At 48.5% G+C, this 144,179-nt stretch overlaps 2 protein-coding genes across 2 annotated transcripts; both read right to left on the minus strand.

Annotated features, from left to right (window-relative positions):
- Nucleotides 1-24,567: 24,567 nt before the first annotated feature.
- On the minus strand, nt 24,568-99,884 carry LOC119977384 (ras-related protein Rab-38-like). The gene is made up of 3 exons (XM_038818232.1): nt 99,566-99,884; nt 54,370-54,650; nt 24,568-24,978 (listed from the first exon to the last, which is right to left on the minus strand). The coding sequence occupies exons 1-3, from the start codon at nt 99,855-99,857 to the stop codon at nt 24,823-24,825; spliced, it is 729 nt and encodes a 242-aa protein (XP_038674160.1). The 5' UTR covers nt 99,858-99,884; the 3' UTR covers nt 24,568-24,822.
- A 27,278-nt stretch (nt 99,885-127,162) lies between these two features.
- LOC119977680 (28S ribosomal protein S18c, mitochondrial-like) lies at nt 127,163-127,450 on the minus strand. Its single transcript, XM_038818857.1, has one exon. It carries the CDS (start codon nt 127,442-127,444, stop codon nt 127,163-127,165), a length of 282 nt encoding a protein of 93 aa, XP_038674785.1. The 5' UTR covers nt 127,445-127,450.
- Nucleotides 127,451-144,179: the final 16,729 nt, after the last annotated feature.

Below are 144,179 nucleotides of genomic sequence, written 5' to 3' on the forward strand. Positions count from 1 at the left end.
TACAGACACATTGGGCTGAATGACCTTTAATGCTGTAAATATTCTACTTTTTAAACATTTTTAAAAAAGTAATACATGGCAGAATAAGAGGTCCTCTTGAGGTCCAGCTGTGATCTGTAATGATTTATCCCTATGGAACTGGCTTCACCTTTCCCCAGACATCTAAACTGGCCAAAACGGGAATTGGGCCCCACTCCGTCACTGTAGGGTCAAAGAGTCTTTCTGAGCGCATAGGAAGGAAAAAAGCAGGGTGCAAAACACAGGAATAAAGCTCCATTTTCTCTCAGGTTGCTAACTGCAGTGGCCGAAAGATTCACCTTCCAACCTCGGAAATGTCTGTCCACCCAGAAAAGGTTAAGAACCCTATTATCAGCCAGAGTTGCAGATTGAAAAGGCACATTACAGTTCACCAGCACGAACATCTATCAACACATGCTTCATATTTCAATTCTCACTGGTTTGACACCAAGGAAAAACAATTTTGTACCTATTTACCACAGGAGCAAGATTCTAAAATAGTGATCAATAATTGTCATCCCTTCTCTCAGTCAGAAAATTGGGTGTTCACGTTACATTACAAAAACCTAAGAAAGAAAGCAGCGTAAGAGTGTGCGAGATGTGATGCAAAGATGGTCAAGAATTCAATGCAAGTTGAGATAATCAATCATTTCTACGTTTCATGTTACTACTGCAAATTGATTGGTCATCTGATCCTCATAATGCTGAACAGGGATTGCATGAAATAAAGAACACAATAATAGAAATAAAACAGATTTTAGATGATGTGTGCTTCATAAATGTTTTTTAAGTGTTTTCAAAGTAAGCAAATAGGTTTCTCCACAGCCTTTGCTAAATATCTTTAATACAGATGTACATATGACTTTTGCTATGTACCCTGTTACAGAGTGTTTAGTCCTTGTTATATTTCTTGGACTATATATATATATATATTCATCACCTTCACTCCACATCCTGGGCCTAAAAGTCCACAATTAATTTGGTATTGCCCTGCTCTTCGCCTGGTGGGTCTGAAGGGTTGTGAATTACTCTCGGGCTTGGATACATTGGCAGCTTCTTCGGGACACTGTTCGAGGTGGAGTTTCTATCTGGCACAGGAAAAGGAGATTCTTTCTCTCCGAGAGAGATAGGAAGAACATATGAAGCAGTAAATTGAGGCAGGATCTGTCTGCCAATTAAGCCGCATTGCTTGGCTCACTCGTCAATTGCTCCTCCACGTGTCTCTGGGATGTGTGGCAAAATGTGCAGAACTGTGAGACTCTTGAAAATTGCGAGAGGAAAACCACAGTGAAGACGCACAGATAATTCATTATTGGTGGTGAGAAGTAAGGGTTCCATATCGACACAAACGTTTTGCTAAGAACTCTACTCTAAATCCCGAGTGAAATATCTGAAGATTGAAAAGGGACAGTGGGCTGGATTCTGCGCCCCGCCGCGCCACTTTTTTGCCCCGACCCGCCGGCGGGATGCTCCGTTACGCCGGCCAGTCAATGGGGTTTCCCATTGTGGAGCAGACCCGGGCGCCAGTAAAACGGAGAATCACCCCGGCGGAGAATCCTGTCCAATCTCTTTTTTCCCAGTCAGTCGAAAGGAGAAAATAATGCAATGTGCCAGTTTAGGTTATTTTTAACTTTAGGCTTTACAGAAACCACTGCATGATGGTTGCAATTATGTGGCAGCTACCCACATCACCTGCGCTCAGAATGACCTTTCTGACAATGGTGTCAACAGCAATATGCTGCATTACATATCATAAGACTCCGTATCATCTCATACAGTGCAGAGGGATGCCATTCAGCCCATCGAGTCTGCACTGATCCACTGAAAAAGCACCCTACCTAGGCCAATTGCCCTGTCCTATCCACGTAACCTCATCTAACTGTTTGGACACAAAAGGACAATTTTAAATGGCTAACCTACCTAACCTGCACATCTTTGGACTGTGGGAAGAAACCAGAATACCAGGAGGAAACTCACGGAGACATGGGGAGAAAATACAAACTTCACACAGTCAACTGCGGTGATATGCATCACTGGAAATACACAAGGGGTTAATGTAAATACACTACGACTAAGTAAACACTAGAGGGAGCACCAGAGACATCATGACATGCAGACATACAGCTGATGAACACATAGAATAGGAGGAAACTCACGCAGACATGGGGAGAAAATACAAATTTCACACAGTCAACCAAGGCTAGAATTGATCCCGAGTACCTGGCCCTGTGAGGCAGCAGTGCTAAACACAGTGCCACTGTGCCACCCTATGACTAGGGGCTGTGAAAGACTGCAGTGTGTGAGGGACTGTTGATGCTAACTGGTAAGTGGTGAAGACAATTACTAACTGCTGTTCTTTTCCAAGCCTGCACCTCATCAACTTCGATTCTAGATTTCACTATTTCATTTACACAGAAATATATATGTAGAAGAGAGCAGCCAATGCAGTAAAGATCTGTTGAATGGAATTTTCTTTGCATTTTCTTCACTCATCATTCTGTAAGTGGTGGTAAAAAATTTAATTATTCAACAATGCTCAAGAGAAAATTAAAAAGCAGAGCTGTATATTTATTGTTATGAACATATCAGTCGCTCTCCTGAAACGTCTCCCTTCCAGTCAGGTTAACAGCACCTCTTGCTTTAAAAATAGAACTGAGACAAGAAATGAGAAGGTTATTACATTTTAAAATTCTGTTGTGCTTTCAAAATTAGTTCAGTTGCTCAATTTTTCAAGATGCCATTTTGCTTGTTTACCCATCACAAGGGTCCTCATATTTCAGGCACGCAGCTTTTTATCACCATGGTGACCAGAAGTCAAGAACAAAATGCTGTAAATACAAACACATTTTACCGACAAGAAATATAAACACAGCCAACAATTTGAAAACCCTGCTGTGATTTTAGTCAATTGATGCATTTAGCTTGTTTGCAAAATAAATATCATTAATTAACGCCTGAAAATTAAAAAAGTGCTAAAAGGTTGAAAAATATTTAAAACATACAGTGTCTCCTCCTACTTAAAAATACAAGTATACAACAACGTAACTTCGTGGGTCAATGTGTAAATTAGCTCAATTATGAGAAAACATTTGTCATTTTATTGATTGGTTTAATATTTGCTTTAAATTGCTTCTTTGGTGATCATATTGAGTCAAAGTGTTCAGCGAGATCCATTGTGTAGATATAACCACTCGGAGAACTCAACTACAGATTGGAAGGCTTTATGTTCTGGGTAGGATTGGCCAGTGCTCCCCCACACCCCCCCCTTCGCAGAGTATATTCTGGTAATGGAGGCCATTGGCTACTGGCAGGCTCGTCCATTCCAGCAATATCTATTGTGTTTTATGTGGCTCACCTGTCTCGCCGTGGGAGGACGCCTTCAGTGGCTCTGGAGAATCCCATTGGCAGGAAGGATCAGAAAATCATGCACTCCTTCCTCCTTACATCCCCACCTCTTACTGAGGAAGGATCCTAGCCCCTCTCTCTCAAGGGGATTATCTGTAGATTGACGAGTGTCGCTCATTCCAGTCCCAGAATAGATATCTGTACACTGAGAGGAGTGTCTCTCTGTTGTTCTCTCTCTCAAGGACATAGCTGTACACTTACACTGAGATCTTTGGGACTGGGACAACACAATGGGTGGAATTCTCCCACCCGGGACAAGGTTGCGTGGCAGGGGTGGGGATGGGAGTCTTTCCTGCTGCAGAAGCTGATGGGAAACAACACCATGAGTTGGATTCTCCGTCGACGGGATCGTCTGTTTTGCTGGCAGCACACACGCCCGCGGATTTCCCGACGGTGTGGGGATACCCAAAATGGGAAACTCCATTGGCCGGCTGCCAGGACGGAGAATCCCATGACAGAGGCTCCCGCCGCATATCTTCTGTCCTCGGTATAATTAATTATGCATCCAGGGTTTTCATGCCACATTCCATGGGAGGGTAGGCTTGGTGGTACATCATACTCAGATTCCATATTGAAAAGATGTCTGACATCACTGACCACCATTAAAGAAAGAAGATGGACTCCTTAAGAAAAAGATGGATCTCTAGGAACACTCTGAGGCTGGAAGAACCACCTGAAAGAAATTTAACCCCCTCACTGATGTGGTGTACCAGGATCCAGGGTCACTGATGACCTCCATCCTGAACTTCAGAGGCAGCCCCAGGTAAGTCCAGGGGCTGAATTCCCCACACCCTGTCGCCGAAATCGCGTGTGGCGACGGGGCGTAGAATCCAGTTTCCCGCACGAAATCGGGACCGGCGCCGCTCCCGCAATTCTCCGCCCCCTTAGAAGTGGCAAGAAACTGGAATTAAAAAGTTGCCATTGGTGACCATAAAGCTGTTAAGTTGTCATTATAAAAAGACCAACTTGTTAATTAATGTTATCTAGCGATAAATCCCAACTGTTCATTAATTCTCCAGCCCATAAGTGAACCCAGTGTGGTTGACTCTTTACTGTCTTCTGAAATAACCTTGCATTATGTCCACAGAGGAGTCCACATGAGTGTCTAAAAGAAATGCTTTGTTATACTGAATAGGAAACTGTTTACACGTTGTATACAGGTCCAGGTTGTGACTTCTCTGCTTGGCTCCCACTCGGGCAGTGTTTTTATACATAACATCCACGGTTACGCCATTGGGGCTCCCACCCATCAGCGGGGAAGTTCATACTCAACGAGACTCATGAGGAGACTACTTAGTTCCACCCCGCATGTCTCATGTGAGTTATAACAACTCCCCCTCCCAACAAAGTCTGAAGACTCAACAACAAACTAGAACAGATTGGAACTGGGTCAGACAGATGCTCATTTTGGGTTCCCACAGGGTCACTCACCTCTTGACCTCATTACAGCCTTGGTTCAAACATGGACAAAAGAGCTGAATGTCAGAGGTGAAGTGAGAGTGACTGCCCTTGACATCAAGGCAGCATTTGCACAGATATGGCATCAAGGAGGCCTAGCTAAACTGGAGTCAATGGGAATCATGGGGAAACCTCTCCCCTGGCTGGAGTCATACCTGATGGTTGTGGTGGTTGGAGGTCTGATCTGCCATCATGAACACGAGACGAGTAGTGAACGTAACTGAGGCTTTAATAAACTAAACAGAAAGCCTCCTGGCCTCGGATCCCGAACTGAGGCAGTTGCAGAGACCAGCCACTTTGTACCGAGCCCGAGGTGAGGCGGAGCCAGCAGGCAGTAGTTTACCACATTACATATAATACAGTGGCAGTTTACCACAATATACATATTATGTACTACAGTGGTTCGGAGCCAGCAGGGACAAGCCCAGGCATGTAGCAATACAACAGTATAATATAATACAGTGGTTTACCACGTTCACCCCCTGTTAAAAAAAAGGCCAGCGGGGGTGAAGTGGACTTAAAGATCAAGTCTGTCAGGGGCCTTGACCTTCCGCCATGATCGCCTCAGTCCCGGCTATGGTGTGGGCACCGGTGTCGAGACCTGCGCGTCCGGGAGCGTGTTGTCCTCTTCTTCACCCAGTAGTTGAGTCGGTGGAGAGGGGCGCGATGTGTTGGCGGGGGGGGGGGGGGGGGGGGGGGTGTGGTGATGGTCGCCGGTGGGCCTGCGGGTGCCAGTAGCCGGGTAGTGGTGGAAGGAGACGGTGTAGGGTCAGGGGTGGCGGTGATGGTCGCTGGGGAACCTGCCGGTGCCAAATCCCAAAGGGAGACTGTGTCCTGTCCTGATGTGCCACATAGGTATTTTGTGGATTGGCATGGAGGAGCAAGACCTTCTTGATGAGGGGATCTGATTTATGACTCCTCACATGCTTCCGGAGGAGGATGGGCCCTGGGACTGTCAGCCAGGACGGGAGCGAGACCATGGGGGTGGACTTCCTGGGGAAGGCAAACATACGTTCTTGAGGGGTCTCGTTGGTAGCAGTGCACAGGAGTGAGCGGATGAAGTGGAGCGCATCGGGGACGGCCATAGGACGGCCTTCCAGACCATTGCGTTCTACCTCTCCACCTGTCCATTTCCCCGGGGGTTGTAGCTGATAGTCCTGCTTGAGGCGATGCCCTTGCTAAGCAGGAACTGATGCAACTCGTCGCTCATGAAGGAGGAACCCCGATCACTATGCATGTAGGTGGGGAACCCGAACAAGTTGAAGATACTGTGCAGGGCCTTGATGGCGGTGGCAGAGGTCATGTCAGGGCATGGGATGGCAAAGGGAAATCTTGAGTATTCGTTAACAATGTTGAGGAAGTACGCGTTACGGTCAGTGGAGGGGAGGGGCCATTTGAAGTCGATGCTGAGGCGCTTAAAGGAGCGAGAGGCCTTGACCAGGTGTGGTCTGTCTGGCCGATAGAATGTGAATTCCACGCAGACCTGGCAGTCCCTGGTCACGGTCTTGACCTCCTCAATGGAGTAAGGTAAGTTGCGAGCCTTGACAAAATGAAAAAACCGGGTGACCCCTGGGTGACAGAGGTCATTGTGGAGGGCCCGAAGTCTGGATAGGGCATCTGGGGCTCATTGAGCTTCCCCGGTCGGTACAAGATCTCGTAGTTGTAGGTGGAGAGCTCGATCCTCCACTTCAGAATCTTGCCGTTCTTGATTTGTATTGTTAAACATGAAGGCAACTGACCGTTGGTCAGTGAGGAGAGTGAATCGCCTGCCAGCCAGGTAATGCCTCCAATGTCGTACATTGTTTTCCACAATGTAGCCGAGGATGGCTAGGCAGGTTGTGCGGAAAACGCATTTTTCCTTATTGTAGGTGAGGTTCAGGAGTTTAGCGGTGTGGAGGAAGTGCCGGAGGTTTTCGTCATGGTCCTGCTGGTCATGGCCGCAGATGGTGACATTATCTAAGTACGGGAATTTGGCCCACAGCCCGTACTGGTCAACCATTCAGTCCGTTTCTCGTTGGAAGACCGAGACCCCATTGGTGACGCCGAAGGGAACCCTCAGGAAGTGGTAGAGGCGGCCATCTGCCTCGAAGGCAGTGTATTGACGGTCCTCCGGGCAGATAGGGAGCTGGTGGTACGCGGACTTCAAGTCAACTGTGGAGAAGACTCGATACTGCGAAATCTGGTTGACCATGTCAGATATGCGGGGTAGGGGGCACGCATCGAACTGTGTGTACTGGTTGATGGTCTGACTGTAGTCGATGACCATCCGGTGGTTCTCCCCAGTCCCCAGGGGCTGGTACTAGCCTCAATGATCCCCTCTTGTAGGAGTCGTTGGACCTCTGACCGGATAAAGGCCCTGTCCCGGGCACTGTATCATCTGCTCCTAGTGGCGATGGGCTTACAGTCCGGGGCGAGGTTAGCGAAGAGCGATGGTGGAGCGACCTTAAGTGTCGCGAGGCTACAGATGGTGAGGGGGGGCAGGGGTCCACTGAATTTCAAAGTAAGGCTTTGGAGGTGGCACTGGAAGTCGAGCCCCAGTAATAGGGCAGCGCAAAGATGGGGAAGGACGTAGAGCTTGAAGTAAGTGTACTCTATGCCTTGAACAGTAAGGGCCGCGACACAGTACCACCAGATTTCAACTGAATGTGATCCGGAAGCCAGTGAGATTTTCTGGGTCGCGGGTAAAATTGGGAGGGAGCAGCGCCTCACTGTATCTGGGTGTGTGAAGCTGTCTGTGCTCACGGAGTCGAAAAGGCAGGCCATCTCTTGCACGTTGATCCGGACGGTCATCGTAGATTTTGCGAGGTGATGAGGCCGGGACTGGTCGTGCGTGATGGAGGCGAGTGTTGGAAGGTAATGGGTAGGCCGGTCGGAGGTAGAGGCGGCCAGCGTACGACCGGGTGAGCAGGGCTCCCGGGAGGCTGCGGAGTGGTCCCAAGATGGCAGCCCCCATGGGTCGTGCGTGGCGGGTGGTTTACAAAATGGCATCAAAGATGGCGGCCCCCCTGGTCGCGTGTGGCGGGCGAAATTGAAGATGGCGGCGCCCACTGGTCGCACATGGCGGGTGGTGCGGCAGCTGGGGGCGGCCCTGACAGGCAGCAGGCAACACTGCTTTGCCTAGGAGTTTTAGGGAGAGATCAGGCCTGGCAGGCTTTCGCAAAGTGGCCCTTCCTCCCACACTCGTTGCAAGTCGTGTTCCGTGCAGGGCAGCGGAGTCTGGGATGCTTACCCTGGCCACAGGGTGGGAGATATAGGAGGGATTTCCGAGATGGCGGGATGCCGCGCGGCACAGGCCTGTGCCGCACTCGTGTTCGGATGATGGCAGCACCCATGAGGTCCACGAGGGTGCCGCGTGGTCGGAGGTGTAGGCCTCCATGTTCTGGAGGGCCACCTCCAGCGAGTCTGACTGCTGCACTGTCTCTGGGAGGCCGAGTGAACATAGAACATAGAACAGTACAGCACAGAACAGGCCCTTCGGCCTTCGATGTTGCGCCGAGCAATGATCACCCTACTCAAACCCACGTATCCACCCTATACCCGTAACCCAACAACCCACCTTACCCTTACTTTTTTTTTTAGGACACTGCGGGCAATTTATCATGGCCAATCCACCCAACCCGCACATCTTTGGACTGTGGGAGGAAACCGGAGCACCCGGAGGAAACCCACGCAGACACGGGGAGGACGTGCAGACTCCGCACAGTGACCCAGCTGGGAATCGAACCTGGGACCCTGGAGCTGTGAAGCATTTATGCTAACCACCATGCTACCGTGCTGCCCCCTTCCAGCAATTGCTGGCGGATGTAGTTCAATATCAGGCCTGCGACATAAGAACATAGAACATAGAACAGTACAGCACAGAACAGGCCCTTCGGCCCTTGATGTTGTGCCGAGCTTTGTCTGAAACCAAGCTATCCCACTCCCTGTCATTCTGATGTGCTCCACGTGTCTATGCAATAACCGCTTGAAAGTTCCTGAAGTGTCTGACTCCACTATCACAGCAGGCAGTCCATTCCACACCCTAACCACTTTCTGAGTAAAGAAACAACCTCGGAAATCCCTCCTATATCTCCCACCCAGAATCTTATAGTTATGCCCCCTTGTAACAGCTACATCCACCAAGGAAATAGTCTCTGTCTATCCCCCTCATCATCTTATAAACCTCTATTAAGTCGCCTCTTATCCTCCTCTGCTCCAAAGAGAAAAGCCCTAGCTCCCTCAACCTTTCCTCATAAGACATACCCTCCAATATAGGCAGCATCCTGGTAAATATCCTTTGCACCCTTTCCAATGCTACCACAACCCTCCTATAATGAGGTGACCAGAACTGCACACAATACTCGAAATGCAGTCTCGCCAGGGTCCTGTACAGTTGCAGCATAACCCCACAGCTCTTAAAGTCAAGAGGCGACCCTGATCTTTTTTCTTTCTTTAAAATAAATTTAGAGTACCCAATTAATTTTTTCCAAATTAAAGGGCAATTTAGCATGTTCAATCCACCTACCTTGCACATCTTTGGGTTGTGGGGGTGAAACCCACGCATACACGGGGAGAATGTGAAAACTCCACACGGACAGTGACCCAGAGCCGGGATCGAACCTTGGACCACGGTGCCGTGAGGCAGCAGGGCTAGCCCACTACGCCTCTGTGCTGCCCGGCGTCCCTGATCAACAGCTCCGCGTATTGGGTAGCCGATACCACCTAGAAAGCACAGTTCCAGCCGAGTACCCGCAAGGCACGCAGGAATTTGGCTAGTGATTCTCCAGGGCATTGTCGGCTCGTGGCAAGAAGGTGTCTAGCCTACACCTCGTTTACAGTCTTTATATATTGTCCCTTCAGCAGCATTATCGCCTCTGTATATAAGGGGGCGTCCCTGATGAGAAGGAAAACTTGCGGGCCCACCCGAGCGTTGAGGATCTGCTGCTTTTGGAGGTCGGTGAAGTCTAACCACCACCCCTTGACATTCTCTGGCATTACCATTGTTGCATCCCCCACAATCAACATCGTGGGGGTTACCATTGATCAGGAACTGAACTGGACTAACCACATTAATAATGTCATGACCAGGGCAGGTCAAATTCTAGGAACCCTAGGTTGAGTAACTCATCTCCTGACCCCCATAAGCCTGCCCACCATCGACAAGGCACAAGTCAGAGAGTAATGGACTAATTCTCCAACAACCTGGATAAAGTGCAGCTCCAATAACACTCAAAAAGCTCAACACAATCCAGGACAAAGCTGTCTGCTTGATTGCTCCCCCTGCCACAAACATTCACTCCCTCCGCCACTGACAAACTGTGACAGCCGTGTGACCCATCTACAAGATGTACTGCAGTAACTCGCCAAGGTTCCTTAGGCAGCACCTTCCAAACCCACAGCCACTACCATCTAGAAGGACAAGAGCATCAGATACCTAGGAACACCACCATCTGGAGGTTCCCCTCCAAGTTATTCACCATCCTGACTTGGAAATATATCACCGTTCCTTCGCTATCGCGAGGACAAAATCCTGGAACTCCCTCCCGAACAGCATAGTGTGTGTACCTACACCTCAGGGACTGTGGGGGTTCAAGAAGGAAACTCACCTGCGCCTTTTGAAGGGCAACTAGGAATGGGCAATAAATACTGGACTAACCAGCGATGCCCACATCCCGTAAATTATTTTTTTAAAAATTCCTCCGATGAGGATGGAATGGAGGGCACTTGCTTCTTTACGCCTGCCCATGTGCTTCATGTGCATGTGGAGCTGGATCAGGTGAAGTATATCGACATGGCTGATCATCTAAGTTGGATGACCACTGGTGCTTGCTCGTCGGTCTGTTCACCATCAGAAACGTCCGATGCCTGGCTCTCCATATAGGAGTTGGAATCCTTGACCTCCTTTATTCCTGCATCGGGTCCTTCTTGGCATATTGTCCTTGGAGGTGCTGGTTCCAGGGCTGTCTGAGCCAAAGCTGGGTTAGTTTTGTATGTCGCTGGTCTCCTGCTGCGGAGATGCTCCAGGTGCCCCTTCATTTTGCGGTCCTACACCCAAACCTGGTGCAATATCGGTCCTGTTTGTCGAACTACCATGCCGCTTTTCAAACTTATTTAGCTGTCCGTGATGGTTAAGATCTGGTGAGATCTCGCGAGGCGCAAAGACCATCAAGAATCCCAGGAGAGGCCTCTCCTGTGATCTACCAACCGCATCCTGCCTTGAACCCGGCAGGACACATCTGGTAAATTGGGCCACTCATTTCTGAATCCATTGTCATAATATACACCAGTATATCATGGTGCAGACACACACTGATGGACACACACAGAGACCAATCAACATGTAGAAACACCGCAGCCAATCACCAGTTAGAATACACACACTATAAAGGCAGAGGGCACCACGGTTCCCACTCATTCTGGATGCTGCCTCTGAGTGTAACAGGAACTTGTTCAGCCCAGCACGGACTCACAACACGTACTGAGAGAATCAACTGGTTCGGACAAGGCTTAGGTCTCTAGTTCAAGTTAGCATTATTTAGACCCACAGTCATTGTGTGTTAGTTAGTTAGGAGTAGTTTCGAACATACACCGAATCACCTGGTAACAAAGAGCTGGTCAATGGCGAACGGGGCAACGTCCTTGCAGCTCCTGGTTCTGGCGCACTTTTGCACCAAATTCCGAGAAAACCATACTAAGGCAAGTTTGAAGCTTACACTCCTTCAGCATCTCAGCTGGGGCCACCCTGGTCACAGCGTGCGGGGTAGTCCTGTGGCAAAATAAGAAACGAGCCAGCCGAGTGTCCATCAAACCTGTAGACTGCTCCTTGAGGCTCTTTTGAATGTCTGTAATGAATGTCTGCTCAACCATTCGAAGCCGGGTGATACGGGGCGGTACGAATGTGCCGTACCCCATTCGCCTTCACAAATCCTGAGAACTCTTCACTCCTGAGAATCACCGCGGAGGCCTCCTTCAATGGGCACCAACCGGAACCGCATTGACCGTGTGCGCACGCGACTGGCGGCGATTTTCCAGTTCGCGGAGAATCGTGGGAGGGCGTCAGACCCGATTGCTTGTCTGACGTCTCATACTCCACCCCGCGCCGAGCGCGATTTCAGCGTGGAGGCTCAGATAATCCTGCTCCATGTTAATATTGGAGGTCTGCTCTTTTCTTTATGCCTTCATAAAATGCCTTAACGATTTGATTTTGTGGGTACTTTCACAACCCTCTTCCCCATCCTCCACACTCACTGCCACACCTGAAGTAACCAGAAGTTCCCAAGAGAAACATACCCCATCAAAGAATTACAGAAGTGTGAAGACACAGGAGGAGGCCATTCAGCCCATTGTGCCTGCACTGACTCTCCAACTGAGCATTATGGCTGAGTGCCTTCTTCTGCCTTTTCCCTGTACGCTTGCAAATTGTTTCTATTTAAATAGTCATCTTGGTTGCCTAAATTGCACAAAAGGTACTCAAAGCAGTCAGACAAAAATTACATTTTCCCTCCTAATTGTGTTACTTGAAGAGACATATTCACAGGCACCATTTCATAACATTTCATTGATATAAATCATTAACTTTCTGCACATTCTGATTCTTTCTGCACAGACGCTACCAAAACTACTTATTATTTCCACTGTTTCTGTTTTATATCGAGCAACCACAGTATTTTTATTTTGTAAAGGCGCAAAGAATGCAGATGAAGTATTGGAACAATATGTCAAGTTACGTGCACTAAAATCTGACATGCAAATACTAAACATGGAAACAATTGCTATTTACCTGCACCCCCAAGTCGCATTTTGTTTTGCATTAAAAAAGATGCACTTGGTGAACAGGGCCAGTGTCACAAATCCTTTTAATCTGAATTCAGTGATTTGTTATGATTTGTGAATATAACCACAGAAAATTGTAAGAAGATACAAAACACTTTGAAATGTTGTATACCACATAAAATGGCTGTTAATCCCTTTATCTTTTACCATTTACATTTCTATGTTTGATTGAATAGCTGTTGAGAAATGAAAGATAGAATCTGCATTTCAAAGACTGAAGACAAAGCATAGGGTCGGGGGAGTAGACAAAATCCAGCATAAATATATTTGATTAGTTCTCAGTGATTTTATGAGCAATCAGAAAACACCGGAAATCAGTTATAAATGGATTTTATGCTTTCCTAATAAAATGGAATTGATAAAATTGATCGGGGTTCATTTAGACATGAAAGGCTTTATTTTTCACAAAAATTAATCAGATTTTAATGATAGCAAAGTTTAACCAACGCAAAATACTCTGGCATATTGTCTACGTATTTAAATTATTTTACAATGGCGGCGTACACAATTGTTAACTCAACATTGTAGCTTCTCTGTTGTTCATTAATCATTTCAATACAAATGCTCTTGTGTTGGGTAATATATCACAATAATATTGTAAAATGAGAAATTTCATCCAAAAGCAGAGATTTGCATTAGGTTTCGTTTTAAGAATTCTCCCTCCAACTCTGAAGAAAATTTCATTCAAAGGGCAGGAATCTCCACAACATAATTTTTCAAACCTCTCCCAGCTTTGTCACTGTGGTGCGCACATAAAAACTTCTGAATTAAGAGCAGAGGTAGACCATTCAGCCCCTCGAGCCTGTCCACCTATTCAATAAGGTAGTGGTTGATCTGATTGTGGCCCACCTCCACATTCCGTCCACCCCTAATAGCCTTTGAATCCCTATTAGTCAAGAATCTATCTACTTTTGCCTTGAAAATATTCAAAGGCCCTGTCCTCACTGCTCTCCGGCCTGCAACATGCATTAAAACATTGTCTGGATTATCCATTTGGGAGACTTCTGAAATTTTTATTTTTAAACTATGTTCATTAGTTCTAGTCTCTCCCACAAATGGAAATATCCTTTCAGCAACCCCACTGATAAGTTTCCTCAGGAACTTAGATATTTCAATAAGATCACCTCTCATTCTAGACTTCAATGGGTATGGGTGCAATTTGTCGAAACTCTCCTCATAAGATAATAGTCCCCATCCCAAATTGGCCATGGGCTGGATTCTCCACATCCCGTCGCCGAAATCACGGCCGGTGCCTAAGTGGAGAATCCACTTTGAAGCAGAAATTGGGACTGGTGCTGGTTCGCCAATTCTCCGGCACCGAAAAGCGGTGTCACCGGGGAGTACAGCGCGCCGCCTGGGGCCATTGCCAGAGGCCCACTCCGCCATCCTCCGCCCCTAACCGCCGAAGTCCCGACGGCGTGAATCTAACCTGGTCCAGCCTCTCGGGATACTTGTGTGGCGGCTGCAGGCTCAGTCCATGGCCATCCAGGTCAGGGGCAGGTGGATCAGAGGCCGGGGGGTCCTTATGGGTGGCCGGGGAATGTTCACCTGGGGGTTGAGGGTCGGGCATGTGGCCGATCGAGGGGGTCTCCTTTGTGAACCAACCTCTGCAGTCCGAGTCCACCATGGAGCACGGCGGGGCCACTAGAGGCCACCGTCGTGTGCATGCGTGGCCTCTGACCCGGAAGTGCGTGGGCAAAGCTGCAAGATTTACTCCAGATCCCTGCTAGCCCACTGCAGGGCTGGGAATTCTTGTCCCTTTAATCCAGGATTTTCAGGAGTAAAACTATTTTGACGCCGGCGTGGGCACATAGTCCCAATAATGGAGAATCCAGCCCCATAATCTACCTGTGGATACACCTCTTCAAACACCATTATTAGTAAGGCAAATGCCTTATTGCTCTAACGTTCACAGTACTTATGTGCCGAGGTAAGGACACTGGAAACTTTGTGCGGGATTCTCTGTCCGTTCATGACAAGGGGGTTCTCCGTTCCCGCTGCAGTGAATGGGAGACTTGGCTGAGCGCCAAATTCTCTGTCTTCACGAGCAGCGGTAGCGGGGCTAACTCACACAGGAAAATGCTGACTCTTATGGTGACTTGCTATTTTTCAGGCATGACAATGAGTATGGGAGTGGTGGTGGAGGTGGGGCCAGGGGTTTGTGACAGTGGCAATAAAAATTCCCCAAGTTTCGTCAACACATAAAGAACCGATGAAGAACTGAACATTGAAATATTGGCCTGGATTTTCATCACCAAGGCATCTTCGCGCATCTGCCTCAGGAGAAAGTGTTTGCAAGGATGGGAATATTTTCCCTGGGGGGGGGGGAGGTGAGACTGGGTGATGGCCAGTTGACCTGGGAAAGAGGTAGGAGGCGGTCATGGGAGCTGCTGAATGCAGAGGGGGTCTGATGAAAGGCCTGCCTCAGTGCTATATGTGAGAATTTGTCCCAGCTATAATGAAAAAAGGCCCCCTGGACTTCACACCCCACCCCTCCAATACACACCCCACCCCTCCAATACACACACCACCTCGCCAATACACACCCCACCCCTCCAATACACACCCCACCCCTCCAATATATACACCACCCCTCCAATACACGCACTACCTCTCCAATACACACCCAACCTCGCCAATACACACCCCACCCCTGCAATACACACCCCACCCCTCCAATACACACACCACCTCACCAATACACACACCACTCCTCCAATACACAAACCACTTCGCCAATACACACCCCACCCCTCCAATACACACCCCACCCCTCCAATACATACACCACCCCTCCAATACACACACTACCCCTCCAATACACACACCACCTCACCAATACACACCCCACCTCGCCAATACACACACCACCCCTCCAATACACACACCACCCCTTCAATACATACACCACCCCTCCCATACACCACCCCTCCAATACACACACCACCCCTCCAATACACACACCACCCCCCCAATACACACACCACCTCGCCAATACACACACTCCTCCAATACACACACACACCCCCCCCCCCAATACACACACCACCCCCCCAATACACACACCACCTCACCAATACACACACTCCACACCTCACCAGGCCACTTCATGCCCCGTGCCAGGCTATGGCTCCCACCCACCCTCATATGGCCCTTCATTCTCCCTTTGCCAAGCTTTAATATCTATTGACCTACTGTACACCTGTGTAGGAAAAATGATCCCTATTGTGACAATAGAATGTGCAAAGAAAGATTTTGATAAAGATTTATTCATTACTTTCCACTATGTTAAGAAAAGGTGCTTTTAGTACAGAGCAATAAAAATGTAAATCTTCCATACACTTTAAAGTATCAATAGTGGAAACTGAAAAAACTTGAAACCTCTTAACGGGGAGAAATTCCTGGCATGGGTCACTGTGTGGAGTCTGCATGTTTTCCCCATGTCTGCGTGGGTTTCCTCCGGGTGCTCCGGTTTCGTCCAAGTCCCAAAGACATGCTGTTAGGTAATCTGGACATTCTGAATTCACCTTCAGTGTCCCCGAACAGGTGCCGGAGAGTGGCGATTAGGGGATTTACAGAGTAACTTCATTGCAGTGTTAATGTTTAATGTTTTAAAACCCTTCCAGCCTCAAATCCATGGTTGATATCTTCATGCAGATAGTGAAGAACCCGACAGCTGTCAAAGTCTGACTGCCTCCATAAACATTTAAAACCCTTACCTGGGATGGGGTCTCAATGAGCCAGCAACAATGCTGTATCTTGTCTCCTTCATAGCAGCAGGCAGCTTCCAAGTCTGTTCCATTTCCCATCATCTTCAAAATGGCCGACGATGGGAACCCTGCCTTTTTGGTCCTGCCTCCGTGATCGGGACCATGAAAATCCAACCCTAACACTGTTAACAATAAATATTTGCATTTGACAGGGAATCCATCTGATCTGAGTTTGACTGCTCTGTTCAGCTCTCTCTCTTTTTGATTTGAGATGTCACGAAAATAAGCAGAATGGGTCTGTTAAGTCACCCAAATAAATGATCAACTACAGAATATAAAGTACACATTATCCAGTATTTTGTAAAGATTATTGTAATTTTTGTCATTTTAAACTTGGTGTGACCTCTGGATTCGCCAATAGTCCCAGTTAGAAATGCTCAGGGCGTACAATAACTGAAAATAAATTAATAGTCTGTTTGAATTGAGAAGAAATCCATCAAGAAAGAAAGCAAGTAACATTTAATCACACAAGGTGGTTTCTGAGCAGTATGTGCTTTATTCTTTTTAACATGTCAAGAAACTACTTCTTAAATAGCAACTACTCTTAAGTAGGCTCCACTACAGCGGTGAATACACATTTGCCAAGTTTGCAGTTTACATGCACTTCCACTCCACGGTTAAAATTGCAACTTTCTAGTCAAAGTTATTTGCCAATGACAGCTACAGCATACGTAAATTTATCCTCATTGAAGTTTCAGAATAAAAACTATCTTCAAACAAAAATGTTTGTGCTTTCCTTTACAACAGTTAATGTTAAGATTGGGAGTGTGCATAAGCAATTCCTACTATCTGAATGGTTCCATTTGTTCACACGGAACAGGAAAAACTTGATAATTAGTGACACAGATAATAAAAAATTTAACATGAACCTGCACGATATGTGGGCATCACTGTATGCACGCAGCCCAAAATGGAAGAGTCAGCAATACTGAGTGTTAATGATTTGTATTGATTCATGTAAGTAACAGCACACACACAATAGACATCGGCTAAGTTCTGTATCAGCACACACAGCTCATTATTAGAGGAAGGAAACTGTACTATCCAGTTCACATGTGGAAAAATATGGGTTGTGAGGTCTTGCTGTCTGTTAACTACATTATTTCAACACCTACTTCAGTTACGTTTAAGTAGGTCAGTGAAAGAGCCATTGACACTTACAGTACCACCATTAACAAAACACTCAGCTCTAATACATGGATATACGCACAGATATCAAATCAGAAAACCAGTTCGGCCTTTTGCAGCATGTTGCTGCCACTATTAGTGTGCTTGTTTCAATTTTAGTGCAAACAGAATCCAGCAGCAATAGGGCGCTGTATTCTTTTCATTTAAATGTTTGTCACAAAAACTCCATATTTCCTCATAAAGTTCTCTCAGCCATTTGGAGGAGCTATGCTTTTAATTACAAACAAGAAACTGCACTGATTTGAGATGTTAGTGATGACAAGACTAATTAAAGTTCTAAATTAAACAGGGGAGATTTTAATTTCCTCTGCCCAATGAATGTGTATTGGTAGCAGTGTTGAACCTACAGTGTGCCCTACGCTTACATGTTTCCCACTCATTGCCATATTACCACCAGGACTTTTCTGAGCTGCCAACGCATTAGCTTCAGGCAGGAGTTTACTGAATCCATTCAAATTGTCATTCTCTGTTAGGACCCCAATGCAAGTTTAATGGGCTGGACTGGACATTTGTTGTGGACATTCTTCTCAGTAAAACTTGGTGAGCAAGAGGAAAATGTCTGAAACTTAACTGTTAATAATCGTTATGGGTGCAAGATGAGCAGGGAAACCCCTCTCTGGGCTCCACAAGAATCACTGGTTCACCTCTCTCTCTGCCTACAATAATCACAACCTGTCCAGACCTAATTCTTCCAGTGGGGTGGCCTCTGGTGGCAAACCATGCTAGCCTTGCCAGTTTATATATTATTGAGGTCTGGCTTTCAACATTTAGCAGGTCTCCTATAGGGATGAGTTGGATGAGTCATGTACTCTGGTATCTGAAAGTTAAAATACCTGCAAATATTATTTCTCCTTTTAGGATTTTTGTCAATGTTAACCTGAAGTCAACAACCTGGAGGTTGACAGCATGAGCCAGTTTAAACTTGAATGGCAATCTTCTTTCCTTCTCTTCGCCTGGAGAAGTATCAGATCTAAAATTATCACTTCCAGCCAATGACTAGCCAAGGTGTAACTTATAACACCCTGGGCTGGATTCTCCTCTAAATTATGGCCCATTGTGAGACAGATCTGTGGTTTAAAATGGAGTAAAAAGAGTCTTAAGGGCTGATTTTAAGGGCCCACCGATCCGCTTCATGAAAATTTAGTCAAAGTGGCATCTAGCAACCATGCTACTTACATCAGGAAAGAAGCAGTGTATGTCAAGGCCATCACTGGCTTGACTTTCTTTGCAATTGAAGCATTCCAGGCAGTGCGAGGGGACATTTGCCGCATTAGTCAGGCAGAAACTCAGCACTATGTCAAAAAAGCATTGATGCCCTAGTCACAAAGGTGAAGCAATTAATGTCCTTTCCAATGAAATGACAAAAGCAAAAAGAGTGAAAGCCATCCAGTTTTAAAGCCGTCAGCATTCTAACAGGCAGGACACATGTACCACTGTCTTGTATGATAACCCCTTCCATGTTATGAACTGGGACAACTTTCACTTTATAATGTACAGCTAGTGTGTGATGTCAGTCACTTCTTCCTGCACATCAATGTCAGATACGCAGGAAGCTGCCATGTACAAACAATCAATCATATCACCCCAAACTCACAGTCATGTGTCCAGGTGGTCAATCAAAACTACCCCTGCAGTCATGGATTACAATACCAAAAAGACATATTTCAAGGCAGGTTAAATCTGGTAGAGCAATGCACTACAGGCCAACTAATGCCTTGTGAATCACTGAATCAAGCTACCTGCTGCACAATATTGAACAAAGGCTTGTTGTTACCAGAAGCTAAAGATGATGTTGAAAAAGAAAAGGAGAGGATACCAGACCATTGAGTTTTCTCAATAAAGGGTGACTCACCGAATAAATGCTTTGCATTTCCCTGTTCTTCCCTCTCAAGATTGCTTTTGTCATTTCTCTTCATATGGTCTCAACCCTCTGCCTCTGGAATTTCCTCCCCTCAGTGACAAGCAGCTTTGCTCTCCTAACTCTAACTTCTGCCAAACCCTCCCTACCAACCCCAACCCCATCCAGGGAATGTCAGAGAGTTTCTTCCAGCACGTCCAGACATTCAAGCCACAGTTGCCTGCTATTCTGCACAAAGACCCACATTTGAAATGCTGCCGCAATTTAATGTTTCCATTCCAGATTTCCCTACATCCCACCAGCGACGACACATTCATAGGTGATACTACTACTGTCCCAAAAACCACTCTGTACATAAAATGTGGCCCCTGCAGAAAACAGCAGTGAGTTAGTAGGGAAATTATGTGCATGGGCATTAGTCTTGCTCGACTAGTTACCCAAGAACTGGAGAAGAATTTAGCCCATAAAACCAACACACAATCCCATTGTTAAATGGGGTCACCTGATCTGTTACAGTCTTAGCCCCAAAAACATCTTTTTAACATTGCTAATATTGCTACATTGAAAGACCTTCATAATGCTGTGGGGCAGTATACCAGCGGCCAGTCAAAAAGATACACAATAATGCAGCTCAGGGTCACACTCACACTTCCCTTGATTGAGTGGCATTCTTCCATCTGTGAGAGATGATGGGAATGTAACCTTGGAAAATGTGAGCTCACTTCCTCTTGCCTCTCGGCAAACAACGTCAGCTGCATTTTCATACAACTGCCTGTCACGTAAAACCAGCATCAGTTCTGCGACACTTCCAAACAGTTCCTGTTGGTCACTGTTGGCTCTTGGGATCAGAGCCCCAATCTCCCCAATCAGAGCCCCAATCTGGGGTTATCAGGGAATGTGGAGAAAAAAGAACGTTTTAATCATCCATGAATAAGCTCCACAGGAGATCTTGTGACACGGTTGGTCGCGTCCCTCATCTGGTCCAGAAGCTCTGCGTTTGGGTGCCACTCCAGGACTAAATGGCCATGGAAGGTGTGTTCAAAACATGATGAACAGGTAGATTATTAACCTGCAAATCCTTTCAATTTACTTCTGGCAGATGCTAAGTACAGGAGAATCACTTTGTCAGGTCAGCCATGATAGTTGTGGAGTGGCACCCTCAATTGTAGCCTCTGGTGACCTTTTCCAAGAAGAACTAGCCACAGAAACAGACATAGGCATGGTAAGCATTGAAGTCTATTTTTTGTAAAATAAATTTAGAGTACCCAATTCATTTTTCCAATTAAGGTGCAATTTAGCATGGCCAATTCACCTACCCTTTGGTAGTCTAATTAAGCTTTACATAACTAATAATCATATTGTGGAGGCAAAACCCTCGCAAACATGGGGAGAATGTGCAAACTCCACACGAACAGTAACCCAGAGCCAGCATCGAACCTGGGACCTCAGTGCGTGAGGCTGCAGTGCTAACCATTGCGCCACCGTGTTGCCACATTGAAGTCTAATTAAGCTTTACATAACTGCTAATCAAAATGTGTTTAAACTAATGCATTAGCTGTGGTGATTTTGTGTGCTTCCTAAAATTGTGTAAGACTGAATATTTTCTTTATAAATGAATATATTTGTGCCCAATATATGCTCCAGAAGTCATTGTTACAAAATGACCTGCACAGAAAAAGAAAAATTATCAAGAGTCTGACATTGATAACACATCTAATTAACATCAGCTTATAAGCAGCTACAATTATTTGGATTCATCTGTTTAGACCACTTTCCGAATTGGACACAGCAGGTTAGTTAATAAAGGCTTCAGGCCTAAATTGCAAATTATATATTTACCTGACAACTCATGATTGAAATCTTCCTGGGCAAAAGAGATACTGGAGCCCTGAGTCAAATTATGAACTATTGAGATTTGAGCCTCAATTTTAATTTGGAACATCTATTTTTTTCTCCATTTTAATCTCTGGCAAAGTAATGCAGCTTTTGAATTGTTCCAGTGCAGGTAGACATTTTCCATGCCCTGGCCTAATTGTTTCTTGCCTGCACCTCAGGAAAAAAAAGTAAACACAAGACTTCCTGTTCAAAAGCATAAACGGTTAAGTTGCACCCTGTTCTACAGTAATTCAGTATCATAGCACAAACAGCAATAAGGTGGAGCAGCACTCCAAATGGTGGGTGGGATTCTCTCAGCCCGGGGCCGGGCCAGAGGAATGCCATGACCGGTGTGAATTGCGCCATGCCGCACCGACGGCGGGATGTGATTCCCCGCTCTGCAGAGAATCGGCGTCATTGGCGCCGGCGTGGTCGGCAAGATGCAGGTCGGGGGCCACACTACGCGATTCTTGGCCCGGGATGGGCCGAGCAGCCATAGCAAAAAGCCCGAGTCCCGCCAGCACCGTTCTAACCTGCTCTCAGCCGGTGGGACCTCGGCGTGGAAGGGTCCGGGGGTGGCCTGTGGGGGAGAGGGGGGTCCGACCCGGGGGGGGAGGGGGGGGGGGCCTCCTTTGTGGCCTGGCCCACAATCGTGGCCCACCGATCGGCGGGCCGACCTCTCGGGCTGGGGGCCTCCTTTCTTCCTTGTCGGTCCCTTTAGCCCTACGCCATTTGGCGGCGGGGCCGGCGCAGAGAAGGGAGCCACTGCGCATGCGCGCGTTGGTGCCGGTGTCACTGCGCATGCTCAGGCTCTGCGACGCCCAGTTGACACCGGGATCAGCAGCTGGAGTGGCGTGGGGCGCTCCAGTGCCATGCTGGCCCCCTGTAGGGGCCAGAATTGCTGAACCTTGAGGCAGTGTTGATGCCGTCGTGAAACGCGATGGCTTTTCCGACGGCGTCAACACTTAGCCTCAGGATCACAGAATCGGGGCAGCACAGTGGGTTAGCCCTGTAGTCTCATGGCACCGAGGTCCCAGGTTCGATACCGGCTCTGGGTTACTGTCCGTGTGGAGCTTGCACATTCTCCCTGTGTTTGCGTGGGTTTCGCCCCCACAACCCAAAGGTGTGCAGGGTAGGTGGATTGGCCACACTAAATTGCCCCTTAATTGGAAAAAATGAATTGGGTACTCTAAATTTATTTTTAAAAAGATCACAGAATCCCGCCCGGTATCTTTCCCTAAACTTAACAGTTAACAAATATATTTATGTTTGTAATTTTCTGCAACACATGTTCTGCTCCATATTGCCTTTCAAAAAAGCAGCCAGCTTTCCTCTATCTAAATCGATACATAACACCTGAGGAAGAATATGACTCAAATAACCAGAGCGAGGTATTTTGACCTTCTTCTCAAAAAAATGAATCATTGCAATCATTAGTATCACAAGGTAACAGATATTAACACTTCTCTCTTCGATCTATTCCATTTGTATCACAGCAAGATCAGTTCTCCAAGGTTAGAATAAGAGGTGATATAAAAGCTAAGAAATATCCTCTGTGCTTCAAAGCAACAATTTTAGTGTCTTTCATACGTCAAGAGTTTTTCACACATAACAGTGTGGGTGAATCTCATCAAAGCTTCTCCCCTCCCCGTCCCACTTCAGCAGAAGAGAACATAACTTACGTAACTAAAGTTAACTGTGAAAGATCTGGGAAGCTCCAAGCAAATATATCCCCAGAGAATAATGGTGCTCTCTATATATACTGGTGTAAACGATCACTGAGAGATAAATAACACTAATTTTTCCTAATTCCATCTGTTTCAGTCAAAATTGTCTTCATTGTCATTTTGATGAACGGTTAAAATTTGATCATTGTGGTGCTTGAGTTGAGAGGTTCGGAACTAAATGATCGGTCTTAATCTACCAGTTAGCAGGAGCAACTGCAAGTGTCCACTTCACGGGGTGATGTGGAGGGAGTTGATTTCGGCTGATTTCAGAATAATATTGACAGGTGCCCTGGACTGATAATAGGGAAAATTCTAGAATGTATTATTAATGTTGTTGTAGCATGGCATTTGGAAAACCGCAGAATCAATAAAATGTTTATAAAATGGAAATCATGTTTAACACGTTTGTTGAGAGTTTTTTTGAGAGTGTAACTGTCAAGGAAGATAAGAAAGAACCAGTGGATTCAGAAGGCAATTGATAATGTGCCACAAAAGAGGTTGAGACAAAAGATGAGGGTTTATGGGATGGGGTAATACATTGGCATAGATTGAGGATTGATTAATGGACAGGAATAAGGAGATCATATTCAGCATGGCAGGGCATACTTAGTGCAGATTTAGTGCTGAGGCCCCAGCCGTTTACAGTTTATATCAATGACTTAGTTAACTCCTCACCACCACCTCTGCTTGCAATAGCTCTACTGTCTTTAAATTGTCAGACTGAATTTTTGATAAACACTACTGGATATGGACCTGGAGTGGGACTTGAACCTTGCCTTCTGACCCAGAGGTAAAAGTGATACCACTGAACCACAATTGACATGTTAAATTAACATGTTCAGATGAGGAACTGTACATAGATAGAACAGTACATAGAACAGTACAGCACAGAACAGGCCCTTCGGCCCTCGATGTTGTGCCAAGCAATGAGCAATGACTGTGGAGGGAATCAACTTGAAAGAGTGAATGAATCAGACGGCATGAGAGAGTGAGGTTGGCATCATTTAGGGTAGCATCATTACGCTAGTAACTGTATCAATCATGCACACAATTAATTGAGCTTCCTCAATGCTTTCTGCTCAATATCACCTTACTGTCCTTCCCCCACAGATGGCATCAGTGTTCATGGTTTAAGTGAAAGTGTTTTTCAAAAATCCAGAATGACAAGTAAAAGGGCATTGCTATCACAAATAGTTTGGCTAATCCTTAAGAATCATGAAATGCTGTCAAAACTTGTGATTTACTTGTGAAAAGGTAACTGCCCTTACTGCTGGCAAAGGAAAATTACACCCGGAAGGTGAAATTCAACTTTTGCAGGGGTATGGAACAGGCAGGGGCAGATCAATCATCCTTTATACACCCTACCAACATTCCTTTGGAATTGCCAATCTGTTAGCACCCCTGTCAAAGTTGCATTTTACGCTCGTTTTTTTTTCCAAAATATAAAGGCAATATCTTCTTCAAAGCTAGTAGTTTTATTGACATCTTTTTTCATGTCATAAGCCTTCCTTTTGTTTCTTACTCCTGTGAAGCACCATGGAATGTTTTGCTATGCTAAACATGTGATACATAAATGCAAGTTGCTGTGATTGAAAGGGACGTTCAATTCATTCAGATTTCTCAAAACCGTCCAGATTCCAGTTGACAATGTTCCTGCTTTAAATGTAGACATTAAGCTGTAACAGGACTGTTTCTACAGCAAGATCTCGACCTAAGACTTAAAACAAGATGAGCAGTTGCCGTTGCTTCTGAAGGAATTGAGTGTTGGGGTGACAGTATCAGACTCAACAGACTCTGCAAGGTCATTCTCACTAGCGATGATGTGTTTCACCAAACATCGAGCTGCTTCATCAATGTTGACATTTTCCTGTGGATGAGAAAAGAAGTTAAACAGCCATCTGTTCACGTAATGAAAATACTTCCACGTTAAGATCCTGGATTGTGAAATAAATGGCATCATTGTGCTTGTACGGGGAATCATATCCATGAAATACTTTGAAAAGTTTGATAGTATTATATTGGGATTAATTTCACTAACTCATCCCACTGAAATGGACCTGTCTGTAATGCTGAGTTATCTCACCAGGCATTATCTCGTTATTCATGCTGCTGTTCGTAAGCCTCATTTTGCTTTGCCTCAATGCCCTGTGTATATGTTAGTATGTCGGGTATTGAAAGGAGGTACAGGGTCAGAGGAATCAAAATGTCAACCTGGGCAAAACTGGCGGTGAGATTTAAATAACATGGGAAATGATACAATGAAACTTCTGGAATATTTTGCTCCATTGGTGATGAGTATTTGAAAGCTTTGTGTAAAAAAGGCTGTTTGATGATACGAGGCTCAGGAACAACTAACTGAAGGGACTAAACATTTTCTCAAATGTTATGACAAAACAGGCAGCATTCAGTTGACTCCCTGTTATATGCAGCACTTGATATTTAGTTCCATTTATTGTAATGATGCAATATTACCAATTTGGCGCTACCATCCAAAATTGGTGTCTATTTCTGTACATGTTAGACAACTGAAAATCGCAGAACGTGCCATGGGCGGGAACTTATTACAGGCACACAGGGCAGAATTTAGCGGCCGCCTTTGCCATGGGCACAAATCCCGTGTTGGCTACTAAATCCCACAAGAGACCAAGAACAGTAGCAAGATGCCTGATTGTGATCTTCCCTGGCTCTCCCCAATGACGTGATCAGGTTCACACCCAGGAAGTGTGCGAACCTGATTTGCACGAATTTCAATCCATTATACTATACTTCCTACCCACCAGGCATAATGTAACGCTGGCGCTAATTACTACTGCTTTTTTTATAAACGGGAACCAGGCACCATGACCTCCAAGAGGGAGGAAGGAGGTGAGCGCCACTGTGTTACGAACCACGCTGATGTTAAATTTGATGGCATCCTAAAACTCAGTAGGGTATCTTGGAACATTGGGGCGGGATTCTCCGACCCCCCGCCGGGTCGGAGAATCGGCGGAGGCTGGCGTGAATACTGTCCCCGCCGTCTCCCGAAGTCTCCGGCACCAGAGATTTGGTGGGGGCGGGAATCGCGCCGCGCCAATTGGCGCGTCCCTCCCCCCGGCGATTCTCCGGCCCGCGATGGACCAAAGTCCCGCCGCTGTCATGCCTCTCCTGCCGGCGTGGATCAAACCACCTACCTTACCGGCGGGACCAGGTGGCGCGGGCGGGCTCCGGGGTCCTGGGGGGGGGGCGATCTGGCACGCGATCAAGGCCCACCGATCGGCCGGCGGGCCTGTGCAGTGGGGGCACTCTTTTTCTTCCGCTTTTGCCATAGTCTCCACCATGGCGGAGGCGGAAGTGACCCCCTCCCCTGCGCATGCGCGGGGATGACGTCAGCAGCCGCTGACACTCCGACACATGCGCGGACTTCCGCCGGCCGGCGAAGTCCCTTCGGCCCCGGCTAGCGTGGCGCCAACGGTCGTTCCCGCCAGCCGGCGGAGCGCCAACCACTCCGGCATGGGCCTAGCCCCTCAATGTTAGGGCTTGGCCCCTAAAGGTGCGGAGACTTCCGCATCTTTGGGGCGGCCCGATGCCGGAGTGGTTCACGCCACTCCATCACGCCGGGACCCACCGTCCCACCGGGTAGGGGAGAATCCCGGCCCGGTTCGTAGTGGTGTATGTGGGGTTTGTTTTGGTATAATGTGAAAAACGATGTACAACCCCGTGAGGAACAGTCCAATTGTTCTGTGAACAATTATAAAAAATGGATGGGATTCTCCATTAGCTGACACCAAAATTGAGGGTTATGGCGTGCAGAGAATAGCTTCCGATGCCCAAATTGCAGCAGGTGGCGGTTTGGCATCAAATCACGATTTCCCTGTCACCACGAAAATGTCATTGCATTTCACTCCACGTGTACTTTAAACACCATTTGCATATCTTTAGTGAGCCCACCCGCGTTTCTCTGCCTCTGATTGGCCGAGTTGCCAATGGAGTGGTTCGCTTGCGCTTTCAAAAATCGTGAAGCTGCTGTTGTGGCTGCTGAGAGAGGGTGTACATAGTTTGCTGACAGTCGTGCCGCTGGCTGGGAGGCTTCTACCAGTACTGGGGGGAGTAGTGGGAGCTGGCCAGAAGGTGGGCTGTGGGTTTGGGTGCACGGGCACGGAGCACCAGTGCTGCATCCAGCAAGTCAGTGCGCACACTGCTAACGGCCCACTAAGTGCCAGGGGTCATATAGGTGTACCCCTGGTGCACCCCCCTTGGTGCCCCCTGGCCCGAGCCGACTTGAGGGCACTATCTGGCAGATCGGGTCTTGGCATGTTGTACGGCGCGACCGCTGCAGGTCGTCGCCTTGCGCATGCGCCGGCATGGACCCGGCAATTTTCCAGATGTTTATATCGGAATGGCCGTGCATTTTATGTGGCGCGGCTGATGGGCCCTCACCAGTCGGAGCATCAGCGCGGGGGCAGCACCAAATTCTGTCGCAAAACCAAACACATTCTCTGGACATAGCTTCAAAATCGGAGAATCCAGCCCTTAGTCTCAGAAGCGGAGAACTTCGCCCAACATTTATTAACTGAAAAGAAAGACAGAGGGCGGGTTTCCCTTCCCGCCGCGCCAGATTTCTGGTTCAGCATGCTGTCGGGATTCTCCATTTTGCCGGCTGGTCAATGGGGTTTCCGATTGTTGGGCAACCCCACACCGTCAGGAAACTCCCGGGCTGCCGTCGAAACGGAACATCCCGAACACTACACACGACAAGAAAAACCATGGGCTGGATTCCCTGCCGTCGGAATGCTCCATTTTGTCGGAAGCCTGGGGTTTCCCGACGGCATGGGGCTGCCCCACAATGGGAAATCCCATTGACCAGCTGGCAGCGCCGGCCCTAGGGTTGCTGGCGCCCCGGGCAAGCTGAACTTCGGTGCCCTTGGGGGGGGCGGGACCGAGGGGGGGGGGGCGGGACCGAGGGGGGGGCGGTACCGAGGGGGGGGGGCAGGACCGAGGGGGGGCGGGACCGAGCGGGGGGGGGGGCGGACCGAGCGGGGGCGGACCGAGCGGGGGCGGACCGAGCGGGGGGGGGGCGGACCGAGCGGGGGGGGGGGCGGACCGAGCCGGGGGGGGGGGGCGCACCGAGTGGGGGGGGGGCGCCCTGGGGAGGGCGGCCACCGCGCATGCGCTGGTTGGCACCTGCCCAACTGCGCATGCGCGGGACCCGAGTCTCTGGCGCCCCCTAGCACATGGCGCCCCGGGCGACTGCCCGAGTTGCCGGTGCCTTGAGCCGGCCCTGCCAGCTGGAGAATGTCAGCATCCCGCCAGCGTGCTGAACCAGAAATTTGGTGCGGTGGGACGGAGAATCCAGCCCCATAATACACTATTAAACTGATGACTATACACATAACTCTGCATGAAATTGTTCCTTGGTCCACAAACCTGTGTTACCTAAACTCTGAGACACCGCTTTTCACAAACAGCATCCAATATTAAGCAACTTTATGAGCTAAATCCAGCAAATAATTATCACAACCAGGTTAAGGTGGTCATGTCTGGGAAATAGTCTTCAGGGTCAGTGAAGGCTGGAAATGGTTGCTTCTTTCAGCAGACTATATCTGCATTGCTGTAGTTTTGATGTTTGAGGGAGAGCTCAAGGGGCTGCAACTGTCTTCAGGATTTTAAAAATTTCATTTACGGGATGTGGGTGTCGCTGGTTAGCACAGCATTTATTGCCCATCCCTAGTTGCACTTCAAGAGGTGATGGTGAGTTGTCTTCTTGAACCGCTGCAGTCCTTGAGGTGTAGGTACATCCACTGTACTGTTATGGAGGGAGTTCCAGGATTTTGCCCCAGCGATAGTGAAGGAATGGCAATATATTTCCAAGACAGGGTGGGTGAGTGATTTGGAGGAGAGCCTCCAGGTGGTGGGGCTCCAAGGTACCTGCTGCTCTTGTCCTTTTAGATGACAGTGGTCATGAGTTTGAAAGGTGCTGTCGAAGATGTCCTCACGTCGGCCCCGGCCTACTTTCAGGTGGCACTGGTGTTGCTGCGACACCCTGTTATGCCCGCTGTGCCTGAGTTGTGCTAGTCTCAGGAAGGGGGGATTCAGATTTTCTGGCCACTCACAGGGTCTCCTGGGTGGAAGACCGCGGGATGTGTTCCAGCGGAACCTGCTCCCTATTGGTGCTCGAGAACCTTGGTTACTCCATGGGATGAAGAGCTCCAGAAGCCTCAGCATCATCTAGCAGTGTCAGTCCTGGAGGCCCACCATTTTCTGAACCATACAGTTGAAGCCCTCAGCCATTGTCCTCAGGGACTGAGCCATACTTCTGAGTTCTCCTATCATGGATCTGAACTCTTGCCCCAGGGTGCCACCCTTGCAGTGTTGGTTTGGATTGGCCACCAAGTTGTGTGTCGCTGCGATGGTGGATAGTGCGGTGATAGCCATGACACTTCATCCGTGTTCTCCTCCTAGGTCGTATCGAGGGTGGACAGTGGGACACTGCTGATGGATGGGTCTAGTACATGGGGTGCTGTTCCTGCAAAGTAAGGGACATTGTATTAATACATTGCCTTGTCAAGGGTTTGGACTGCACATGACTCATTTAAATGTGGTCAATTAGATGTCAGTGCGGTGGTTTCATATTTTTCTCTTGCAGGCCCACCTCACTCAGTGCAGGTCAGCTCCTGCTCCTCCCCTGCAAGCTTCATGGTTCTCTCCTGTACAGAGTCAGGATCCATAGCTCAGACATTCCACTGCCCATTTTTGCTCACTCACATCGGTTGTGGAAAGGCTTATCCTGCAGGAATATAAATGGGGATGATGTGAGCTGGACGCCTGGCGAGTCCGATGTTGATGATCCATGGCCATGTGGACACTGCATCAGCAGGAGGGGGTTCTGAAGAAGAGTGGCAAAGGGGTTTGAGATAGCTTGTGGGAGGTTGAATGCTGGGGCCCTGCGAGGTGGCAGCATGTCGATTCAAGGGGTGACGGAAGGGTGGGATGCAGAGAGAAGACAAGGAGCACTTACCCTAGCTGATCGGAGCAGGTCATTCATCACTTTTCTGCATTGCATGACGGTGTTCCACCATCTCACTGGTGGGATTCGTCACCTTGCTACAGGGCCTTCTGCCAGTCCAAGGATGAATCATAACCGTCTCTTGCATAACATCCAGCATACATGTGAGGGCCCCCACTGTAAATCAAGGAGCTGGTTTCCTCGCTGCCATCCTCCTGGCTTTAATGAGGGAAAATTCTGTGGAACCGTTTACATGTAGCGTCCCCTCCATTGAAATGCTCTGATGAGGTAGGTGAACCTGATGATTTGCGCTCAGGCACGGTATTTTTCACCTGGTAAAAAAATTTATTCTATGTACCTGAAAATTGTATTCTGGATCGGGCCTCTGGTCCCGGCGGGAATCACATCTATATTCGGGCCAAAAATTAGTTATTTTTTCAGAAAGTTCTGCCTCCTCTATTAATTATTCAGTGGCACATCTTACTTTTCCTTGTTAGGTTTAGACTACAGCTAGCCTGGGCGTTGCCCATTGTAATGTAAGCAGGCCTGAACCTATATGCAGTGTCTGAAAACTGAAATCAGTTGAAATCAAAATGCAATTGGCCCTGCGGGATTGGGATATTGCATACTGGAGTTGTAATGGTGAAAAACTGTTGAATTCCAGGGTTGTGAGGAAAAATCAAAAGAAGGAACCTCTGTTCTATATCTGCTGTTATCTAATAAATAATTGGCATCACAAATCTCTGGATTGTAAAGAAGCTTTTAATTTTGAAAGTAATCACAAAACGCTGCATGGATGTTTACTCAAAGAATGATGGTTGCTGAGCCAATTAAGAAAGTTGATTAAAATCTTGGTCAAAGCAATGGGTTTTGGATAGGGGGCTGGATTCTCCGATTCTGAGACTCTGCTGACATGACAATGGTGACGTTTTATGACCGAAGAAACGGTGCAAAACGGCCACCATCTGGTGGGGGGCTAGCAGGCACGCAGCATAGAGCACCCGGCTCTAGCTGCGGATACAGCTGGAGAATTGCAGACCTGGCCTGCCGAATAGTGACCCCCCCCCCTCCCCCCACCAGCAACGCCAGCCCCCGCCAAAGCACTCTCTGCCCGTGGATCGGTTCACCCCCCCGCCCCCCTCGACTGTGGCGCTGCTGGACTTAGTCCGCAGCCAAATTCCAGAGAATAAATAACATGAGTGACCTACACCATCGGGAATTTGGCCCACTGGGGGCGGAGCATTGGGGGGAGGGCCTCAGGTAACGCCGTTTTGGGGGGAGTGGAGCATCGCAAAAGCGGCACCGCCCCGATTTTGGCACCAATGTGGATTCTCCGGCCGATTGCCGAACACAATTTTGCCATTGGAGACCGGAGAATCCCACCATCTGTCTTAAAGAAGAAGAGGATGGTGGACAAGCAGAGAGAGATAGAGCAGGAGATCCTGAGTATAGGGTCAAGACAGCCACTGGCAACAGCAGCGATAGAGAAAAGAGGCATTGTGCAAGACATCAGAGGATGGGATCTTGGCCAGGACAGCATCACAATGTCACATCTGGAGGTGAAAAAAGCATGGATAAGGATTAGAGCAAAAGATAGGCTGAGGTAGGGATAAAAACAGTGACTTTATGGAAGTGTAATTCTGTGTTTATTGTGATGGAGTTGGAGCTGAAAGCACAACTCAGTTGAAAGCTCAACTCAGCAACAAAAAGAGCATTAACATTGTGAACGTCTGCATCAGTGTGAGACAGTGGCTGAGTTGGAGTTGTGGCGAGGGTGGTGAGGGTACAGAATTTGTGACAGGAGCTGAAGGGAAAGCATAGCATCCTATCGGGCTGCATTACAGCCTGGTATGGCAACTGCTCAGCCCAGGACCGCAAGGAACTTCAGAGTCGTGAATACCACCCAGTTCATCACACAAACCTGCCTCCCATCCATGGACTCCATCTATACCTCACGCTGCCGGAGGAAAGCGGGCAGCATAATCAAGGATCCCTCCCACCCGGCTACTCACTTTTCCAACTTCTTCCATCGGGCAGGAGATACAGAAGTCTGAGAACACGCACGAACAGACTCAAAAACAGCTTCTTCCCCAATGTCACCAGACTCCTAAATGGCCCTCTTATTGACTGACCTCATTAACACTACACCTGTATGCTTCATCCGATGTCAATGCTTATGTAGTTACATTGTATATCTTGTGTTGCCCTATTATGTATTCTCATGTATTTTCTTGGATTTTGTTTAATTCCCTTTTCTTCCATGTACTTAATGCTCTGTTGAGCGGCTTGCAGAAAAATACTTTTCACTGTACCTCGGTACACGTGACAATAAACAAATCCAATCTAACCTATGACTGGTTGTTTGGTGACAATACTAAAGGTGGGGTAAAGTGGAGCTGGATGTCGTCAGTATACATGTGGAACCTAATCCCATATCTTTAGAAAATGTCACGACAGGGATGTGAAAAATGAGAGTTGTGAAGTTAAATCCTTCAGCTGTCTTGAACTTTTCTGCCTCTGGCATATTCCAAGGAACCGAGAGAATATCTTTAACATCAGTCAGTCTGCAGTACAATATTGCATAAAGCATTTGACTAGTTCATTGTTTGACAGAGAAAGCAATTATATCACTTTCTCCAGGGTGGCACAGAATCTAGGACAGATTGATGAAACACATGCAACTTTACAATCTCCAATGAATGCATGAGCTCCATGAACTCCTATGACTTTATTGTTCCGCCTGTGTGTGATTATCTGCTCAGAATAATGTACCTGAATGTCTGCTTTCTTGACTGTAGTCATGAAACATGCATTTTAGTGTCCACTGTGACCTCAATATTTGTTAAGATCCAGTAAGTCAAGGGTTAGACACAGAGAGAAGATGGGTACCCATTCACAACTGGCTCACAACGAGAGGCAGACTTACACTTTTGAGGGTCCGGCACTCTTCCCTCTTTGAGGGGCTCCCACTTCACACCCTACCCTGCCCTCTGACATGGCAGCCCACCCAAAATTATGTCAAGCCCCACCCCAATTACATTAAGCCCCACCCACAATGAGAGAAAGCCCCTCCTCCAATGTCCTCAATGCCCGACTGACCCTACCCACCCTCAGCTCACATAATGCAAGCTACAAAATCCCAATATCACTGCTCAATTGCTTTAGTGCTTTTTAACTTATGAGAACAAGCCTGTAATTGGTTAATTTAATTCCAAGCCAACATGTTGTCAGTATAATGATAGGGATGGTCAATATTGCAATCTGTGCATCTTGAGGTGAGCAGGCATGAACTAGCTGACGAGCAACTAAATGGAGAAATCAGCTGGTAACATGGCTGCAGCACAGGCCAGTGCAGGACAGATTGAGCCAGAAAAAGTCCAGGCAGGAGAAAATACTCCAATCAAGTGAAGTGCCCAGTCTAAGTCTAATATTGGCTTCGCTGGTAACTGCCTGGCAGGATTCAATTCTTTGTCCTGAAGAGAAGAGACTTTCTGAAAGTCAGTGTTGAGAGCGATGGGGAGATAGCAGTTACTCACTGGTTATAACTGTCTGCATGAGACCGCCAGCCATTGTATCAGATCAGCATATGCTCTCTTTTCAGGAACAGAATTTCGACAGGAGAACATGGTAGGGAGACAGATTTTTTTAGATTTTCTTGCTTCATCAGTTATTTAAAATTCATGGCAATTTAGAAAGCTTTTCCTATGCACTTTTTCTTCACAGAATCATCAATAACATCATTGTAGGAAAAATCTTGTTCGGTAAGGATGCATTTTCAATCATCAGTATTGTTGAACTCATCATGCTTTGCAGATTATTTTTCACTTTTTTCAATACAGTGAAAGAATGTTAACTGAAAGCATTTATGACAGGCAATGTTAAAAAAGATCTTCAGAATGATTTCCACATTTGGGAAGATTGCCTGCAAACCATCACGTCTGTACAAATAAGCTGGTGATTTCGAAGCACAGAGCTCATCATTATCAATCAAATGATTGAATGGGTTCACTTCATCTTCAAAAAGATATGTGTCTATATCCTCCTCGTAGAATTCAATTACAGCAGCCTTTAGCATTCTCATCCAAACTTTTGTCAAAAAGCAAGCAAAATCACAGTTCAACAGTGTTCATCAGAGATGCACTCCTACTCTGCAATTGGACCATTATTGTCACAAAAAACACTGACAGTCTCAACAATGATCTTCTCTTTTCCTTTTAAAATTATTTCATTATCTCTATTTTCATCAAAAAATAACTTCCTCGATCTTGTACACTTCTCATCATCAGAGGGACCCATATTCTTTGTTAATGTTAGTGCCTCTGCTTTCACTGAGGTATAGTAATTTTGAACTTACATGACAAACTTTCTAACTGAGGCTAATCATTTTTTCAACTTTCAATAAAACTGTTTCAACATTTTGCAGCAAATTACTGTGGGCATTAATGATTTGAATTAAACTGTTCCAAAAAACAGTAAAAACTGTAATATTGTACTTTTCAAGTTTCTTTGCTAGGTGCTAGGGATTTTCCAAGTGGTTTCACTGGTTTTGATGTGGCTATGTCTGATAAACGTTCCTTTATATCAACAAAGTTCAGCCTCAAAGCCAAAACAGCATCTGCACGAGCGGATCACCTGGTGTCACAAATTCTTTTAACAATCAAACATTGTTGCAGCATATTCCACCAATGCATGGAAACCGAAAGGCGTACAAATTTTGAACAAAGTCAAAAAATGTGCAGCTGCATCACACAATTCAACAGCTGCATTTCAGATCAAATTCAAGAAGTGACTTGAACATGGGATGAATAATGCATAAGGACTCGCATTGGTCAGTCTTGCTTCAAACCTCAAACTCTTGTCTCAAATTTTCCATGTTACCAATGTTCTCTGGTCTATTTGTTAAGAAATATTCAATTGTACCCAGTGGAACAGATTTTGGCCATAAGGCAATGCCGTCAGAGTCGGTTTCTTCCTCCACTTCAGCTACATCAATGAGCTTGAACAATATCTTCTCGTTCTATACCCATTTCAGAGTCCAATTCTTCTTGTTCAACTTTTTCAGGCAATGTGTTGTTTCTGGAAATTGGTAGGTCAAAGTCATCAGACAAGTCACCAAAATATTTCCTAGATGTTGTTGAGGATTAATGTGCAGTTTGGGCACTGCTCAATACTTCAACCCTTTTAAAGTAAAGCCCCAAGCTGTCTTTTTGCCTAGTTTTGTCCTCTTCAACTATCTACAGTATTGACTGCCAGATTCATACTGTGTCTTCATATTGACTGATATGTCTTGATTTCAACAAACATGAATTTTTAGAAACAGCAGGCTTCATCGCCCTCTTCAGCCTTGGCCTGGGGGTTCATCCCTGCAGCTGCTCCCTTCAGCAAACTAAGCTCGCAGTTGTACTAGTGGGGGTTCACTGGTTGCCTGGCTGCTGCTGCTGACTATCTGGCCACCCAGCCCTTTCACTCTCTGCCCTGGCCTTTGGTTGAGTTGCCACATTGCTGTCTGAAAACGACACCAGCGCCTGCCTGGCCCTCGTACCTCCTTACTGCTCACCACTCACTCAGTCTTGAGTCTTGACGACCGTGTGTGCTCCTGGCTGCTGCTGAGTGCCGTCCTACCCTGCCTGGCCTCTGTTCTCTCTTTGGTGCTTGGTTGCTTGCCAGCCTTCCCTCCACAGTCTTGGCCTGGAGGTCGAGAGTCGTCCCGCTGCTCCCCTCAATGGCCATTGGCTAGCGCTTCCTCCTCACCTCGCTGAAGACTTTGCAGGCTGCCACCCCGATACAAGGTCGGCGACCTCACTTCTGCCTCAGGTTCCTGGGCCAAATGTCAGAAATCTGGCTGCTGCTTCAATCAATGAAAGTTCAGCAACTTCAGACGAGACAATCAGGTGATCTGTCTGAGCTGTTCTAACTCTCCATCACCTCTCAACATCTGGCACGCTGTTTTCTCTCTCTAAAGGGAAGTGAACCAATCAGAGTCCAATGTTGTTTTGTATTGCCTGCTGATAGGTGCTCAAGACATTCAAATGAACCTATCAGCAAATTCAGAGCTAACAGGTTCTGATTGGTGCTCCCACACCATAGCCATCTCTCAGTATGGGTCCCTCCCATTGGCCAGTGCCTCACGCTGCAGCGCTCTATGTTTCAGTGTCCGCCTGCTCTGCTCACCACCCTCCCAGGCATTCATGAGTCTTGGGACTTCCCATTTTCGAGCATATGTGAAGACATCAGGGGCAATACTGCACCGGCATTAGGCATCAGCAAGAATGGCAATGGGGCGTAAAGTCTCACAAGAATCAGGAAATGTGAATCTTGCCGGCGAGAAAAAAAAACATACAGCTCTCAATCTATCTATCAAAAATGAGCATGACATTGAATAATCCTTGCTTTGTGAAACACATTTGGCTCCAGTTGCAACCCCTTCAGACTCTGGCTGAATGTCTTCCAAAGTCTGGTTCACCTGATGTGTTTCAGCTTGCACCTTGTCCTCAGACAAGACAGCTCTGCTTGAAATAGTGTTACACTTATGGACTCAGTGTCAGACAGATAAGACTTTAACTCCTCTCTCTAAAGCCTTTTCCACAAACCGACTCTCTGCATTCTTTGGCTCCACCCAGCAATGACATCATCTCCCAAGCTGAAAAACAAATGACCTCTGCAGACTGAAAGTACATTAACTCCACAGGGATTTTCCCCAGTCAAACCACAGTGCACTAGCCCAGACTGAAAAACCACATTCCTTTGATCAATTTCATCTGCTGGCTCCTAAAAGCTCCCAGGCCTTTACACAACAGAATCCTTTTTTTAAAAACATGACCACTGCAGCCAAACACACTATAACTCCAAGAAGCCTATATGCCTAAAATCCTCCGTTCATCACGTCAAGGGCTCGGGTTCAATTCCGGCTTTAGGTGATTGCGTGGCATTTGTACGTTCTCCCTGTGTCTGTGTGGGTTTCTTCCACGTGCTCAAATTTTCTCCCACAGTCCAAACATGTGCATGCGAGGTGGATTTACCATGCTACAATTGCCCCTTAGTGTCAAATGGTTAGATGTGGGGATGTTGGCCTGGGTGGGGTGCCTTTTCAAAGGGTAGGCGCCAAATGACCTCTTTTTGCATTATAGGCATTATACAATACTAAGAATCAGTATCTGGAGGATAGGGGTGGAAGAAATGAAAGAAAACTGACAAAAAGTAATTTATGAAATATTATAGTAGGCACGTTCTTTTTGTATAATAGTCTCATTCAAGGCAAGGAAAATTAGGAGAAAAGTTAAGAGGAAATATAACTTAGGAGAGGTGACTGATCGAGGTATTAAGATTCAAAACAGAGGTATAAAAGTGTACTTTGCCTCAATGCTCGTAGTATTCGGAATAAGGCAAATTAGTTGATGGCGCAAATCATAGTGAATGACTATGATTTAGTGGTCATTGCTGAAACATGGTTAAAGGATGGTTATGACTGGGAGTTAAATATCTTAGGGTATCAAACTATTTGGAAGGACAGAGTGGATGGTAAGGGAGGTGGTGTAGCTCTGTTATTTAAGGATGACATCCGGGCAATAGTAAGGGATGACATTGGTGCTATGGAGAATAAGGTAGAATCTATTTGGGTGGAAATAATGAATAGAAAGGCAAAAAAGTAATTGATAGGAGTAGTCTATAGGCCACCAAATAGTAACATTATGGTGGGGCAGACAATAAACAAAGAAATAATGGATGCATGTAGAAATGGTACAGCAGTTATCATGGGGGATTTTCATCTACATGTCGATTGGTTTAACCAGGTCGGTCAAGGCAGCCTTGAGGAGGAGTTTATAGAATGTATCCGCGATAGTTTCCGAGAACAGTATGTAATGGAACCTCCGAGGGAACAAGCGGTCCTAGATCTGGTCCTGTGTAATGAGACAGGATTGATTAATGATCTCATAGTTAGGGATCCTCTCGGAAGGAGCGATCACAATATGGTGGAATTTGAAATACAGATGGAGGGTGAGAAGATAAAATCAAACACTAGTGTTTTGTGCTTAAACAAAGCAGATTACAATGGGATGAGAGAAGAGCTAGCTAAGGTAGACTGGGAGCGAAGACTTTATGGTGAAACAGTTGAGGAACAGTGGAAAAGCAATTTTTCACAGTGCTCAGCAAAGGTTTATACAAACAAAAGGAAGGACGATAGAAAGAGGGAAAATCGACCATGGATATCTAAGGAAATAAGGGAAAGTATCAAGTTGAAGGAAAAAGTATACAAAGTGGCAACGATTAGTGGGAGACTGGAGGACTGGGAAATCTTTAGGGGGCAACAGAAAGCTACTACAAAAGCTATAAAGAAGAGTAAGATAGATTATGAGAGTAACTTGCTCAGAATATAAAAACAGACAGTAAAAGTTTCTACAAATACATAAAACAAAAAAGAGTGGCTAAGGTAAACATTGGTCCTTTAGAGGATGAGAAGGGAGATTTAATAATGGGAGATGAGGAAATGGCTGAGGAACTGGACAGGTTTTTTGGGTCGGTCTTCACAGTGGAAGACACAAATAACGTGCCAGTGACTGATAGAAATGAGGCGATGACAGGTGAGGACCTTGAGATGATTGTTATCACTAAGGACGTAGTGATGGGCAAGCTAATGGGGATAAAGGTAGACAAGTCTCCTGGCCCTGATGAAATGCATCACAGAGTGCTAAAAGAGATGGCTAGGGAAATTGCAAAGGCACTTGTGATAATTTAACAAAATTCACTAGATTCTGGGGTGGTCCCGACGGATTGGAAATTAGCAAACGTGACACCACTGTTTAAAAAAGGAGGTAGGCAAAAAGTGGGTAATTATAGGCCAGTGAGCTTAACTTCGGTAGTGGGGAAGATGCTGGAATCTATCATCAAGGAAGAAATAGCAAGGCACCTGGATGGAAATTGTCCCATTGGGCAGACACAGCATGGGTTCATAAAGGGCAGATCGTGTCTAACGAATTTAGTGGAATTTTTTGAGGACATTACCAGTGCAGTAGATAATGGGGAGCCGATGGATGTGGTATATCTGGATTTCCAGAAAGCTTTTGACATGGTGCCACACATAAGGTTGCTGCATAAGATAAAGATGCATAGCATTGAGGGTAAAGTAGTAGCATGGATAGAGGATTGATTAATTAATAGAAAGCAAAGAATGGGGATTACTGGGTGCTTCTCTGGTTGGCAATCAGTAGCTAGTGGTGTCCCTCAGGGATCAGTGTTGGGCCCACAATTGTTCACAATTTACATAGATGATTTGGAGTTGGGGACCAAGGGCAATGTGTCCAAGGTTGCAGACAACACTAAAATGAGTGGTAAAGCAAAAAGTGCAGACAATACCGGAAGTCTGCAGAGGGATTTGGATAGGTTAAGTGAATGGGCTAGGGTCTGACAGATGGAATACAATGTTGACAAATGTGATAAGATGTGGTAAATGTTGACAATTTTGGTAAGAATAACAACAAAAGGGATTATTATTTAAATGATAAAACATTAAAATTTGTTGCATTGCAGAGAGACCTGGGTGTGCTAGTGCACGAGTCGCAAAAAGCTGGTTTACAGGGGCAACAGATGATTAAGAAGGCAAATGGAATTTTGTCCTTCATTGCTAGAGGGATGGAGTTTAAGACTAGGGAGGTTATGCTGCAATTGTATAAGGTGTTAGTGAGGCCACACCTGGAGTATTGAGTTCAGTTTTGGTCTCCTTACCTGGGAAAGGACATACTGGTACTGGAGGGTGTGCAGAGGAGATTCATGAGGTTAATCCCAGAGCTGAAGGGGTTGGATTATGAGGAGAGGTTGAGTAGACTGGGACTGTATTCGTTGGAATTTAGAAGGATGAGGGGAATAGATAGGATAGATGTGGGCAGGTTGTTTCCACTGGCGGTTGAAAGCAGAACTAGGGGGCATAGCCTCAAAATAAAGGAAAGTATATTTAGGATTGAGTTTAGGAGGAACTTCTTCACCCAAACGGTTGTGAATCTATGGAATTCCTTGCCCAGTGAAGTAGTTCATTAGATGTTTTTAAGATAAAGATAGATAGTTTTTTGAAGAATAAAGGGATTAAGGGTTATGGTGTTCGGGCCGGAAAGTGGAGCTGAGTCCACAAAAGATCAGCCATGATCAGAGCAGGCTCAAGGGGCCAGATGGCCTACGCATGCTCCTAGTTCTTATGTTCTTTCAACATATAGATGTTCCTGATAGGCATTTTGCGTATTATTTCTACTAATGCCATTGATAAAACCTGGTACATTAAACCAACATCAAAGTATACTAGATATCACTGACCTGACATTAGGAACAAATACTCTCCAATCGAAACTAAATTAGAGTGACTGCCTCCCATCTGCTTATCTCAATTTTCAAGATGATTTAGAGACTCCCCCATAAAGGAAAGAAGTGTTTTGAAATAAAGTTTTAGTGTCTTTGAGGCATTTCCTGTCACATAGGGCAAAGTTCTGATCTTATCTACGATGGGAGTGACATCCGCCATTGACTAATGAGAATGCCATGCTTGGCTATGTTCATTCTCCAGTGTGACATGTTGTAGAAATATAAAATGTCAATGTATTTCAGCAAAATCCACTCTGTTGTTCATTGTGGAGTAATCACATTATTTTATCTGACCTTTTACTTAGCGTTCTAATCCCCTGTCTCTCACAGAAAAACATGTATATTCTAATGTTTGAAAATGCATCTTACATTTTCCCTCTGTGACTACCAGCAACAGAAACCATCAGTGCAATGTCCCACTCAATCTCAGCCGATGGGATTAGATTTCAAATTGGCAAGACCCTGCAGCAATTGAAGTACAGCACATCCTTTTGTAAACTGGCAGGAATCCTATGGACTAAATCACACTGGAACTCTTTACTAAAGCTAAAGGATAAATGTTGTGCTGTTGCATTTGTTACCGCTAACTGCAGAAGAGTTGCACTGTGGGTTTTATATTGCTAGCCTCTAGGATACTTCTCAATACCATGTAATAATTCTGGCCAGAAAATGAAAGACACAATCATGACTTATTTTTAGCATTGATGCCACTAGGTTGTGTTTTTCACACACTCCTGCTAGTATCCTAAACTTCATCTGTTTTCTAACATGTCCATCCCATGATATAAATAGGATGGATTCCAAAGCAATAGCAGCAACAGAACATTGGAGAATTAACAAGGTTGAAGAGCCTCTCATACAATCAGAGTATTAAGAATGATCATACATCCCTGAAATTGTGAAGGACATAAGTGAGATTAAATAGCCTCAATCTATTTACAAGAGAGTAATGGATTATTCTCATCTTAATGAAGACAATGTGAGCACCAAGCAACAAATAAATAAAGAAGCACAGTGTGCAAGAAAGTAAGCAAAGTAGAAACACTCATCAATCAAAATGGATGGTGACCCCTGGGTTTCCACATCGTATGGTTTTTTTTCTCATGTTCCTGAGAAATACTGCATGCACTTGTGAAGTAATTTTGAAGTAACTTTAAAATGTAATTAAAATAGCATCACAAGCAGGATAGCATTGGGATGTTGCATTTACATTATGGCACCAGTACCAGCATGGAACACACATTTAATGTCCCTGCAGACATGGGGTACAATTTCCCCTTGTATATCAGGGTGCACATCACTTCCAACAGCAACTATAAACTGTGTTATTTTCAATACTGGATATCATGGAGTAGAAAGTAAGAAACTATTAATCTTTTGTTGCTGCCGGTGCCTGCAGTCTGTTCTACAATGGAAAGAACAAGATCACTGGTCGCTAAGACAGATGCACCTCTTGGATTTGAACAAATGGTGCATAATCTAAATTAGCTGAAATATCTCTTGCTTGAGGTGTGTTGGATACCCTATAAAATATTATAAAGAACACTAAAACAGTTTAATAAGTGTTTAAAACAAACCTATGGGAATCCAACAGGACAAAATGTAATTTAATTAGGATGCCTGCTAGATCTCATAAGATACTGTACTGGAAGTAACAGATGTAGAATAGGGAGCAAAATTAAGAATGTTATTGCCTAATATCCATCTCCCCAGAACTGATAACAAGAGGAAGCTGTAGTGAAACATTAATGCTCAAAACTAATGACACCGTCAGAATTCCACACAGTTGCTGTCTCCTTCAAGTAAGAGGCACCTTGAGAATTGTGCTGAAGATTTTGATTGCTAAAGATGAATTATTATTTGTAATTAACTGATGAAAAAATACTACGGACAAATTTGAAATGCAAATAGCATCATTAGTGCTGTAATCATTTCTAAATTTTGCTATTTTTATGAAAGCCTTCAAAGATATCAGTCACATCCAAAGATTGAAGGGATGCAAACTTGGACTTTCACAGTCACTCAAAGAGATTCTACTGGTGTGAAACCAGCTAACAGCAATACAACAATAACAGCTTGCATTGCTGTAGCAGCTTTAATATAATAAAATGTCCCAAGGTGCTTCATAGGGCTAATATAAAAGAAAAGCTGTGCTACTGAGCCACATAAAGTGATATTAGGGTAGATTGCTCAAAAGCTTAGTCAAAGAGCTAGGTTTTGAGGGGAGTCTTAAAAGAGGAAAGCGAGGAAGAGAGATGAAGACGTTCTGAGAGGGAATTTGAGACTTAGTGCCCAGTCACAACCACCAATAGTGGTGCAAGTAACCAGGAGTCAATGAAGGTCAGTGAGTACAAGGGTGTCAGATGAACAGGACTTGGGCAGAGTTTTGGTGTCTTTAAGTTTGAAGAATGCAGTACATGGAAAGCTGGCCCAGAAACTTCAAAATAGTCACGTTTCTAGGTAAGAAAAGCAATAATGACGGTTTCAGTGTAATGTTACAAATTCTATCACCAATTAACCTTCAGTCTTACTTATCAATTAACTTCATCAATTATCCTTCAAACATGGTAAAATGACTGTATTAAGATGTCCAAAAATTAATACAAAAATCTCATCTAATTCTGTATTCATTTTCAGTTGTTTGAATGTACAGCTGACCCTATTTTGAATGTAATCTTTGGCATTCCTTTCTTCATCATTGAATGGGGGGAAAATGAAGAAGTCAGTACAAGATGACTGGGGTGTTTTCTTCACGTGCCTGGTTTCATGTACAGGAAGTACAAGCCACACAGGAAATCATGCCTCATTTGATTAAAAACCATGGGTTCCCATGCTCACTGTTCAATGGCAGCTCTCCGAATGAGGAGAAGAGAAGCAGACATCCTCGAACATGGAAATCTCCCTTTACAGAAAAAGGGTGCCTTTTCACTATCTCATTATAAACAGCAATTAATAATAATCTTTATTACTGTCGCAAATAGGCTTACATTAACATTGCAATGAAGTTACTGTGAAAATCCCCTAGTTGCCACACAACAGTGCCTGTTCGGGTACACTGAGGGAGAATTTAGAATGTCCAATTCACCTAACAAGTACGTCTTTCGGGACTTGTGGGAGGAACCAGAGCACCTGGAGGAAACCCACGCAGACACAGGGAGGACGAGCAGACTCCGCACAGAGAGTGACCCAAGCCGGGAATTGAACCTGGGTCCCTGGCGCTGTGAAGCAACAGTGCTAGCCACTGTGCTACCGTGCCGCCCACATTAATTATAACGAGGAAGAGGGGATGAGGTACAGCACACTTACCGACTGCTGCCAACGTAGACTCTGTCGGCGTAATTCCCTGCAAGTTAGACCCGTGGCACTTCCTTTTTTCTTGAAAGCACCAGCTCAGAAAATCTCTTCTGGTGATTTGAACCATGTTAGTGAGCATCTGGCGGCACCAGGTGACGAATGAAGCATTAGGGCCATGGAGAACTGGGAAGTTTGTGAGGAAGTACCAACCTCTGAGAGGAGAGTGAGGAGAAAGCAGTTGAAATCAGAATAAGCAGGCACTTGTGCCTGCATCTCCGGCTGGCTTCCCAGACATGCAGGGTGCAAATGATTTACAGAATGGCAATCCTAGCATCACCACAGCAACTAGGACATTTCAGTCAACCACAAGGGAGCTTATTCCATCAATACAAAATTGATGTGTAACCACAAGAGCAGTTCATGCAGGTGTACATCAGATTCCCTGGGAGCTGTCGTGATGCTTTTGCATTACAGCAGTCCACAATTCCGGTTGTTTTTACAACAGGAAGCAGCCCTAACAGCTGGCTCAGAGGAGACAAGGGATAGCCCCTTTAAATTTCAATCATGACACTTTTGAAGAATTCTCCAATGAGCAGCAGGAGAATTACAAAGGGGAGCCACATGACCACCAGGTCTGTCAGCGAGCAAACAATTGAAATATTGAAGATATGTACACACTGTTCAGTACGTGTCAGAGGGAGTCTCCAGAATAATCGTGGTGTGGTTTGTTCTGCACACCATTGCACAGCAGAGAGGATTGTACATGGACGTCAGGGATGCCCAAACAACAGATGACTCACACATCACACAGGAGAATCTCATTAGTGAAATTCTCTGGCCTGCACTCACTCCAAGCCCCTCTCTCACTCCTCTTTGCATTGAACAGTCCTTCAACTACGCATTCATCCAATGCTCATGTGCCCAATGGGCCATGTCCTGTACTGATATTCACCATGAAACATAATAATGAAAAATTGGTGATAAGCAATAAATGATGCATCATCAAAAGAAAAAGACACCTAACAACTTGCTATTTGTCAAACACCCATCTGTATCCATTTAGTGAATTTCAATAGCTATAATTCACATTTCCGATCATTTCTAAATAATATGCAACAGGTAGTTTGAGTGGAAGTACAGACAGGATGCTTAGATCACCACCCTGACTGCTGAGATGCTTTTGGCCGATACCCTGTGGGTTTTGGAAGCAATAAGAATCCCACCAAAGACTGCTCCACCTGCACAGGAAAATTCAGCTTTCAGCTATTGTTTGTTTGGGAAAGGTGATGCTGGCACAATGGGTGAAAAGTGGGACTCCATTGAGTGGAGTTTATGCTTCCGTGATTCCTTTTGCTATCATCTCCATCCTGGGATGTGGCACATCACTCCGACTGATCTACTTCAGAAATGCTTGGTAAAGGTCAGTGATTGTTTAAAGGTCTAGTTAAGGTATATGTTATCCGACTTAAGGTGTCAGACATATTAGCATTCAAAGTGTGCATGACCATGAGGATGACCTTCATAGACTCATTCCAGAGTTTTTCCTGAAGCTGTTCTCTCCTTTGCAGACATCCTCACAATTACCTATGCCACCAATCCAATAGAGATGGATGGGACTCCTCCATCCTTTCCACTATTGTGGTGAGCATGCGTGGCACATGTGTCAGTATCTTGCTAGGTTGCTGATGTACTCTTTGCATTCCCCTTCTCACTAACAACCCTTGGCGTTTAGTATCTGTTTCCTGCTGATCAGACCTTGGAGAGTATTTCTCCCATGACATTGTGTCTCCATTGCGTTCCCCACCATCAGTGTCTGCTTGTGCTCACTTGGGAGACATGAATTAATCAGGTGAAAATCCAATTAACTATCCAACTGGGCCCACCGATGTGTGAATATTTGCACTAGTGCATGAATGTATGCCTTGTGAATAGTGCCCACACAAGAGGAATGAAGTCACATGAGGAATCATCCTCATGCATCACCAGTTACACTTGCTGTATATGGGGTGGCATGGTTGCACAGTGGTTAGCCACTGCTGCCTCACGGCACTAGGGGCCCAGGTTCAAGTCGGGCTTTGAGTCACAGTCTGTGTGGAGTCTGCATATTCTCCGAGTGTCTGCTTGGGTTTCCTCCGGGTGCTCCGGTTTCCTCGCACAGTCCAAAGATGTGCAGGTTAGCTGGATTGGCTATGCTAAATTGCCTCTTAGTCTCCAGAGTTACGGGGTTAGAGCGGGGGAGTGGGCCGAGGTACAGTGCTCATTCAGAGGGTTGGCGTAGGCTCGATGGGCCAAATGGTTTTGATTCTATATGAAAATCCTGGAGGACAAATGAATGGGACACAACTTAATAACAGCATAAAGCAATCCTTTTTTAAAAAATGCATTCTATTCAAACTTGTATCAAAGTAGGTTACAGCAAATAAACACCCCAGGAAACATTCTTCCCAACAACCAACTATACAGTTTGTACAGATTTTTCTTCTTTTTCACCCCCCACTCCAGCAAAATTTGTCACCGTGCAATCAGAGAGGCGAAGGCCAAGACATCAGCCTTCCTCCTCTCCATGAGCTCTGGCTTCTCTGAAACCCCAAATATCGCCACCAAAGGGTCCTGGTCCACTCCCTCCTCCACTTTTCTGGCTAAGACTGCGAACACTCCCACCCAGAATCTTCCCAATTTTTCACAACCCCAAAACATGTGCGCATGATTTGCTGGCCCCACCCACACGTCTAACACTCATCTGCTACCCCCTGAAAGAACCCACTCATTCTCGCCCGAGTCATATGCACCCTGTGCAACACCTTAAACTGTATCAGGCTCATCATGGCACAACAGGAGGTCCTGTTTACCCTTTGCAGTGCCTCACTCCATACTCCCCAATTGATCTCCATTCCCAACTCCGATTCCCATTTCTCCTTGATCTTCACCACCCGCTCGCCTCCCTGCTCCCCCAGCCACTTATATATATCCCCAATTCTTCCCTCCCCTTCCACATCTGGAAGCAGCAGTCGCTCCAGCAGGGTGTATCCCGGCAATCTAGGGAACCCCTTTCATCCTTTCGTGCAAGGTCCCTAACCTGTAGCTACCTGAACTCACTACCCCTCAGCAGCTCTACCATCTCACTTAGCTCCTCCAGACAGGTGAACCCTTCCTCCAAATACAAATCCCTCATCTTGACCCCAGCCCCACTTCCCTCCACCTCCTGTATACACTATCCATCCCCCCCGGCTCAAACTCATGATTCTAGCACCCCAAAATGCCTCCTCAGCTGATTCCATATCTTTACCGTGGACTGCACCACTGGGCTCTCTGAATACCGACTTGGAGCCATTGGCAATGCTGCCGTCACCATAGCCCTCAAACTAGACACCTGACAAGATTCCTCCTCCATCCTAACCCACTCTACCCCTTCTCCTTCCCACCACCACCGCACCTTGTCCACATTCACCACCCAATAATAATGAAGCAAGTTTGGCAGCGCCAACCCCCCCTGCTGCCTCTGCCTCTGTAGCAGGGTCCCCCCCACCCTTGGCACCTTCCCTGCCCATACAAAGTCAGAGATGATTGTGTCCACTTTCCAAAAAATGCCTTTGGCATAAAGATCGGGAGAGCCTGAAAGATAAACAAGAACCGCAGCAGAATATTCATTTTCACCACTTGGACCCTCCCCGCCAACGTTAAGTGCAGTGTATCCCACCTCCTAAGATCCTCCCTAGCCTCCTCCACGAGCTTCGTTAAGTTCCACTTATGGAGCCCCGTCCATTCCCTCGCTACCTGAATCCCCAAATACCTAAACCTATCCCTCGCTACCGTAAATAGCATCCCCCCCTAAATTAGCCCGCTGTGCCAGCTCATTCACTGGGAATACCTCGCTTTTCCCGACATTCAGCTTGTATCCCGAGAACCCTCCAAACCTCCCCAAAAGGCCCATAACCCTTCCCATACTCTCCAACGGATCCGAAACTTACAGCAAGAGGTCATCGGCATAGAATGACACCCGGTGCTCCCTCTGTCCCCTCATTATCCCCTGCCACTCTGCTGGCCCCCTGAGAACCATCGCCAATGGCTCTATGGCCAGCGCAAACAGCAGCGGCTACAGCGGGCACCCTTGACTCGTACCCCTGTGTAAGTCAAAAGTTTGTGAGCTTATATCATTCGTCCTCACCCTCGCTCTTGGCACCACATACAGCAATTGCACCCATGCCACAAATCTCGGCCCAAACCCAAACCTTCCCAAAATTTCGAACAAGTATCGCCACTCCACCCAATCAAATGCTTTCTCCGTGTCCATGGACACCACCACCTCCGATACCACAGCTCTCGACGGATTCATCCCCACATTCAACAGCCGTCTTATATTACTTGCAAGTTACCTGCCCTTCACGAAGGCTGTTTGATCTTCTGCAACCACCCCCGGGACACAATCCTTCATCCTCCCGCCGACAACTGAGCCAATACTTTCCGTGTTCAATAATGATATGGGTCTATACGACCCACATTCCACCGAGCCCTTCCCCTTTTCGGAATTAGTGTGATTACTGCCTGCTTCATCGTCTCCGGCAACTCCCCCTTCTCCAGTGCTTCATTAAACGCCCCCAACAGATGTGGAGCCAGGTCTGCAGCAAATTCCTTATAAAATTATGCCGGCTACGCATCCAGCTCAGGAGCCTTCCCCAACTTCATACCCCTGATACTATCCAGCACCTCCCTCAGCCCCAGCGTTTCCTCCAATGCCTGCCTCTTTGCTTCCTCCATCTGGGGAAATTCCAGCTCGTCCAGAAACCACCCCATGTCCCCCTCCTCAACTCCTGGGTCTGCCTCATAAAGTCCCTGGTAATACTCTCTAAATGCCTCATTTATCTTCCCTGACTCTGACACCACATCCCGACCACCAGTCCGGATCTTCAATATTTCCCTGGATGCAGCCTGCCTCTGCAGCTGGTGCACCAGCATATGGCTCGCCTTCTTCCCATACTCATATTGCACCCCTCTTGCCCTACTCAATTGCCCTACCGCCCTCCCCGTTGTCAGCCTATCACATTGCCCCTGCAACTTTTTCCTCCTCGTCAATCCCTCCACGGTGGGCACCCTCGAATATTCCCTGTCCACCTCCACTATCTCATTCACTAGACGGTCATGTTCCACCCTCCTTTCCTTATTCGCACGAACCGTAAATGAGATAATTTCTTCCCGGACCACTGACTTCAGTGCTTCCCAGAAAATGCCCGCCGCCACCTCCCCATTCTGATTGAACTCCACATAATCCCTAATCTCCAACCACACCTTATCACAAAAACCTCCATCCGCCAACAACCCCGAGTCAAACCTCCACCCCGGCCTCTGCTTTCATCCCGTACTGAACCGAATCTCCAATCAGTGGGGTGCATGGTCCGAGATAACTATCCCCGCATACTCTGCCCCCTCCACCCCAACCAAAATCTCCCGACTCACTACAAAGTAATCAATCCTCAAATACACCTTATCGGTGTGTGAAAAGAAGGAATACTCCCTTCCCCCTGGGTTCTGAAAGCACCATGGATCCACCATACCCATCCTCTCCATAAACCCCCCCCCCCCCCCCCCCGGCTCCCTCGTCATTTGTACCCTACCCATCGACCTGGGGCTCGATCTATCCACCCTCGGCTCCAGGATACAGTTAAAATATCCTCCCATTATCAACTGGAACGTGGCCAAATTCGGGATTGCTGCCAGAAACCCCCTCATAAAACCCACATCATCCCAATTTGGGGCATACACCTTTACCAACACTACCGGTGCCCCTTCCAATACCCCACCCACAATAACATATCTCCCACCTGGATCCCTCACCTCCTTCATACTCACAAATCCCATTCTTTTGCTCATTGAAATTGCCACACCCCTCGATTTCAAATCAAACCCCGACCCACCCCTTCCTTAACCTAACCTGGTCCTTCACATGCAGATGTGTCTCCTGCAAAGAGACAACACCCAGTTTCAAGCTCCTGAGGTGCGCGAACACCCAGCGACCTTTTAACCGGCCCATTCAGTCCCCGGACGTCCCATGTTACCAACCTTACCGGAGACTTGCGCCTCCAATCCCCTCTACCATTCGACATCTTCCCCACTTAACTCCTGCCCCTTTAATTCCACTAGGCCATCCCAGATGGTCCCTTTCTTCGCCCTTGACCATCTCATCTCTCACCACTTGCCGCGTCGCAGAAACCCCCCCCCACCCCCGCTTTTCCCCTTCCCCTTCTTCACCCCCCCCACCCACTTCCCCTTTCCCTGCCTCCCCCCAGCCACCACTCTTGGCCTTCTCCCCCACCACCTCACTTCCGTTCACCAGCATAACCTGTTGGCTGCCCCTGCCCAAAGGCACATCCTAATGAACCCCCCCCCCCCCCCCCCCTCCACTCCTCAGCTCAAAGAAGAAGGCCTCCTGCTGGCCTTACCCTCCTCCACCCAAGCAAGGACTTCTCAAAGCAAACAAACAGATGTTAAACACATGCAGTCCCATAAAACAGGAGGGGGATGTGAACATCCATCCCCACATAAACTTTTCACCCCTACAACTCCTTACAATCTCAACATTGAACAGAAACCACTCCACACAAAAAAAGGTAAAAATTACCCCATCTCTACACCCACGTCAAACATGCTCCCGACCATTACTTATTGCCAGCACCCCAGTTCCCAAGTATTTCCCACTCAGTTCTTCCCCAGTTTATGCTCCTTAATGAAGTCTTCGGCCCCTTCTGGGGTCCCGAAATAATACTCCCAGCCTCCGAACGTCACCCATAATTTCGCCGGGTAGAGCACCCCAAACCTGATCTGCCACCGGTACAGCACCGCCTTGGCCTTGTTGAAACCTGCCCGCCACTTTGCCAACTCGGCTCTGATGTCCTGATGAATCCGGACGGTATTTCCCTCCCAGTCGCAGCTACGCTTCTCCCTGGCCCACCGTAGAATTTTCTCTTTCTCCACAAATTTATGGAGTCTCACGATCACTCCCCAGCTCTAGGCTTTTGCCTCAGAGACCTGCTGGGTCCACCTCAGGTGCCTTATCCAGCACCCCTCCTGCCACCAGACCCACCAGCGTCCTCGAGACGTACCTCGTGGTACTCACACCTTCCACTCCTTCAGGCAGGCCCACTATTCGCAGGTTCTGTCTTCCCGAGGTATTCTCATGCTCCTGAACCTTTGCCCTCAGCGTTTTATAAGGTCTCCTAGGACCCCCACCTCCGCCTCCAGAGCCACCACACGATCGCTGTGGTCTGAGATCACTCCTTCAATCTCCCGAATCTGTGACCCCTGCACCTCCAAACACCTCTCCATCTGCTCCAAGGTACTCTTCAGGGGTGCCACAGCTTCTGCAATGGCCTTTGCATGATCCTCATGCATTTCCTTCCTCTGTTTATGGAATTCCTCCTTGATAAAAGTCATCAGTTCCTGTATCTGGGGCCTTACAGCTTGCCCCTCCCGCACCTGCATGCTGGAAGAGACTGTCTGTGAAGCACAAGACTCTTTCACCTTTCCAGCCAAACCTCTCACTGCCTTCTGCCGGGTCCAGTGATCAGAAAACATACCATTCCAGGGGTAAACTACTCCTCTAACATTCACCTACGCCTTTTAATTGAAATTCCACCCAGATCTGGGTAAAAAGAGCCCTTTTCTGTAACTTTGAACAGGAACAGCCCTTTATGTGACCAATCACTCCATGGTCACAAGCGGAAGTCAGCATAAAGCAATCTTGACATACTCAGTCTTCTTGTAGTTCAGCCATTAACAAAATAAAGTCAGAATGTGTGTCAGATGTATTTGGTATTTTCTCACCAGCTATCTCTGATGAGAGGAATGCAGTTGAGCTACTTAACTCATTGCCTCTTCCTCTGCACCTTGGATCTGGATTTTTTTCTTGCCAACCACCTCCAGTCCTTCCCCTCGCCCCCTTGTGCTTTGGTCTTTCTTCTCCTGCAAAGGGTGAAAAAACTAACCTGAGAGTGAGGTGAATATTCACCGGATTGATGCAGTGCATAGAGTGATGATGACTGTGAGAAAGATACATCACAAGGGGAGATAGTAGTGCAGTGATAATGTAACTGGACTCATAATCCAGAGGCCCAGGTGAATGCTCGCAGGCCATGGGTTCAAATTCCACCACAGCAGCTGGTGGAATTTAACTTAAATTAATAAATCTGGAATGTAAAGCTAGGCTCGCAATCATGACAAGTATCATTGAGTAGTAATAACCCATCTGTTTCATAATGTCCTTTAGGGAAGGAAATCTGCCATCCTTACTTTGCCTGGCCCACATGTAACTCCAAACCCACGGCAATTTGGCGAGGCAAGTAGATTAATCACCCCCTGAGCCTCTGAAAAGCTCGAGTAAGCCACCCAGTTCATGGGAAATTAAGAGTGGGCAAGAGATGCTCTTGGATTTATTATTGCTGATATCAGCTGCTAATTAATAATGCTCTTATTATTATTATTATTAGATGCTGGCTTTGCCAAAGGTGCCTAAATCCCATGAAATATATTTTTTTAAGCTTTGAAGTTCTTTTCTTTTCCAACTAAGGGGCAATTTAGCATGACCAATTCACTTGCCTTGCACATTTTTGGGGTGAGACCCACGCAGGCACGGGAGAATGTGCAAACTCCAAAATCCCATGAAAGAATTAATAAAGTATGAGAATTGGGATGAACAGCAATGGTAAGTCGATAAATAGGGAAGCGCTGAAGTGTATTGAAAGTTACGCCTGGGTGCTGTTTAAAAGTTGAGTGTGTGTGAGAGCTGATGTGATAGAGAATGCTTTGCTGGACAAGTAAAGCATGCATTAGATGTAGTGAATCAAAAAAACTTTCCCGATCAGGATTAAACCAATTCTTGGATTACATCAAATAATGGGAGACAATGCTCCTGCTACTCACCTCCTCAGCCAACACCAACCACTCATTCTTCGTAAAAGTTGTAGGTTTCTTCCTCACAATTCTCGGAAAAGTATGTCCCTGTTGCTCTGACTCACCCAGCATGGATACACCATTAAACCTGACTGCTGCCTTTGCTCTCTGTAAAATCCATCCTATGCACCACCTTGCATGGAATCACAGCTAATGTTGGACACTCACTAAACAATCCTGATTGTGCTAAGAAAAACAACTCACTTAGTATCAGTTGGGCTCGCAGTATAGCTCGATTGTGCTTGCTAGCATCTACGTATATTCACAAAGAGAGCTACGCCCTTTGCTTACAGAAAGAGCATGCCCAGACATTGTGTCTTTTTCAACTAAACAAAAGCTTTAGAGGACAACTGTTCGCTGGTGCATTCCCCATGGCAACACCTTGACCAATTAGAGTTGACTTGCCTGGTTTAAATTTAAACAAACGCTTGGGAGATAACTGTTTCCAGTGGCATTAAATGGCATTTGAAATTAAACCTATTGTATACATCAGGAGATAAGCAGGCATGTGTCTGACTCCATCAATGGTGGGAATGAAATTTACACAAGTGTGCTCTCAAAAATCTGCAAATGTGACCATCAGGGAGACAGGTCTGCTTGCCATCCACTGCTGTTTGCTTTTGACTCTCTTTGCCATTGTTGCTTTAACAAACAGTACTGCAGCAATCTCCCCATGGAATCTCATACAATGGTTAAAACCTGCTTAAATGCAGTCAGTGTTTCATTTCCTGAAACATGAAAGCCATCCTCAATTTGTTTAACTCAATCGTTTATAATTTCTGCCTTACTCCTGTATTTTTGAATTGTTTACTAATTATTTCTGTCAAAATAGACTGTTGAATGCTGAGTTATTTGGGAACTATGCTCCTGAACTGTGACGTAATGCTGTGGTACGAGGACAAACATTCTGCTCATTTACCGGGACTTCTTCGCTGTCCCTTTGTCAGTGTTCCATGCTTGCCAGTATGGCTGAGAAGCGTTTTGGATCGGGCATCTTGCAGAAAAATTCCCTTTGTTCTGATATAAGGCGACTCTGCTCCAGTGAAATCAATGGGGAGTATTTGTTAACCCACCTGCCTCATTTCTGTTGTCTATTGATCGAAGGTCTGCCAATTGGATTTACGCCTGCTTTAATATTGTGGCCACCTCTACCATAATTGCATTCCCAAAGTCACAACTTCATTCTAGATCTCCCCTACCTTGTCCTACCATTCAGCTCTAGTCTTCCCTAAAATCTCTTCCCAGCTGAGGCCCACATCAGAGGGAAGTAGAAGTATATTTCCATTTTCCTTCTTTCACCATTTCTGCATTCCACCATCACCACCGATATCATTTAGAATCATGGAGCAATTTGGGTAAGTACAATTCTCCTTTGAATAGGGGATGTTTAGCACAGGGCTAAATCGCTGGCTTTGAAAGTAGACCAAGGCAGGCCAGCAGCACGGTTCAATTCCCGTAACAGCCTCCCCGAACAGGCGCCGGAATGTGGCGACTAGGGGCTTTTCACAGTAACGTCATTTGAAGCCTACTTGTGACAATAAACGATTTTCATTTCATTTCATTTTTCAACACTGTTAGGTTAATGAATAATAAGGTTGGTCTGAAGATTGTGGCTTTGCATTTCCACGCGCTTTGTTAGACATATCATTTTCTTCATTTGTCACAACCACGATCTGGCAGGCTGAGAATTAGTTTTACCTTTGCTGAAGTTTCGAAGCAGCTGACAAATCCATGATCCTTGCAGAACTTTTCCATTTTTCCAGGATTGGCAGCTAAAAACTCGCTCCCTTGATCACATTTGTTTGCCAGTAGGACAACTGAGACAGGTTTGCCATTTGGTAGAGTCAATTTTGAGTCTAAGTCATCTTTCCATTTGGACACCGCCTCAAATGTTGCAGCTCGTGTAACATCGAAGACAATAAATGCTCCAAAGGCCTCTCTGTAATACACTCTTGTCATGTTCCCAAATCGTTCTTGACCTAGAGAAAAAAAAAGACACCAAGATTTACATGAGGGGTGAAGAAAAGGAACCCATTACAGGTGTATAGATAGTTAAGATCAGACCACATTCAGAGATTTACAAAAGAAGTTTGTTTCTGCTCCTTTTCCTGCATTTCTGATGAGCATAAACATATGAATTAGAAACCTCACTGTCTGGAATACAAAATAGAACATATTTAAAATGCACATTAAACAACACCCAAGTTTGTCAGATTTGCAGTGCATAATTTGCATAACAATTAGCTGGAGCAACGAAGACTTATGAACAAAAATTATTTAACCTGATGCAAAGATTTAGAAAATCAGCACAATTCACTAAAATGATTACTATTGTTGCATAATAAACAATGTCGTGCTTCTGATATCCTCTTTATCATATACATGTCGCTAGACCTCTTAAATATATAATGCAACATATTTTACTAGTATGTTATTTCTGTTGCAGTGGAGTACTAAAGCAATATTTCATGCACCAGTTCCTTTGGGCATTTGCCTTCCAGAAGTTAGAACAAGCGGATTTGGCCATAGTTGCAAGGCTGTCACCACAGGATGTTTTGAAAATCACGATTACGCAAGATCATCTGAACTGAAGAGCATAAAGAATAATCAAAGTGTGTCACAACAATGCTAGTTATTAAACGATTGCAATGATAAATCCAACTTTGGAGCAATTCTTGTAGCTCATGAATATTCAGCTCCATAGCCTCTTTGTTTAATTAAAAAGTGGAAACCATGTCCAATGTACGTTCATATTTCTGATATGTGACTCTCCCGTTAGCACAGTCAGAAAACATTGTTACTAATATAATTGCTAATTGTTAACTACACAAAGCATTGTTATAGTGTACTTTGTAACAGACATCAACAAATAAATTTCAGTTCGTAATCTGAACACTAAATTACTGAATAAATGATGCATGATCTATTTGGATTACATAAAATACATCATCTCAATAATAAAAAGTCAACAAAATTTATTACAAGGTTTTATCAATGTAATGTCACTGTAAACAAAAACAAGATGCATAGTGTATAGTACAAGACCACTGCTCGGTCACAATGTCCGTCTCCACATTTTGAGATATTGAATGAAACATAGCATTAGGAGTAACAACTGGAGCAGCAAAAGCGGCAGGCCATTCACCACCTTGAGGGTATTCCATCATTCAGTGAAGTTGTGGCTGATCTGTATCTTAATTCCATCCATCTCCTTTGGCTCCTTTTATACCTCTGGCAAGCAAAATGTGTCCATCTCATATTTAAATTTACTCACTTTGCTAGCATCTACTATTTGTTGGGAGAGTGTTCCACACATTTACTACAATTTGCATGAAGATGTGTTTCCTGAATTTTCTTCTGAATGGTCCTGATTTAAAGGCTAAATGCACTTGTCCCTAGGCTTGCCCAACCAATGGAAAAAGTTCTGAAGCAGAAATGTGTTTGCATAGGTAGAAGTACAGCCTGCACTCCTTTCTTCGAACAGGGTAGATAAGAAATAGGAGCCGTTATAGGTCATTTGGTTTCTCAAGCCTGTTCCGCCAATCCACTAGTGACTAGATCATGGTTGGTCTTCTACCTTAATGTCATTTTCTTGTACTTATCCCCCATATCTCAGGTTATCTTTAATATGTAGAAATCTATGAATCGCCGTCCTGAATATACTCAACGAATGAGCCTCCATAGTCCACAGCCTCATTACGTATTTCTGTCTGGGATTCCAGACATTGAGAAAACATCTGCACCTCAGAAGAAACACTGTTTGAGTGACAGCTTCGGCTCTCTGAACTCTGCTGTCAATGTCACAATGTTTGTGGGCACAAGTTAAGTGGTTTCAAGAGTTTGTGGTTTTTGCAACTTCAAAGAGGCTGGATGATTAACACTTTAAATAATGTACAGTCCAGACATTTTTCAAGCATAGGAGAAGGTTATCAATGAATTACTTTTTTTCAAAGACTCACACATCTCCCTTGTGCACCATGATGTTTATTGGTTCTAGAAAGTGTAAGGTGGGTCAATAAACATGGAAGTGCCAAGACTTTGCATGGGGGCATGAGATGGCAAAGGGGGTGGTTAGAGGAACATGAGGGACCTTAGGGGGTGTATGGAAGGGCAGAGCTCATCATAGGGAGAGTAAGGGGACATCGAGGGTGGATGAAAAGGCGGAGCTTGGCAGAAGGGATATGAGATATGAGGGGACATCAGGGTGGGTGGAAGTATAGAGCCCATTATAGTGGGCATGAAGGGACATTGGATATGGGTGGAAGGGCAGATCTTGTCATGGGGTATGAGAGAACATGGAAGTGGGTGGAAGTGCAGAGCTGGGAATTGGGACAATAAGGGAAATGGGAGCATGAGGAGGACATTTTTAAACTTACTTTTTAAGGTTTGGGTTTATACCACTCTAAGTGGCCATGAAACACATTTTTTGTAAAACGGCCCAACTCCGTGAAAATTGTGAAGGAGTAGGACATGCCTAGTTCCGCAATGGAATGGGCCAAGTTGGGAGTGCCAGAAGTGTGCTTTTGAAAGGTACCAGACTCATACCCTTTAAAGGCACTCCAGCCGGACATTAGACATTAGGATTGGGGTCAGGAATCCTACACTTAGGACACGCCCAGCAATTTTAATGGGCTCTTGAATCAACTTGACTTTGTGAAAGCCTTTGTCAATGCATCCATAGCATTAATATAGTTTGTGAATAGCTGGGCCTAAACTCTAATTCTCGCTGTACCCCATTAATCAAAGCCTGCCAATTTGAGAGTGACCCCTTTATTCCTAATCTCGGTTTTCTGTCCATTAACCAATTCACAACCCATGACAGTATATTCACCAATCACATGTGCTCTAATTTTGCTTATTGACCTTCTGCATGGTATTGAAATCCTATTTACACCCTCAAAAAGTCGTACCAAGTTGGCAAATATATTTCTTCTTCATAAATGCATGTTAACTCTGCCCAATCCTATTATTTGTTTCGAAGTGTCCAGGAATCACATCCTTTATAATAGATTCCAGCATTTTCCCTACTGCAGATGTCAGGCTACCAGATCCATAGTTCCCATTTTCTGTTACCCTCCTTCCTTAAATAGTGGGATTACATTTGGCTATCTTCAAATCTAAAGGAATCTTTCCAGAATCCATAGGATTTTGGAAGATTATCATTAATGAACCCATTAAACTACAGCCTCTTCTTTCAACACTCTGGGATGTAGATCATCAGGCCCAGGGATTCATTTTTTTCCCTACTTTTTTACTAATACTAATTTCTTTCCATTCCGTATTCTTGCTAATCATGGAATGCCTACAGTGCTGAAGGAGGTCATTCGGCCCATCATGTCTGCACCAACCCTCTGAAGGAACACCCTACCTTAGCCTACTCCCCTGCCGTGTCCCTGTAACCCCACCTAACCTTCACATCCCTCTGTACTATGGGGCAATGGTTTTATTGAAATAGTAAGAAGTCTTACAACACCAGGATAAAGTCCAACATGTTTGTTTCAAACACTAACTTTCGGAGCACTGCTCCTTCCTCACCTGTCCAACGGCGGCATCTCCACATTATTGAAATAGGACAGGAAAACGAGCAGTCAACAATATAAAAAAAAAGAACCAGTGAATAATTTTAATGTTCAACTGACTTGCTTTGTCCCCATTGATTGGAGTAGATTATCTTTATTACCTGGGCAGTAACCTGGAAGAGCAGATTGGCCATCTTTAATAGAAGCCAAGATCTTCTTCCTATCAAAATGCTTTCAATTTGTATTCCAGCTCGATTGCTGGATGGTACAATACTAAAACAAAATGTTTTACTTTTGTCTGGATAGCAGAAGCTAATTCTCCCTGGTAAAATAAATTTATGCTAAAACACAAAGGTTATGGGAAGCTACATGTCTCACAATGTCATTACATTTCACAAATGGCTGTAATTTTATCATTTTAAGTGAATCACCAACCTTTAAGAAAGGCAGGGTTATTTGCCCTAATTTGATTTGTGATAGCTGGAACTACATGTTTCTCCCAGTAAACTATGGCTACATCTTGCAGCCTAATGGTCTGTAACTAATGTGTCAAGCTTAAACACGTCAAACAGTACAAAACGTACACAGCAAGGTGTCACAAAATGCTTCCCAGGAACAATGTAGTTGAAGTTCATTGGTTTGCACGTACATCAAACGGACACAGTTGCTCAGGCTCAAGGGTAGCCATGTGTTACCGCCTCCTTTAACACAAAGAAAGCAGCGTGAAAGAGTAGAAATTCTCATCTTTATGTCTGAGTTCCAGGAGAGTCAGACTATCATCCATTCCTTCAGACCCCCTTCCGCCTTGACCCATTTCCCTGGGTCAGGGACTCATTAAATATCCAAGGCAGGCTCCTGGTGGGATTAACACCATCAATGTGCAGCCAGTCGGTGTAAAGAAAGGGAGCCACATCACTGTCGGCAGGCGTGAGTCACAAAGGTCGGCCGGTTTGGGTCACGAAGGTCGACCGGCATGGGTCCTGAAGGTTGGCCGATTGGTAAAAATGGGTCCCCGGAAAAAAAGTTTGAAAAACACTAGTTTACTCCACAACGTGATCCGAATCCGTGGTAATATCCAAAATAGACAAGTGATTGGTAATTGAAATACAAGCTGCTCATTCAATTTCCGACTGTAAACCTTTGAAGTTAATCTTGGCTGGACTGCAGATGATTTTCATACTCATGGTTGGGGTGTAGATTCCGTAAAATGGAGATGATTGTGATGGTGTTGCATTCCTAACACATCATTACACTGTATTTTATGTATGCAAGTGGCTCAGGGGCGCATGCTCAATTTGTGGCCGTAAATTCCAGTCCAACTTGTTCTTGATTAAAGCGGGCAGCATGTAACTCATAATGGAGCCCCGTCCTCCAAAACTATAATCAACCAATGACACATGTGCTATAGCTCTGAGAGTCACCTCCAAAGGAAGAGGGACTGGATGAGAGCACATCGCTTGCGATTTTTTTTGGGAAAATATTTTTATTCAAATTTTAACATTTTAACATTTCCAACTGAAATAACCCCGAAACAACCCCACTAACCCACCCAGCCCTCCCACCCACCTGTTGGTCACAAGTAGCTCTCCAAATGTAATATAAACAGACCCCATCTCTTGTGGAATCCCTCACTCATCCCCCACCCCTGCCCCCCAAAGTGAATTTCACCTTTTCCAAACATAGCTTGAGATTTAAGCTATTGGTCAAAATTACTATGAGTTGCATGAATATATCCAAACACAATAACTGTGCTCACATACTAATTGAAGCATTCAGTAAAAATCAAAGCTTGTTGAAATAAGTGTGTTACCTACTTTTAGTGGATTCCCACCCACATTTAAAACAGAAGAAATAGAGATATACAAAATCCAGACAGGGAAGTACACCAGGTAGCTTGCTGATGGACATGCTGAGCAGGGTTGTACAGGGCTGAGGCGCAGCATACTCCTGAGTTGGATACAATACTTGGTGGTCTGCATTCTAATGGCAGCTGATAATACAGTTCTTTATTAAGGAGTCATTTTGTATTATGAAAACAGTGGATTTTTGGCGGGATTTTCGTCGCATTGTGGAGACTCGGTGGCACAGCCAAAATGGCTGATGGCCCCAGGTTCCGGAATTCCTGCCTCCATCACCTCAGAAAACCTTTTTGCCGGGGTTGGTGGGCGGGGGCTGGGGTTGAGGAAACAGGGGCAGACGTGACACCCAAGTGTGGAAAGCCCAACTTCTACAAGGCCCTTTGAACTAGGTACTGAGTTCAAAGAGTTCAAAGAGACCCCATTTTCACTGCCGCAAGAGCCTTATGCTGCAATGTGGAATCACGAACCTTGACAGAAGTCATAAATTCTCATGAAGGGCACATATAGGGCCCAATTTAACCACCGCTGTGTGGCTGGCATGGATCTGGAGGGGTTGTAGACGGAGTACCCCAGCTGACATACCGATGTCACAGGTGTTGCTGTGCAACCCTGTTCTGCCCACTGCTCTTGAAAATTGTGAAAATCATGGGCGAGATTCTCCCATTGGGAGACTACAGGCACGATTCTCCACCCCCCACGCCAGGTGGGAGAATAGCGGGAGGGCCTCCCGACATTTTTCACGCCCTCCCGCTATTCTCCCCCCCTCCACGCCCGACCCATGCCACCCGGGAAGTGGCGGTGGCGGGAATCTCGCCACTCCGATCGGAGAGGCCCCTGCGGTGATTCTCCGGCCCGGATCGGCCGAAGTCCCGCCGCTGGGAGGCCTCTCCCGCCGCCGAGGTTTAAACCACCTCTGGAACGGTGGGCTCAGCGGCGCGAGCAGGCCCCCGGGGTCCGGAGGGGGGGGGGGGGGGGAGGGGGGGGGGGGGGGGGGGGGCGGGCGATCGAACCCCGGGGGGGGGCGATCGAACCCCGGGGGGTGCCCCCACGGTGGCCTGGCCCGCGATCGGGGCCCCCCGCTCAGACTCCGAGCCAGTGCCCTGGGTGCACTATTTCTCCTCCACGGCCTCCGCCATGGCGGAAGCGGAAGAGAACCCCACATCGCGCATGCGCCGGCAGTGACATCAACGGCCAGCTGCCGCTGACATCACTGCCGGCGCATGCGCCGACCGGCAAAAGCCTTTCGGCCAGGCCCGCTGCCGGGGGCGCCAGTTTTTTGCGCCAGTCTTCTGGTGCCAACCGCTCCGGCGCGGGGCTGGCCCCCAAAGGTGGGGAGAATTCCCCACCTTTGGGGAGGCCCGACTCCTGAGTGGTTGGCGCCACTCCCCTACTCCGGGACCCTCCGTCACGCCGGGTAGGGGAGAATGCCGCCCCAGATATGTCGTCTTACAGGACCTGCCGGAGATGGGACCAGTCCATACGGAGAGCCCTGCCCCCAGCCAGTGCTAGAGCCAGTGCGCCCCAGACAGCCGAACACTGATGGGGATAGCAGCCCGAACACCAGCCCTCCGACCGGCCTCAGGAAACCACGGAGTTCGGGTCAGAGGAGGACACGGACTTTCTGTCACAGCCGTCTCCTACACCCTCCACCATCCCCAGACTATCACTTTCGTTGGGCACTTTAATGAAGAGGCTCCTGGGACACTAGCTGGTTCACATCACACATCGCATCCGATACAGCAGGTGGAGATAGGAGCAGCCGAGGGGCTGGATGGTCGGAGGTCAGGCCGGCCCCAGGAACCAGCTGCCGTCCAGGCGAGTCCCGGGCCTCTGGAACATCCAGTCCCAGCCACAGTGCAGATACAGTCAGAGACTCAGGGACTACAAGAGGGGATGACGGCGAGCATCCAGAGCCTGCGGGCACAGGTGGAGTAGTCCATCCGCGTGCAGGAACAGGGGGTGATGCTGGCCATGCGTGCCACCCAGGTCGACATTGTACGAGTGACGTCCGCGGTGGAGGCAATGCGGGCAACGGTCTCGGCTATGGATCAGCGTGTCCAAGGCCTGGGGCATTCTGTGCAGGCGGTGGCCGAGGCTCAGGACAGATCTGCGCTCTCACAGGCAGCCATGTGCCAGAGTGACCTGGAGATTGAAGCGGCGCTACTCAGCATGGTCCAGTCACAGCAGGCCATGGCTGAGAACGTCAGCGGCATTGCCCACGCATTGGCCGGCGTGGCGCAGATCCTAGGCGGTGTGGCCCAGTCCCAGCGGGAGGAGGCCCCGTCCCAGAGGGAGGCGGCTCAGTCCCAGAGGGAGGCGGCTCAGTCCCAGAGAGTGGCAGCCCAGACCCAGCGGGAGGAGGCCCCGTCCCAGAGGGAAGTGGCCCAGTCCCAGCGGTTGGAGGCTCAGTCCCAGAGGGAGGTGGCTCAGTCCCAGAGGGAGGTGGCCCAGTCCCAGAGGGAGGTGGCCCAGTCCCAGAGGGAGGTGGCCCAGACCCAGTGGGAGGTGGCCCAGTCCCAGAGGGAGCGGCCCAGTCCCAGAGAGTGGCAGCCCAGACCCAGCGGGAGGAGGCCCCGTCCCAGAGGGAAGTGGCCCAGTCCCAGCGGGAGGAGGCTCAGTCCCAGCGGGAGGAGGCTCAGTCCCAGCGGGAGGAGGCTCAGTCCCAGCGGGAGGAGGCTCAGTCCCAGAGGGTGGTGGCCCAGTCCCAGAGGGAGGTAGCCCAGTCCCAGAGGGAGGTGGCCCAGACCCAGCGGGAGGTGGCCCAGACCCAGAGGGAAGTGGCCCAGTCCCAGCGGGAGGAGGCTCAGTCCCAGAGGGTGGTGGCCCAGTCCAAGAGGGAGGTGGCCCAGTTCCAGAGGGAGGTGGCCCAGACCCAATGGGAGGTGGCCCAGTCACTGTCTGATGTGGCACGGACCCTCAGGGTGGTGGCACAGTCGCTGTGTGATGTGGCACGGACCCTCAGGGTGGTGGCACAGTCGCAGTGTGATGTGGCACGGACTCTCAGGGTGGTGGCACAGTCGCAGTGTGATGTGGCACGGACCCTCAGGGTGGTGGCACAGTCGCTGTGTGATGTGGCACGGGCCCTCAGGGTTGTGGCACAGTCGCTGTGTGATGTGGCACGGACCCTCAGGGTGGTGGCACAGTCGCTGTGTGATGTGGCACGGACCCTCAGGGTGGTGGCACAGTCGCTGTGTGATGTGGCACGGACCCTCAGGGTGGTGGCACAGTCGCTGTGTGATGTGGCACGGACCCTCAGGGTGGTGGCACAGTCGCTGTGTGATGTGGTGCAGTCCCAGACAGAGATGGTGCACTCTCTGTGCTCCTTGGCCGCGAACGTGCAGACCCTGGTCAAGACCAGAGCGGGCCTCCAGGACTGTCAGTGCCAGGTGGCAGGAGGGCCTCAGGGGATTGCTCCACTCGCACCCCCGTCACATGGAGTAGCCCAGAGGCCATCGGGCACCCCAAGGGAGGAGGAGGTGCTGTGGCCCGTGCTGGTTACCCCCGCAGTGGAGGTGCCAGAACAGCGCAGCACCTTGGACTCCACCCCCCCCCCCCTCCCCATCCCTGGTGCATTTGGTGGGCAGCGGGCAGAAAACAGCAGCACCATACCATCCGGGATGCCCGAGCAGCATCCGGGCCCATCTAGGCCGGGTTGCCCCAGGAGTTGTGTGCCAATGGGGTCCCGTGCCACAGGGCAGGAGTCACAGCAGGCCGCCTCCAATCCTGCTGTACCAGGGACCACCTAGGCTCAGTGTTAGGGCCCGTAAGGCTAGAGAGTTAAACACCCGTTAAGTTGGCACGGGTGGATGGCACAATTCTGTTAAGGGGCTGGGGCACACACTGTATATATTTCTAAACAATAAATGCCTGTTAACACCGTTGAAACCTGCCTCGGTGCGCTGTCTGATGGGTGTGGGGTTGGACTGCTCAGTGCTGGCTGAGGGTGGGGCGGGGGAGCGGGGTGGGGGACCAGTGCAGGCCCCATGGTGCACCGTCCCCCTCCCCCTCCCCCACCCCCACCCTCCCCTGCCCCGACCGTCCCCAGGACCTGCACTCCAGGGATTCGACAGGACTGTGTGATGGACTGGCCAGCTCACATGCAGGGATCCCCCAGGTGGAAGGTTCTGCCGTGGGCATGGGTCAGACATTATCATACGATATGGCGCTCTGAGCTCATCGCAGAGCGGGTTGGCACTATCCTCCATCCCATGAACCAAACCTGCTGTTACTGCAAACCCAATGTCCCCAGCAAACCCAATGTCCCCACATACCGCAGGTATGTGTGATGGAGGGGGTGTGCATGCGGGCAATTTGGTTGTGTGGGAGGAGATGGGGTGTGGGTCGGGATGGTGGGGTCCGTGCCCTGGCCAGCAAACACCCCCAGCTCCACTCCCTCCCTCCTTTTCGGCGAAATGTGTCGCGATGAAGGCGTCCCGTGCGCGCTGGCCCTGGCGATGGCGTCGTGCGGCCTCCCATGACTGCCTGTGCCCCACATCCTGCTCATCGTCTCCTTTCCCAGCGTCCTCCTCGTCGGACGAGGCCTGCGCTTCCACCTCATCCGCCTCCTCCTCCAGCACATCGCCCCTCTGCTGTGCTACATTGTGGAGGACGCAGAAGCCACCACGATGCAGGCGACCCTCGGAGCCTCGGAATGGGGGGCCTCTCCAGAAGGGTCCAGGCACGTGAAGCGCATCTTCAGGATTCCGAAGCGCTGCTCGACCACACCCCTGGTCGATATAAGGGCGTAATTGTATCGGGTATCTGCTTCGGTCTGTGGCTTCCGGATAGGCGTCAACAGCCAGGACCGCAACGGGTAACCCCTGTCACCCTGCAGCCAACCTGGCAGCCGGGGGAGGGGGGGGTACCAGGATGAATGCATTGTGCTCACTGCCCGGGTATCGAGCACAGACATGCATGATGTGCATTTGATGATCGCAGACTAGCTGTATGTTCAAGTGAAATGCCTTTATGTTGATGTACAGCGGCCTATTATCCACCGGTGCTCGTAGGGCGACATGCATCCCCCTGGACTCGGGATATCCCGGCTGTCATAATATACATCGAGGTATATGATGGAGTGCAGACAGGCAGTGATTGACACACAGGATGACCAGTGAATACACAGAACACAGCAGCCAATCACCAGACAGGACACAGCACTATAAAGCCAGAGTTCACGAGTTTTCCTACTCTCTTGGGATCCAGCCTCTGAGACAGTCAGAGCCCGTGAGCTGCAACTAGAACATCCACCATGTGGTAGTCAGATAGTCTGGTCAGGTTAGCCTCAGGTCTCCAGTCAAGTCAGCATAATGTCAACCCACAGTTTAAGTATGTATGATAGTTAAGAGTTCAATAAAATCGAGTTGCATTTCTTCAAGTGTTGGAAGCCTGTCTCTCTCACTACTGCAGTAAATGCAGTCCTCACAGACCCAGCATACCCAACACATCACCGGCGATGGCAGTGAACCCTGTATCCCAGGGATGCTGGTAGGCGCGGTCCACATGGAACTGTATGCACTGGTCCACGTGTGCACAAAGGGCGTCCGTGATGGCAGGCATGCACCTGTGCGCCGAGGCCTGCGAGACTCCGGACAGGTCCCCACCTGCCGACTGGAAAGACCCGTCGCATAAAAGTTGAGGGCGACCATCACCTTGACAGTCACCGGAAGCGGGTGTCCTACCCCACACCCCCGCGGTGCCAGGTGTGCCATTATCTGGCAGATGTGTCGCACAGTCCCTCTGCTCATCCACAGTCTGCCTCTGTATTCCCAGTCTGGCAAGTCCTCAAATGACATGCGGTGCTGGTACCGCAGGGAGCTCATGCGGCGCCTCCATGGCACCATCTTCCCTTCCTCAATCTGTGGGGCGGCTGGCCCTCCAACCTGAGGGCCCCACCTGCCCCTCTGCTGCCTGTTCCTCTGCTGCAGCTTTGCCCTCTTCTCTGAGCGGCTCCCACTCACGCGGCCAAAGGGTATCTCGTAGGGCTGCGGCCATCAGCACAGCGGCCAGCATCACGGGTTGGTGTCTGAATGCCATTGTCTGCAGGGGGTGAAAGACCAATATGTTTGCATGGCGCATACTCCTGTGTCAATCCAGGTTCCATGGACTACACAGTGGCCCTGGTTGGTACTATGGACCCTGCCCACTCATGTTCACCCCCCACCCCACCCCCGCACCCCTGCCCCATCAGTATCCAGCCCCATCGGTGCCCCCGGTCCTGGAGCCCAACCCTGCTCCCGCTGACTGGGGGCTGCATTGGATGTGGCCCTAAGTGGACCCCGGAGGGTGGCTAACGGTTGGTGGGGTGTTCGGGGTGGGGGCCGCGCTGTGGCGGATGGTGGGGTGCGGGGGGGCGGGGCACCCATACGGCCGGTGTCACTGTGTAGAACCAGGGCCGGGATGGCTGGTCAGTGGGTGTTCAGCAAGACGGCGGTCAGTGCCTGGGCACCAGCCCAGTCCCGTGGGGGTGCACCCCGTCTGCTCGGCCCCCCTCCCCCTCCCCTCCCCCTCCCCTCCCCTCCTGCCCCCCCCTCCCCCTCCCCCGGTGTCCGGGCCGGCAGCCCGCAGTCACTCCCACGCCATTTCCTACCTACTCTCACTCACTCAGCAGCCAAGATGCCAGGTTCACGATTTTTATAGCCTCAAGTGAACGATGCTGTTGGGAACTCGGCCCATCAGAGGCGGTGAATCGCGGAGGCCCCGGAGCATCGAGTGTGAGGCCCGCTAATGATATTCCTACTGTACTTTTACCCCGCGCAGCGAGCGGCACATCTACGGCATTTTCGGTGTGCCGGAGCATCCCGATTTGGCGTGAAACCGGCACCTCCTTCGATTTCGGCGTCGGAAGCTATTCTCTGCCCAATCATCTTTCACGATTCCGGCGTCGACAAACGGAGAATACCTCCCCTCATCTCACTACATCACCATCATTTTAAAAGAAATTCTGCCCCTCTGCCTTCAGCCAAGAACCTCTGAAATAGAATTTCTCAGTGAGAGTACTCCCTCTGATTTCCATTTCTGTCGTTCTTCTTTACTTTTAAGTTATTCATAGTTGGAGGGGGTGGCACAGTAGCACAGTGGGTAGCACAGTTGCTTCACAGCACCAGATCCCAGGTTCGATTCCCAGCTTGGGTCACTGTCTGTGCGGAACCTCCATATTCTCCCTGTGTCTGCGTGGGTTCCCTCCAGATGCTCCGGTTTCCTCCCACAGTCCAAATGTGCAGGTTAGGTGGATTGGCCATGATAAATTGCCCTTAGTGTCCAAAACGGTTGGGTTGCGGGGTTAAGGGGATAAGGTGGAGGTGTGGGGATAAATGGGGTGCTCTTTGTAAGGGCCAGTGCGGGACACAATGGGCTGAATGGCCTCTCCGTGTCTGCATGGGCTTCCTCCATGTGCTCTGGTTTCCTCCCACAAGTCCCGAAAGTCGTGCTGTTGGGTGATTTGGACATTCTGAATTCTCTCTCTGTGTACCCGAACAGGCGCTGGAATGTGGCGACTAAGGGATTTTCGCAGTAACTTCACTGCAGTGTTAATGTAAGCCTACTTGTGACAATAATAAATATTATTATTGAGTTATACTACCCCACTTTCAACCCCATTTTGTACACATGTGTGTGTGCGTCTGCAAAGTTGTAACCATCCCATCCTCCCCAGGTTTCAGTATGTGAATAAACTAAACTTCTGACATAATGTGAATTGCTGCGGGTCATTTGAAAAATTGACTGCACAGAGCTTTTTGAATAACTGCCACAGCCTATTTTTAAAACCTCTTCTTATATACAGATGATGAGAGAATAACGTTCCGTTTTGCCTCTTTTTCCTGCCCGTAATGACTAGATATATCAAACTTTATTTTGTTTCATCTTAGCATGGTTCTTCGGGTCTGCCAACACTGGATACTTTGCCTGTGCAGGATGCATACACATTATAAATACTTTCACTCCTGCTCTAGACTTTGAGTGTTATTTCTAAATGTACTCATAACCAACTTCAACTCAACATAAAGAAGGATTTCCATTACTGATATACAAACCAGGGACCACCATGAGGATATGCCCTGCAGGTGTTCAATATGTGGATTAGCACAAAGCAGCCAATTAACAGCACGCTAGAGACATGCCAGAGGCAAGTCTGTGCAACCCAAGTAGCCCCAGTAAGTCCAATAAATGCAAACTCTGAACGCAATAATCCCACAGCAATCTCAATGAAGGATATCATTGGCAATATCCTAGCTACGTTCACAAATATGAGTGACAAGCATTAGGCAGCACGTCATATAATTGTCACGTAATGGGCAGGGCCAGTGAAAAAGGGCCCAACTACTTACCCAAGATTTTCAACAGCACTGCCAACATTGCATCTTCCATCATTAACTCCTTGGAAGTCACCATTCGCCAGCAACTTAATCAGACCAAACACAAATCACATTGGCCACTCTGCAATGACTGTCTAATTTCTTGACTCATAGGAGTATAGGAATAGGAACATACATCTTTGCAGCAACAGTAAGCCATTTAACCCTTCAAACCTGCTCCGCTATTCCATAAGGGTTTAGCTCATTTGTATGTGGTCTCTGTTACTACCCCCTACAGGGAGCGAGCTGTCTAACATTCGCTTCCCCTCCTATACATCTGGGAATGAGCTACTCAGGTGACTAGGGGGGGCGGAGCTCCCTCCTAATTGGAGGATCTCCCCACAGAATATAAACGTCGACCTGGAAGCCGTTTGGGGAAGGAGCCCCTGCGGGAGTTGTACTCTATCAGCCTGGCCTCTCATTGAGTATTTTATTTTTAAATTTAGAGTGCCCAATTCATTTTTTCCAATTAAGGGCCAATTTAGCGTGGCCAATCCACCTACCCTGCACATCTTTGGGTTGTGGGAGCGAAACCCAAGCAAACAAGGGGAGAATGTGCAAACTCCACACGGACAGTGACCCAGAGCCGGGATCGATCATGGGACCTCGGCGCCGTGAGGCAGCAGTGCTAAACACTGCGCCACAGTGCTACCAACTCTCTTGGAGTCTTTGCTTCCATCTACAACACTGGCGATGAGGATCAAGTGGAGCTGCTGTAAGAGGCAAGTGTTGTGACCTCGGATCATTTCTCAACCACCTTGGGAGGCTACTCTCCGACTGGCAGGCAATACATACATAGGTAAACTCCAGCCTTTTGATGCTGACTTGGACCATTGGACCCTGTACGTTGAAATACATCAACTTGTTTTGCTTCCGAACGCCATTACCATTGACGAGCGACAGACCGTCACCTTGCTGACCCCTGTTGGCGGACAGCACTAGTCAGGAACATAACTTAGCTGGACGGATTGCCATTCGCCATGCTGATCGACCGGGTGGACAGACTGAGAGGTATTTCTAGCATGCACTGACTGCCCGAGGTCCTGGTGTCTGACAATGGGGCGGCATTCACGAGCCAGGGGTTTGCTTTGTTCATGGCTGCAAATGGCATCAGGCACATACGGACAGCCTCGTACCACCCAGCCTCCAATGGGCTAGCCGGACACGCAGTGCAAACGTTCAAGAGAGCAATGAAAAAGATGAACTCAGGGTCGCGGGAAATGCGGTTGGCGAGGTTGTCGTACGACGCCTCACGCCACAACCGGCATTGCACCGGCATAGCTCCTCAAGACGCACCAACTCTGGATGCGTCATAACCTCATCCACCCCGACGTCAGGTCACGGCTCTGTCAGTGGCAGGACAGCTCAGAGACGGACACTCACTGCCGCCCACAGGCGCGCACCTGCACGATGGGTGACGCGGTTTATGTGAGGAACTTTGGGACCGGAGTCACATGGATCCCTGGGACAATCCGCCACACGACGGGACCAGTCGCCTACACGGTCCAGCTGCAGGGGGCAGACACACTGCCACCTGGACTACTTACAAAGACGCGACCAGGAACCTCCGTCCCCTGTATGGTCAAGGAGGAGCCCCAAGACCAGTGGGGAACCTAGACCCAACCCATCCATTTTGTCTCCTGTTGACCGTCGAGACGCTGGAGGACCTGTGGGTCCGTGGACCCAGCAAACCACTGTGTTGACAGCAAGACGGACCAGACAGACTGGCACTTGTGTGGATCTCCCAGGGGATTGGAAGCCATCCAGGTGCATGCCCTCTGGGGAAGGGTGGTACGCTGACACTGCTGGTGCCACCTTCACAGTGCCACCTGGGTGCCAGCCTGGAATTGCCATGGTGCCTGTGTGGTGCTGACAAGAACACTGCCAGGGTGACATTGCCAAGCTGGCATGGTGTGGTGGTCATGATTGGATGGGGGGTGCCCTGTGTGGGCGATGGGGATGAGGGGGAGGACCATCGTACAGTGAGTTGGGGCTGGGGGGGGGGGGGGGGGGGGGTTCGAGGGTCGCATAGGGGGCTCTAGAGATCGGGACGACATTTAAAAATGACATCCCGATTTCTCCCTATATTGAGGAGTTTCAGTGAGCGAGGCTCCTCAGTACAGGAAAGGAGACCAAGTATGGCTTCGGCCATGTATCCCCTGTTGAGGCCCAGTATCTAACCGGAGTCACGTTAGATAGCGTTGCATTTCTCAGCGCTGTGAAACACAGGAAATACACAGCTAAACGTACTCACTATGGGACATAATTCCCATTTGGTTAAATCACGTTCAATGATTCACTTTTACTGCACTGCTGCAAAATGCGACAAGCATTCATGAATAATGATTTGGAATGAGCAATAAATCTATACATTTTATCATTTTCTGCAAATATTAATTTTATCTATTGTTGATTAGTAATAACACTTCAAGCAGCAGCAAACAGGGATAAACAAGACTTTCACTGACATTTTCTTCAGCTAATGTCCATCTTCTTTGCAAAGAATGATGGTCAAAAATCTTAGCCTCAACCATCAGGTGCAAAGTTCACAGCACGTTTATCTGTGACAAAAGTACAAAACAAACAGCTGTGGTTCTGAATTAATCCACTGTCATAAATATGTGGAATATCAATGTGACCCTGAGAGTTACCTTGAATCTTTCTGACTGAAAGCTGAAAAAAAGATAACATCCCAAACCTCTTGGTTGTTCTGTGCATTTTCTTCAGGCCCCATGATTTACTAGGGGGATTTATCAGCTGAGTGGCTTGGTCACATGCTGATCAATAATCCCTTTGTTTCCAGCCAAAACTGGGACTAAAATCTTAATTTGATGTCGGGCAACTGATGAAAGGTCAATGAGAATGTAAACTTTTAACATTATTACATTTCAAGGATAGAAGATTAGATACCAAAGTTATCACTGTTAGAAATGCTAGCGCCGTGGTCATACCAGCTGACTAGGTAAGTGGAGAACAATCAATTCTTTGCATTCTTCATATGATTGAATAGAGGGCATGCCAAGTATTTTGCAAGACTGCACACAACACTCCACGTATTCATTCTCAGGGTTGCACACAGATCAGGTGGTATTTAATGGAGGCGACAGGGGTCTCACCCGCTGACTGGGGAGCCGGTGAGATCCCCCCCGGTGCATCTTTTCAGGAAGTCCAACCGAATTAAGTGCTCAGGCACTTAACAGTGGCGGGCCCGTCCCGGAGTTAAGGATCCTGGGGACAGAAGTCCTGTCGCTGAGAGCCACCAGCCAATCAGAGGCCGCCAGCTTCTAATGCTCAGCACCGCCACCAGGTGGTTGCTGCCAGCATTACATCTACCTGAAGCTGAGGATAACCAATGGATCCAGGCACAGGTGAGCGATAACAGAATTGGGGGTTGTGGGGATCAGCAGCAAGAGCATGGTGGTGGTTCTCAGTGGGCCCCCTTCCCGCTGCTGGTTCCCTCGATCAGGCACAGAGTGTCTTTAAATGAGGAATTTCCCTCCCTCCCCCCACCCCCCTCTCTCTGGAGCCCAATTGCTTTTCTGGTATCCTGCATTGTACGATCCCTGCGTGAACACCAGCAGCGGCAAGGGTGAGGTCCTTGGGCATTAATTGGTGGTGGGGCTTGTAGGCTGTTCACGTACCTTCCTACCATGGACTTAATCGAGGCAGTGGAAGGAAGACAGTGGGGTCCACAAATACTATTTTCCCACATAATTAAATGTACCCCCAATCCGCCACCGAAACTCACTGGGGACAGGACATTAAGTTCCTTCCTTGCTGTTGATTTTGAAGCCACCTACCCAGAGCACATTCTGTGCACAGGACCCCAACTCAATTCAATGCAAAAACACAATGGTTTTAACTGATCATTTTGTGAACTGGTTTAGTTTACATACAGCAAACACGCCTTTGCGCAATTACATGTATAAATTTAGCAGCAAGTGACATGGCTAGTATTCAGTATCACTGCCCTGTAAAATGCAGAAACCCCTGCAAGACAAATGCTGCACCCTGTCCGCAAGGTTGCATATAAGTTCTCTATAAGGTTACAAATATATTTACCAATGCCACAAAGCAGGTGAAATTGTATGCGGCATAGGATAAATCTAGAGGTATTAATAGATTAAGTGAACAGGAAAAAATGGGGCAAATGGATTTCAATTCAGGCAAGTCAGAAATCACATATTTGGAGCTAAAAAGGTTAAATCAGAGCGCATCGTAAATGGGGAAAAACTAGAAACACTGGAATTACAAAGAGGCTTAGAATTCCATGTACATAAATCACCATCATATATTTGACACTGGATGACTGGGTTTCTCAAGCCTCAGGAAACCTGCCAGCTAAACCCTGACAAGAGACTGCTGGATTAGGTGGCAAATGTCTTTCTCGTGACCTGCTGGATTCACTGTGCCTACCTGGCCAATCCTTTGCAAAAGGACCCAACCCCCGCACCCAACCCCGAGATCCTTCCTGCCTTAACTGAGGCCTCGAACCTCACCCCCAGAATTGGAGCCGCTGCATCAGAACCCCCAAGCACCTTCAACCTAATGCATGGACCTACCTGGTCCTGTGGCCTCCTTTAGACTTATCCCTACCCGACTGGAGGCCAGGTTTGTCAAGAAGGTTGACCCTCATGGAGTTAAAAATTCACATGCGTTTAGGAACCTCTACTTTGACGCTCCATGGCCTCAATTGTCACAAACCCCACCCCCTGCCACAACTCCACCACCCCCGTGGCCCTCCAGCTCCTGCTGGATTCGGCAAGTTAAAATTCCCTCAGATAACTCTGTTGTCTGCAGATGCTGCTGACTTGCTGAATATTTCTGGCATTTTCTGTTCAACTTAGGATTGTTTCAATGATTACACTTATTGTCCGTCGGTAGTCATTTTGAGAAGGTGATGGGAAACCTGGAACTGCAATCACTCTTTTGCTGCTATGGTCCCACAATGTTTTTAAGCAGGGAATTTCTGGATACTGAACCAGGACTGATGAAGGAATGACATAGTGAGTGGGATTCTCCAGTCCCCCAGCTGCATGTTTTTTGGCAGCTAAAGCCTGGTGGCGAGATTCTCTACTCCCACTGCTTGTCTCACGCTGGCGGGGGTGCGCTGCCGGCAGGAACAGAGAATCCCAATAGCCGGAGAATTCCAGCCTATATGTCTAAATCAGGATGGTTACATTCTAACCACAATCCACGGCTAAATTTGGACTTTAAGGAGTAATGCAATGAACTACTTGTCACAGAGAACTCAGCCTCTGCTTTTTTGTTACAATAATAATCTTCATTGTCACAAATAGGCTTACATTAACGCTGCAATGTTACTGTGAAAAGCCCCAAGTCACCACATTCATGCACCTGTTCGGGTCCACTGAGGGAGAATTCAGAATGCCCAAATTACCTAACAGCACGTCTTTCGGGACTTGTGGGGGAAACCGGAGCCCGGAGGAAACCCACGCAGACACAGGGAGAACGTGCAGACTCCGCATAGAGAGTGACCCAAGCCAGGAATCAAACCTGGAACTCTGGAGCTGTGAAGCAACTGTGCTATCCACTGTGCTACCATGCAGCCCTTGTTCGTCATGTTGAAATAGTCAGTCCAATTAATTTGCTGGCCACTCATGACCCCAAGATAGTAATGGGAGGGTATTAGTATTGATATTGCTGTCTAAGATCAGAGACATTTGGCAAAACACTTCCTTGTTTGAGGTATTTGTCACCTGACAGTTACGTTAAGTGAATGTTACCCAACACTTGTCAATCAAGCCAGGATACTTACAGTTTTGGGAAAAGCTATTCCATTATAGTTGACTGTTGTGGAAGTGTTGATTGTGCAGAAGCTAATTGGGTCAAGGTCACTCCCCTGAGAAATTCATGGTTTTGCCTGGATTAAGGCTATGATGAAGTCTTGTGGTAATTCTGCCTTTCCTTTAGCTTTCTGTTAGCAAGCTGAGCAGATACTGGGTAATGGGTTGACTGCCGACTACTTCCATTGTTTGACTCTGGAAGAAGCTGTTAATTATTGGTTCGGTTAGACTTATGACTTTTTGTGGAGGGTATTAACGGTAGCTTTAATGGATTTATATTTGCATTGGTAAACATTAGAAATATGGGCTAGGTTTAAGTGTGTTAAAAAGCTTAGAGAAGGATAAGTTATTGCTTAGCAACAAGGGGACCACTTTCCAGAGTGAAGGGATTTCCTTTGTTCTTAGTTTTAGTTGAATTCAGTGGCAGTTGGAGATAGGTAGTGAGAGAGCAGGGAGCTCTCGTAGCTCTGCTAGAAGCAATTGGTTTTAGCAGGCTAAAGATCAAATGTCTCTCTCAGCTTTGCTTGAAGAAAAGCCATACAATTGAGTAATGGTTAAGAAAACAGATGTTAGAAATCTAAATTCCAGTGAGTCAGAGAAAGTAGAAAAACAAAGAGAAGTTTTCAAGAAGTCTGGAGTTTACGGAACAGAGGAAACTGGAAACCAGAACAGATTACTGTTCAGTAAAGACACAGAAATTTGAAAAGGCATTGGATTGTGAAAGACCAGGAAGATATCTGCAGTAGTGCTAAGATTTGTGAGAAATTACTACAGTTTGAAATTATTTGAAATAATTGTGGAAATAGGTAGCTGGACCTCGAAGTTTGTGTAAAAACCTTTAAGACAAAGTATACCTGAAGGGAGAGGTGTAAAAGTTGAAAGAGAAACCTTGATGCAAGCAATGACAGGAAAGCATAATGTAAAAGAAGCTTTGAAAGTGTGACATTTGAAAGCAGAATTTGAAGTCACTCACGTGGAAGCCGGAGTTCAGCGAAACAAGGTGGCTCCCCGTATAAGAATCATCTGGGGGGGGGGGGGGGGGGGGGGCCTCTGGCCGTGCGGCTAAAGGCTATTGCTAATTGGGAATTGGCAATTGTGGTTAAGTGGGCACTTCACACAACCCAAGTAGATTCCTGTGGGTAGGTGAGCCATGTAGCATTGTGGAAGTCATTGCCTAGCATCCCAATCAGACCGTGATGCCTGGACACTGTGCCTGAACACTGTGGGAGGCAACACCACACACGCAGCATCCAACATCCGAACACACAGGGGATGAGGCACAGCTCTGGGGTCAAGTCCATGGCCGGAGAGTGGGTGAGTGCCAGGTCCAGGTGACATTAATAGTGGGTGTCCGGGGTACAGTGTCTGGGGTCTGGTGAAGGGGGCCCGCTGCGGCCGGGTTTATGTGGGCAGGGCATTCCGGGTGGGGGAGGTATCAATGGGGGAAATGGAGGGTCCCGGAATGGGAGCCAATGCTGTTTGTCAGTCTAACACCTTCTCCCAATGCCTTAGAGATATTGAACACCATGGCAGGGATATTGGACCCAGAACATGCCTTAAGTAGTCTGGTAGTCTGGGCGGCCAGACGCCAGAGACAAAGGTGACAGCAGTGTTTGCAGATGCTCAAGTTAATGGACCATATGCCGGACGCTGTCCACAACGTGAGGATCCGGCCACCCAACAGGCCAGCGAGGGTCCCAGAGGGGGAGTCCCACAAAGGCCCAGAGTGTACAGGCATTGTTGGTCATTTGAGTAGATGACAAACAGCAGGAGGCTCTACCTCAACAAGGAGATGGTGCAGCATCTGTGCCATGTCCTCACAGACCTGGTACCACATGGAGGAGGAGGACACCCTCTCCCAGTGGCCGTCAAGTTCACCGCAGTCCTCAACTTTTAGGATTATTCCAGGGTTCGAGTGGGGCCCCGTGTGGCACCCGACAGGCCGCAGCCCACAGATGCACCTGGCAGGTCACAAATGCCCTCTATTCCCGGGCGGACACCAACATCATCTTTGACATGAACTCAGCAAGATGCCCTGGCTGCCGGTTTCTCCACTATTGTCGGGGTGCCCCAGGTCCAGAAGGTAATACCCAGGAGCATGTTACCCGGCGCTCACCTGGCCACCTGGGAGTGCCCTACATTAACAGGAAGGGGTTCCACTCACTCAGCATACAGCTCGTGTGTGACCACCGAATGAAGATCATGTACGTATGAGCACGCTTCCTGGGAGTGTCCATGACAGCTACATCCTGGGGCAGTTGGTGATCCCCAGCCTCTTCGTGGACCACCCCAGGATGGATGGCTGGCTCTTGGGGGATAAGAGATACCCGCTGAGGAGCTGGCTAATGATGCCAGTACAGAGGGCGAGGCCGAAGCGGAGACCCGATACAATGAGGCCCATGTGGCCACCCAAGCTGTGATTGAGCAGTGCATCGGGCTCCTCAAGATCTGTTCCGATGCCTTGACCGCTCTAGTTGTGCACTCTAGTGCATCGCGCTGTGGGTCACCCGATTTGTGGTGATCTGCTGTGCCCTCCACAACGCACAGCAGTGGGCAATGAGGTGGAGGTTGCTGATCAAGAACATGTGGCCTCCATGGAGGAGGAGGATGAGTGCAAGGATGGTGAGGTGGCGCCGGACCAGCAGGGGTTAGAGGACGAGGCCATGGTGGAACCTGAGGTCCAGCCGGAGGCTACAGGTCAGGCAACAGTGGGAAGGGTCTGGCCTGGTCTATCACCCTCTACTCCCATTTGTCACCCTCCCAGGGTAGGTGTCATCACTCCAGAGTGCTGGGACTGTGTCAGCACCATCAGCGGGTCACGTTTTACAGGTCCTCTGGGTGGAGCCCGGTGGTTTCTCACCTCTGCAGTGTTCGCCAGCCTGCGCGTTGGTAACACCAGTCACCTCCAGGACACTCTCCTCGAAGGTGGTGAGGATTCTGATGTCCGACACACTCTGGCAGTCTGGGCCCTCTCCCAGTGATTGTGGGAGAGCTTTTCCTGAGGAGACACAGAGTGGGTATCGTTAGCCACACACATGGTTCACAGTGGTGGGAAGGGGGGTGTGAATGAAGGGTTGGTGGGGGGGTTGAATGGGGAGGGGGGTGGACGGAAGATTGGGGGTCGTATGGAGAGTTGGGGGGGTGGATGCCTCCGTGGGGGCAGAGACGTCAGAGGGCGGGGGGGAGGGGGGGCGGTGTGTGGTGTCTACCCATTCATGTTGCCCAGTGTAGGTCATTGACCTTTTTCCTGCTCTGGTGGCTAGTCCACCTGGTCACACTCCCGGCGCTCACAGCCACTGCCACCTTGTCCCAGGTAGCACTGACCCTATAGCTGATCCTCCTGGAGCCTCAGGGGGAAAGGACACCCCTCCTTGCCTCCACACCATCTAGCAGCCTCTCCGACTCTGCATCCCCCATCTTGTAGCCGGACTCCTCGGTGCCATTGTTGCAAGCTGGCTGGGGTTGGCTCTGAGCAAGTGCTGAGTAATTGCTGCTTGACTTCGACAAATCAGCTGGCGAGCTTTCATTTGCGGCGAGAAGCCCGTGAGGGCTCATTACGTAGAGCAATTAACGTTGAATAACATTGTCGGCCTGGCAGGGCAGAACACCGGGAAGCCTGTGGCTCACTCACACTTACACTCAGAAAACTTCCTGGAGAATCACGCCCAGAGATTTCTGAATTCAGATAACAATGATCCACACAGCTTCATTCCAAAATGGAGCTGGAAGCTTCAATATGTGCGCTATGATCACAGAAAGAGGTATTGAAGTGCAAAGTATTAACATAAAGAAATCTCTGACTTAAAAGTCCACAGTTTGGAATGCATTGACTGACATTAATGAAACTTAATTCTAAAACAGGCCTTCAAGGATTTCTATTTCCAGCTCAACTGTAGAATTAAAAAACAACAGTAGCCCTGTAAAATGTTCAACAATATCCGTTTAAATTCATAACCACTTCTTGTGTTGCATGTTATTTACACCTCTCCCTCCTGATGCACTATCAATTACGACGAGACGAGAGTAGAATGTAATCGAGGCTTTATTACGCAGAGATGTTTGGCCTCCTACAGCAGCTGGTAAAATGGCTGCTGTTCGGAGCCAGCAGGCAGGGATCTACCCCCCGTGCCTGTAGCACAGGGGCCTTACCATAATACCAGTATATACAATATAATACAACAGTGGTGACTACCACATTCACCCCCATTTAAAAATGAGTTCAGCGGGGGTGGTGGAAAAACTACTTACATACAGATTGGCTATAAAATTACAGAGAAGGTTACAAATTTAGACGATCGGGCACCTTGATCTGTCGTTGAGAGCGCCGTAGCGCTGGTGGCGACTCAGGCGGCGGCTTGGTCTTCGGTGACTCCGGGAGCGTGTCGACATCCTCTTCACCCCCAGGTGGGTCCAAGGGGACGGCGGAATGTCCCGGAGCGGAGGCTATGGTAGTGTGCGCTGGGGGGAGGGAGGGTGGCGCCTGGGCAGAGGGGGGATGTGTGGGGACCCAGCTGATGCCAGGTCCCTGAGGGAGGCTGTGTCTTGGCGGCCGTCGGAGTACGCTATGTAGGCATACTGCAGGTTTGCGTGGAGTAGCTGTACCCTCTCAGCCAACGGGTCCGCCTTGTGGAACCGCACGTGCTTGCGGAGGAGAACGGGTCCTGGAGCTGCCAGCCACGTTGGGAGCGAAACCCCAGAGGTGGACTTCCTGGGGAAGGCAAAGAGACGTTCATTGGGGGTTTCGTTAGTCACGGTGCACAGGAGCGACCGAATGGAGTGAAGTGTGTCGGGGAGGACCTCCTGCCAGCGGGAGGCCGGGAGATTTCTGGACCGTAGGGCCAGCTGGACGGCCCTCCAGACCGTCCCATTCTCCCGCTCCACCTGCCCGTTGCCCCTGGGGTTGTAGCTGGTCGTCCTACTTGAGGAAATGCCCCTGTTGAGCAGGTAGTGGCGCAGCTCATCGCTCAGAAATGAGGATCCCCGGTCGCTGTGGACGTAAGCGGGGAAACCGAACAGAGCGAACATGGTGTTGAGGGGTTTGATGATGGTGGCAGACGTCATATTGGGGCATGGGAAGGCGAAGGGGAATCGGGAATACTCGTCGACCACATTGAGGAAATACGTGTTGCGGTTGGAGGAGGGGAGGGGCCCTTTGAACTCCACGCCGAGGCGTTTAGCGGTTGGTTTACCACACTGGGCTAAATCGCTGGCTTTTAAAGCAAGGCTGGCCAGCAGCACATTTCAATCCCCGTACCAGCCTCCACGAACAGACGCCTGAATTTGGCGACTAGGGGCTTTTCACAGTAGCTTCATTGAAGCCTACTCGTGACAATAAGTGATTTTCATTTTCATTTCATTTCAAAGGGGCAGGATGCCTTCACAAGGCGTGCCCGGTCTGACCGGTAGAAGTGTGGTTTCCACTCCGCGCAGACCTAGCAGTCTCTGGTGATAGCCCTGATTTCCTCGATGGAGTAGGGCAGATAGCGGGCCTTAATGAAGTGGTAAAAGCGGGTGACTTGTTGGTGACATAAATCGTCGTGCAGGGTCCGGAATCGGTCTGCTTGTGCGCTGACACATGTACCTCGGGATAGGGCATCGGGGGGCTTGTTGAGCTTACCGGGGTGATACAAAATCTCGTAATTAAAGGTGGAGAGCTCGATCCTCCACCGCGAAATCTTATCATTTTTGATCTTACCCCATTGTGTGTTGTTAAACATGAAGCCAACTGACCGTTGGTCAGTGAGGAGAGTGAATCTCCTGCCGGCCAGGTAATGCCTCCAATGTCGCACAGCTTCAACTATCACTTGGGCCTCCTTTTCGATGGAGGAGTGCCAAATTTTGGAGACACGGAGGGTGCGGGAAAAGAATGCCACGGGCCTGCCTGTCTGGTTGAGGGTGGCGGCCAGAGCGACGTCTGATGCATCGCTCTCGACTTGGAAGGGGAGCGTCTAATCGACCGTATGCATCGCGGCCTTGGCGATGTCGCCCTTGATCCGGTTGAAGGCCTGGTGAGCCTCGGCCATCAGTGGGAAACTGGTGGAGTGGATGAGTGGGTGGGCCTTGTCCGCATAGTTAGGGACCCACTGGGCGTTGTACAAAAAGCACCCCAGGCCACAGCCAGTGGATGGCAGGGGTGGGGGTATCGGGGGATGTTATTGGGGGGGGGGGGGGGAGGGTTGTTCTGCTGATGTGGGAGGGACTTGAAATAGGCACTGGAAAGGAGGTCGATGGTGGAGGCAGCCAACAGGCGGGCCAGGAATGGCGCGACGCACGGGCTGGGGGCCGGCGCGAGAAAGGCTATGGCTGACCAGCGTGGGCGGGGGGTGGGTTGTGCCCCTCGACCAGGCTGATCACCTGGAACGTCAGGGGACTGAATGGGCCGGTTAAGAGGGCGCGGGTGTTCGCGCACTTGCAGGCTCTGAGGGCGAACGTAATTATGTTGCAGGAGACACATCGGAAAGTGTCTGACCAGACCAGGCTAAGGAAGGGCTGGATTAGCCAGGTCTTCCACTCGGACTTGGACTCAAAGTCCAGGGGGGTGGCAATCATGATCAACAAGCGGGTGCAATTTGAGGCAGAGGGCATATCCGCAGACAGGGGGCGCAGATACCTGATGGTACGGGGCAGATTGGAGGGGAGAAGAGTGGTGCTGGTGAATATATATGCCCTGAAACTCCCAGCAATGGCAAGGGAGCTGAAAGGGTTTATGGAGAAAATGGAGGCAGTGGACCCCTGGAGAGCCAGACAGCCGACAGGAAGGGGCTACTCGTTTTACTCACACGTCCATAAAGTATATTCTAGGATAGATTTCTTCGTGCTAAGCAGCGATTGTATAGGGGAGGTAAAGAACACAGAATATTCGGCAATTACTATCGCAGACCATGCCCCGCACTGGGTAGACCTGCAGATCGGGGGAGCGAGCTACCAACACCCACAATGGAGGCTAGACGTGGGACTGCTGTCGGAGGAGGGGATCTGTGAGAGGCTTCGGAGGTGTATGCAAAATTACCTGCAGATGAATGACACGGGGGAGGTCTGAGCAGCGACCCTGTGGGAGGCGCTAAAGGCAGTGGTGGGGGGGAGCTGATTTCAATTGGGGCCCACAGAGCCAAGGCTAACAGGGCAGAGATGGATAGATTGGTCAGGGAAATGGGTTGGATAGATGAAGAGCACGCGGAGACCCCGGGGGAGGTTTTACTCAAGGAGAGGCAGAGACTACTGGCGGATCTGGGGGCACTATCTGTGGTGATCACAAGTTAACTAGATGCAATACAACTGAGCAAACACTAGAGGGAGCACGGGAGAGCTCAGTGATATAGTGGCTTGTGACATTGTCGGCGGCAGGGTCCCTCTGTCCCTTGCCTCATTGAAAACCCTCGCCAAGACCGGGCCCACCAGCTCAGAAAACTTCCTATAGAACTCTACTGGGTATCCATCCGACCCCGGGGACATCCCCGACTGCATGGCCTTTAGGCCCCCCAATACCTCCTCCACTCTAATCGGGGCCCCCAACTCATCCACTCGCCCCCCCCCCACCTACTGTTGGGAATGTTAACCCGTCCAGAAACCTTTTCATCTCCTCCGGTTCTTCCGGCGGCTCCAAAGTATACAGCTTGCGATAGAAGTCCCGGAATACCTTTGTCAATCCTGCCGGGTCCTCCACTTTGCGCCCCTCCCCATCCATCACTCTACTTATTTCCCTGGCCGCCTCCCTTCTCGACGTACAGGATCACAGCGAGACTGACAGTTCTCAGCTTGTCTGTACAGAAGCACAATGGGGTGGCCGCTGGAGGGGTCCACAATGCACAAGAGGGGTGGGCCATGCGGTCGGAGGCAGAAGCCTGTACGTTGAGTGAGGCGACTGTGAGTGAGAGCGCTAGTTTCTTGGTTGCCGCGAGGTCAAGAGTGGCCTCTTCTAAGAGGTGCTGGCGGAAGTAATTCGACCCAATGCTCGTAACAAACATGTCTCTCATTAGCAGGTTTGAATGTTCACAGGCCAAAACAGCCTGGAAATCACAGTCTCTCACCAGGGCGAGCAGAGGACGCCAGAAATCTTCCATAGACTCACTGGGAAGTTGCTACCATGTGAACAGGAGGTTTATGGCGTAGATCTTGTTGGTCTGCTGAGCGTAGTTTTCCTTCAGTAGCGCCATGGCCTCTGCATAGGAAGGCGCGTCCCGGACGAGGGGAAAGATGTTGGAGCTCAGCCACGTGTACAGAATCTGGAGCTTCTGCGCCTCTGAGATTGGGTCTATCGCAGACCCGATGTATGCTTCAAAGTAAGCTAGCCAATGTTCAAAGTCCTTTTTGGCGTTGTCTGCTTGAGGATGCAGCTGCATGCAATCAGGCTTGATGCAGAGGTCCATCTTTCAAAAGTCTCTGTGTAATAAATTGATGCACTATCAATTACGACGAGACGAGAGGAGGATGTAATTGAGGCTTTATTACACAGAGGTGTGTAGCCTCCTACAGCAGCTGGCGAAATGGCTGCTGTTCGGAGAGCACACACATTTATACTCCGCCTACTGGGCGGAGCCAACAGGCAGGGATCTCCCCCCATACCTGTAGTACAGGGGCCTTACCGTAATACCAGTATATACAATATAATACAACAGTGGTGACTACCACACTCCCTATTTTACAAGTATAGATCAGCCTTAACTGCACACTCCACTTCGGAAACCTGCCAGCAAACAACATGGAAATGGCTGAGTAATCTGATTGAAAACAATGGTAAAGAGCAATAAGACTGAACTTCACCATGTGTGACACTCAGCTCCATTAAATTTCTGCCACTGTACAGTGCACATCCCAAGCCAATTTCAAGCCAAGGTTCGACTTACACTGAACTCTGGATGGTCAAAACATTGATTGAACCTTCCCAGTGGAACATTATCAGAGACTCACCACAATTTTTACTCGCTATTTGGTTGTTAATGTCTTGCTCCCTCAGGATGTTTGCTATTATTATCACATTATTTACTCTTTATGCACTATTCAGTGACTACTCAGTTCCACTGATTTATATTGGTATATTTGACTTGTTTTAAATGAAGTGCAGACCTCGCTATTGATAAAATGTCTGAACAGTCCAAGATTATTTTGTCACGAGTTGTGGGTCAGTGAATTTAAATAGTAATCATTATATATATTTAATCAAGTAATTTGCTGTTTTAATAATTCTTAAGTACTATATTTGATACGTGTTCATTAAAATGTTACATTAAGTGTTTCCTAAACTGGAGCACTCTTTGAAGTCAGTTGTTTCAGAAGAGAACACTCATTGAGCCAGAATTTGCTACCAAATGGCATGTTTAGTACGCACACTGCTATCAGCTTGCAAACATCCAGCAAATTGTGATGCAGAGATAACATGTGAGTTGTGAATCATCACAATTTCCTGGAGAAAATGCCGTTGCACCTTTAGCAAAATTGGCAGCTCACTGTCACCCTAGTTTTAAGAATTTGTTGCCTTTGCACCATGAATGATAATTAAAATACTGTTGCTTCACAGCGCCAGGGTCCCAGGTTCGATTCCCGGCTTGGGTCACTGTCTGCACGTTCTCCCCGTGTCTGTGTGGGTTTCCTCCGGGTGCTCCAATTTCCTCCCGAAAGATGTGTTGTTAGATAAATTGGGGCATTCTGAATTCTCCCTCTGTGTACCCGAACAGGCGCCTGAATGTGATGACTAGGGGATTTTCACAGTAACTTCATTGCAGTGTTAATGTAAGCCTAATTGTGACAATAAAGATTATTATTATTATAAACTTCTTGCAGAAAGTTAGGGTTGGTATCTAATAGCATAAATGCCTTTTTGTTTCTACAATGCCATACAACCTTTCTGCTCTACAAAGGAAGCAGCTGAATTTGTTGAGTCACATTCACGTAGGCAGTAGATTGTTCCTCGAAATTTTTTGAAAGTACATATTTTCAAATGTTTCCTCTTAATCGTTCCTTCGGTCTCTGTACATCAGTATGTGCACATGATCTGACCACTTTCTCCTCTAATGTTCCTCTATTTTTTTCCTCAAAGGTACTAAGCAGTTATGTCAAAGTCAACCTACGCTCAGGGAGTTAGGGCTTGTTCAAACTTGAGCTGACGCTGGATTGTGACAAAGACTAAGTGATAAGTCGGGAATTTAGACATATGGGAATTCAGAGCTCCTTTTTCTACCCTTTTCAGGCTTCCAGCAAGTGCGAGGTCTTTGCTCGTCTTCAAGCTGTAAATTTTGATTACTTTACCTGTATAAATTAATAACTAATCAGACGACATGGTAGAGCTGGTGGTGTGCTATAACTGCAACATGTGGTATCCTTTGAATGCACCACAGTTCCGGATAACCATTTCTGCACTATGTTTCTGCAGCTTGGACAACTTTGGCTCAGATTGCGGAACTGGAGTCGAAGCTTCAGACATTGCGGAGTATCAGGGAGGGAGAGAATTACCTGGACCATTTGTTCTGGCAGGCAGTCACACCCCTTAGGTTAGGCAGAACCTATGAGTTGGTCAGTGGTCAGGGCAGGAGGTTGTGACTGCCAGTCCGACAGATGTGAGGAATCAAAATGGAGTAATGGAGGAATTTCAGCCCCTGGCTTTGACTGATATGTACGAGGTGCTCGCTGTTATATTACCTTTGGTGGGAATACATCATTGTTCTTTGCCTTTGGATCCAGAATGGTCCGTTGAGTTGATGACAAAGAAACCACCAATCTTTAGATTGAATCAAAACTAATTTAGTGGATAACGATTAATTAAATGAAGTTTACACACGCTACTGAGCTATAGATAATAATAAAATAAGGTTGAATCTGTCCAGCAGTAATCTATAATCTAGTAATTACAAATGATGACCTCATATTAACTCTCTCTCTAATCTAAAGTACTCCTCGTGCTGTGATCAATCTGTCTCCTCTGCTAACTCTCCAGTAACGACCCAGCATTCCCTGAGATCTGATATTTATACTGGTAACTGGTGGTGCCCTCTAGTGCTTGAATTATACTGAGATGTAATACTTAATCCTTCACTGGCATACCTATATACATATAAGTACACCTACCTGGATGAGAAGAAGGGCTGCAGACTGGATGACTGAACTGACCATGGCACCATGGTGCAGACTTCCATTCAATCGGGGTAAGCAAAATGGAGCGTGATAGTGCTCAGAGACACTATGGTCAGGGCAATACTGTTTTCTGAAGCTGCAACTGGAAGCTTCGAAGGTTGTGTTGTTTGCTCAGTGCCAGGGTTAAGAACCACAGGAAAGGGAGCTATTTCCATAGGCTCCATTTATACCATGCTGGAACCTGTATCCTGGCTAATTGTATAAGTCAGTCTGTGGACAGGGCTTTTAAATAACTGGTGGATAGGGCTTTAACCTAACGGAGGAGATGTTAATCCTTTCAAACATAAACCCTATTGCAGTCAAATGAGATGGGGGGAAAAAGGGAATTATTAAACTCCCTTTAATCTGATTATAACAATACTGTCAAGCCTCTTGAGTGTAGTTCAAGTTGCACTCACATAGGCAAGTGGGGGATAGTCCCTCACACTCCTGACCCGTGTCTTGTAGATGATGAAAAGGTTTCTGGGGAGTGATTCGCTCCTGATTACCCAACCCCCTGGCCTGTTATGTCTTGCCACCGTCTGTGTTGCAATGTCACTCTCGTGGCCTTGTTTGAACTATTTCACCCATTGTGTATTTCCAAGAGCTTTTTGCTGGGTCTGTCTATGGCAGCCTTGTTTCAGTATCTAATACTTCACACTTTTTTTTATTCATTCATGGGATGTGGGTGTTATTGTCCATTCCTGAGGGTATTTAAAAGTGAACCACATTGTTGTGGATCTGGAGCCACATGTAAGCCAGTTCAGGTAAGGACAACAGATTTCCTTCCCTGAAGGACATTAGTGAACCAGATGGGTTTTGCGACAATCGACACTATTTGAAATGAAAATGAAAATCGCTTATTGTCACGAGTAGGCTTCAAATGAAGTTACTGTGAAAAGCCCCTAGTCGCCACATTCCGGCGCCTGTTCGGGGAGGCTGTTACGGGAATCGAACCGTGCTGCTGGCCTGCTTGGTCTGCTTTCAAAGCCAGCAATTTAGCCCTGTGCTAAACAGCCCTTCATGGTCATCTTTAGACTGTTGATTCCAGATATTTTTAAAACAAATTCAAATGTTGTCATTTGCCATGGCGTGATTTGAACCCAGGTTCCCAGAGCATGATTGTTTGTCTCTGAATTACAAGACCAGCGACAATACCACTATACCGCTGCCTCCCCTGACTTTTAATGCTTTTCCTTAGAAAGTTCTGAGTATCGATGGGGGCCTGGATTGTAGGAAATGTCTCTCTCTTCACACTCTCCTGAGGGTGATTTGTTGGGTTCTGACCTTCACAACTGTAATGTGGCCTTGCATTTTTAAGAAGTTTGCTCTGTCTCAGACATGACAACATTTCAGGTCAATTAAAAGTTGAAAATTCATATTTTCAAAAATAAAGGGGCATAGGCTCATAATAATATGTGTATAAATTCCGACTGTGCACAATTGGATAATATTGCTTGCAATACCAAAACTCATGATGTGATCATGATGTTTGCTATCGTCAGAAACTTAAGAAACCCAGTGATCTAAATGAAACAGGCAAATCACACCACATCACCAAATATCACAACCCACACTTTGAACCATGTACTCGCATAGATGCAAACACTTGAGTAATGAGATCATGATGGTGTTGAGAAAGAAGCAAATGCTCTGACCATATGTACCACTCACATCGAAACAACAAAAAATGTTTTGTTTTCTGGTCTGTGTGCCTTTTATATTGTCAAAAAATGTGCCAAAGTGAAAAATGCAAGTCTGACTTCTTGATGTCCCCTGTAGTTGCATTCTGGTCATATTAAAGCTGAGGGAAATTGGATAATAATAACGAGCTTCATTATAAGCCTTTGTAAATCACGCATCACACCAGAATCACTTGACTGGTAAGCTTCAACACCTTTATGCACTTTCATTCAACAATTTAATGAATAAACATTCAGGGGAATAGCTGAGAGGAGATTTAGCAAATTGAGTTTAGTGATAAAATAATTGCATGTCCTCATTGATGGCATAATTTAAATCCTTGAAGCATTCTTTAGATGATCTAGTAAATATCTTGAGGAGTCAGTTATCAGGCAGGAAACTTCTGACATGTTGAATTCAGTGTGTATGACTCAGGGGTAGGACGGCAAATTGCTCCAATATAGCGAATCAACTTTTCTTATTAGCACTGTCCTTGGGGTTTACGGACTAGCTTGTGCAGAAAAGCAGAGGAAATGTGAATAGTTGGTTTACAGTACTGTGAAAAGCCTTCACATTGCACATGAATGTTGACGTGTGGGGTTTATAAGGGTAAAACCACTGGAAGATAACCATCGTCGGGAGTGGGATGCTGAAGCATTGTGTGTTACATTCCAGATACATAACAAACCATGGGTGGGATTCTCCATCTCGTGACGCCGGAATCGCAAATCACGATTGGGCGGAGAATCGGACGTCAACCGTAAATCGAGGTTGGCATCGGACGCCCAATGGAACGCCGGCATCTCGATGGCGGCGAGAACATGTTCCATGTCCCACGCTGGCATGAGCATGAAAATCATACTGTTAACATATCATTAACAGATCCGACCCAGGTAGTCTCCATCCTACCACAATGCTCTGTCTCTGCCAGGTGAAATGATGCCGGAGTGGTTCACTTGTGGTATGTAAAATGGGTAACCGGACGCCGCGGCTGCTGAGGGAGAGAGAGGAGGTAAGAAAAGTTTTCAACGGTGCAATGGTGTGCTACTGGCTGGGGGGGGGGGGGGGGGGGGGGGGGGGGGTTGGGAAGAGCCTGCCAGGACACCGGGTAGTAGCGGGGAGCAATCAGAGTTGGGCAGTGGGCTCGGGGCATCCTGCCTGGTTCTGTGGCATCCGGGCACTGACTGCCATTGTCGGAGCCTGCAAGGCAGCCATCTGGCTGCACACTCCGCCGACTGCCCACTGTGTCCCATAAATATGCAGAGCACCACCACCATATGGGTGCCCCCGCACCTAGCCACCCCCCCCCCCCCCCCACCTCCCAGGAACCCACAGACCCCAGCGACTCCATCAAGGTGGGCATGGTCCAGCACAGCCAGTGGCCCACAAGGTGCTGGCACCACTCACAATGTACACATCAGAGGGGCTGCCCCACTGTAGTGCGAGCAAGTGAGGAGCAGAATCCACTCCAAACAGCAGACACAGGACAGTGGCAATTTCCACCCACCCTGGAACACTGCCCCCCTCAGGGCAGATGCCCCACCAGTGGCACGGTCAGCTAGCCCACCTTGCAGGATCTCCAGCCGTCACCATGTCCCACCTGCATACTGTGTCCCTGCCCCCGGACAGGTAGACACAGACCCGTGCGTCGCACACAGGACCCACGGCAAACCACAGCTATGGTCCTAACAGGTGCCCACCCCCTCGCCTAGACCCATCCGTGGGGCCTGCCCGCACGTATGCTGCCAGTCATTGGCATGCTGGCCCCTCCTCTACCCCACAACCAGGTGCCATCCTGCTGACGGGGTATCACACGCCCCATCAAGGAGGACACCCACTGTAGATCCCACAGTAAGGCACAGGACCAGGGCTGCAGAGATATCACTGGCATGGGTAACACCATTCCGGTACCGGGTGGGTGATGGGGTTAGAGGCCCCCAACTAACTCCTGTCGAGGCAGGTTTAGTGCTTCTGGGAAGGGCAGTCCCATTGATGTTGCTGATGCAGACGCATAGCCGGGGAGTACATAAGAGAGTAACAGGAACCATCCAGCGCCTCCAGGCGCAGGTGGAGGAGTCCAACTGGCTACAGGAGTAGGATGCGACGGAGGCCACGCATGCCACCCAGGCCAACACCGCATGGGTGGCATCCCAAGTGGGCGCCTTGGGAGTGAAGGTTTTGGCCATGAATCAGGATGCTCAAGGCCTGGGGCACTCTGTGCGGACGATTCATGAGGCACAGGACAGAGTGGTCATGTCACAGGCAGCTATGTACCATGGCCACCTGGATATAGCAGCGGCGCACCAGAACATGGCCCAATCACAATGGCCCATGGCTGCAGGCAAAAGCATTGGCCTGGTGCTGGCTGACCTGCGCCAGTCCTAGAGGGACCCGACATTGTTGCTGAGTGACGTGGCACAGTCCCCGAGGGACGTGGCCCAGTCCCTCTTCTTCATACCGTGAGCATGGAGACCCTGGTTGAGACTAGAGTGGGCCTCCAGAACTGGCAGTGCCAGCATGATGGAATGGCCGTCACACATGCAGGGATCACCCATCGGACAGTGGTATGTGACACCGGGACAGGAATCTCAGGTTGTCAGATGTTGTGAAGCACAGAGCTCATCATGGAGCGGGTCATCATCATCCTCCACCCCATGGACCGGACCCGCTATTGCTGATGACCCAGGGCCCACACCCTGTGGTGCAGCTGGTGGAAATCTCGGAGAGGGGTTCGGGACGCTGGGGTGGGGTGGATGGGGTGCAGGGAGTGGGGGTGGGTGTCCGTGAGGGAGAGGTGTGTGGTTGTGGGGATGGGAAGGATTATTGAGCCGCCTGTAGCCAGGCCCCCTAGTCAGTGAACCTCAAGGTGATCAAGGTGTCCCGTGTGCGGTGGCCCTGCCGCACACATCGTGTGGCCTGCCCAGGCTCCATATCCTAACCATTCTGGCCCCCCTCCACATCCTACTCATTGGACGGGACATGCCATTCCTCCACCTCCTCCTCTACCATGTCGCCGCTTTGCAGTGCGATGTTGTGGAGGACGCAACAAGCCACTACGATGTGGGAGACCCTGCCAGGACTTTACTGGGGGACCCCATCAGAGGTCCAGGCAACCGAACCATGCCTTCAGAACGCCAATGCACCATTCAACGACACCCCTGGTCACTGCATGGCTGTTGTTGTAGCAGTTTTCCACGTCGGTCCGCGGCCTCCAGATAGGTGTCCTCAGCTCGCCCGCAGCGGATAACCCCTGCCATCCAGGAGCCAACCCCTCACCCAGGGATGCACCTTGAAGGAGTCGGACACCGTCAAGTGTGCCAGGACAATGGAGTCATGCAAGATTGGCAGAATTTACTTTTCTTTAGAATGCTGTAGGTTGTTTTATTTTTATTTTTGTTGTTGATTGCATTAGAATGTTGTGGATTATCTCAGCTGCTGTGGTGAAATTTGTCACAGCTGTCACAATGGGAGCAGAGTTTTCAGAGCTGGTTGTTGGTTATAAATTGGCCTCAAGCCTCCTCAGTGAGATGGAAGCTCTTAATAAAACAATTCCTTTTTTCAGCTTTGTAGTTACAGAGCATCAGCCAAGCCTGGAAACTGCAAGGAAGATTAGTAATTGTAATAAATGTTGAGTTGACACAGTGTGGCGGAGGTATATAGAACATATAACATACAGTGCAGTAGGAGGCCATTCGGCCCATCGAGTCTGCACTAACCCACTTAAGCCGTCACTTCCACCCTTCCCCCCGTAACCCAATAACCCCTCCAAACCTTTTTGGACACTAAGGGCAATTTAACATGGCCAATCCATCTAACCTGCATGTCTTTGGACCGTGGGAGGAAATCGGAGCACGCGGAGGAAACCCACGCCCACACGGGGAGGACATGCAGACTCCGCACAGACAGTGACCCAGCAGGGAATCAAACCTGGGACCTTGGCGCTGTGAAGCCACAGTGCTATCCATTTGTGCTATATGTGCTCTACTGAATTCCTAATTGTTTACGAATGATTTGATTTGATTTATTGTCACATGTACCAAAGTACAGTGAAAAGTATTTTTCTGTGGCCGAGGGCATGTACACAGTACGTACATAGTAGACAAAAGAATAATCAACAGAGAACATTGACAAATGGTACATTGACAAACAGTGATTGGTTACAGTACGGAACAAGGGACCAAACAAAGCAAATACATGAGCAAGAGCAGCATAGGACGTCGTGAATAGTGTTCTTACAGGGAGCAGATCAGTCCGAGAGAGAGTCGTTGAGGAGTCTTGTAGCTGTGGGGAAGAAGCTGTTCCTATGTCTGGATGTGCGGGTCTTCAGACTTCTGTACCTTCTGCCTGATGGAAGGGTCTGGAAGAAGGCAATGCCTGGGTGTGAGGGATTCCTGATAATGCTGTCTGCCTTCCTGAGGCAGCGGGAGGTGTATACAGAATCAATGTGGGGTGGCAAGCTTGTGTGATACGTCGGGCTGAGTTCACCACACTTTGCAGTTTCTTGCGATCTTGAACCGAGCAGTTGCCATACCAGGCTGTGATGCAGCCGGATAGGATGCTCTCTATGGCACATCTGTAGACATTTGTGAGAGTCGATTCAGACATGCCAAATTTCTTTAGCTTCCTTAGGAAGTAGAGACGTTGTTGGGCTTTCTTGACTGTTGCATCAACGCGAGTGGACCAGGACAGACTGTTGGTGATGGGGACCTCCAGGAACTTAAAGCTATCGACCATGAAATGAAATGAACTGAAATGAAAATCGCTTATTGTCACAAGTAGGCTTCAATTGAAGTTACTGATGCAGATGGGAGTGTGTGTCGTGCTGTGCTTCCGGAAGTCAATGACCAGTTCCTTGGTCTTTCCGACATTTAGAGAGAAGTTGTTTTTGGTATACCATGCAACCAAGTGATTTATCTCCTTCCTGTAGTCTGATTCGTCGTTGTTTGAAATACGGCCCACCACAGTCGTCTCATTGGCAAACTTATCGAGTGATTTGGAGTTAAATCTTGGCACACAGCCATTTGTGTATAGGGAGTACAGTAGAGGACTGAGCACACATCCTTGCGAGGCCCCGGTGTTGAGGACTATTGTGGAGGAGGTGCTGTTGCCTAACCTGGCAGATTGCGGTCTGTTGGTGAGGAAGTCAAGGATCCAGCTGCACAGGAAGGGGTCAGTTCAAAATTGCAGAGTTTGGTTATTAGTCTTGTCGGGATAATGGTGTTGAAGGCGGAGCTGTAGTCTGTTAACAACAGTCTTACATAGTATTCCTTGTTGTCGAGATGTTCGAGTGTTGATTGTAGAACCAGGGAGATAGCATCTGCTGTGGACCGGTTGCAGTGATAGGCAAACTGCAGTGGATCGAGACCATCTGGAGGCTGGCAGTGATCCGTCTCATGACTAGCCGCTCAAAGCATTTCATGATAACAGACGTCAGGGCCACCAGTCGGTAGTCATTGAGGTAGACAACCTCCACTTCGGAGATATTTCTTTGGTATTGGTATTATGGTGGTCAACTTGAAGGAGGTGGAGGAGTGAGGTGTTGAAGATGTCTGCGAATACACTCGCCAGCTGGTCTGCGCACGCTCTGAGTGCTCGCCTAGGGACTCCGTTGGGGCCCGTCGCTTTCCGCGGATTCACTTTCAAGAAGGCAGCTCTTACCTCTGAGGCTGTGATAGTGGGAATGGGAATGGCTGTTGGGGCGGGTGGCACTGATTATTGGCTGACTGTTTAAAGTGGTCATAGAACTTGTTCAGATCACCGGGGAGGGAAGCTCCAGCCCCATTTATTCCACCTGGCCTTGCTTTATAGCCTTTGATCTTGTGTAGGCCCTGCCATAGTCGTCGTGGGTTAGAGTCGTTGGCCTGGGACTCCAGTTTGGTGCGGTATTGTCTTTTTGCATCCCTGATGTCCCTTGGGGCAGCAGGGGTAGCATGGTGGTTAGCGTAAATGCTTCACAGCTCCAGGGTCCCAGGTTCAATTCCCGGCTGGGTCACTGTCTATGTGGAGTCTGCACGTCCTCCCACTGTGTGCGTGGGTTTCCTCCGGGTGCTCCGGTTTCCTCCCACAGTCCAAAGATGTGCGGGTTAGGTGGATTGGCCATGCTAAATTGCCCGTAGTGTCCTAATAAAAGTAAGGTTAAGGGGGGGGCTGTTGAGTTACGGGTATAGGGTGGATACGTGGGTTTGAGTAGGGTGATCATGGCTCGGCACGACATTGAGGGCCGAAGGGCCTGTTCTGTGCTGTACTGTTCTATGTTCTATGATGGCTTTCCGTACGTCGTACCTGGATTTCTGATATAGGTCAGGGTCATCAGACTTGAATCACTCCGTCTGGACCTTCAGCAGGAAGTGAACCTTTTGGTTGAGCCAGGGTTTCCAATTGGGGAATACCCATATTGCCTTCTGTAATGTGGAAGAATGGCTAGATGGTGAAGCACAGGTGAAGGTATCAGAAAAGCTGGGTATGGAAGATAAAGCAGTCCTGGGGAGAGGTCCAGTGCGCTGGAATACTTTTGTGAATGAGATACTCACCTGAATGTGTATGTATTCCTATCGATGGAGTTACCAAAGTATGGATTGTGCTGAGATAGCACATAACCCCATGCCCACACAGGACAAGAGCTAGAAGGATGGTTGTCTGCTATTGACCAAGGGACAATGGCAATTGCAACTACAGTATCCCTCTCAGTAATGCAGCACATTGATTCAGTTAGAATATACTCCACGTATGGATCTATATTTTAGCCTTTTTCCATGCTGTATGATTCTATGGCCAGGATGTTTAGGATGGCATGGTTTCCCTTCCTTCCATCTGAGGAGTCGGCAGAGAACACGTCACTGCCTATACTGCCAGAACGGCAGCCATTCAATGCTCAACAAATGTTGATTGGCTGTAGGTGAGGTTTCCATTCCTCACTCAGGAGGAAGGTTTACCTCAGAGAGTTGCCTTAAGTGATCAAGAATTGGCACTTAAAGGCCTCGACTGGGGCAAGGGACGGCAGGTCGGCCTCCGCCTCACCCATCCCAGCATAAAACTGCAGAGTTCGGAGCAGGCAGGAGCCCAGTGGGAAGCCCATCAGAGAGATATTTGGGCCACTTCTACCTGCATACCTGCCAGTGGAAAGTGTAACATTCTACTCTCAGATTATATCGCCCATGAATGCTGCAGTGCATGTTTTGAGAACAAGGTCTGAGAAGCATTAATTCCCAAGTGAAATTCAGTCAGGTAAAAATAACATAATTAGCAAGAAGCAATTCAATGTCCTTGCAGAAGTATACTATGCAAATTGCAACATATTATTTAACAATAAAATCGTAAAGCATCAACACTATCAGGTAAGATGGAGAAAAAGATTGGAAAAGGTAATTTGCATTCTCCCATTCTAATAGCACAGATCTGGAACTAAGTAGCTGAAGCAAATGGAAAAGCCTGCATAAGAACTGTGAAATAGTCAGAATAAATTTGAAAGTGAAGAGCAATTTCTCCTGAATTTCACTGACCGGTTCTGGAGGAAGGACATGGATCGGCAGGATGGGCAGGCTGAAGCCTGAACAGGGCCAAGGCCGACATTTTTGCTGCAGATTTTCAATAGATGTTTGTTGCCATAACTCTAAGGGCTATCATGATAGCATTATTACAACTTGACCACTTCCATAACCTGTCATTATCACAGTGCTGAAGACTTTGGCTGGGGAGGAGTGAGGAAGTGTGGGGAGCTGTATATTTACAGTTTAATTAACAGCTCCAAGAGGCTATTAATGCATTAGCTGTTTTTGATGTGTGATTACAAATGCAAATGTTTATTTTTACAATTGGATTAAGTACTTGAAGAGACTTTAATGTATTGAATGGGCATTTGGGAATGAGATTAGTGGGGTTTTTTGCAAGATTAAGTCTGTGGTAGATATTTTGAACATTATTTTATCTCAGTATGGCTCCTGAGATCGGCCCACAGTGGATGATGGATGAGTTGGAATGAAGTCTGTAAGGGCAGAGGGCGGTGAGTGGGGTGGTAATGAGTTGGCACTTAGTTTGCATAGGGATTACTAAAGGCAATGTCGATGAATCTTTGGTCATGAATTGGCACTAAATTGACATGGGGCTACAAAAGGCAATGTGGATGAAAATAAAAAATGAAATGAAAATCGCTTATTGTCACAAGTAGGCTTCAAATAAAGTTACGGTGAAAAGCCCCTAGTCGCCACATTCCGGCGCCTGTTCGTGAAGGCTGGTACGAGAATTGAACCGTGCTGCTGGCCTGCCTTGGTCTGCTTTCAAAGCCAGCGATTTAGCCGTGTGCTAAACCAGCCCCGATGACTATTTAGTCACACATTGGCAGTATGTTGGCATAAGGGTTATAAGTCACGGGGATGAGTGAGAGGCATGGGTTGGCATGAATATTATAAGGGACCATAATGGGTGGGTAGAGACATGGGTTGGCATTGATGGGCCTGGGGAGTGAGAGAGGGCTCAAGGGGTGAGGGCTAGAGGACTTAATGTTTAACATAATTGGGATGAAGTCTCAGAGAACTGAGCGGGGCCTTTCAACATGCGTGCCTTGGCACTCCACAGCCCCTGTGGCCATCTCCAATTTGCTTCTGGGCAGAGCATACCTGACTCTATCTCACACCCACGCCCCGAGGCAAAAGATCTCACCATTTAGGGCACTTTTTCCAAAGGTGGGTGTGCCCCATCTCGGAGATGAAAATCCAGTCCACAATTTCAGGGGCTTTCATCCGGACATTAGCCTTTCTTCTACTCTCCACAGGTGCTGTCAAATCTGCTGGGTGTTTCCAGAATTTCCTGTTTTTCTTTAATATTTCCTGCAGCTGCAAGATTTTGCTTATCAATGCCCGATGGACCGAATGGTCTCCTTCTGCACTGTCAGGTCACTGAGGCGATTGCTGATGTTGATACACATCTTAGCACAGGTTCCTTGGTTAGTGTGGGGGATATAATGAAGCCATTCAATCACTTGTCAGTTGCCTGTTTAACCTTGAATGTTGGTGAGTCTGAATGTATGTTAAATACATCAGAAGTGTTTAAATATATTAAGATCATGACGGTTGTGCCAAAAAATGTAAACAGAATAAAAATCTTGCTTTCATCCTAATAAAAATGGTTCTACCTGTTCAGTCATACAGATGGGCGGCTCAAAACGTCAATGTGTACGTATGAATATGCTGGCGTGGCATCGCAAACTCAAAACTGATGTTATAAAGTCAAAATAGGGTATCAATTTATAAATGTTGTAAGTGCCGTTTGTCAAAACTTGAATGTCAGAAAGACGAGGATTGCCTGTACTCCGACTCGATGTCAATCCAGTAATTCATAATCAGTCTCTACTCTTTGGGGCTATTTATAATTGGGCTAAAACCAGGCTTTCTGAATAAGAGGTGGGAACACTATCACTGAGCCACTTGTCACTCTGGTGGGATCTGAGTACGCCACTGGATACCAATGAGTTTTTAGTGACCATATTCCAGTCTTCACTTATTCGGCTGTCTGAATTAGGGCTCAAAACCTTCACTGTTCTGCTCAGAGCTGGGATTGTAACCAGTAAATTGAATGCTAATTTCATAGTTCCACCACATGAGATTAATAATGGGGTAGATTTTCATTGGCTAGCTTTCGCGTTCTCGTGCTCTACATGTTTTTGGCAGGGAGGCACCTAAAATACGAGGTGTGTCCAGCTCATCACCTTCTTGCCCACCACCCAGCTATCCCCAAAATGTCAGTTGGATGGGTGCCAAAATATCATCATGGGCACAATCTAACAGAAATGTTTCTAAGTGTGGTAGCCACCAGGAAATGTTGGGTGTTTCCCGTAAACCGACACAGCAAGGCCATCACCAGTATCTAACATTAATTAGGGTGCTTAGTGATGCCCCACGGGCTTTACGTCGCAAATGACTGTCCCATCAGCGGTTCTCCAGGACCGTGCCTGGCAGCTCCTCACTAACGAGGGAGAACAGCGCTTAAACCGATCCTGAAGAGCAAACCCCAGACGACACGTAGCCATGCCACCGCGCAGACCTACTCCCCAATTCGGGGATGCCAACCTGGCCAGACTGATGGACGTGGTTGAGTCCAAATGGATACCCTGTTCCCCCAAGGGGCTTGGAGGGTCAGCCTCAGGGCAGCCAGAGCCGCCAGGGAGGTAGTACTGTAGTAGCAACTGTCAGCACAGGGAGTGTGACAACAAGGACCTCCGCCCAGTGCCGCACGAAACAGAAAAACCTCCACCCGGCCACACGAGTGAGTTGGCATTGGCCTCCTGGCACTGATCCCATCTGCTACCCCCAGAGGCCCCCTGAAGACACTGCACCAAGCACAGCTCCCTGGCATCTCTGCACAGCCCAACCATGCCCAGCAGTGGTGCCCGGCGCCTGTCATCCTGCATGGTCAATGGGTGGCACGGTAGCACAGTGGTTAGCACGGTTTGGGTCACTGTCTGTGCGGAGTCTGCACATTCTCCCGTGTCTGCGTGGGTTTCCTCTGGGTGCTCTGGTTTCCTCCTACAAATCCCAAAAGACGTGCTGTTAGGTGAATTGGACATTCTTAATTCTCCCTCCATATACCCGAACAGGCGCCGGAATGTTGCGCTGAGGGGTTTTTCCACAGTAGCTTTATTGCAGTGTTAATGTAAGCCTACTTGTGACAATAAAGATTATTATTAGAAATTTGAATTCAATAAAAATCCAGAATCAAAAGTCTAAAGATGACCACGAAACCATTGCCAATTGGTTCACTAATGTCCTTTAGTGAAGGAAATCTGCCGTCCTTATCTGGTCTTGCCTACATGTGACTCCAGACCCACAGCAACGTGGCTGACTCTTAACTGCCCCCTCAAGGGCAATTAAGGATGAGCAATTAATGCTGGCACAGCCTGCGACGCCCACATTCCCATGAACAAATTTTTTAAAAGGTCTTAGGTGAGAGGGAGGTGAATGGGAGGGGGGATATGAGATGGTGAGAGTAGCGGATTGTTTTGCTGTGGAACTCAGGAACTTCTGATCCTTCAGTCTCTGAATTACGATGAGTTAAAAAGAAATAACGTATCTTCATGTTTGCCGGCTCCAAAGTACCTTGAAAGACTATCGGCTAAACTGCAGGTGGAAGTGGAACAACTGAGCAGAGGGGCTGGTTTAGCACAGTGGGCTAAACAGCTGGCTGGTAATGCAGAACAATTCCCGTACCGGCCTCCCTGAACTGGCGCCGGAATGTGGCGATGAGGGGCTGTTCACAGTAACTTCATTGAAGCCTACTTGTGACAATAAGCGATTGTTATTATTATGTCCAGTTCCTGCTTCACTTAGTTTCTGAGCAAATTCAGTTTCTGAGCAAATTCAAACAGGAGGCCTGAATTGGTTTTAGCCCCCCCCCCCCCTCCCCCCCTCCCCATCCTGTCAGTATTCTGAAGGAGCCTAATGTTTGATTACAACATCTCAGAAATATTTGAGAAACACATGAGCAGATATGGTGTACATTGCCTCCAACATGATCTTTTCAAGTACGATGCTCGAGAGGCTGGCAAAACCAAGTCCCTGGTGCCGGTATGGTTACAGCTCTGCTGCTTCTCAGGAAGGAAAGCATTCAAACAATTCATCAACCGAACACAGTGAGGTGAAACCACCCCCTCCGCAACTTTAAACCACGCCCTCAGATTCTGGAATTGTCGAATGACATTTTCCTGGATGTTTACAGCAAAGGAGTCACATTGCTCCAAATTAATTTATCTGTAATTAGATCCGTAGATAATTCAAACAAAGTAACTTGGAAAGTGGGACTCCAGATTTGGATCATAAGATGCAACAACACATGACTTTGTGCACATCATTCCTTGCCGGCAGGCTAACTGCAAACTGCAGCTTTACACAACCAACAAACTCTGAACATGATAGTGTCGAGTGAGCTTTCTTCACACAATAGAACATGGGACTGAACAGGCCTTGTAAACGTCATTTCATCATGTCGGGGAAACTCAAATATCTTTCACACACTACAAAAAAAGTATAGATCGTCAAATGTAAATGTTCACTTCACTTACACCTCCTTTAAGCTCAGGGATGCAGAATACCTGCCAATAATTTCAGTGGGGTGTTCAAATTGTCTGATCATACTTTACCATCCTTATTTAAAATCCACAATTAAATTATTGAGTGTGTGCACCTATTATTGTCCACAATACATGCTGTAGATCGGGGGGGGGGGGCTCATCTAATTTTTCTCTTCCCTGGAAATATGACTGTAACTCTGACCATCTCTCCGACGTTTGAGGTTTGACTTTTGAGCAAATGTAATTACTGTTAGTTTAGCAAGTCACAACACACAGGCGAGATTGCTGCTGTAAATGGGTAAACGTCGATCAAGCGACAGCACTAATATAGAACTGGTCGATGCTAACTCTATCTGCACATCTTCCAATTCAGGATAGATGTTTTTCCAGCTGCAGAAGTATTATGCAGGCATGCACAGTGCAATACGCTGCTCCTCAACACACTGTTACTCTCTTCTACTTTCTTTACTGGAGATAGCAGCGGGTTTGGGGGAGACGAACACAATCTTACCCGCTATATCCCATAACTGCAGTCGAACCACAGTCTCCGAGTCCCAGTTGAGAACTTTAAGAGCGAAATCCACGCCAATCGTCGCTCGGTAATGCTGGGAAAAGTTTTGGTGCACGTAACGTTTGATAATACTGGTCTTTCCCACCCCCAGGTCGCCGATGACTAAGATTTTATAGAGATGCTCGATCTGGCTTTTCTGCATTTTCGAAGTTGTTGGCTCATAGCCCGTCGTGCACTGTCTTTTCGGTATGACTGCAGCAGCCGTGTCTGAGCAGCAACGCCCCTCGCCCATACTCAGCAGAGCAGGGAAAGCTCTGCCAAAGTTGTGTGAATCCGCGCAGTCCCACTGCCAACTCTCTGACCATGGACAGCCCCGGCCGGCCGCATCACCACTCCGTTCACTAACTGTGCTGAGGATGTGAGAAAAGTCCACATCCCTGCTGCTACCGGCTCATTTCATTGCTCTGAGCCCTTCATTCCTACATTTCCACACTTCCAAGTTTGTTTTTTTTCCCCCAGTCAGAAAATCTAACCATGATCTAACGGTGAAGGGCCCAAAACATGCGACTTAATAAATCTGTCTTTAAATTGACACGAGCAAGCAAACAGAATCAAATATTGGAAATTGGCTAAGGTGATAATTTGCTTAAGAAATAAGGGGAGAGGAACATAAGAAATTCTGAGGCTGGGAAGGATTCCGCAGTCCATCTAGCAGGTCTCAAAATTCCTCGTGCAAGTTATTGCTCACTCCTTCAAACACATGGCCAAATCTCCCTTAAATATTCCCCATACTTTCTGCCCCCACTGCCTGTCTATCCAGTCTGTTCCACAAGGCTCCACCCTCTGCCGAGATGCAATAATTTATCACCCAGAAGTTTTGGACCAAACTGGTGCATATCTGTGTGTAGATTCCACATGAATCTCTTCCCACCTTGCTGCATCTAATCACAACATATGGAACCCTCAGATTCCAGCATCCACAGTAATTTGCTTTTATTCTTCTATTCCTTACTCCCTCACCTGTGTTTCTTGCTTGACCTTTACTGCCTGTTGATTATAAGTTACACATTCTAACTACTTACCGGGTAGTAACAATTCTACTGCATTTCCGACTGGATTTATTCACCAATTTATGTAGGAATTAGAATTCCTACAGTGCAGAAGGAGGCCATTCAGCCCATTGAGTCTGTACCGACCCTCTGAAAAAAACACCCTCTCAGGCAATCGCCCCCTCTCCCCCCGCCCTATCCCTGGAATCTATACATACCTGGACATTAAGGGGCAATTCAGCATGTCCTATCCACCTAAACTGCACATCTTTGGACGTGTTTTTCACTCCCCCCCCCCCCCCCCCCCCCCCATGTTAAAAGTTTTAACTGTCAACATTGCCTCCCCCATCCCCACTTTTTCAAATTTCAGGTAGTGTCCCCTGAGTTCCAGTATTATCTTCAGACTTATCAGTCTTCATTGTCCTTGTGGACAGGGCTGGCCGGTGAGGTGAATCACTATGGCCGGGGATTAATGAAAACAGAAATTACAGCAGTATCTGGTAATGCTGGGTCCCTGCACCTAACAAATTGACACTGGGATGTCTTGCGGAAGTGGGCGGTGATTGTATATTGTAAAGGTCCTTCCTGTTTATTCCCTTACTCCCCCTTTCTTTTATTTTGCCCCTATCATTTTTTGTCCACGGGTGATTAATGGAAATGTATGTTTAAGTCAAGCAGCAGAGACAATGAGGAATTCAGAAGTTACAGGAGAGAACACTCTGCTGATTTCTGCTAGTTTGAACAGGAGTTTCAGACTTATCGGCACCAGAGAAAGAAATGGGCTGGGACACAGTTTGATTGATTGGTTGCGGGTCAATGAATTGCCCCATATGAGGAGTGGTTGAGGTCTCTGGGTCTTCGACCCATCGAGTCTGCTTCACCATTCAATCATGACTGATATTCTTCTCATCACCATTCGCCTACCTTCTCCTGATAACCCCTGATTCCCTTATCAATCTATCTCTGTCTTAAAAACACTAGTGATTTGGGCTCCACAGCCTTCTGTGACAAAGGGTTCCATAGATTGACCACATTCTGGCTGAAGAAATTCTTCTTCATCTCAGTTTTAAAGGATTCAGTCTGAGGCTGTGGACTCGGTTCTAGTTTTTCCGACTAGTGGAAACATCCTCTCCACTTCCATTCTATCCAGGCCTCTCAGTATCCTGTAACTTTCAATAAGATCCCCCTCATTCTTCAAAACTCCAATGAGTACAGACCCAGAGTCCTCAACCGCTCCTCATATGACAATCTCTTCATTCCAGGGATCACTCTTGTGAACCTCCTCTGGACGCTTTCCAAGGGCAGCACATCCTTCCTTAGATACGGGGCCCAAAACTGCTCACAATATTCCAAATAGGGTCTGACCAGAGCCTTATACAACCTCAGAAGTACATCTGTGCTCTTGTATTCCAACGCTCTTGACATGAATTTTAACATTATATTTCCCTTCCTAACTGCCAACTGAGCCTGCACGTTAACCTTAAGAGAATCTTGAACTAGGATTCCTAAGTCACTTTGTGCTTCTGATTTTCTTTGCCTTTTCCCATTTAGAAAATAGTCTATGCCTCCATTCCTCATTTCAAAGTGCATAACCTCACACTTTTCCACATTAAATTCCATCTGTTACTTTGCCCATTCTCCTAGTCCAAGCTTGTCTGCAGCCCCTTTCTTCCTCAATACTACCTGTCCGTCTGAATACCTTTATATAATCTGCAAACGTAGCAACTATGCCTTCAGTTCCTTCTTCCAGATCATTAATGTATATTGTGAAAAGTTGTGGTCCCAGCACAGACCCCTGAGGCACACCACTAGTCCCCGGCTGTCATCCTGAAAAAGGTCCCTTTATCCCCACTCTCTGCCTTCTGCCAACTAATCCTCTAACCGTGCCAGAATCTAACCCTTAACACGATGGGCTCTTAACGTATTTAACAGCCTCCTATATGGCATCTTGTCAAAGACCTTCTGGAAATCTAAATAGATCACATCCACTGGTTCTCCTTTACCTAACTTCCTTATTACCTCCTCAAAGAATTCTAACAGATTTTTCAGACATGACCTCCCGTTGACAAAGCCGTACTGACTCAGTCCTATTTCATCATGCCCTTCCAAGTTCCTCGCAATCTCATCTTTAATAATAGACTCTAACATCTTACCAAGGGCCAAGGTAAGACTAACCAGCCTATAATTTTCTGACTTCTGCCTCCCTCCCTTCTTAAAGAGGGTGTTACATTTACCATTTCCAGTCCTCTGGGATCCTCCCTACCTCGAGTGAGTCCTGAAAGATCATCACCAATGCCTGCACAATCTCCTCAGCTATCTCCTTTAGAACCCTGGGGTGTAGTCCATCTGGTCCAGGTGACTTATCCACCTTCTCAGACCTTTCAGTTTCCACAGGACTTTCTCCTTAGTGATGGTCACTACAGTCATCGCTGCCCCCTGATTCTCCTGAAGTTCTGGTATCCCACTAGTGTCTTCCACCGTGAAGACAGATGCAAACTAACTATTCAGTTTCTCTGCAATTTCTTTGTTTCCTATTACTAACTATCCAACCACATTTTCCAGTGGTCCATTGTCTATATTTGCCTCTCTCTTACCTTTTATATATTGAAAGAAACACTTTCTATCTTTTATATTACTAGCTAGCTTGCACTCATATTTCATCTCCCCCTTATTGCATTTTAGTTGTCCTCTGCTCACTTTCGAAGGCTACCCAATCCTCTGGCTTTTCACTAATTCTCAACACCTTGCATGCTATTTCTTTTGTTTTTATGCTGTCCTTGACTTCCTTTGTCAGCTGTGGATGCCTCGTCCTCTATTTAGCGTGTTTCTTCCTCCTTGGGATGATTTTCTGCTGTACCGCCCGAATAACCCCCAAACAAGCCTGCCATTGCTGTTCCACTGTCTTCCCTGCTAGGCTCCTTCTCCAATCAACTCTGGCCAGCTCCTCCCTCATGTCTTTGTAGTTACCCTTATTTAATTGGAGTACCATTACATCTGATTGCAGCTCCTCCCTCTCAAACCACACGGTGAATTCTATCATATTGTGGTCACTGCCCCCTAAGGATTCCTTCCCCTTAAGTTTCCCAATCAAGTCTGCCTCATTACACATCACCAAATCTAGAACTGTCTGTTCCCTGGTAGGCTGTGTCACAAGCTGCTCCAAAAAAACATCTCTTTGACATTCCACAAATTCCTTTTCTTGAGACCCACTACCAACCTGATTTTCCCAGTCCATCTGCATATTAAAGTCCCCCATGATTATTGTAATCTGGCCTTTTTTATATACCTTTTCTATATCATGATTTATTTTCTGCCCCACATCCTGTCTACTGCTAGGGGGCCTGTACATAACTCCCATCAGAGTCTTTTTTCCTTTGCGATTCCTCAACCCACAGAGATTCTATGCCTTCTGATTCTATATCACTCCTTGCTATCGATTTAATTTAATTCCTTACTAACAATGCAACCCCGCCCCCACTGCCCATCTGCCTGTCCTTTCGATAGGACACATATCCTTGGATATTTAGATCCCAGCCCTGATCCCCTGGCAGCCATGTCTCTGTGATGCCCACACCGTCGTACCGGCCAATTTTAACGTGCACAACTCATTTACCCTGTTCTGTGTACTGCGCACATTTAGGTACAACACCCTCAGTCCTGCATTGACCACCTCCCTTCTCATATTTGTCCCTGTTTTTGCTCTGCCTGAAGTTATATTCTTGCCACCTTCGATACTCTCTGTTCTGTTACGTGGTCTGGAAACTTTACTAACCTCTCCTGAGCCCTTGGCTGCTTTAACTAGTTTAAAGTCCTTGTCATTAACCTGCACTTCTACCTTCTCCCTTAACTTTGATTTTCTAATTCTCCATACAACTGAACCCTCCCCCCCATTATTTAGTTTAAATGTCCATCCACAGGCCTAGCTATGCAATTTGCCAGAACTCTGCTCCCAGCGTGATTCAGATCACAGAATTGACAGTGCAGAAGGAGGCCATTCAGCCCATCGAGTCTGCTCCAGCCCTTGGAAAGCGCACCCTACCTAAGTCCATGCCTCCACCCTATCCCCATAACCTAATTACCCCACCTAACCTTTTTGAACACTAAGGGCAATTTAGCATGACCAATCCACCTGAACTGCATCTTTGAACAGGGTAAATGAGCTTGTTGTGTACGATAAAATTGGCAGTTATAGTGTTGTGGACATCACAGATGCGTGGCTGTGAGAGGAAACCGGAGCACCCAGAGGAAACCCACGCAGACACGGGGATAAAGTGCAAACCCCACAGAGACTGTCACCTGAGGCTGCAGTTGAACCCGGGCCCCTGAAGCTGTGCGGCAGCAGCTAACCACTGCTACTGTGCCACCCTAGATGAAGACTGTCCCATAGGAACAGGTCTCTTCTTCCCCAGTACTGGTGCCAATGTCCCATGAATTCAAATCCATTTCTCCCAAACCAATCTTTGAGCCACATGTTTAGCTCCTCAATCTTATTGACCCTGTGCCAATTAGCTTGTGGCTCAGGTAATAATCCAGAGATTATTACCTTTTTGATCCTGCTTTTTAATTTAGCTACTAGCTGTTCATACTCCCTTAGCAGAACCTCTGTCCTTGTTCTACCTACGTCGTTAGTACATATGTGGACCATGACAACAGGATCTTTATCCTCCCACTCCATGTTCCTCTGAAGCCCAGATGAGATATCCCAAATCCGAGCACCAGGCAGGCAACACAACCTTCGGGATTCTCGATCCTGCTCACAGGGAACAGTGTCAATGCCCCTACCTATACTGTCTCCAATTACGACAACATTCATTTTCTCTCCCTCCACTTGAATGACTCCCTGTTCCACGGTGCTGTGGTCAGTTTGCTCAACCTACCTGTAGTCCCTGTTCCCAAACATGCAGGAAGCAAGAATTTAAAAACTGTTGGACAGGGACAAGGACTGAGGTTCCTGCAACCGTACCTCCTGGATCCCTCTACCTGCTTCACATGCAGCCACACCCTCCTGCCCCTGACCACTGATTAAATTCAAGGTATTTAATCTAAGGGGTGTGACTGCCTCCTGGAATACAGTGTCCAGGTAACTCTCCCCCTCCCTGATGTGTTGTAGCTTCCGAAGCTCAGACTCCAGCTCATCAACTCTGAGCCGGAGTTCCTCGAGCAACCATCACTTACTACAGACGGGGTCACTGGGAACCACAATACGGTCCACCAGCTCCCATATCGTGCATGAACACCCATCACCTGAACTTCCATCTCTCTTTTATTTAATTAGTTTTTCATTTGGTTTTAAACTTTTAAGATTTTTTTTTTAAACTGTTTTTTTAATTGTATTTCTCAGTTTGAAAGTAAGTTATACCCAGTAATTTAAAGCGCATTTTCAAATCTAGCACGGCTTCCCTTTAACCAATCAAATCACAGGCCTCCTGAGATGTCACTTTCCAATTCGTTTCGCCAGTCGGAACACTCAGTCACTGAATCAGTGAACGAGAAAGGGAAAACCTCCGACCTTCCTGTGCTACTCTCCCATTAAACCTCCAACCTTCCCATGCGATGTACCGTCAATTACCACGAGGTGAGAGTGGTGGAACAATCGAGGCTTTATTGAACAAGATGTTGTGCCTCCTGTAGCTGGAACCAGAATAGCTGTAGCGCAGGAGAGCACACACTTTTATACGCCGCCTGCTGGGCAGAGCCAGCAGGCAGGGATTTACCGTAGTACCTGTAATATACGGGCAGTGCCATAATGCATACAATATACCACTAGTGGTGACTACCGCATTCACCCCCTGTTAAAGAAAAGACCGACGGGGTGGCGAAAACATTACAAATGAGGTCTGTCGGGGGCCTTGACCCTCCGCTGCGATTGCCTCAGTCCTGGTGGTGATGTGGGCGGCGACATGGTCCCCTGTGACTCCGGGAGTGTGTTGTCCTCATCTTCGGCACCCCTGAGTGAATCCAGTAGGAGGACGGATCCTGCTGGGGTGGGGGCTGCGGTGAGGTTCGCTGGAGGGAGGTTGAGTGGCGCAGGGGTGAATGCGGCAACCGGGGGGTGGGGTGGGGGGGGGACGGGGGACATGGGTGGGGATCCAGCGGGTGCCAGGTCCCGGAGGGAGACTGTGTCTTGTCGCCCGTCGGGGTGTGCCACGTAGGCGTACTGCGGGTTTGCACGTTGGAGGTGGGCTTTCTCGACCAAGGGGTCCGATTTATGGCTCCGCCAATGTTTCCGGAGGAGGACGGGCCCAGGAACTGTCAGCCATGTTCAGAGCGAGACCCCAGAGGTGGACTTCCTGGGGAAGGCAAACACACGTACGTGAGGTGTCTCATTAGTGGCAGTGTAGAGGAGCGACCGGATGGAGTGGAGCGTGTCGGGGAGGACCTCCTGCCAGCGGGAGACCGGGAAATTTTTAGACCGCAGGGCCAGCAGGACGGCCTTCCAGACCGTCCCGTTCTCCCTCTCCACCTGCCCGTTTCCCCGGGGTTGTACCTGGTTGTCCTGCTCGATGCCCTTGCTGAGCAGGAACTGACGCAGCTCATTGCTCATGAACGAGGATCCCCGATCGCTGTGGATGTAGGCGGGGAAACCGAACAGAGTGAAGATGCTGTGCAGGGATTTGATTACTGTGGCAGAAGTTATGTCGGGGCACGGGTGGCGAAAGCGAACCGGGAGTACTCATCAATTATGTTGAGGAAGTACACGTTGCGGTCGGTGGAGGGGAGGAGCCCTTTGAAGTCCAGGCTGAGGCATTCAAAGGGGCGGGAGGCCTTCACCATCTGCGCTCTATCTGGCCGGTAGAAGTGCGGCTTGCACTCTGCACAGACCTGGCAGTCTCTGGTGATAGCCCTGACTTCCTCGATGGAGTAGGGCAGGTTGCGGGCACTGATGAAATGGTAAAAACGGGTGACTCCTGGGTGACAGAGGTTGTCGTGCAGGGTCTGGAGTCTCTGGAGTCTCTGGAGCCGGTCCTGACCTCCTCAATGGAGTAGGGCAGGTTGCGGGCCTTGACAAAATGGAAGAACCGAGTGACCTCCGGGTAGCAGAGGTCATAGTAGAGAGCCCGGAGTCGGTCCACTTGTGCGCTGGCACATGCACCACGGGATGGGGCATCAGAGGGCTCGTTGAGCTTCCCCAGGCGATACAAGATCTCATAATTATAGGTGGAGAGCTCGATCCTCCACCTCAAGATCTTGTCATTTTTGATCTTGCCCTGCTGTGTATTATTGAACATGAAGGCAACCGACCGTTGGTCAGTGAAGAGAGTGAATCACCTGCCGGCCAGGTAATGCCTCCAACACCGCACAGCTTCCACAAAAGTTTGGGCCTCCTTCTCAACAGAGGAGTGCCGAATTTCGGAGGCATGGAGGGTGCGGGAAAAGAAAGCCACGGGCCTGCCTGCCTGGTTGAGGGTGGCAGCCAGAGCCACGTCCGATGCACCGCTCTCTACTTGGAAGGGGAGGGAATCGTCCGCCTTGATGTGGTTGAAGGCCTGGCGGGCCTCAGCCGTCAGGGGAAAAACCGTGGACATGATGAGTGGGCGGGCCTTGTCCACATAATTAGGGACCCACTGGGCGTAATATGAGAAAAACCCCAGGCAGATGGTGACATTATCTAGGTACGGGAAGGTGGCCCCCAGCCTGTACTGGTCAACCATTTGGTTCATCTCTCGCTGGAAGACCGTGACCCCTTTGGTGACGCCGAAGGGAACCCTAAGGAAGTGATAGAGGAGGCCATCTGCTTCGAACACAGTGGATTGGCGGTCCTCCGGGCGGATGGGGAGCTGGTGGTAGGTGGACTTCAAGTCTACTGTGGAAAAGAACCGATACTGCGCTATCTGATTGACCATGTCAGATATGCATGGGAGGGGGTATGCGTCGAGGTGCGTGTACCGACTGATGGTCTGACTGCAGTCAATGACCATCCTGTGCTTCTCCCCAGTCTTCACTATCACTACTTGAGCTCCCCAGGGGCTGTTACTGGCCTCAATGATCCCCTCCCGCAGAAGCCGTTGGACCTCCAACCTGATGAATGTCCTGTCCTGGGCACTGTATCATCTGCTCCTAGTGGCGACAGTTTTGCAGTCCGGGGTGAGGTTCGCAAACAGGGAAGGTGGATCGACCTTGAAGGTCGTGAGCCCTGGACGGTGAGGGTCGCAATACAGTACCCCCAAATTTCAACAGAATGGGATCCGGAGGCCAGGGAGATTTTCTGAGTGACGGGGTGTACCGGGAGGGAGCAGTGCCTCACCGTAGTGGGGTGGGTGAAACTCTCTTTGCTCCCGGAGTCAAAGAGGCAGGTCGTCTCGTGCCCGTTGATCTTCACCGTCGTCGGAGCGGTCGCGAGGCCGAGACTGACCCACGGTGATGGAGGTGAGATGCCGAAGGTGCTGGGAGGTCCCGGGCTGATCAGCGGTGGCGGAGGTAGCAGTAGGCGGCGAACGGTCAGATGAGCAGAGGTCCTGAGGCGCAGTTCAAAATGGCGCCGAAGATGGCGGCGCCCATGGGCCGCGTGTGGCTTGCAGTGGAGAAGATGGCGGCGCCCACGAGCCGCACGTGGCTTGCAGTGGGGAAGATGGCGGCGTCCAAGAGCCGCACGTGGCTTGCAGAGGGGAAGATGGCGGCGCCCACGAGCCGCACGTGGCTTGCAGTGGGGAAGATGGCGGCGTCCACGAGCCACACGTGGCTTGCAGAGGGGAAGATGGCGGCGCCCCTGGGTCGCACGTCGGGGGTGTAGAAGTGCCGGGCCTGGAAACAGCAGCGGCCGACCGGGTCTGGCAAACGGAAATAAAGTGCCCTTTCTTCCCACACATGTTGCAGGTCACCTGGACTCCCCAGAGTTGGCTGGCTGCCACGCGACGCAGGCTTGCGGTGAGCTGGAGTCGGCAGCTGGTGGAGCCCACAATGCCCACGAGGGTGCCACGTGGTTGGGGGTGTAGGACTGCAGGTTATGGGAGGCCACTTCTAATGAATTAGCTGCCGCGAGATCGAGCGTACCACCTTCCAATAGTCGCTGGCGGATGTATGTCGACTTCATGCCCGTGACATAAGCATCTCTAATTAAAAGTTCGGTGTGTAGGACTGCCAAAACTGCCTGGCAGTCACAGTTCCTACTGAGGATCTGCAGGGACCGTAAGAAAGCATCCAGAGTTTCCCCGGGGCGTTGCTATCTCGTGGCCAGGAGCTGTCTGGCGTACACTTGATTCACTATTTTAACGTAACGTCCCTTCAGGAGCGTCATCGCTTCAGAGTAGGTAGGCACATCCTGGATGAAGGGAAAAATGTCAGGGCTCACCTGTAAGTAGAGGACCTGGAGCTTCTGGGAGTCCGAGGGTTCATCAGTGGCTGCTCTGAGGTAGCCTTCGAAGCAGGTTAGCCAGTGGTCAAAGATGGACGTGGTGTTGGCTGCTTGAGGGCTCAGCAGCAGGTGATCAGGCTTGATGAGGAAATCTATCTTTTAAAATCTTGTACCATCAATTACCACGAGGCGAGAGTGGTGGAACGATCGAGGCTTTATTGAACACGATGTTGTGCCTCCTGTAGCTGGAACCAGAATGGCAGGAGCGCAGGAGAGCGCACATTTTTATACGCCGCCTACTGGGTGGAGCCAGCAGGCAGGGATTTACCATCGTACCTGTAATATACGGGCAGTGCCATAATGCATACAATATAACACTAGTGGTGACTACCACACGGTGTTACTCTCTGGTTAAACCTACTACCTTCCCGTGTTACTCTCCGGGTAAACCATCTACCTTCCCATGTTACTCTCTGGTTAAACCTCCTACCTTCCCGTGTTACTCTCCGGTTAATCCTCCTATCTTCCCGTGTTACTCTCCGGTTAAACCTCCTACGTTCCCGTGTTACTCTCCGGTTAAACCACCTACCTTCTTGTGTTACTCTCCGGTTAAACCTCCTACCTTCCCGTGTTACTCTCCGGTTAATCCTCCTACCTTCCCGTGTTACTCTCCGGTGAAACCTCCTACCTTCCCGTGTTACACTCCGGTTAATCCTCCTACCTTACCGTGTTACACTCCGGTTAATCCTCCTACCTTCCCGTGTTACTCTCCGGTGAAACCTCCTACCTTCCCGTGTTACTCTCAGGGATAATCACCTACCTTCCCGTGTTACTCTCCGGTTAAACCTCCTCCCTTCCCGTGTTACTCTCAGGGATAATCACCTACCTTCCCGTGTTATTTCCGGGTAAACCTCCTACCTTCCCGTGTTACTCTCCGGGTTAATCCTCCTACCTTCCCGTGTTACTCTCCGGGTTAATCCTCCTACCTTCCCATGTTACTCTCGGGTTAAAGACCCTACCTTCCTGTGTTAGTCTCCGGTTAATCGTTCGACCGTCCATTGTTACTCTCCGGGTAAAGTCCTACCTTCCGGAGTTTACACATTCTCCCCGTGTTTGCGTGGTTTTCGTCCCCACAACACAAAAGGTTGTGCAGGGTAGGTGGATTGGCCACGCTAAATTATTCCATAATTAGAAAAATGAATTGGGTACTCCCAATTTTTTTTGAAAGGAAGAAACCTCCTACCTTCCCGCGTTACTCTCCGGTTAAACCTCCTACCTTCCCGTGTTACTCTCCGGTTAAACCTCCTACCTTCCCGTGTTACTCTCCGGTTAGTCCTCCTACCTTCCCGTGTTACTCTCCGGTTAAACCTCCTACCGTCCCGTGTTACTCTCCGGTTAAACCTCCTACCTTCCCGTGTTACTCTCCGGTTAATCCTGCTACCTTCCCGCGTTACTCTCCGGGTAAACCACCTACCTTCCCGTGTTACTCTCCAGTTAAACCACCTACCTTCCCGTGTTACTCTCCGGTTAAACCTCCTACCTTCCCATGTTACTCTCCGGTTAAACCTCCTCCCTTCCCGCGTTACTCTCCGGTTAAACCTCCTACCTTCCCATGTTACTCTCCGGTTAAACCTCCTCCCTTCCCGCGTTACTCTCCGGTTAAACCTCCTCCCTTCCCGTGTTACTCTCCGGTTAGTCCTCCTACCTTCCCGTGTTACTCTCTGGTTAATTCTGCTACCTTCCCGTGTTACTCTCCGGTTAAACCTACCACCTTCCCGCGTTACTCTCCGGTTAAACCTCCTACCTTCCCGTGTTACTCTCCGGTTAAACCTCCTACCTTCCCGTGTTACTCTCCGGTTAGTCCTCCTACCTTCCCGTGTTACTCTCCGGTTAAACCTCCTACCGTCCCGTGTTACTCTCCGGGTAAACCTCCTACCTTCCCGTGTTACTCTCCGGGTAAACCTCCTACCTTCCCATGTTACTCTCCGGTTAAACCTCCAACCTTCCCGTGTTACTCTCCGGGTTAATCCTCCTACCTTCCATGTTACTCTCCGGGTTAATCTCCTACCTTCCCGTGGTACTCTCTGGGTTAATCTCCTACCTTCCCGTGTTACTCTCCGGGTTAATCCTCCTACCTTCCCATGTTACTCTCGGGTTAAAGACCCTACCTTCCCGTGTTACTCTCCGGTTAAACCTACTACCTTCCCATGTTACTCTCCGGGTTAATCCTCCTACCTTCCCGTGTTACTCTCCGGTTAAACCTCCTACCTTCCCGCGTTACTCTCCGTTTAAACGTCCTACCTTCCCGTGTTACTCTCCGGTTCAACATCCGACTTTCCCGTGTTATTCTCCGGTTAAACCTCCTACCTTCCCGTGTTACTCTCCGGTTAAACCTCCTACCTTCCCGTGTTACTCTCTGGTTCAACACCCTAACTTCCCGTGTTACTCTCCGGTTGAACCTCCTACCTTCCCGTGTTACTCTCCGGGTTAATTCTCCTACCTTCCCGTGTTACTCTCCGGGTTAATCTCCTACCTTCCCGTGTTACTCTCCGGTTAAACCTCCTACATTCCCGTGTTACTCTCCGGGTTAATCCTCCTACCTTCCCGTGTTACTCTCCGGGTTAATCCTCCTACCTTCCCGTGTTACTCTCCGGGTTAATCCTCCTACCTTCCCGTGTTACTCTCCGGGTTAATCCTCCTACCTTCCCGTGTTACTCTCTGGGTTAATCTCCTACCTTCCTGTGTTACTCTCCGGTTAAACCTCCTACCTTCCCGTGTTACTCTCCGGTTAAACCTCCTACCTTCCCGTGTTACTCTCCGGTTAAACCTCCTACCTTCCCATGTTACTCTCCGGTTAAACCTCCTACCTTCCCGCGTTATTCTCCGGTTAAACCTCCTACCTTCCCGTGTTACTCTCCGGTTAAACCTCCAACCTTCCTGTGTTACTCTCCGGTTAGTCCTCCTACCTTCCCGTGTTACTCTCCGGTTAAACCTCCTACCGTCCCGTGTTACTCTCCGGTTAAACCTCCTACCTTCCCGTGTTACTCTCCGGTTAATCCTGCTACCTTCCCGTGTTACTCTCCAGTTAAACCACCTACCTTCCCGTGTTACTCTCCGGTTAAACCTCCTACCTTCCCATGTTACTCTCCGGTTAAACCTCCTCCCTTCCCGCGTTACTCTCCGGTTAAACCTCCTACCTTCCCATGTTACTCTCCGGTTAAACCTCCTCCCTTCCCGTGTTACTCTCCGGTTAGTCCTCCTACCTTCCCGTGTTACTCTCTGGTTAATTCTGCTACCTTCCCGTGTTACTCTCCGGTTAAACCTACCACCTTCCCGCGTTACTCTCCGGTTAAACCTCCTACCTTCCCGTGTTACTCTCCGGTTAAACCTCCTACCTTCCCGTGTTACTCTCCGGTTAGTCCTCCTACCTTCCCGTGTTACTCTCCGGTTAAACCTCCTACCGTCCCGTGTTACTCTCCGGGTAAACCTCCTACCTTCCCGTGTTACTCTCCGGGTAAACCTCCTACCTTCCCATGTTACTCTCCGGTTAAACCTCCAACCTTCCCGTGTTACTCTCCGGGTTAATCCTCCTACCTTCCCATGTTACTCTCCGGGTTAATCTCCTACCTTCCCATGTTACTCTCCGGGTTAATCCTCCTACCTTCCCGTGTTACTCTCTGGTTAATCCTCCTACCTTCCCGTGTTACTCTCCGGGTAAACCTCCTACTTTCCCGTGTTACTCTCCGGGTTAATCCTCCTACCTTCCCATGTTACTCTCGGGTTAAAGACCCTACCTTCCCGTGTTACTCTCCGGTTAAACCTACTACCTTCCCATGTTACTCTCCGGGTTAATCCTCCTACCTTCCCGTGTTACTCTCCGGTTAAACCTCCTACCTTCCCGCGTTACTCTCCGTTTAAACGTCCTACCTTCCCGTGTTACTCTCCGGTTCAACATCCGACTTTCCCGTGTTATTCTCCGGTTAAACCTCCTACCTTCCCGTGTTACTCTCCGGTTAAACCTCCTACCTTCCCGTGTTACTCTCTGGTTCAACACCCTAACTTCCCGTGTTACTCTCCGGTTGAACCTCCTACCTTCCCGTGTTACTCTCCGGGTTAATCCTCCTACCTTCCCGTGTTACTCTCCGGGTTAATCTCCTACCTTCCCGTGTTACTCTCCGGTTAAACCTCCTACATTCCCGTGTTACTCTCCGGGTTAATCCTCCTACCTTCCCGTGTTACTCTCCGGGTTAATCCTCCTACCTTCCCGTGTTACTCTCCGGGTTAATCCTCCTACCTTCCCGTGTTACTCTCTGGGTTAATCTCCTACCTTCCTGTGTTACTCTCCGGGTAAACCTCCTACCTTCCCGTGTTACTCTCCGGTTAAACCTCCTACCTTCCCGTGTTACTCTCTGGTTAATCCTGCTACCTTCCCGTGTTACTCTCTGGTTAATCCTGCTACCTTCCCGTGTTACTCTCCAGGTAAACCTCCTACCTTCCTGTGTTACTCTCCGGTTAAACCTCCTACCTTCCCGTGTTACTCTCTGGTTAATCCTGCTACCTTCCCGTGTTACTCTCCGGTTAAACCTCCTACCTTCCCGTGTTACTCTCTGGTTAATCCTGCTACCTTCCCGTGTTACTCTCCAGGTAAACCTCCTACCTTCCCGTGTTACTCTCCGGGTAAACCTCCAACCTTCCCGTGTTACTCTCCGGTTAAACCTCCTACCTTCCCGTGTTACTCTCTGGTTAATCCTCCTACCTTCCCGTGTTACTCTCCGGTTAAACTTCCTACCTTCCCGTGTTACTCTCCGGGTAAACCTCCTACCTTCCCGTGTTACTCTCCGGGTAAACCTCCTACCTTCCCGTGTTACTCTCGGGTTAAAGACCCTACCTTCCCGTGTTACTCTCCGGTTAAACCTACTACCTTCCCGTGTTACTGTCCGCGTAAACCTCCTACCTTCCCATGTTACTCTCCGGGTTAATCCTCCTACCTTCCCGTGTTACTCTCCGTTTAAACGTCCTACCTTCCCGTGTTACTCTCCGGTTCAACATCCGACTTTCCCGTGTTATTCTCCGGTTAAACCTCCTACCTTCCCGTGTTACTCTCCGGTTAAACCTCCTACCTTCCCGTGTTACTCTCCGGTTCAACATCCGACTTTCCCGTGTTATTCTCCGGTTAAACCTACTACCTTCCCGTGTTACTGTCCGCGTAAACCTCCTACCTTCCCGTGTTACTCTCCGGTTAAACCTCCTACCTTCCCGTGTTACTCTCTGGTTCAACACCCTAACTTCCCATGTTACTCTCCGGTTGAACCTCCTACCTTCCCGTGTTACTCTCCGGGTTAATCTCCTACCTTCCTTTGTTACTCTCCGGATTAATCCTCCTACCTTCCTGTGTTACTCTCCGGGTTAATCCTCCTACCTTCCCGTGTTACTCTCCGGGTAAACCTCCTACATTCCCGTGTTACTCTCCGGGTAAACCTCCTACCTTCCCGTGTTACTCTCCGGGTTAATCCTCCTACCTTCCCGTGTTACTCTCCGGTTAAACCTCCTACCTTCCCGTGTTACTCTCCGGTTAAACCTCCTACCTTCCCGTGTTACTCTCGGGTTAAAGACCCTACCTTACCGTGTTAATCTCCGGGTTAATCTCCTACCTTCCCGTGTTACTCTCGGGTTAAAGACCCTACCTTACCGTGTTAATCTCCGGGTTAATCTCCTACCTTCCCGTGTTACTCTCTGGTTAATCCTCCTACCTTCCCGTGTTACTCTCCGGGTAAAGACCCTACCTTCCCGTGTTACTCTCCGGTTAAACCTCCTACCTTCCCGTGTTACTCTCCGGGTTAATCTCCTACCTTCCCGTGTTACTCTCCGGGTTAATCCTCCTACCTTCCTGTGTTACTCTCCGGGTAAACCTCCTACCTTCCCGTGTTACTCTCGGGTTAAAGACCCTACCTTACCGTGTTACTCTCCGGTTAAACCTCCTACCTTCCCGTGTTACTCTCCGGGTTAATCTCCTGCCATCCCGTGTTACTCTCTGGTTAATCCTCCTACCTTCCCGTGTTACTCTCCGGTTAAACCTCCTACCTTCCCGTGTTACTCTCCGGGTTAATCTCCTGCCATCCCGTGTTACTCTCTGGTTAATCCTCCTACCTTCCCGTGTTACTCTCCGGTTAAACCTCCTACCTTCCCGTGTTACTCTCCGGTTGAACCTCCTACCTTCCCGTGTTACTCTCCGGTTGAACCTCCTACCTTCCCGTTCTGCTCTCCGGGTTAATCCTCCTACCTTCCTGTGTTACTCTCCGGGTAAAACCTCCTACCTTCCCGTGTTACTCTCCGGGTTAATCCTCCTACCTTCCCGTGTTACACTCCGGTTAAACCTCCTACCTTCCCGCGTTACTCTCCGGTTAAACCTCCTACCTTCCCGTGTTACTCTCCGTTTAAACGTCCTACCTTCCCGTGTTACTCTCCGGTTAAACCTCCTACCTTCCCGTGTTACTCTCCGGTTAAACCTCCTACCTTCCCGTGTTACTCTCCGGGTTAATCCTCCTACCTTCCCGTGTTACTCTCCGGTTAAACCTCCTACCTTCCCGCGTTACTCTCCGGTTAAACCTCCTACCTTCCCGTGTTACTCTCCGTTTAAACGTCCTACCTTCCCGTGTTACTCTCCGGTTAATCCTCCTACCTTCCCGTGTTACTCTCCGGTTCAACCTCCTACCTTCCCGTGTTACTCTCCGGTTAAACCTCCTACCTTCCCGTGTTACTCTCCGGTTAAACCTCCTACCTTCCCGTGTTACTCTCTGGTTCAACACCCTACCTTCCCGTGTTACTCTCCGGTTGAACCTCCTACCTTCCCGTGTTACTCTCCGGGTTAATCTCCTACCTTCCCGTGTTACTCTCCGGGTTAATCCTCCTACCTTCCTGTGTTACTCTCCGGGTAAACCTCCTACCTTCCCGTGTTACTCTCCGGTTAAACCTCCTACCTTCCCGTGTTACTCTCCGGTTAAACGTCCTACCTTCCCGTGTTACTCTCCGGGTAAACCTCCTACCTTCCCTTGTTACTCTCTGGTTAAACCTCCTACCTTCCCGTGTTACTCTCCGGTTAAACCTCCTACCTTCCCGTGTTACTCTCTGGTTAATCCTCCTACCTTCCCGTGTTACTCTCCGGGTAAAGACCCTACCTTCCCGTGTTACTCTCCGGGTAAACCTCCTACCTTCCCGTGTTACTCTCCGGGTTAAACTCCTACCTTCCCGTGTTACTCTCAGGTTAATACTCCTACCTTCCCGTGTTACTCTCTGGTTAATACTCCTACCTTCCCGTGTTAATCTCCGGGTAAACCTCCTACCTTCCCGTGTTACTCTCCGGGTTAGTCCTCCTACCTTCCCGCGTTAATCTCCGGGTAAACCTCCTACCTTCCCGTGTTACTCTCCGGGTTAGTCCTCCTACCTTCCCGTGTTACTCTCCGGGTTAATCTCCTACCTTACCGTGTTACTCTCCGGGTAAACCTCCTACCTTCCCGTGTTACTCTCCGGGTTAATCTCCTACCTTCCCGTGTTACTCTCCGGTTGAACCTCCTACCTTCCCATGTTACTCTCCGGGTTAGTCCTCCTACCTTCCCGTGTTACTCTCCGGGTTAATCTCCTACTTTCCCGTGTTACTCTCCAGGTTAATCCTCCTACCTTCCCGTGTTACTCTCCAGGTTAATCCTCCTACCTTCCCGTGTTACTCTCCAGGTTAATCCTCCTACCTTCCCGTGTTACTCTCCGGGTTAATCTCCTACCTTCCCATGTTACTCTCCGGGTTAATCTCCTACCTTCCCATGTTACTCTCCGGGTTAATCTCCTACCTTCCCGTGTTACTCTCCGGGTTAATCTCCTACCATCCCGTGTTACTCTCCAGGTTAATCCTCCTACCTACCCGTGTTACTCTCCGGTTAACCCTTCGACCGTCCATTGTTACTCTCCGGGTAAAGTCCTACCTTCCGGAGTTTGCACATTCTCCCCGTGTTTGCGTGGTTTTCGTCCCCACAACACAAAAGGTTGTGCAGGGTAGGTGGTTTGGCCACGCTAAATTATTCCATAATTAGAAAAATGAATTGGGGACTCCAAATTTTTTTTAAAAGGAAGAAACCTCCTACCTTCCCGTGTTACTCTCCGGTTAAACCTCCTACCTTCCCGCGTTATTCTCCGGTTAAACCTCCTACCTTCCCGTGTTATTCTCCGGTTAAACCTCCTACCTTCCCGTGTTACTCTCCGGTTAAACCTCCTCCCTTCCCGTGTTACTCTCCGGTTAAACCTCCTACCTTCCCGTGTTACTCTCCGGTTAAACCTCCTCCCTTCCCGCGTTACTCTCCGGTTAAACCTCCTACCTTCCCGTGTTATTCTCCGGTTAAACCTCCTACCTTCCCGTGTTACTCTCCGGTTAAACCTCCTCCCTTCCCGCGTTACTCTCCGGTTAAACCTCCTACCTTCCCGCGTTATTCTCCGGTTAAACCTCCTACCTTCCCGTGTTACTCTCCGGTTAAACCTCCTCCCTTCCCGCGTTACTCTCCGGTTAAACCTCCTCCCTTCCCGTGTTACTCTCAGGTTAGTCCTCCTACCTTCCCGTGTTACTCTCCGCTTAAACCTCCTACCTTCCCCCTCTCCGGTTAAATCTCCTACCTTCCCGTGTTACTCTCCGGTTAAACCACCGACCTTCCCATGTTACTCTCCGGTTAAACCTCCGTCCCTTCCGTGTTACTCTCTGGTTAAACCTCCTTCCTTCCCGTGTTACTCTCTGTTTAAACCTCCTACCGTCCCGTGTTACTCTCCGTTTAAACATCCTACCTTCCCGTGTTACTCTCCGGTCAATACTCCTACCTTCCCGTCTTACTCTCCGGTTAAACCTCCTTCCTTCCCGTGTTACTCTCCATTTAAACATCCTACCTTCCCGTGTTACTCTCCGGTCAATACTCCTACCTCCCCGTGTTACTCTCCGGTTAAATCTCCTTCCTTCCCGTGTTACTCTCCGGTCAATACTCCTACCTTCCCGTGTTACTCTCCGGTTAAACCTCCTACCTTCCCGTGTTACTCTCCAGTTAAACCTCCTTCCTTCCCGTGTTACTGTCCGGTTAAACCTCCTATCTTCCCGTGTTACTCTCCGGTTAAACCTCCTACCTTCCCGTGTTACTCTCCAGTTAAACCTCCTTCCTTCCCGTGTTACTGTCCGGTTCAACCTCCTACTTTCCCGTGTTACTCTCCGGTTAGTCCTCCGACCTTCCCGTGTTACTCTCCGGTTAAACCTCCTACCATCCCGTGTTACTCTCCGGTTAGTCCTCCTACCTTCCCGTGTTACTCTCCGCTTAAACCTCCTACCTTCCCCCTCTCCGGTTAAATCTCCTCCCTTCCCGCGTTACTCTCCGGTTAAACCTCCTCCCTTCCCGTGTGATGTGACCATCAATTGACAAGACAAGTGATTGGAAGTGAACATTGGTTTTAATAATCTTACAACAGAGCCTGCCTGCGACGAGATGAACTGGCAGCAGGTGCACGACTGCAGTGCTTTATACTTCTGGTTAGTGGTAGGGGTCATGTGCGGAGCCATGGGCGGAGCCAAGGGTGGTGTCCAGTACAAATTCCTCACCTCCCCCTACGGGCAAAGCCGCGCAACGGCTCGTATACAGAGCCCACAAGGACACAATAAATATAATAGAACACAGTGTGAATTACTAGTTTTATAATTCACCACATTCACGCCCTGTAAGAAAATCAAGTCCGGCGGGGGTGATGGGTCTACAAGTTGAGCCGATCCGGCGGCCGAGTTGTCCTTTGGGATTGGCAAAGCACCGGGGTTGCAGCCTCTTCGGGTGGCTGCGTGGTGATGGTCGGTGAGGGTACGATAGTGGACTCCGGGGTCCTCACCGCCCGCCACGTGTGATCCACGGGGGCAGCCACCTTGGGATCCATCCTCTTCAACCTCTGAAACTCACCTCGAAGACTACGACCTCAGCGGACAGTCATCACGGGGCCACTCCAGCACAGCTGATCGAGCCGCCGACTACCCGCAACGCAGCGCGGAGGGTTGCGTGGGGTGTAGTGTAAGGGGTACCTCGGCGGCCGTGGTGGTGGAGTTGGATCCTGCAGGCGCCAGGTCCCGGAGGGAAACAGTGTCCTGACGGCCGTCAGGGTATTCGATGAAAAAGTATTGGGGGTTAGAGTGGAGTAGGAGCACTCTTTCTACGAGTGGGTCAGTTTTTTGTGCCCGGACGTACTTCCAGAGGAGAACCGGACCTGGTGTCTTCAACCATGCTGGGAGCGAAACCCCCGTGGTAGTGCCCCTCGGAAAAACAAATAGTCGTTCGTGAGGGGTCTGTTGGTGGCTATGCATAGGAGGGACCTAATAGCATGGGGCGCGTCAGGGAGGACCTCCTGCCAATGGGATGTCGGGAGATTCCTGGACCGGAGGGTCAGTAGGACGGTCTTCCAGACCATCGCATTCTCCCCCTCCACCTGCCCGTTCCCCCTGGGGTTATAGCTGGTAGTCCTGCTCGAGGCGATGCCCTTGTCGAGCAGGTACTGACGCAGCTCGTCGCTCATAAAGGACGAACCCCTGTCGCTGTGTACGTAGCTGTGGAACCCGAACAGGGTGAAGATACTGTGCAGAGCTCTGATGACTGTGTGGGAGGTCATATCGGGGCATGGGATAGCAAAGGGGAAGCTGGAGAACTCGTCGATGACGTTCAGGAAGTACTGTTAAGTTGAGTAGAGATACGGTGGCTCACCCTTGCGTGCAGTAGGCTGAGTTTCTGCTCCTACGTTGTTTCTGAAGTGCTTGATTCAGCTATTCAATGATGTGACCATCAATTCACAAGACACGTGGTTGGAAGTGAACAGTGGTTTTAATAATCTTACAACAGAGCCTGCCTGCGATGAGATGAACTGGCAGCAGGCGCACGACTGCAGTGCTTTATACTTCCGGTTAGTGGGAGGAGCCATGGGCGGAACCATGGGCGGAGCCAAGGGTGGAGCCCAGTACAAACTCCTCATCTCCCCCTATGGGCAGAGCCGCGCAACAGCTCGTGTACAGAGCCCACAAGGACACAATACATATAATAGAACACAGTGTGAATTACTAGGTTTATAATTCACCACACCGTGTTACTCTCCGGTTAAACCTACTACCTTCCCGTGTTACTCTCCGGTTAATCCTTCGACCTTCCCGTGTTACTCTCCGGTTAAACCTCCTTCCTTCCCGTGTTACTCTCCGGTTAAACCTACTACCTTCCCGTTCTGCTCTCCGGTTTTCTCCCGAACTGCTCAGCTTGCTCCTCTCTGCTCTCGAATAAATCAACCACGTCGCTACCCTTGCTTAAACAAGGATGCAATTTAATCTAGTTAGAAAAATACCCTCCAGGACCTACTCACCAGTCAGCTGCACTCTTTGTAAACTCACGGCTCCCTTCACGTTTTTTGAGGAAACGTCAGAAATGAAAGGAGTACCTCGCTCAATCCTCACCAAAGTCCCTCAGTCACAAAACTCCCACTTTCGCACTCTAAAGCAGCCTGAAGTCAGCACTCCAATGCATACTGGACTAAATGTTTGCAAAGTTATCTACAAACAGGAAATGAAAATAAGAGTGCATTTCTTTACACTCATTTGTCACAGGACACATGCCAGGATTGGGCCGGGTGGGGGAGGTAGGGTGACAAGGGAGCCATTTGTCAGGAGAGTTAGGAGTAGGACATTTGCTGGGAGAACACTTGCCTGGATTAGGGCATTACTAGGAAGTTAACATTTGCACATGGCATTGCCAGTTGACAAATATTTGTCACAGGGCTGAGGGTTTGCCAGAAGTGCCGAATGTTAGGCTTAATTAGTGATTAAAGTCATTACCACAGGTCTGAGGGGTTGCCATAAGAACCCCAGTATTAGAGATTAATGGATCTGGCGTAGACAGGACAGCCAGGGCTAAAGAAATTGGAGAGCATTCGTGCATGTGAGAGAGAGAGAACACTCAGCATTTAAGCTGGACTGGAAGCTGTGGACTGGAAAAGGATCGACTGCAGATGATGTGTTATGCCGCTGTGAATTTCCCCTGGGTTTCTCAGACTGCAAGAGAATCCTGCAGAGTTGGCAGGCACCCCTATTGAAAACCCACTAATTAAAGACCCCTGAGCTCAGCTGAATGAAGTTGCACTTAAAGTAAAGTGATCCACTCAGTGCTTATGATGAAATCTTACCATAAATCAATGAAGTTTGCTCAGTAATGGCTCTGCCTGGTTCCAGGGTTGCTTTGTGATGGCACAGTGCCAGATGCTTGTATAATTAAAGTTTTGTAGCCAAGAATGTCAGAAGATTCAATGATAGAAATTATGAATGCATTTATGCACAAAATGTGTGGTCAGACAAAATTAATCAGAGTTACATTTTTTTAAACTGATGAGATTCAGTGGAAATGTTTCTGGATCAGTTAGTACATAATCAACTATACATTAATTACTTTACTGGTGTTTTAATTCTTTTGGGAAATAAAAATTTAAAATACGAATGACTACTTCGACATTATGCCTGTCATAAAAGTCGTACTTCTGTGAGCTGGCAATCCACACAAATGTGATGGTGCATGAAGATGGTCATGGAACAGCTACTTTGTCTAATATAATCAGAGTAAAGCAGTCAGATGAGTGACTTCATCACAATTTGAAATTCAATGTTTGGAAGAAAAATAAACTGCAGACATTGTTTCAGCCTCAGTAGAGCACTATGATGACGGTTCTTTTCACATTCCTTGACAGTGTTCCCACGAGACACTATATTTATTCAACTATTGCAGCAGAGCACGTTGATCTGATGCCTTATGTTGTTGTTTTTCACCAAGGGATTATTACTGAGAATTTTACCTACCATTACGGGCACTGACAGGTTGAACTTATTTCAAGTGCCTAATAAACACCCATGGCCGTTGTAATATCCTGACAGATGGGCTGCCAAGCTGATTAACAAATAATGGTTTATTAAAGTAGTAACTATATACAGAGAACGAGATAAAAGGCTACCATGTTCCAAGACTCCAAACTCCTAACTAACTTGTAAAACTGTTCTCCGCCCCCACGGTTCACGCAGTCCAGCCCGATTCGCTAATTAGGTCACATGACCCTCCGGTAACTCGACCCCCCCTTAAAGAGGCATGCTACCACATCCCTCCCCCTTTAAATTCCTGATTATATTTTTCAATTAACAAAGGAATTATTTACAAAAATACACAACAAGTGTGTCTCAAAACAGTCTCTTACAAGGTAAGTCAGTCACAAAACTTCTTGATCCTTTGAGAGTGACACAACTCACCTACGGGTATTTCAGAAGCAGAGGTAACTTCAGTTTCCATAGAATCCATAGAGTCCCTATAGTGAAGAAGGAGGCAATTCAGCCCATCGAGTCTGCGCCAATCCTCCGTAAGAGCATTCCATCTAGGCCCACTTCTCCACCCTATCCCCGTAACCCCGTAACATTGATCACGGCCAATCCACCTAACCTGCACATCTTTGAACTGTGGGAGGAACCAGAGGAAACCCATGCAGACACGGGGAGAACATGCAAACTCCACATGGACAGTCACCCACGGTCGGAAACGAACATTGGTCCCTGGCACTGTGAGGCAGCAGTGTCAACCACAGTGCCACCATGACGCCCCTCAACGTCAACTGGTTGCGTCCTATTTGCAAAGGTGCATCCATACAGATAGTTTCCTCAGTTCCACCTGGAACATTATTGGGTTCGTTCTTGGGGTAGCTTGCTTGGTGGCATCACTTTCATTTGTAGCTGTATCACTGACAAGCCTACCCAGGCCAGATTGTCCCATTGATTCTGAGTGCGGTTCTTACCTTCTCAAATGGTCCAGGTGTTTTATTAACCTTCTCCCTTAAACATGCACCTCATACCACACTGGTCCTGTTTTGGCCACGAACATTCCCAGGATCCAATTCGGGCCAACACCGAAATTCTTCACATAAACCACATCATCCACCTCAAACATTCTTTCAGCTTTCTTTGAGCCGCGGTGTTTTTTCTGTTTATTCTGATTAGCCTCCACCCACCTGCCAAATTCGGAAATATAAGATCCAAACGTGTTCTAATGTGTCTGCCCATTGGTAACTCTGTGGGTGTAACACCTGTTTAGTCTGATAGGTGAGCAGTAACTGGGCCAGCCTGAGTAGTAGAGGGGCTGATAACTTTCTGCATGGCACCTTTGAATGTATGGATGACTCTCTCTGCCAGCCCATTTGAAGCAGGGTGGTAGGAAACCATTCAAATTTATTGAATGCTGTTTGTTCTCCTAAAATGTTTGAATTCTTCACGAGTAAACGCAGTCTCATTATCTGCGATTTAAACCTCGTGCAACTCCTGTGCGGCAATATATGTCGCAATTACTCTACCATTGCTGACGAGATCCATTTCATGGATGTCCAACCATGTGAATTGAGCATCTACAATGAGCAAGAACATGGCGCCCATAAATGGGCCCACGGAACTGACATGTAGTCTTACCTAAGGTCAATCTATTCACTCCCAGGGGTGCATTAGGTCACATTGTTTGACCTGATTCTCTATGTCAATATCCATCAGGGGCCATCAAATGTAACTGGGTGTAAGCATTTTCATCTCTATCATCCAAGGATGGGCACAGTTTAGCTTCCTAGCCGGAGTGGGAATGATAGCCCTTGGTCCACATAACTATCATCTTCACAACTTAACTCATCTTTTCTTATCCGAAACGGTCGCAAATGCTCAGACCTGTTATCGTAATGCCAACCATGAAGGACCATGTTTTTGAATCAACATAATTGGGGGTCTTTTTGGGTCCGAAGCTAGATCTGCTTCCTGCGACAATGGTTGTTTACCTAGAAAGTGCAAAGTAAGAATGATTTCCTGTGATACTGGCGGAAGTGGAATGCTGTCAGGTAGGGCAAGATGGCTCAAAGTATCTGCAGTTGAAATGTGGGTTCCTGGCCTACGTTGAAACGTGTACTCTTCGGCTGCTATCAATAGAGCCCAGCGTTGGACCATAGCTGAAGCTGTGGGGAGAATGGCCAGTGGTTTTGACCCTCCCTAAATAACCCCAATAGATGTTTGTGGTCAGCAACAACTTTAAATATCATCAATAGATGTAATGGCGGATCATTTTGACTCCAAATATTATGGCTAGTCCCTCCTTTTTGATTTGTGAGTGAGCTTGTTCAGCATCAGTAAAAATCCTCGAGGCGTTGCCTTTGTGTACCATCTTCCATTTTATGAGCCAAAACGGCTCCAATTTTTTAAGGAGACGCATCACAAGGCAGAATTATCTCCTTTGAAGGGACAAAATGGATCATGAGACTGGACGACTGTAACGCTACATTAACTTGTTCAAAGGCTTCTTTTTGATGCTCTTTCCAGTACCACCTCCAATGCATCTTGATTAGTGTGTGTGAGGATGCCAACATTGTCTACAAATTAGGAATAAATCTGCCATAATAGTTCACCATTCCTAAAAAGGATTTCCATTCTGATGTAAATTTAGGGGCCGGCTTAATTGCTTTGATCTTCTCCTCCATAGCGTGCAGCCCTGTGGTGTCAACTGTGAATCCTAAGTATGTGTTTTATATATCTGGGTTGTTGTTGTATTGTCACCTTAAGAGTTTGGTCACGTGATAGTCTGTGATGTCATCGGCTACTTTGCGGGTTTAGAGTCAGTCTAGACCAAACCTTTGGGCAGTTAACAAGCATCTAATAAACCTCTCTTGATTATTGCATTCAACCCACATGCTTCAGCATTTCCATACTTTTATCCTGCACGTACAATACACAACAGTACATCACTTCCTGAATTTGGAACATATATTTCTCTCTTTTCAGCCTTACTCCGCCCTTCTTAAATCTTTTAACTTCTTCGAGATTTGCTAGGTGTTCCTCCTCCAATGCTCCTGTACTAAGTACATCATCTAGATCGACAATTGCCTTGGATAGATCTATAGTAAACTTTCAATTGTGCATTAGAAAATCACACAGTGCAGTAGAGACTCCAAAAGCGAGCCGAGTATATTAGTATAAGCCTTTGTTGGTGTTTATTGTGACAAATACCCTGGATGTTTCATCTAACTCTAATTGTTGGTATGCATGACACATATCAAGTTTAGTATAAGTTAAGCCTCCTGCCAATTTAGTGTATAAATCTTCAATTCTTGGTATTGGGCATCAGTCCAATTTGGCTGCCTGATTCACAGTTAGTTTGTTGTCCCCGCATGACCTGATTGTTCCATCTGACTTCACCACTGGCACATTTGAAGTCGCCCACTCCGAAAACGGTACAGGTTTGATAATACCTAACTCTTTAATCGTTTGAATTCAGACTCAACCTTCTGATTTAAGGCAGAGGGATGGGTTGGGCTCTAAAAAACGTGGCTGTGGCCTCTGGACATCTATACATTTTTGCTCATAGGTCTTATATCTTGCCTAACTCATCTTGGAAAACTTCATGTTTTTTTAAAGAAGTCACAAAGACCTCCGTGCTAATTTGGAGAATTTCTAACCGATTTAATCTAATTTGGCAAAACCAATAGCCATAAGACTTTCCCTAGCCCCCCGCCACCCCCCCCCCCCCCCCCCCCCCCCCCACCCACTATTACTAGTGATACTTGAGCTGATTGGTGGCAGTATCTTACGGGTATTGTAGTTGTTCCTAAGATTCCTTTTAAAAATATATTTTTATTGACTTTTTTTCTCTTTATAAAAACTTTTTTTTTAAATGAGACATTTGATGGATACAAAGTTTGGCCACTTATTGGAGGGCGGCAAGTTTGAAACCTTTGATACGTTTCAGTACAGCCTTTTAAAGCTGCAGTGTAAAACTACTTGCTTATATTTGAAAAGATTTCTGCAATAAAACGTAACAATATATTGCAAAGCAGCTGTATTGATCTTCCAGCTGCATGTATCTCAAACACATTCTGTTTTGCACTGAAAATGTATTTGTGTGGAACAAATCTTCCAAGTCATCAACATTTAATCCACTTTATTGATTCTTGGAATATAATTGAGAATTAGCCGATGACATCGCGGACTATCACATGACTAAACTCTTAAAGTGACAGTACAACAACAACCCAGATATATAACACATACTTAAGATTCATGGTTGACACCACAGGGCTGCACGCTATGGAGGAGAAGATCAAAGCAATTAAGCAAGCACCAGCCCCGAAATTATATTCCACATCACTGTACCATAAATAGTCACAGGTTGAAGGTTATTCACAAAGTCTGAAATCGCAAATGTTTGGATCTTTTAGGAAAGCAGGGTCTTTCAATGTGACTGACGTAAATCCCATTTGCTGGGATCTTTTGATGGCCTTGGAAATTTCTCTTTGTTTTTTTCCACACAAGCCTGTTATGTGTCTCCCAAAAATGTGACCTGTATATGGAGATATAAACTGGGACAAAAGCTGTGTGTTCCTGTAATCCACTGGAATACCACACAGAACGCATCTCTTGGGTGACTCTTTGGAAGGGTTTTCTAACTTCATTGGCATATCAGAAGTGTCACTAGTCGGAGTCTGCTGAGTGCTGATCCCCTTTTGCCAGATTGCTGAACGCCATGACCTTACCTCCCGCAGCATTCACATTTTTATTGACTTTTAACATTTTATATAAATCGAAACAAAACAACAGTAAAACATATATCAACGCCCAAAAAGACAAACTCCTATCAACAACTATAACAACCCACCTAAAGAACCATCTAGAACCATCCACCTCCTCTGTTCCCATTTACTAACAGTGACCAGATCCTTAAAGTGCAAATGAAAAGCCACCATCTATGATAGAACCTGTCGATCTGCCTCCTCACAGTGTACTTGACCTTTCCCAGGGACAAAATTCCATCAAATCACCGAGCCATGATGTGATACTGTCGGCTGCTTCCAACTCGGCAGAATCTGTCGCTGAGCCAACAACAAAGCAAAAGCCAAAGCATCCTCCCTACACATGCCCTCAATTCCAACTGCACCAAAACCCCAAATATCGCTACTAATGGACAGGGCTCCAGATCCATGTTCAGGATTGCTGATATAGTGTTGAAAAAAGACCCCCAAATCTTACCACCTTGAGGCAGGACCAGAACATGTGCATATGTATATGTGCCCTCTCGAGCACCGCTCACAAAAAAATCAACTAATTCTGACCCTGAAGACTGTTCCTAGGATTCTTAAAAATCCCCCAGTACAGGCTTGGTCGCCTGTCATACCTTTTAACTGCAGGGCTGGACCCCCACCATACAAATAAATATACGTCTGTTCATCTACAACTGTAGAAGAGGCCCTTGTGTCCACCTCCTTTCTAAGCAGCTGACCATTTATCATCAGTACAATCGTAATCGGGGGCATTTTGCCTACCCTTATGTTGTTTGAACTGTATACTTCAGATCTACTTTCAGGGCTATTCTCTGTGTACACTGTGTACTGGAGTTGGAGTTTTTTCTTGATGCCCACCTGGGCTGTGCCTAGCCTTGAATTTCCTCCTCATGTGCACCCTCCTATTGCAGGCATAACACGTAGCTATACTAAATGTATATCTTTCCTGGGGTCGATCTATCCCACACCATACTTCATCGCTCCAGGTCTGCGGGCCAAATTCCCTATATCTCTGCATTTTCTTCTGCTCTGAGCTATTTCTGCTCGTTATTTTCTGTGACTTCGCCTTTAGTGCCACAAACCAGCCTGTCCCTCAACATGACGTTGAGTGCAGACTCCAAACTCCTAACTAACTGGGAAAACCGTGTGCTCACCCCCCACCCCCCCCCCCCCCCCCCTAGGGATTGCACACTCTGGCCTCAATGGCCGATCAGGTCACATGACACTCTGGGAACTTGCCCCTTTACAGAGGCAAGCTGCCACCGTCCTCGTCTTCCAGTTCGGCTGAAATGGCAACAGCAACTGGAGTTTTCAAGCAGACGTAAATCCTGCAACTAGCTAACTCAAGCACCCAACACAAGACCACGTAACAGTTTTGGCGTTGTAGTATTTGGGATCTGACATAGTGGAAATATTTACAATGGGTGTCAGTTTTAACTCCATCACTATGACAGATCTTGGTACAGTATCAAGAAGAAAAGTGATGCGACCATCAATTCACGTGGAACAGAGTGGATGTAAACTGTGGCTTTAATCGACTAGAACAGTGCCTGCCTGCGACTGCTCTGCGACTGAGAGCCGCCTATTGGGCTACTGCTCTTTATACCTCCCTTCAAGGGGAGGAGCCAGGGGCGGAGCCCACAAGGGCACCAACATGATCCAGTCCAGGTAATATCGTACAATGGTCCATAGGTGGGGCCCACATGGGCAACAACGTGATACAGTGACATACATGGTGAATGGTTAATGCAATACATTCACCACATTCACCTTCTGTTAAGAAATTGAACTCCGGCGGGAGTGAAGGGTTCAGAAGTTCAGCCTGTCCGGCGCCCGGATCGTGCGCTTCGATCGCCGAAGCTCTGGTATCGCAGGTGGCCCGCGTGTCAAACTCATCCGTGCTGGCATGGGTAGTGAAGCCGCCGGTGCGGGGACATATGTGGACTCCGGGAACGTGTCTTCTGGAGCTTTGTTTCTGTGGGTCGGTGAAGGGGGAAGGGATGGCGGGAGGGGGTGTGGGTGCCATGTAGGGGCAGGGGTGCTGGTTGGGGTGGCAGTGGTAGTGGAACCTGCGGGTGCCAGGTCCAGGAGGGAAACCGTATCCTGTCGGCTGTCGGGTTGTTCTATGTATGCGTACTGGGGGTTGGTGTGAACGAGCTGGACCCTCTCGACCAGGGGGTCGGACTTATGGCTCCTGACGTGTTTGCGGAGTAGGATGGGACCTGGTGTCTTCAGCCAAGACGGAAGCGAGACCCCGGAGGTGGATTTCCTGGGGAAAACAAACAGGCGGGCATGAGGGGCCTCGTTTGTGGCTGTGCAAAGGAGGGACCTAATAGAGTGGAGTGCGTCCTGCCAGTGGGAAACTGCGAGATTCCTAGACCGTAGGCCAGAAGGACGGCCTTACAGACCGTCACGTTCTCCCTCTCCACCTGCCCGTTTCCCCGGGGATTATAACTGGTAGTCCTGCTTGAGGCAATGCCCTTACTGAGCAGGTACTGGGGCAGTCCATCGCTCATGAACGACGAGCCCCGGTCACTGTGAACGTACGTGGGGAAACCGAACAGCGTGAAGACACTATGTAGGGCTTTAATGACGGTGGCTGCGGTCATGTCGGGGCAGGGGATTTCAAAGGGGAAGCGGGAGAACTCAGCAACGATGTTGAGGAAATACGTGTTGCGGTTGGTAGAGGGGAGGGACGCTTTGAAGTCGATACTGAGGCGCTCAAAGGGCCGGGATGCCTTCACCAGGTGGGCCTTATCCGTTCGATAGAAGTGCAGCTTACACTCCGCGCAGATTTGGCAGTCCCTGGTCATGGCCCTAACCTCCTCGGTGGAGTAGGGCAGGTTGCGGGCCTTGATGTGGAGAAGCCGGGTGACCCCCAGGTGGCAGAGGACATCGTGGATGGTCCGGAGTCGGTCATCTTGCGCACTGGCGCACGTGCCACGGGACAGGGCATCTAGGGGCTCGTTGAGCTTCCCAGGATGATATACTCTATCGTAATTATAGGTGGAGAGTTCGATCCTCCACCTCAAGATCCCATCATTCTTGATCTTGGCCCGCTGCGTATTATCAAACACGAAGGCTACCAAACATTGGTTGGTAATGAGGGTAAACCTCCTACCAGCGAGGTAGTGCCTCCAGTGCCGTACAGTTTCCATGGTGGCTTGGGCTTCTTTTTTGACCAAGGGGTGTCAAATTTCGGAGGCGTTGAGGGTACGTGAAAAAAATGCTACTGGTCTGCCCGTCTGGTTAAGGGTAGCGGTGAGGGCGACCTCTGACGCGTCGCTCTCCACCTGGAAGGGGACGGACTCGTCCACCGCTCGCATCGCAGCTTTGGCAATATCTGCCTTGATGCGGCTGAAGGCCTGGCGGGCCTCGGCCACCAGTGGGAAGATGGCGGCCTTGATTAGTGGGCGGGCTTTGTCTGCGTAGTTGGGGACCCACTGGGCGTAATAGGTAAAGAATCCGAAGCACCTTTTCAGGGCCTTGCGGCAGTGGGGGAGGGGGAGTTGCAGGAGGGCGCGCATACGGTCGGGGTCAGGTCCTAGAACTCCGTTTTCCACGACGTGGTCTGGTTGTGCGGAAAACGCATTTCTCCTTGTTATAAGTGAGGTTAAGGGTTTGGGCGGTTTGGAGAAATCTCTGGAGGTTGGAGTCGTGGTCCTGCTAGTCGTGGCCGCAGATGGTGACGTTGTCCAAGTACAGAAATGTGGCCCGCAGCCCGTACTCATCCACCATTCGGTACATCGTTCTTTGGAAGACCGAGACCCCGTTTGTGACGCCGAAGGGGACCCGGAGGAAGTGGAAGTGGCGGCCGTCTGCCTCAAAGGCCGTGTAGTGGCGGTCCTCCAGACAGATTGGGAGCTGGTGGTACGCAGACTTCAGATCCACCGTGGAGAACACCGTGGAGGTAGTGTGCGATCTGGTTAACCATGTCTGCGATCCGGAAAAGGGGGTACGTATCGAGGTGCGTGTACCGGTTTATGGTTTGGCTGTTCTTTTCCCCAGTCCTGACGACCACCACCTGAGCTCTCCAGGGACTATTGCTGGCCTCGATGATCCCCTCCCGCAAGAATCGCTGGACCGGATGAAAGTCCTGTCCTGGATGCTGTACTGCCTGCTTCTGGTTGCGACTGGCTTACAGTCGGCGGTGAGATTTGCGAAGAGCGGGGGAGGGTCGACCTTTAGGGTCACGAGCCTACATACGGTGAGTGGGGGTAGGGGCCTGCCGAACTTCAGAGTTAGGATCCTGAGGTTACACTGGAAGTCCAGTCCCAACAGGAGAGGAGTGCAGAGGTCGGGGAGTACATATAATGTAAAATCGGCGCCCTGTATTGCAAGAGTTGCGGTAGTGCACCCTCGGATCTGCACCGAGTGCGACCCAGAAGCGAGGGAGATGGTTTGATGTGCAGGGAAGATTGGGAGTGAGCAGCGCCTTACCATGTCTGGATGAATGAAGCTCTCCGTGCTCCCAGAGTTGAACAGGCAAGGAGTTTCGTGTCCATTTACCCGGACGGTCATAATGGAGCTTAGGAGGTGTTTGGGTCGCGACTGATCCAGGGTGACCACTGAGTTGCAGGTAGCCGGCGTGATTGGAGGTGCCGGGGTGGTCTCAAGATGGCTGCCCCCGTCGGTCGCAAGTGTCGTGCGGCATTGCAGATGGCAGCCAAGATGGCGGCCCCCGTCGGTCGCACGTGTCGGGCGGTGAGGAAGATGGCTTCCAAGATGGCGGCCCCCATGAGTCGCATGTGGCTGGCCGCATGGGCAAGGATGGCCAAGATGGCGGCCCCCACGGACAACATGAGGCCGATGACGTGTCCGGGGGGGGCGGAGCTGGCAGGTAAGCTGCCGCACAGCGGGGTCTGCGGGCCTGTGAGTCTGAAAGTTGGGCCTGCGATTTTGAGGATTTGGACCTGGCCAGGCAAACTTTAGCGAAATGTCCCTTTTTACCACAATCGCTGCAATTCGCATTCCGAGCCGGGCAGCGCTGTCTGGGGTGCTGATGCTGGCCACAGAAATAACAGGGTAGTCCCCCGTGTTGGGCGGGCAGCCGCGCAGCACAGGCATGGGGTACTCTCTGGTCGGGGGTCCATGAGGGGGTCGCATGATCAGACGGGAACGCGTTGAGGCTTTGGAGCGCTACTTCTAGGGAGGAGGCTAGCTTTACCGTCTCTTCCAGGTCGAGGGCACCTTTCTCGAGTAGGCGCTTTCTCACATAGTTGGACCTGACTCCAGCCATGTAGGCGTCCCGGACGGCGAGGTCCATATGTTGAGTGGCCGTAATGGCCTGGTAGTTGAAACTTTGCGCAAGGACCTTGAGGTCACGTAGGTACTACTCCAGCGATTCCCCGGGGCATTGGCGGCGAGTAGTGAGGAGATGCCGCACGTACATGTCGTTCACTGGCCTTACTTATAGGCGCTACAGCATCGCGAGGGCATCTGTGTAAGTGGAGGCTTCCTCGAGTTGTACAGAGATTCGATGGCTCACCCAGGCGTGGAGGAGGCTCAGCTTCTGATCGTCGGAAACAGAAGGCGAGGAGGAGGCGGCGAGGTAGGCCTCGAAACAGCGGAGCCAGTGTGAAAAAATCCCTTTCGCCTCTGCGGCTTGCGGGTCGAGTTCCAGTCGGTCAGGTTTGAGGGCCGATTCCATTGTGGTGTTGTAGTCGATTAAATTGATGCAACCATCAATACAAGCGAAACAGAGAGTAGATGTAAACTGTGGCTTTAATCGACTAGAACAGTGCCTGCCTGCGACTGCTCTGCTAGTGTGAGCCGCCTACAGGGCTGCTGCTCTCTATACTTCCCCTCAAGGGGCGGAGCCAGGGGCGGAGCCCACAAGGGCACCAACATGATCCAGTCCAGGTAATATTGTACAATGGTCCATAGGTGGAGCCCACATGGGCAACAGCATGATACAGTGACATACATGGTGAATGGTTAATGCAATATGTTCACCACAAAAAGAAACAAAGTTGCACCTCCAATCAATATTCCAGCCAAGCCCAGAGCAGGGGGAGGTTCATTAAAGTATAAAAGGTGGATGTCGAGGGCCCATATCCTTTTTTTGTTTTCTGAGGGATGCCGGGAGCCACGTCTCATTGTACCTGTGAAACGTAACAGAGGACAAGGTCTCAGGTTGATCTGAAGGTCAGAGTGTGTGTAAAAGGCCTATCCTCTTTCAAGACAAGTCCATTACATCTTTTAAGCTCTTTGTGAAGTTAGAGTTGCCAAATGTGATTAAATGTATTCCTGAAAGTTTTATCACATGACACTCGCCCGCACTCCAGACATTTGTCGGCCAGCGCATCCACCCTTGTGACCCACTACCTTCCTCTGCCAATTGGAAAGCAAAAAGACTCATTGCCCAATTGGATGATGCTTAACTGTCACTCATTCAGCTTTTCCACACCCCCATCAGCACTTGGTTCAATATTTTTATATCTGAACAAATGTCCAAAGAAATCTTTTAAAGGCTTTTTAATATCCCGATGAGTTTTATCCACTATTGCACAAAGCGGTGTCCTGGAGATTGATCTTCAATCTCTGGAGGCTCCAGGCCAATCCTGGAGGTTTAGCAACCCACTTGTATTTTGTTTTGTTTCCAACTGGGACTTCACTTTCATGGTCATTAGTGATAATTATTAACTTTTCTCTAATCTCCTTCATTTGCACCAGAAGATTTACCAGCAAGCCTCCTTTAAAGTAACATGAGGAAAGGGGGAACCAGCAAAATAATGCTAGGTTGGTCAGCGCTGCCTGAGTGGTACTCTTGGTCTTTTCACCTACATCCATGCTTGGACATCTGCAGCAGTGAGAAGCAGCTCTGAACTTGGCAGATACAGTTGGCAGGGACATCGCTTCACCATGACAATCCTACCAGATTTCCTGATGGCATCTGTAAGAATCAAAATGTCCATCTAATTCTTATGTTGGAAGGTCCTTCTGACACATCTCAATCACAGCTCAGCATAGTTTATATGGAATTGCTTAAAAGAAAGGCACCAACCATTTCTGCAGTTTTGGCCAACCTTCCTGAGAATAGCTGTGATAATAATAATAATAATAATCTTTATTATAGTCACAAGTAGGCTTACATTAACACTGCAATGAAGTTACTGTGAAAATCCCCTCGCCGCCACATTCCGACACCTGTTCATGTCTTAAGAGTATGGGTCAGAAGAGGGGGAGAACGCGGAGATCTGCCACATGTTGCATGGATGCCAGAGGCTACCATTCAGTTGTCAGCTCTCCAGATTTCCTGGCCAACATTTATCCCTCATTCAACATCATCAAATTCAGATTATCTGGTCATCATGTCACGGCTGTCTTTAAAATCTTGCTGTGTGAAAATTGGTTGCTGTGTTACCCCACATTAAAGTGGTAACTAGAGTTCAAAATATTTTATTGGTTGTAAAGAGTGCTGCATTATCACCCATCCGCAGACAGAATCATACTTGCACCGTCGAGTCCCTTTCAGCATTCTGTCCTGCAACAATTTCTCTCAACCTTTCAGTTTACATGTTCTCTGGATGCTTTCAACATTTTCTGTTCCTCCCTCAGGACATCTCCCCTTAATCGTCACTATTCTTTAAATTCTGCTGGCATTTTTTGTCTCCTAAGAAGTGTTGAATTGGTGAAGTTTGCAACTGGAGTATTGTGAATTGTTATATAAATAAGGTTCAACATGAAAATTTTAGCATTTGGGATTCTACTTAAAAGTAGTGCCAACGAGGATAAAACTTCAAGATGAAAATCAGCCATGGAGTCAGTAACATGTTGGAATTTCATACTTCAGCAGAGACAGGCTCTGTAACAATGAATTCACAGCAATGTCTTCTGGAAGAGAAACATACACACAACTGTCAGGAGGAAGTGAAGACCCCTTCAGTTTGACGCTTTTGCAGAAGACTGCCACATTTGCTTTCAAGATTATGCTTAAAATAAAAATCATATTGGAACTCTTGGAGGCCATATCAACAGGTCCGCCATCAAACCCTCAGATGTATCAGTCTGAAAGCTTTATCCAGAGCTGCTAAATGTTTTATGTTTTTAGACCATGGATAGAAGCATCTGATTGTGCAGACCATGAAAAATAAAACTCAGTTTAATTTTTAAATATGGCTTGACATTGCACCGTAGTTACACACTCCACAGCTCAAGGAGTTACACAGTTGTTTCTATGTTACTATAAAATGAAACTCACTTTACAACCTCACAAAAGTCACCAATGTGAAGCTGTCTATAGCGTGTCATTCCAGATAATCTGCTATGGGGTGATTGAAATTCTTTCTGTCTTTCCAATACACATTTGTCATATCTTTGGATAGAACATGAAAAACAATGACTTTGCAATGACTCTATAGATGTATATCCCTTCTAAATGAAAACCAGTTGCTTGCTGAGCTTAAATGTATTGGTGTGGCGCTAACAATTATACTCAAAGCCGAGAGACTAGTATAATAGAGGCTTTATTGCTGTACGATGTTGTCCCTCCATCTGCAACAGTAGACTAAGGGTCTGAGCAGCTCTCATACATTTATACATAAGCTCCCTGTGGGCGGAGCTAGCCGGCAGGGGCTGACCGGAGGAACCTGTATTACAGGTACAGGCATACATCCCCCTACTGCAGTACACATAACTACAGTGGTTATCTCACCACATTCACCCCCTGTAAAAAATGAGTCCGGCGGGGGTGACATGTAACTCTAATACAAAGGATGCTATTTACAAGAGGGTCCAACAAGGAAAATCAAGAGTCCATCCGGTTAGCAGGTTACAGGTTGAGCCGAATCGGTGGTCGGACGTTCCGCTGTGATCGGCGTAGCTGTGGTGGTGACGTCGGCACAGGCGGTGATGGCCCCGATGGTGCAGGTGCTGGCGGTGTTGGTGCTGGCTGCTGGCGGGATGACTCCGAGAGCAAGCCGAAATCTTCCGTGTCCTCCAGGGTGGGCAGGGGGATGAGGGATGGACCTGATGGGGACGAATAGGGGGGCGCTAGGGTTGGCGCAGGAAGGGGTGTGGGCATGGGATCGGCACCTGAGGGAGCCAGGTCCCGGAGCAAGACTGTGTCCTGGTGGCCGTCGAGGAACTCCACGTAGGCATACTGAGGGTTGGCGTGGAGAAGGCGTACTTTGTCCACCAGGGGTTCCGCCTTGTGGTGCCGTACATGCCTACGGAGAAGGACTGGGCCCGGAGTCGTGAGCCAAGTCGGGAGCGACACTCCGGATGTGGACTTCCTAGGGAACGCAAAAACACGTTCATGGGGTGTACTGTTAGTTGCGGTGCACAGTAGTGATCGAATGGAATGGAGCGCGTCAGGGAGGACCTGCTGCCAGCGAGCGGCTGGGAGGTTCCTGGACCGTAGGGCCAGCTGGACGGTCCTCCATACCGTCCCGTTCTCCCTCTCTACCTGTCCGTTACCCCGGGGTTGTAGCTGGTCGTCCTGCTGGAGGCGATACCCCTGCTGAGCAGGAATTGACGCAGCTCATCGCCCATGAACGAGGATCCCCTGTCCCTGTGGATATAGTCGGGGAAACCGAACAGGGCGAAAATGGAATCCAGGGCCTTGATGACGGTGGCAGACGTCATATCTGGGCATGGGATGGCAAAGGGGAACCTTGAAAATTCATCGACCACACTAAGGATGTAGGTGTTGCGGTCGGTGGAGGGAAGGGGCCCTTTGAAGTCCACGCTGAGTCGTTCAAAGGGGCGGGATGCTTTCACCAGGCGCACGCGATCTGGCCGGCAGAAGTGCGGCTTGAACTCCGCACAGATCTGGCAGTCTCTGGTGACTGTCCATACTTCCTCGACGGAGTAGGGCAGATTGCGGGCTTTGATCAGATGGTACAAGCGAGTGACCCCCGGATGGCAAAGGCTGTCGTGCAAGGCACGGAGCTGGTTCACTTGTGCACTGGCACATGTACCTCGGGAGAGGGCGTCTGGGGGCTCGTTGAGCTTGCCGGGGCGATACAAGATCTCGTAGTTAAAGGTGGAGAGCTCGATTCTCCACCGCAAGATTTTGTCATTCTTGATCTTGCCCCGCTGCGTGTTGTTGAACATGAAGGCTACCGACCGTTGGTCAGTGAGGAGAGTGAATCTCCTGCCGGCCAGGTAATGCCTCCAGTGCCGCACCGCTTCAACGATTGCCTGGGCTTCCTTTTCGACAGAGGAATGCCGAATTTCGGAGCCGTGGAGGGTGCGTGAAAAGAATGCCACGGGTCTGCCGGCCTGATTCAGCGTGGCGGCAAGGGCGACATCTGAAGCGCCGTTCTCTACTTGGAAAGGCAGAGTCTCGTCTACGGCGTGCATCCCCGCCCTGGCTATGTCAGATCGAATGCAGGCGAAGGCCTGTTGTGCCTCGGCCGAGAGGGGAAAATGTGTGGACTGGATAAGTGGCCGGGCCTTGTCTGCGTATTGCGGGACCCACTGGGCGTAATAAGAGAAAAACCCAGGGCAGCGTTTGAGAGCCTTGGGGCAGTGGGGAATTGGGAGCTCCATGAGGGGGCGCATGCGGTCGGGATCGGGTCCCAGTAGTCCGTTTTGGACTACGTAGCCAAGGATGGCTAAGCGGTCTGTGCGGAACACGCATTTCTCCTTGTTGTACGTGAGATTAAGGAGAGATGCGATGTGGAGGAATTTATAAAGGTTGGCATCATGGTCCTGCTGGTTATGGCCGCAGATGGTGACATTGTCGAGGTACGGGAAGGTGGCCTGCAATCCGTACCGGTCAACCATTCGGTCCATTTCTTGCTGAAAGACCGAGACTCCATTCGTGACGCCGAAGGGAACCCTCAGAAATTGGTACAGACGACCGTCCGCCTCGAAGGCAGTGTAGGGATGGTCCGATTTACGGATGGGGAGCTGGTGGTAGGCGGATTTCAGGTCAATAGTAGAGAAGACCCGGTACTGTGCAATCTGATTGACCATATCAGAAATGCGGGGGAGGGGGTACGCGTCGAGCTGCGTGTACCGGTTGATGGTCTGGCTGTAGTCCACGACCATCCTGTGCTTCTCCCCGGTCTTAACCACTATCACCTGGGTTCTCCAAGGGCTGTTGCTGGCCTCGATGATACCCTCCCGAAGCAGCCGCTGGACTTCGGACCTGATGAAGGCCTTGTCCTGGGTGCTGTACCGTCTGCTCCTGGTGGCGATGGGCTTGCAATCCACAGTCAGATTGGCAAAGAGGGAGGGGGGCTCGACCTTGAGGGTTGCGAGGCCGCAAACAGTGAGGGGAGGTAGGGGTCCACCGAATTTGAGGGTGAGGCTCTGGAGATTGCACTGGAAATCCAGGCCTAGTAGGAGTGAAGTGCAGAAGTCGGGGAGAATGTACAGACGGAAACGGTCGAATTCCACACCCTGTACAGTGAGTTTAACCAGGCAGAAACCCCGGATCGGGACAGAGTGGGAACCGGAGGCAAGGGAAATCTGCCGGTTGGCGGGATGGATCGCAAGGGAATAGCGCCTTACCGTGTCCGGGTGGACGAAGCTCTCGGTGCTCCCAGAGTCGATGAGGCAGGAGGTCACATGGCCGTTGACCAGCACCGATGTGGAAGAGGGTGCCAGGTTGCGAGGACGGGACTGGTCGAGCGTAACAGAGGCGAGCAGTGGTTGGTCGGCGGTTGAGTCAGATGAGTCCGACGAGGAGCGGTAGCGACCCGTGTCCCGTGATGGCGGCCCCTGGAGACGAGATGGCGGCATCCGCAGCACCTGTGGGTAAAATGGCGGCGTCCATGGAGCGCACGTTATGGGGTCGGAACAAAATGGCGGCGCCCATGGAACGCACATGGCTGTGGTGGATGAAGATGGCGGCGCCCATGGGGCGCACGTGGCGGGGGCGGCAAAAGATGGCGGCGGCCACTGATCGCACGTGGGGTCGGGGGAAGCGGACGGCGGGGCCCATTGAGGGAGCGGCTGAGGCGTGGGGACCGGCGGCGCGATAGCGGCGACCGTCCGGGACTGACACACCGCTGCAAAGTGGCCTTTCTTTCCACAAGCTTTGCAGGTCGCTGTGCGGGCCGGGCAGCGTTGGCGAGGGTGCTTCTGTTGGCCGAAGAAGTAACAGTGGGGACCCCCAGGGGGTGCGGTGCGGCGGGCAGCGCAGGCATAGTGCGCGGGGGCGGCTGCTGGGGTGGCCATTTGCGGGTTCCACGAGGGGTAGGGCGGATGGGCCTGGGAAGCCGTTTGCGGGGTCCACGAGGGGTAGGACGGGTGGGCCGAGTGGCTAGCGGAGTAAGTTTGCGCACTACGGGAGGTGGCCATCATGGAGAGCGCCAGGGCCTTTGCGGCCGCGAAGTCGGGGGCGACCCCTTCCAGCAGTCGTTGCCGGATGGGGTCCGATGCAATGCCTGTAACGAAGGCATCGCGCATGAGTAAATCAGAATGTTCCGTGGCTCTGAGGGCCCGGCAGTCGCAGTCTCGTACCAGAGGTATAAGGGCCCTCCAGAAGTCCTCAATCGACTCACCGCTGGACGCGAGTAGAAAGTTGATGCCTCGCAAACAGAGTGTTCGCCGATGGTGCATAATTCTCCTTGAGCAGTTCCATAGCTGTGGTGTAGTCGGTCGCATCTCGAATGAGCGTAAAGACGCTGGAGCTAAGTCTGGAGTACAGGAGTTGCTTTTTCTGAGCCTCCGTCGGGGGAGGGTCTGCTGAAGAGATGTAGGCCTCGAAGACTGCGAGCCAGTGATCAAAGTCTTTTCTGGCGTGAGGCGAATGCGGATCCAGCTGCAGACGGTCAGGCTTGACTCTGATGTCCATGGTGACTGGGAAATCGTACAGCAATAAATTGTGGCGCTAACAATTATACTCAAAGCCGAGAGACTAGTACAATAGAGGCTTTATTGCTGTACGATGTTGTCCCTCCATCTGCAACAGTAGACTAAGGGTCTGAGCAGCTCTCATACATTTATACATAAGCTCCCTGTGGGCGGAGCTAGCCGGCAGGGGCTGACCGGAGGAACCTGTATTACAGGTACAAGCATACATCCCCCTACTGCAGTACACATAACTACAGTGGTTATCTCACCACAATTGGGAAAAATAGTGGCTTTGGAATACAGTTAAATATTTTCCCTCAGTCATAAGAAACAACATAAACAACATTCCTGCATCCAGTCTGTTCAGCACCGGTATTTTATACGTTTCAGTTAGATTCCTTCTAATTCTTCAAAGCTCCAGTGAATACAGGCCTAGTCAACTCAGTTTCTCCTCAAATGACAATCCTGTCATCCCAGGAATTAGAAAGTGAAATGAAAATCGCTTATTGTCACAAGTAGGCTTCAAATGAAGTTACTGTGAAACGCCCCTAGTCGCCACATTCCGGCACCTGTTCGGGGAGGCTGGTATGGGAATCAGGTGATGCTACTGACAGTTTGCGGGCCACAAATGAATAATTTTATTAGGAAGCTCACATCCCCAGAGGTACCTGACTCGAAGATCTTTGACCAAATATGAAATTGGTTCAAGAACTTTACAACCCAAGGTCCTCGATTATCCTCCAATGTGATAAGTTTAGCTCTGCAATGAGGGACCATGAGGAGTCTGTCTCAGCCTGCAGAGCCAGGCTTTTCCAGGTTGGTGAGCACTGTGTGTTTGGGACCGCACTTCGTGATATGTTGTGCAACTGATATTTTGTGGGATCCATAACCTTAATATCCAGAAGAAGCTTCTGCCAGAGACTACGATTATATTGGAAAAAGCAACCGCGATAGCTCTGGCAACTGAGTGCACCACTGAAAATTAGTGCTTTGCTGAAGGGTAGGTTAACTAAATATGGGGCAATATGGCCTGGAGGTCTGCAGCGGGATCAACAGGCACAGCTCAGGGCCAGACGGTCCTCGGGACATGACCGGGACCCACGGAGTGGGAGGGAATTGGGGCATCAAACAAAATCTGAGGTGGACTGCTATTGTTGCAGGGGGGGCTGAAGAGGGTGTCCAGCGTTGAGACCCCTTAAAACTGAAGAGCTAGGATGCCACTAGAGTAGTTCTATTTAAGTTAGTTCATTAAGGATTGAGATTAATTATAGAAAGTATACCCATTAATCATTATTAACCACTTAACCTGTATTTTAGGACAGAGCAGTGATAATCATGTAGGCTCTGGCTACAAGCAGTGGCCACAATGCATGATGGGATTTAGGCGAGCTAACTTGCCCATGTTTTTGAGACACACGAGATGTGTGGTCAGCAGATTACAAAGTGCACGTAGTAAACAAGTTTTATCAGTGGCCTCCAATATCCTCTGACACAATCCATGGAGTAAAGAGGGTGCCAGTTCTGACATCATGCCCCTTTGAAACAATGGGTGGACAGGATCTGACTGCGATATCAGGACAGGGAGTCCAGGAAAACCAACTTAAAATGGATACAGAATCCTGGTAAACAACAGGTGACAGGATGGGGTTAAATCATGGATTGGTCACAATTTTATTGGATAGTTTGAACATGACAGCTTCAGGGATTGGATCGCGTCCAACTGGGACTGGCTATTGATTTTGGAAATCATATCATTGATATGTTTTTATCAGTGGTTAGTAGATCGATCTTGGCATTATCCAGGTCCATCTCTCATGTACACGAAACCAAGTTTGGGATAATAAAAGCCGCCTTATCCAGGTCTGCTCTGTTTATTAAGCTAAGGCCTAACAATAATGGAAGAACCCCATGTAAAGGCTGGCTCAATACTCAGGCCTTGGAAACGCTCCTCATGGTCCATCCCCAGGAGAAATGCCATGCTTGGGATTTTGTGTGCTTCCACTGTAACAGAAGGGGCACATTCAAGCAAGTTGCCACATGAGGCAAAACGCACCAATGCAAAACAAAACAACAGCAACAGTGGTCCACAGTTCCACTGAATGTAATGGAGAAGAGCTCTGAAGAAAAGCATAATAATAATTGCTTATTGTCACAAGTAGGCTTCAATGAAGTTACTGTGAAAAGCCCCTAGTCGCCACATTCCGGCGCCTGTTCGGGAAGGCTGGTACGGGAATTGAACTCGCACTGCTGGCATTGTACTGCATTACAAGCCAGCTATTTAGCCCAGTGTGCTAAACCAGCCCATGCAATGCATCAGTTGAATGCAGTCCAATTGAACAAGATAGCTTTGATCAAAATTGTCTTTAGGGTAAATGGTAGACCGCTCAAAATGGAGGTCGACACCGGGGCTTCAGTGACAGTAGTGGGTGAACAGATTTTCCAATATCTGCGTGCAGGAACACAGTCTTTAAGCTTGAAGAGAACTACAGCCAAGCTTTCAACATACACGGGGAGATTTTGAAAATCCATGGAACAGCCAAGATCCCAGTGGCCTACAAAGGGCAGGAAGCCAATCTGTCTTTGGTTGTCATGGAAGGACATCGACCCAGTCTGATAGGAAGAGAGTGGTTACAGAAGATTAGGCTGGCTGGAAATCTTCAAAATATCTGATGGCATCCTCCAAGGTGCCTTAAAGAGGTGTGGAGACGTCTTCCATAAAGTATTGGGTTGGATTAAGGGTGTAAAAGTCAAGATATATGTCAGCCAGGATTCAACATCCAAGTTCTTCAGAGCCTGACCAGTGCCTTACACATTGCATCAGAAGGTTGAAGCAAAGCTAAAGAGATTAGAAGAGCTGGATGCAATCAAGCCGGTGCATTTTTCACAGTGGGCAGTGTTGATAGTCCCTGTCCTTAAATCTGATCGGTTGATAAGGATTTGTGGGGATTATAAACTGACAATAAATCAAGTTGCCCAGGTCGATCATGATCCAATTCCCGAATTGAAGACCTCTATGCCAAGCTGGTGTGGGTGACTCACCTATTCAGAAATTGGACCTCAGTCACACGACCCTGCAAATAGAATTGGAGGAGTCGTCTTAGATTTTAGCTACAATTCATATTATTATATATGTTATTATTATTATTATTACCCACAAAAGCCTCTTCCAGTATACTGGACTGCCACTCAGCATTGCTTCAGCCTGCGCTATCTCTCAGTGCACGATGGAAAATCTCCTCTGAGGTATTGCCAAGGTGATGGTTTACTTGATGATGTGTTAGTCACTGTCACTACACCAGAAGAATGTATGGCCAGCCTACAGAAAGTGTTAAAGTAGTTTAGTGATGCAGGGGACCATCTAAAATGCAAAAAATGTACCTTTCAGGCTTCTGATGAGACGTACCTAGGATGTTGCATTGATGCGACAGGGTTGCACCCATTGGAAGAAAAGGTCAAGGCCATACAAGACATCCCTGCACCCAAAAATGTCAGTGAGCTGAAGTCCTCCCACGGTTTGGTCAATTACTCTGGAAGGTTTATTTTGAATCTGGCCACAACATTGGCACCATTACATCAGCTATTAAGGAAGAATCAGAGGTGGCAATGGGGTGAGCCCCAAAATGAAGCTTTCTGTGCCGTGAAGCAAGTATTACAGTTGTCAAACCTCTTGGTCCATTTTGTTCTGGGGAAATCAATTGTGCTGACATGTGATGCAAAGACTTACAGTATAGGGGCTGTTTTATCACACAAAATGGTAGATGGTTGGAATGCCCTGTTGCCTTTGCCTCAAGGACCCTTTCAAAAGCAGAACATAACTACACCCAGATTGAGAAGAAGGACTTAGCAGTTATATTTGTTGTAAATGCTTCAACCTCAAAATACT

Source organism: Scyliorhinus canicula, chromosome 14 (genome assembly GCF_902713615.1).
Source record: "Scyliorhinus canicula chromosome 14, sScyCan1.1, whole genome shotgun sequence".
NCBI lineage: Eukaryota > Metazoa > Chordata > Chondrichthyes > Carcharhiniformes > Scyliorhinidae > Scyliorhinus > Scyliorhinus canicula.

Excerpts from the sequence above, each read along its gene's own strand:
- LOC119977384 (XM_038818232.1), bottom strand. The coding sequence starts at position 99,857 with ATGGGCGAGGGGCGTTGCTGCTCAGACACGGCTGCTGCAGTCATACCG. Across the intron at positions 54,651-99,565 it reads GCAGTTATGGGATATAGCGG|GTCAAGAACGATTTGGGAAC; the intron begins GTAAGATTGTGT and ends TTTTTTCTCTAG. Across the intron at positions 24,979-54,369 it reads GCTTCGAAACTTCAGCAAAG|GAAAATGTCAACATTGATGA; the intron begins GTAAAACTAATT and ends TCTCATCCACAG.
- LOC119977680 (XM_038818857.1), bottom strand. The coding sequence starts at position 127,444 with ATGCCAATGAAGTTAGAAAACCCTTCCAAAGAGTCACCCAAGAGATGC.